General features: G+C 41.3%; 11 protein-coding genes across 14 annotated transcripts in view; 3 read left to right on the forward strand and 8 right to left on the reverse strand.

Annotated features, from left to right (window-relative positions):
- The window catches only part of ubap2a (ubiquitin associated protein 2a), a 14,089-nt gene extending 13,376 nt beyond the window's left edge, over positions 1 to 713 (reverse strand). Inside the window, exon 1 of the mRNA XM_069712041.1 lies at positions 660 to 713. The gene's annotated coding sequence lies outside the window, so the exon portion shown is untranslated. The remainder of the gene's footprint in view (positions 1 to 659) is intronic.
- A 294-nt stretch (positions 714 to 1,007) lies between these two features.
- On the reverse strand, positions 1,008 to 10,513 carry dcaf12 (DDB1 and CUL4 associated factor 12). Its single transcript, XM_069712058.1, has 9 exons — positions 10,095 to 10,513; positions 7,735 to 8,025; positions 6,652 to 6,924; positions 5,517 to 5,577; positions 5,136 to 5,329; positions 4,499 to 4,564; positions 4,181 to 4,343; positions 3,586 to 3,764; positions 1,008 to 3,041 (listed from the first exon to the last, which is right to left on the reverse strand). The coding sequence occupies exons 1-9, from the start codon at positions 10,152 to 10,154 to the stop codon at positions 2,883 to 2,885; spliced, it is 1,446 nt and encodes a 481-aa protein (XP_069568159.1). The 5' UTR covers positions 10,155 to 10,513; the 3' UTR covers positions 1,008 to 2,882.
- Positions 10,514 to 11,437: 924 nt separating this feature from the next.
- Positions 11,438 to 18,414, reverse strand: ubap1 (ubiquitin associated protein 1). Its single transcript, XM_069712069.1, has 7 exons — positions 18,274 to 18,414; positions 16,770 to 16,818; positions 16,480 to 16,604; positions 15,184 to 16,005; positions 14,917 to 15,075; positions 14,382 to 14,483; positions 11,438 to 14,234 (listed from the first exon to the last, which is right to left on the reverse strand). Exons 2-7 carry the CDS (start codon positions 16,807 to 16,809, stop codon positions 14,094 to 14,096), a joined length of 1,389 nt encoding a protein of 462 aa, XP_069568170.1. The 5' UTR covers positions 16,810 to 16,818; positions 18,274 to 18,414; the 3' UTR covers positions 11,438 to 14,093.
- A 1,351-nt stretch (positions 18,415 to 19,765) lies between these two features.
- ube2r2 (ubiquitin-conjugating enzyme E2R 2) lies at positions 19,766 to 29,267 on the forward strand. 2 transcript variants are annotated; one of them, XM_069712081.1, is made up of 6 exons: positions 19,766 to 20,351; positions 20,689 to 20,878; positions 24,156 to 24,242; positions 24,380 to 24,477; positions 25,514 to 25,648; positions 25,772 to 29,267. In XM_069712081.1, the coding sequence occupies exons 2-6, from the start codon at positions 20,702 to 20,704 to the stop codon at positions 26,055 to 26,057; spliced, it is 783 nt and encodes a 260-aa protein (XP_069568182.1). In that variant the 5' UTR covers positions 19,766 to 20,351; positions 20,689 to 20,701; the 3' UTR covers positions 26,058 to 29,267. The 2 variants fall into 2 exon arrangements, with proteins under 2 accessions (XP_069568182.1, XP_069568192.1); XM_069712091.1 differs by having other exon boundaries at positions 20,692 to 20,878.
- Positions 29,268 to 33,359: 4,092 nt separating this feature from the next.
- Positions 33,360 to 43,249, reverse strand: nudt2 (nudix (nucleoside diphosphate linked moiety X)-type motif 2). 3 transcript variants are annotated; one of them, XM_069712126.1, is made up of 4 exons: positions 43,169 to 43,249; positions 35,474 to 35,612; positions 34,309 to 34,439; positions 33,360 to 34,178 (listed from the first exon to the last, which is right to left on the reverse strand). In XM_069712126.1, the coding sequence occupies exons 3-4, from the start codon at positions 34,433 to 34,435 to the stop codon at positions 33,856 to 33,858; spliced, it is 450 nt and encodes a 149-aa protein (XP_069568227.1). In that variant the 5' UTR covers positions 34,436 to 34,439; positions 35,474 to 35,612; positions 43,169 to 43,249; the 3' UTR covers positions 33,360 to 33,855. The 3 variants fall into 3 exon arrangements, with proteins under 3 accessions (XP_069568227.1, XP_069568216.1, XP_069568205.1); XM_069712115.1 differs by lacking the exon at positions 43,169 to 43,249 and having other exon boundaries at positions 35,498 to 35,606; XM_069712104.1 differs by lacking the exons at positions 35,474 to 35,612; positions 43,169 to 43,249 and adding an exon at positions 35,398 to 35,471.
- On the forward strand, positions 38,271 to 40,846 carry rfesd (Rieske (Fe-S) domain containing). The gene is made up of 4 exons (XM_069712138.1): positions 38,271 to 38,324; positions 39,290 to 39,464; positions 39,772 to 39,806; positions 40,112 to 40,846. Exons 2-4 carry the CDS (start codon positions 39,308 to 39,310, stop codon positions 40,406 to 40,408), a joined length of 489 nt encoding a protein of 162 aa, XP_069568239.1. The 5' UTR covers positions 38,271 to 38,324; positions 39,290 to 39,307; the 3' UTR covers positions 40,409 to 40,846.
- rhobtb3 (Rho related BTB domain containing 3) lies at positions 42,434 to 63,801 on the forward strand. The gene is made up of 13 exons (XM_069712164.1): positions 42,434 to 42,855; positions 43,218 to 43,449; positions 44,315 to 44,507; positions 46,784 to 46,941; positions 47,279 to 47,387; positions 50,755 to 50,950; positions 51,098 to 51,294; positions 56,766 to 56,875; positions 58,332 to 58,437; positions 59,185 to 59,358; positions 62,263 to 62,429; positions 62,743 to 62,839; positions 63,683 to 63,801. Coding segments are annotated over exons 1-13 (1,860 nt in total). The 5' UTR covers positions 42,434 to 42,853.
- Positions 63,324 to 69,595, reverse strand: glrx (glutaredoxin (thioltransferase)). The gene is made up of 3 exons (XM_069712151.1): positions 69,328 to 69,595; positions 67,536 to 67,667; positions 63,324 to 63,822 (listed from the first exon to the last, which is right to left on the reverse strand). Exons 1-2 carry the CDS (start codon positions 69,577 to 69,579, stop codon positions 67,554 to 67,556), a joined length of 366 nt encoding a protein of 121 aa, XP_069568252.1. The 5' UTR covers positions 69,580 to 69,595; the 3' UTR covers positions 63,324 to 63,822; positions 67,536 to 67,553.
- A 1,493-nt stretch (positions 69,596 to 71,088) lies between these two features.
- Positions 71,089 to 88,691, reverse strand: ell2 (elongation factor for RNA polymerase II 2). Its single transcript, XM_069712175.1, has 12 exons — positions 88,514 to 88,691; positions 85,424 to 85,471; positions 83,117 to 83,241; positions 82,855 to 83,018; positions 79,692 to 79,951; positions 79,034 to 79,158; positions 78,182 to 78,254; positions 77,338 to 78,028; positions 76,345 to 76,417; positions 75,887 to 76,058; positions 75,159 to 75,203; positions 71,089 to 73,828 (listed from the first exon to the last, which is right to left on the reverse strand). Exons 1-12 carry the CDS (start codon positions 88,688 to 88,690, stop codon positions 73,712 to 73,714), a joined length of 2,070 nt encoding a protein of 689 aa, XP_069568276.1. The 5' UTR covers position 88,691; the 3' UTR covers positions 71,089 to 73,711.
- Positions 88,692 to 93,600: 4,909 nt separating this feature from the next.
- On the reverse strand, positions 93,601 to 96,242 carry LOC138630847 (globoside alpha-1,3-N-acetylgalactosaminyltransferase 1-like). The gene is made up of 3 exons (XM_069715436.1): positions 95,883 to 96,242; positions 95,067 to 95,129; positions 93,601 to 94,723 (listed from the first exon to the last, which is right to left on the reverse strand). Exons 1-3 carry the CDS (start codon positions 95,914 to 95,916, stop codon positions 93,765 to 93,767), a joined length of 1,056 nt encoding a protein of 351 aa, XP_069571537.1. The 5' UTR covers positions 95,917 to 96,242; the 3' UTR covers positions 93,601 to 93,764.
- A 1,239-nt stretch (positions 96,243 to 97,481) lies between these two features.
- pcsk1 (proprotein convertase subtilisin/kexin type 1) lies at positions 97,482 to 112,303 on the reverse strand. The gene is made up of 14 exons (XM_069712186.1): positions 111,877 to 112,303; positions 110,682 to 110,786; positions 110,439 to 110,561; positions 107,082 to 107,228; positions 105,847 to 105,923; positions 105,184 to 105,272; positions 104,065 to 104,237; positions 103,519 to 103,731; positions 103,269 to 103,369; positions 102,905 to 103,138; positions 101,595 to 101,752; positions 101,365 to 101,498; positions 100,930 to 101,091; positions 97,482 to 99,723 (listed from the first exon to the last, which is right to left on the reverse strand). Exons 1-14 carry the CDS (start codon positions 112,063 to 112,065, stop codon positions 99,301 to 99,303), a joined length of 2,328 nt encoding a protein of 775 aa, XP_069568287.1. The 5' UTR covers positions 112,066 to 112,303; the 3' UTR covers positions 97,482 to 99,300.
- Between the last annotated feature and the right edge of the window lie 2,187 nt (positions 112,304 to 114,490).

Genomic DNA, 114,490 nt, shown 5'->3' on the forward strand with positions numbered 1-114,490 from the left:
GCTGATGTTAGGTTACTTGTTGTTGTTTTTTTCAACCCAAATATGGGACTATTCGGTAACAATTAGAGGTTCATATCTATCTGCCAAAAGCAAATAAAAATTATTGTAGCGTCGATTTCGACTCAACACTGACCGACTTTCCGCTGATGGTACTACGGTCCCCTTTGTCCTCGCTAGCATGAACTGAAGTTAGCTACTGAGATGCTAAGGCTGACGCTACAGCGTCGATGCGGTGGGATGGCTGCTAGCTAATGATGCTATCTAAATCTGGCCCAAGTTGATAGCCAACTGCCGTTTAGCTGGCGTGCTTAAATCGTAAAGCGTATTTATAGGTCCGCGCAGTTATCTAACGATAGTGGATGTTATATTGAGCGCGTCGTCGGTATCTAACCTACACGCTTGTCCGCAAACAACAAAGGTGTATCAAATGTAAAGAAAAGGCCTCGCAGCGGAGCACAATCCCATCCCGACATTGCTTACCGGGAAACAAGACAACAGAAAAAAATTGCGAAAGACATTCTTCACAACCCCGTGTAAGCGGCACAAAGAACCCAAAGACCAACTGTTTTAGCGAATACTCGATTAACTGTATGGTTTAAACGTGTGGAAATACACAAACTAAAAGAAGGAAAACATGAGAAAATGTGTGTTTTTATTACCTGCTAACACGCTTCACTCGGCCAGCAGTAGACAAGATGGTCACGTGACGTGCGCTGCCGCGGTGGATGCTCCCCTCCGGTCTCCAGGTCACAACGAACTTCTTCCCTCAACGCTTCACCCTGTTCAAACTGGGATTCAAGTTTTACGGATGTTTATTAATATTTGTTTTTACAGTTGTGCTCATTGAAGAAGCGCACAGCTTTGTTATTTCCGGTGTCATAACAGTGCAGACTGGAGCATCAGTGACACGGAGACCTTTCTGCCTGAAGCGACTCCACTAATTCAAGAGGTGGTCTTCTAACTGGATCAACTAAATCACGTCAAGTACGAAAAAAAGACGCGTTACATCAATATACATTTTTATTTGTAGTATTTACTCCTTTTAAAGATTTAATAGCTTTTCCCCAGATGTTTATATCTTACAATATCCTCAGTCAGTCATTTGTAAAAACATTCATGAGGCGTGTATAAAAAAAAAAAAACAGGGCATCACCAAGTAGACAGATCAATCCACACACTTTCTCAGACATATACATACAAATTTATGCAATTGTCCCTATGTATTTTACACATACATATACACATTTATATATAAAATACACTTTAAAAGTGTTGTTTATTTATTCAATTCGTGGTCGTAATTGGGGTTTCTTTTTCAATCGATCATTGTCATGAAAACTGGAGAAAAGTTCCATGTAGAAAAGGAAAACTATGATCGCCTGTGGCAGTCTTTCACAGAAAGACTTGAGGAAGGCCAAAACGTAACTTAAGCCTACCCTGCCTCTACCAAACAAGGAAAAAGAGCAGAATCACTCACTCCTTGGTACAAAAAGAGGAAAAAAAAAAAGGTTTTACAATTGTGACAATAAATGTATGTGCCTGCAGCATTTAACTCCAGGGTAGAGTCCAAAAAAATCTCATTAGTTCTCTTTGCATCCTTCTATCTGGATGGCTGAGAATATCAAAATGAGCTACTACAGATCGTCTCCCCAGTTCCTGTGAAGGAGTCCCAGACTCATGAGGGGTTTCACTCCAGTAATCAAAGCCTCCCCTATCTATTAGTCATCATATTCGATGATAGTTAACTTGCTACTAAAACTGAAAATCTTGGGGTAAATTCTCTAGTAACACCCAAAGGGTTACTGATCAGGATTTGAACAATCTGCAGAAAGAATTCAGGTCAAAGGGAACGGGAACATAAGCAAAGAGCGAAAAGACAAAATCTTTCAAAAGAAGCAGATATAAACACTCCTGACCAACCGAATAAAAGTGACAGAGAAAGGGGGAAATAAATACAAATAAAGCAAATTAGAATATCAGCCTGTCAAATCACACAGTCAAAAAATAAAATATGCTTTTGTTTTGATTAATTAATTAGCAGAACAACAACACTGCATTTATCAATCTTAAATGTTTCTCCTCTACATCATCTCCATGAGGATAAGATGAGCACAAAGTCCCATTTTGATTGGCTTCTTTGTTTTTACTTCTGTCGAGAAAAGGGAGAAGTTCTTTGTGATTGTTACGGTTGCTGTTTCAACCAGGAAATATTCTCTATCAAATGTCAAACTGCACTCCGTTTCACTCCTTCAAAAGTAATTGTCTCTTCAGTCCTTCTTTCCTCTCTCCCTCTCTTTTATTGCTGTCCGTTTAAGTGAGAGAATGAAAAGGAACTTTTAGGAGAGAATTCCACAAGTTTTTCCACAAAGACACTGTCATTTTATCACAGAAGAAGCAGCAGTAAACACTATCCTTACATACAAAAACAAGCCAGCAAAAGACCATAGCCTAATCCCTGCAGGTTGGATGTAAATGTTTTACATGATGAGAACATGTATAACTTTATTCTTAATGTTTTTTAAAACTTCAGCGAGTTTCTCAGTGGCAGACTTTGCAGCTCTTGAAACGTATTGGTTAATTGTACATTTTTATATAAATAAACGGAGTAGCTGAGGTGGAAGGTGATAGGAGAAGGGATAGTGTAACAGTGGACACAAATATACACAACAACAATACTGAAAGCCGTGATACGGTAAGGGAAAGATCATGCTCCTGAGTCCACATGTGAGCAAAACAGAGTGACAATTCAGTGAGCAAGAGGGATACCAAAGACCGTGATGTCGATGAACTTGAAGAGGGGAGAGGGATGGAGGGACTGGTTGAGTAAAGATCTGGACGAGGGATGTAGTGATAGAGCGATGGTGGAGGAGGACAAGAGGAGGTTAGCTCCACAGTCCTGCGTAGTTGCCGTGCAGGCCAGAGCAGAGAGGTCCGCCTGCTACAAACAGCTTGGTGCCGGAGTCGTCGTAGCAGTGGGTGTACACCGCGTTGGGGAAGGAATGAATGTCCGAGAAGTAACTCCTCCACGTCTCATCGTGATTCTGAAAGCAATGCGGAGAGTTGGAGAGCGGGAGAGGGGGATTATGGGTCAGGAGAGCCCAAAGAAACTTTATAACCATTTATGAGTCTACAAGTACATCGGTGTCAGATCTACTTCAGTTCTAGGGCTGGGCAATGAATATTGATACTTTTATGGCACCGACTGAATTACTTGGGTAATATCTAGCATAAAAAAAAAGGCTTGTCATTTGGTACCAAACTTTGATAACAGTAAAAATTTAGTGTCCAGCGTGAGCTTGCCTGCCAAATGCTTAACTGTAGCTACAGAAAGCACCCTAGGTTACACTCCCCCATCTAAACTGCATGGAAACTACACATTTGTGGCACAATGTGCAATTTTTTTATTTTTTATTCAAAATTGACTTCATAAAATTGGTATGGAGTTAAATATTGTTAAGGAACCAGTATAAAGTCAAGGTATTGGTACCAGTATTGAAATGTTTTTAACCATGCCCCACCCTATACAGTTCACGGTTCATCTTTCAATAAAGGAGAAGTTCAGAGAAAAATAAAATAAAAATGTACCAGCCAGCCTTTCCCTGTCGTAAGCTTGAGGATGCCATCACCAGGACACTTCCGATACCCTCCGGCTGGATTAAAAGGGTTCTCCAGGAACCTCTGAGCGCGGATGTCATAGAAGAGAAGAGAACCTTGGCCGGTACCCACTGTCACAATGTGCTCATAGAAACTCACTGAGCGGATCCCTGCACAAACAGACACAGACGTGTAATGCAAAGCTACTCCAAAGTAAACGGCAACCCTCCGCTCCTCTGTGCTTTCCAACCTAAAACCTGGATCCTTTGGGAGTCACTGTCTCTCCGTCTACCCCTACAAAGACATAAAATATGCTTTTGGTAGCGAAATGACACTTAAATTCCTCTTAAAAATCATTTCAATGTTGTGCTTTTATAAGATGGCTCTTAACATAAAAAAAATATTGGAGCTAACAAACTTTGTGACATCCCAGTTACATTGTGAACCATTCTTACCACTGCAAGCACACCGACGTGTGGTTGGTTATTGCCAAGTATATAATATGCAGACTGCTTTAATACGAGGTGCGTCAGCTGCTCACTGCTTGTGTTACCAGCCTCTTGTGGAAGTTTAACACGTCACTTACCACTCCCTCTCTCTCTGGAATTAACAGACTTTATGCTGTGTGTTGGCTGCCGTGGATCCAGAAAGGAAACATGGGCCTGAGAACCCACAGCGTAGACCGACCAGTCCTGTCCATAAGCCAGACACACGTTCTCTTTGCAGTGAGGCAGCTTTGTGGACAGTATCTACGGGGAACAACACAGGATGTTTACACTGAAGGAACTAAATGAGAAAAGGTTCAGAAAATATAAAAATATTAGAGGAATATTTATTAATTTGGTTGGCAGCTGATCACTTATTAAACTGAACAGGCACTCTAAAAATGTAAAATGTGGTGTACCTTGCACAAGTTATGCTCCGCTTTCCAGAGATGGAAATAACCATCCAAGGACACAGCACCGAGTTCCTGAAAGGGAACAAAACAACACAGGAAGACAAGATGTAAATGACTAATGCCGAGTTGTGTGGAGGCAGAACTAGAAACAGTGGAGCTGCCACTCCCCTGCAGGCTTTGAAAGCCATTTTAAGAATTGTCAAATTCTCCTTTGACAGATAATTACTTTAGTCACATTTAATGCTGGTTACAATGGATTCCAGGGATAATTTAAAACCCAAACGTCCGAGTTGACTAACTACAATCATAAATGGATCTCTAATACTATTATTCACCATGGTAACAGGTAAAGAGAAGAGTCATTTTAATCCTATGGAGGTAGAAATACTATTGTGTGACAAACACATGTATTTATAAAAGCACAGAGTTGGAGAGGAAATTAAACAGCATGCCAGCAGCTTCAACTCAGAGCTAACAAAGTAGATTTTTACTGAATTAATAATTACTATTATAATGCTCAATGTTTGAGTTATATTTCTTATATACTGGATTTTCCTCAAAACTGCCATCAAGTATATTAGAAGTATTTTACACACAACACAATCACACAGTTTCCTCGCAGCTGCGTTAGGATGAACCTTACTTTATGGTTATTGTTGAAGGCCAGAGCACGGACTTTACAGTTGTATGGGTTGGTGTACTCCTTGGGAATGTCCTTTAGGGCACGGTGGGAGATGTGGGCGTAGGAGGGCACCGTCTCTTCATTCTGACTCCTCTCAGCCTGGCTCATTACTTCCTCTGTAACCTCCCATAAGCCCATGGAGCCATCTCTGGACCCTGCAAATTTAAGATCAAAACAGGGCTTATCGATATTTTACCTCGACTAATTCATCAACTAAATCACACAAAAGTGTCATAATGAAATATTGGATTACCATCGTGGTATGCCAGGCCCTGACTTTGAATTAAGATCACGTGAAGGCATGCAATGCTCAATGCCCAATGCTCACAATACTAAACTCACCAGAAACCGCCATGTTGTCACTGATCCACGCTATGGAGAATATCCAGTCGTTGTGACCATCCTGAAAAACAAATGGCTTCCATGTAAAAGTTATACAGCTTTGTGTGCAGCAGGGTGAAATGCTAAATAGTAACAAGGCAATATTAGCAAAATTTTATCCAGCAAATAATATTGCAGGATTTTAATCCTCTTTGGTGGATGAAGAGAGAACTTTAGAGAACCTGCAAGGTCTGAAATGATAACTGGCATCACAGCATGGTCAAGCTTAAAATGTCAGCATTCAAATATGAGTATATCAGCAGGTTAAGTTAGCATTGTTCCAAAAGCAGCCAAGGTAGCCTGATAATCACTCTGAACTGCCATTATATTTGACATTATTTATTCAGGAAGACATCTTCTTGTTGAAAAGGTAAAAGAGCAAGAAACAAAAAAGTCCATGAACATTACATCTGTAAGCTAACTTAAACGCAACTATGCTTGTAACCCTTTTTGTCACAATTTCTTGTAAATCTAGCTCTTTAGCTAGCATGCTATGTTGAAAGAGGACATCCCTGTTGTTCTCCCAGCAAAGCAGACAACTGTAATTAAAAACAACACCAGACCTTTTTGAATGGCTGAACAAATAAAGAGACCTGGACAGAGATCGAGTGGTCTGGAAGAAGGCTATGGCAGAGCCAGATGGGAACCAATACTTGATGTTTATTTATCATGTTGTAAAAAGTATTGGACAAATCCAGTGTCCAGTGATAAAAAGTCAGGGAAACATAAAACTCATCCTCTGAGGACTAATATTTATGGCAATCAATTGTATAGTCGACGATATACTTCACTATTGGACAAACCAACCGTGGAATCTGTAGACCACCTCTGCAGGTGAGGCCAAAAACAACTTGGAAAAGTAGCTAACATGCTAACAAACATCTCACTCCCAAACCAACTAAAGATGTCAGCACTTTCTAAAATAATCATAGATTATGACTTCCGAGATAACAAACTATGGTTCATGTTGTGGTTAGTACACAGATAGCTTAATATAGCTTGAAAGAATCGAAACCAAAAGATTTATAACAAGACAAAAGAGTGGATTAGCAACCATAAGCTATAACTAAAAGGCAGTAGAGCTCAAACCACTTACATCTCCAACACACACAGGGTCCAGTGTGGGCAGCTGGTAAATGGCCAGGCTGTTGGGGTTGTCTCCTCCTGTGGCGAGCAGTGTCCTCGAGGGGTTGAGTTCAATAGCGTGGATCCCACAGCCCTGCTGGTCCAGCCGGGCACGAGAGCCTCCTGTGGGGTGGTAATTTCGCCCCGCCGCCCCCGCCGCTCCAGAGCCTCCATCATGACACTCCCTGTCCTTCAGCATGGGAATACGCGTTATCTGTCCTGTCAGGACATCGGCTACAAAAAGCTGCAAGGAAATTAAGAAAATGCATCACGTTAGCCCCAAATGTGTGGGAGGAACATATAAAAATCCTGACAGAGAAGTTCAGTCATGTTTAGGTCCAGTGATCTGAATAACAAAACTCAAACATTTAAGAAACAAAATCAAGGACCCAAATGCTAAAAATCATTTCTATCTGAAAACACACAGGCCCTCTGCATGATAGAAAGTTCAACATGGCATCTTCTTGGGAAATGTTGTGCATGTTTACAGTATTTTCACCGACAACTCAACCCTTTTGTTTTGCAACCACAATGCTTTACTTTGACAAATGTCCAGTGGGAAATCCTGCTGACCTTTGGGATATATCACCACATCAAAACAAAAAAATAACTTGAAAGACTTGCAGCTAATTCAGCTCTGTTACTTGCATTACATGTCAATATCAACCTTTAGGCATCCAAGCTGGTTATAGTTTATACATGACAGTTGCAATAATCAAATTATTCCAGTGCACGTAAATTCACTGGTTAATATTAATAGTATTATGAGTAGAGCTGCAACTATTAGTAAACTAATCAATTTGTTGATCAACAGAAAATTCATTGCGAACGATTTTGAAAGGCGATTATTCGTTTTGAGGTTTTTTTGTTTAATTAAAGATGCTAAAATGATCAGATTTCTGACATTTTAAAAACCAAACAGCTTATATATTAACAGAGAAAATAATCAACAGATTAATCGATAATGAAGCCAATCGTTATTTGTAGCCGTAACTCCGTCAAACACCAAAGAAAGGCTTAACTAACGCAGCTCAGTAACCAATGGGAACCTCACCGTGTTGCACTTAGTCCCACAAACCACCTGCCGGTGGTTGAGCCACTGCGAGGCAAACACCTTGTTGAGTCGTCCCAGAGAAAACTCCCTCTCCTTAAGGATGCCAGGGAGCCTGCCGGCTGCAAAGCCACGCAGGCTCCGCTGGAGCCGCAACTCGTGCTGCTGTTGAGGTCTGAACTCCCGCCCTCGGAGGGCACACACCACAGAGCGCCGACTGCACCACCACTGCTGGGCATGACGCGATGAACAAGAAACACGGCTCCGCTTCTGTGGCGTCTGACACCAACCCAGCTGTAGAAAGGAAGGGGAAGAGGAAGGTAAATCACCTGAAGATGATTTGTGGATAAAGCAGATGACCTTTGTCAAGCCCCAATATTTTACACTATCAATTATTGCTTTTTATTAACAGTAATTTAGAAGTTAGTCTACAAATGTTAATTACTGATTTCAATACAAAGAGCTGATAGGATTTAAATTAATATGCTGTAATGTCATTGCATCCTTGTGTGTTTCAGGTGCCCTCATCCCTATTTTAATGTCTTTGCTTAGCCATACCCATCCCCCTGAGGACAGTGGACACAGAGTTTTAGTGGATCATGGGACTATTACTACAAAAACACACACATCCACATTGTCACTGACACTTCTTTGGACTTGGTCAATAGAGACCCAGTGCACATAATTGCGCTGAATTTAAACATTTCACTCGGGTCAGTAATGGCTGTCTAAAACCGAGGTGCAGAATACCTATTGGCATTATTAGACCCCTTAAAAACCTCTTTATGTACTTACTGCACATCACTGGTCAGGAACACGTCAAAGTCTCACACACACGAATACATTCCAAAAAAGTGTTTAGACTGAGTCATACTATTTGCACCAGGGACACTCCCATCTGTCCATCAATACATTTGTTTAACCTTTGCAAAACTGAGTGGCTTGTTACCTAGACTTTTATGGGAAAATGAAAATGAAATTTGGTTCATGCAAGTAAGACTGTATAGACATTTCACAGTTTACAACATCAGTTCACAGCATCAGCATCACAACAGCAGTTCACCATTAAAAAAATGGTATTCACTTTATTTGTTGACAAATATTTTTTTTGCTTTGATATCAAAGTACAAAACAAATGATAATTTATACAGCAAAAGAATTGCAATATGATCAAATGAAATTTTTATTTATTTATCAAGAATTCATAACAAATGGAAGAGATAACAACAGGAAACCTGTCGGATCAGCTCGTACTGCATTTAACATTCATCCGTTGGATGACCCTTCATTTATTTCAAAGCTGCCTGAACGATGTTGAACACAGCTGTTTGCAAACATTTATAGTGACATTAGGGATTTTCATTATAATAAATATACACATATTACTGTTATTTATTAATTGTCTCACCCTGGCCTAATTATTCATGCCCATTGTACGTTGTGTAACAGTTTCTATTCACTGGCTCTCAAAGGAATATGTGGTTGTATCCGAGTTGTTTTTTTCATGTAGTCTTTGATCGTTAGATCTGATGGGAGAAATTAATAGATTGGAAAAATACTTCTGGTAATAAGGATGTGGTTCAAGGGTACTGGTGAATGATGGGGGTCCCACCAGCCACAGACACGCACCAACACTGTTGACGTGACGCAGTAAAAGCAGGTCGTAAATATACATAGATAAATAACAAACCTTAGGATATTTCCATCCAATTTTCTGGTTTGTTTCAAGGAACATTTAGTGGCAGCTGGGCAGGCTGAAGGAGCAAAGTCCTATTGATGGGGAATGTTGTCGTCAGCAAACATCTAATTTATTATCCTGCACAAACCGATCTACGGTTCGTCTGACGTGAAGTAAACTGGTTAGCCAGCGTAACTGGTAACGTTTCCGCTAACGTTGCAATGGCGATGCTTAATTATACTAATTAGATAATTTCACTTTCTTTTTGATTAATGATTAAAAGGTGACAGGTAATGACCCAAACCGAGAAAAAGACTGTCAATCTTAGTTTACTACCTCCGATAGTGTTTTTATAAAATGGTCACATTTGACTATAACCCTAATGAAGGAAAGGTAGCCGACCTTTTGGCTAGCAGTCGTAGTGATAACGGACTGCCGTTGGCTAACGTCGTGCTAACATTAGCAGCTACTGCCTTTCAAATAGAAACACCCCGTCATATTTTTTTCAAGAAGACCGCCATTGTGCATGTTTAGTGCATGTTTAGTCAAAATATTGCAGCCGCATATCTGTTAAAATGTCACCAATATCCCGTTTCTAACAGGGCTTATATCGGCTAAATCTGGCTAGCTCAGTGCTCGTTAGCATGCTAATACAACTGGCTAGCTAACACCGGTTTCCGCCTACCTGTTGTTGGTCCTTGGGCTCTCCTGCCTTCCTTTTCCTGCTAACTGTTTTTCTCGCCATAATCTGACACACACAGTTCCCTCACCCACATGGAGGGTAAAAGTGACGCTGGACACTGGATCATATAATGGCGATATGCTATTTTAGTTCCTTGGCCCTCGCTGGCGGCGTCCGACGACAAGGAAGGGCGATCACATACGGGAAAGGTTGGTTAGTCGCAGGCTAAGATTATCGCTGAATCCCTTTCGCTCGCCAGCGTCCCAGCTTCTCAAATATTACAACACTTCACGCCGTGAAAACTGCCCTGCTTCTAGCTAGCTGAAATCAGAGGGTACACACTCTTTTCCCCTGCCAAGTCGCGTCAGCAGCAACGGCGAAAGCATTGGGCAGCGCGCAGCCGCACTCAAATTAAACATCAACAAAAACAAGGTCGTACGTGAACGGGAGCGTCATGCGTGCTCGTCCACGCCAATTGCGTGAGACCCATACTGGTCGATGATTCTGATCTTTCTGTGCAAGAGCATACCGTATTATTTGTTTTAGTGACAAAATTGTTAGTACATGCGAATACCTTTATATTACAAGTCTTCTTATACAAATATGCAAGTCTGATCTACAAAGCTATACGCACATAATGGTAAGGTATTGATTTGTTAAAAATAGGTACTAATATATAAATATAACCAAATCCTAAACTATCAAAAGTTTCAGCGTACACATAAATGTAGTTCTGTGAAATGATTGTGATTCACAAAAACTAATATTTTATTGGCACCTGTTATCTCATATCCCTTGCCATCTTTCTAATTATTGTGCATATTAATGCCTTCCTGTTCACCTGGAGATTTCGACAATGCAAGTCACACATCTTGATAATTAATTTTCATCACAGTTGGCTTACTCGATTTTTCTGAAGATGGAAATTATTTGCGTGAGCACTGGGATATGGTTGGAGTGGAAATCTGAAATCACACAAATGACCTTCAAGTCATATCTGTGGAGATAATGCACTCGACTTTGTAATCTTGCCCTGGTAACCGCAGGCAGGCTTTCATATGGCCTCTACACTGTTGCATATTGGTCTTTTTTCTGCTGACTCAGCTGCACAGTTGGATCTTTCCAGTTGCCGCTGACAATACCTGAATGGACAATCATCTGCATTGTTGCGGTTTTGTCATCTGAACAGAGAGAATGAACATATGTTTGTTATAAAGGAGAGAAAGAAGGGGGCGGGGGAGTTGTACTGTCTCACCAGCTTCATGTACCCTATTTAATTTGTTGTGATCATACTTCTTGTGAACAACATTATCAGAATGATCTCAGCAATAATCAAGTCTCACCACTGAAAATATGTGCACATTTAATCATGTGAATTTTCCAAATAATTCAAGAGGAAATTGAACATTTTGTAAATCACATTTTAGGAGCTTGGGAAGGAACACTCAGCTCACCGGCCTTTTATTATACTCCTAAAATATTTCAGCGCTTATTAGATTCATTATGCGGTGACTTAGCTGTGAATCCGATATATAAACTCTTGAACTTGATCCATTAAATAATGACAAGCTAGTTGCACTTTATCCAAGCACAACTCGCAGATCGGAACAGAAACAGGAGGAGGCATCAAATGGAGGAGTTCCACAACCTTGTATACTGTAATCAGCCAAACTTGTGTGGCTCTCAGAGAAGAGGCGAGTGGACATCAACGTGCTTTATCTCTGATTAACTCAACCACACTTGAGTCAAGTATGGAGACAATAATACCACTTATGTGTTTGTCTGTTAGGTAAGTAACCCGTCCTTCTTTGTCACAGCGAATAAAAAGGAAGGCAAGTGAAAATAAAATAAAAGCTAAGTACAAACACTCACTTGTCGATCATGTCAACTGCATATCAAACTTAAAACGCTGGCTGAAAAGAATTTACTTAGACTAACATGACACCTTGCTCATAACGTGTCATTCACCTGCACCAGGAATGCAAACTGTATGAACACCAAAAAAATATTAAGATATGACTCAAGGACAGATTTTTGACATGTGCCACTGAAGCAAACACTGGGATATGGGTGGTTTGGGAAGTTCATTTACTGCAAGCATGTTCTCATCCTTGTGGTTTGCATGGTACTGTATATCCTACAGACACTTGGTCATTTACCATTTGTATCAAACAAATAGAATGACGTCTGTATCTGCAATAAAACACACAGTTTTGTTCTCAAACAGATTGGTGGTTAGACATTTTTTCCTTGTATCTGAACGGAGACAGAGTACTGGACCTCCCCAGAGCAGTACCAGTTCGCAGTCACGTTTTACCAACTTTAAGCCCTTAATCTGTTACCATGCCTCTCACAATCCCCATCAAACCACAGAGCTCAAGATTATGGAAATTCCTGCCATCTTTTCCCTTGGTGCAATTGAGCAGACATGCTTTTTGAACATGGAAATTAAGAGCTCCATTATCACATACTATGAAAATAAAGGATCTTGGCCGGCCTTCTTTTAAACAAATGCAGCCAATCAGCATCTGGGAAAACGTTTTTTTGACCTTTTCTTGTTTTTAAATTTTCCATTTAGGACTGGGGAGATGCCAAACAAACTAAAATCAAGATGAAATGCTCATTTCCTACTACGCATGAGAAAAACAGACAAACCAAAGTCATGTTTGATTAGATTTTGTGGTATGAAATCCAATAACAGAGAATGAATGATATAAATCACTGAACTCAAACCTTTTCTTGTTACAGCCAAATTTTCAGCAAGACTTAAAACACCCCTCTCCCAACAGTTGCTTGAGGCTCAAATTGCCAGTCAACAGCCACACAATATGAAATGTCTCTATTGCACTGTGATGTGGTTGCAAAAACAACCTTCACTTAAATTTTTTTTTCCACTCGCTCTTTTCCAGTCTGAAAACAAAAGCATCACGTGTAAATGTTACATATCTTACGTTATCATATGAAACTCTATATTTTTAAATCAAAGTGTCAGTGTACTATTTTAAATAAGTTGATAATTATGAAACGTGTGTGTGTGCTTGTGTATTATGTGACACCTCAGTGCCGATGGGCCATGGGATATTCCAAAATTTTCTGCAAAGGAAAATTCCCCCATCTCTCCCTACTTCTTTAGCAGGCTATTCCAGTGCAGATCAAAGAGCACACTGGGAAGTAGTACTCTTATGTTCTGAGTTATAATGACTTATGATCTATTATGCAATTCGTAAAACAGAAAGCAAAGAAATGGAATCTTTAAACTGACATGAAAAAGTGCAGAGAATGTACAGAAAAACAGACACAAATGAATGAAAGCATAAAGTCGAACAGAAACAGGTGCAGGACACCACAGCACAGAGGGCACTTCTTGAGAGTCAGTTCTCTGTCTGGTGACGGTGCCATTTTTTTTTTTTTTTTATTTTTTTTTTTTTTTTTTACTTTTAATGTTAGTTGGTTCAGTTTGATGGGAGCCTCCTCAAGGCCCCCTATCCCCTCCACCATTTACTAGGTCTGCAGTGAGCAGTGGAAGATGGCAGCTTAGTTGTTTGGGAGTTTCCAAAGTTCACACTCGTCGCTCGGTGGTGCACTAAGAGCCTGCCACCAGCTCCTTTCTGTTTGGTTCTGCAGTCAGATAAACACTTCCAAGTGGAAGCAAATCAGAGTGGCATCAAAATGCCACATCCCACTTCTTCCAGTTTGTCCTTCCCAGCAAAGTAATTCCTTCTATTCTTCGATAAACTAGCAGTACCAACTCCTGGAACCTAACACCACCATGAAGTATTGTTACAGTTTAACCCCCTCCACTCTAGGCACACAGTCATTAAGAAGTGCTGAGACACAATACGTTGTAGCACAGAGAGAAATACAACAGTCTCCCAGCTGTCCCTTTCACAGCCAAGGCAAGGACAGGGCATGGTGTGATAGGGTGGGCAGAAGAAAAGGGGCTGCTGGGTGGTAGCGGGAGGTATGCCCTGGGTAGAGCTTTGGTTAGGTGACCTGCTTGACTCAGCTCGCTGTGGCACGAGCCATCAGGTCCTCCAGAGCCTTGTCCTGATCATTGTTGTGGACTAGCAGGACCTCTTTAATGGCATCCCGCTCAAATCCCATCTCACCGAATCTTGACATCAGCTCGAGAAACTGCAAAGCCTACAAAGGATGACATTTTTTTTTAAACAAAATTGTTTAAACGGTTCATGTAATCAACATTACTGCCTCTCAATGACTTGAATTATGTAGTTAAACATTAGGCAGGCTCTGGGGATGTACATTTCTCTAATGCACAAATGTACAAACCTTTTCTTCTGAGCACTGGTACATCTCTAAACATTCCTCCACTGCACTTGCATCAAAGCCTCGCTCACACAGACGACCATGAACAAACAGGTAGTCCAATACCTTGGAAAGACAACAAGTACATGTTTTTTTAATGGGTCTAGTATGAACATCCTAAATTCCCTGTACATAAATAGCAATTACAAGCGTAGTATGGTGCTTCAGGTTTTTCTTAAATATTTAGAGCTATACAGTGAAGAGACAAATCACCTCATCAATGTTCTGTGGGGTTTATTTTGCTGCTCCTCACCTCAATCTTTCTGTTTTATGACCCCATTATCAATTCCCACTGCAAGTGCTTTTTAAATCAACTGATATCGTTTTACGTATTTCATAAAAGCTGTGTAGAACCTAATCTGCAGCCAAATGTTTTCAGACGACATACAGGGTGATGCAAAGCCTGTCTTTTATATTCAGCCCACATTTACAGAAACATCAGACACTACATGTGTTAGGAATCTGGATTTCTGTGTATTGGGGTGAGTGAGAGTCCCACCTGCTCCACGTTCTGCCCTTGTCTTTGCATGGCTCGTAAGACACCCTCATAAGAGTAGCCCATGCCCACAAGCGTTTCCACACACTGACGTTCGCTGGGAGTCATGCTGAGAAGGGCTCCACCACAGGGCAGACCAACAGATCCCGAACCTGGGTTGACCTAACAAAAACATATATCAATACGTTTGAGTATTTTTTTTTTTTTTACCATCACTTGATAGTTTTTATATGGCACACAGATAATAAATACAATTACTCTTAGACTTACTGGCTTTGGTGTGCCACTCTTAGTGTGGCTGGGTGGCTCAGGAGCAACAATAACTTGGGTCTTGGGTAGGGTCGGACTGCCATTGGGTAGGTTGTGTCGGGGAGCAGGCATGGATGCAGGCAGTGGACAGTACCTCACTGGCTCTAGGTCACCAGAATCAGAGAGCTTGGGAAAAGTCAGAGAGCGGATGTTACAGGGTCGATCATCTGTTTCAAACCCTGCTCTCCCGGGATGCCCAACTCTGTCCATGTCCAGGAAGGCAACCAGCCCATTGGGTTTGTGGGTAAAGCCTGGTTTGGCTGAGATGCTGGTGTTGGTGCTGGGTGGAGATGGACTGTTTCCACGTGATGCTGACCCTCGCTGAGAGACCTCTGGTGGAGATACAGAAGGAAGAGGCTGAGGTTGGGGCTGGCTCTGGAGGATGTTCCTTAGCTCCTCCCTATCGTCCAAAGTTTTGAGCTCTAGCTTGTCGAAGGGATCTTCTTCCCGCTCAAAGTCAGCTAGATTGAGGCTGTGTGGCTGAGGAGTGCTAGGCTGGGTTTTCCTGGGGCCAAGGCTTGGGGCAGGCAGTGGGGTGAGGATGGCATTATGGCTCAGCCCAGCCAGAACAGGGTTCAATGCTGGTGGTGGAAGGTCCTGGTCCTCTGTTGCAGACCGGGGTTTCTTCCCTCCACCACTATCGACGTCCTGGGCCTGGGACAAACACTCCCTGCTCTCTGCCTCCTGCTTGGCTGCTGCCTTTTCTGCTCTTGCCTCTGCTGCTCTGGCCTCAGCCAGTTCTAACCCCCAGCGTGCACTACGCCTCTCCAGAGAAAAGTCATACTGTTGAAGACATATTGAGAGGAAGAATGAGGGTGATGGGTAAATATGGCATAGACCAAGAAAGAAAACAATTATTGTTGCAATTATGAAGCAAATTACTGCCTATTAAAAAGTCCAGTCTAACATTAAGATATCTGGAGAATGTCAATACCATAAACTGATGACAAATTTAAGGTTGCTGTAATTATTATATTGTAATATTTTAAACAATAAAAGGTGCTTCATTTTCAAGCTGATATGCTCAAATCACCAGCAACAGCCTAAATAACTTCTGGGACCAAACTGTCACCCTGTTGGATAGCATGTGCATTAAATTATTTTAAACTAAGCATAAATAGCAAAAATGACACCTTCTCTGCAGTCATGGTGTCATGTTTGCTGTCTGAAATACGACACCATCTGACTAAAAATGGGATTTGCAAAGCTGCATGTAGGCCACAACTAACTCACAACACCTTCATTGTACTGACTAACCTGTGTGTCCACCAGTAAAGAGCCGCAGTCAGGCAGACAGAAACCGACAGGCAGCCCCACTTTGGCTGGGCAGCGGAATTTTTCATTTATCTTGAAGGGAACGTCTTCAAGGTAGCTAATGGGTCCTGTGTACAAAAAAGAAAAAAACAGAAGCCTAGTTGACATATATTAGAAGAGTAGACACAGGAACTACTGGTGTCAGTAGATCTTGAACACACACTTAACTCACAACTTAAAACACGAGTGTAGTCTCGAAGTGAAACAAGAAAGTGTTCAGAATGAGCCCTTACCATTGTTGTATGCATCTGATCCAGACTTCCTCGCAGCCATTTAGAGTCTCTGAAAACAGAAATGAATATATAAGTTAGTAAATAGTGAGAGTGCCAGAGTTTTGTTTAACTGACAAAAAGAGCCAACAATGACAAGCTACAGGTTAATGCAAGTTCAAATGGTTCAACAGTATGAACAAAGTGGATTTCCACAGTCCTTCTTGCACACGTAACAGTTACTATGACATGGAGTTTCTGATATTTACAGTACGTTGTCTTTCAAATGGGGACATTGATTGTACAGAACAGTTTTAATCAATAAAGAAGACAAGTGACACTTTATTGCATGGCAGGGCAAATTCTTCTTAAATGGTGATCTGTGCAACAATGCCTGCTAATATCAACACAGGGAAGTCACTGTTTTCAAGTCTGCTAAACACAGACTTTGATCTGGGTGCTGGTTGTAAATAGCGTTAATTTGATCCACTTGCACAGCTGATTTATTAGCAAAAAAAAAGTACATAACACTCCAATATTCTGAGTTTAAAGTAAACAGTGACTCAACTGGCCCCTAGACAAACAATGACTGTGTTGTTAGCGATCCCTACATCGGTGAAAGCCAACATCTAACTCCACATTAGAATACATTCCCATGTCACCAATCCACCAGTGTGGAAATGGACCACACATAATCAGGGTGGTGGGGGCCGGAGGGAGGGGGGGGGGGGTCTTGTGATCAGGATCCACGTCTCTATCAAATTTCGTATGCAATGACTTTAAGCATGACGAGTTTAACGTAGTATTTAGTTTAGTAGCTCATACTAGTTAGGGACAACATTATATAACAACTCTGCATCACTAGTTGCTGTTTTCCGTAAATATTTTAACAACTTACCTTGTACTGATCGTTACAGTAATACACGTCAGTAAGACTTAACACAGATATCAGTAATGACCACAACAGCTCTGGACGACTCGAACAAGTAAAGAGGTTTGCAAACTTTGAGGGACTTCAACTGCGTCTAACTTAAAACGATAACGAAAGGAGAACATTATTCATAGTTCATTTCCGTTTTCAGACAGGTTTATGTTAAAACACGTAGTTTCAAAGCCATCAGCTGCCACGCATGGCTCCTGAAATGTGTTTACAGGCCCACGGATGTACAATTAGCGAGAGTCACTTAAGTTAGGATAGCTTTAGCTACAAGCTAGGCTAGCCTTAGCTATCTTTGGTTAGGTCCTTCCTTAACAGCTAACAGCTAACATACGGTCACAGTTTAAGAAGTCGGCGTGGGGAAAGGTGTAAGCTTAGGTGGCATTCGTGTAATATAGTGATCAAATAAATGATTTGACTGACAACCACCACTAGAAAGAGGCTAATGGTCTTGGGGGAGTGCCACTGTTCATGCTAATACGCTTAGTTGTGTGAGTGGCCTGGCTGTAACGTTATGTGGCTGGACAGGACTGACTGCTGCCACCGCCCCTCAAATAAAACGGAGCTCACACGAATACACATGCTTCTCACCAGTATCTGCTCCGTCTTCTCCTTTCAAAATATAAACGACGTCTAATCACGGTGGAACTCCGATTCCAACAGTCCTGCGGAACAGTTTTATTTATACTGAAAGCTCTTTCCTGCTCCAGCGTAGGTCGCCATCTTGATTTGTCAAACTCCCTTCAACTGGTTCCTGTCTGATGTCACTCGTCACATGACGTCAGACCATGACAACACCATTTTCTGTGTTATTGGCCAGGCTGCTAAGAGTATAAAATCCAAAATATATTTGATAGGGATAATAACCTACATTTCATTATTTTAATTTCAGTGCTGAAATACAAAGAATTACAAATCCCACACAATACAAACGTGTGCTGATTTAATTAAATTTAAATCTGTTTCAATTTGTTTAACCTATTCCATAATCTGGGATTGACTGTTTATTATGTGTACTGAATGTTATCTTCGTTGTAGTATTTGTCAAACATATGGAAAGATACTCATCCCCCATGATGATTATAATAATTGCCTCATAAATTCAGCTTTTTGTTCAGTTAGGAAAATGTAAACTATTCTGCTTTTAAAATCAGCTCTACAAAGGGGCAAGGTTGTTGTTGTTGTTGTTTTTTCAATGATTAAATATGGTTGTATTATTTAAGCACAATAACAGCCTGACTGATTGTGAGACTGAGAGACTCCGGGTTACCCTCTCCTCCCTGTGTTGACCCAAAGTAAGCTGATTGATTCTCATGATCAGAAAACTGGTGTACACAGACTGACTAATCCTCGTCACCGTATTCAGTTTTGAAGTGGTTTTCATTCCAATATCATTCAGCATAAAGAAGCAAGGTGGGTTTTTTTGTTGGTTTTTTTTTAGCTTTACACAATTGTATTTGTTTCAAAATGACTGCAGTGAAGGACAGGAATTGGTGCAATCTACTCAGAGAAGTGAGTCATTGCAATCTGAAGTCATTCTGACAAAGCAATATTGACAACTCAAATATCAGGTGTTAATCACCTTTTCCATAAAGCTCACAATCTCAAAGAGGTTCAGGCTTCACTGTCAACAAAGCATTACCTACTTGAAGACGCTCATTCCTCCGAGGGACTTAAAAGTTCTACTTTTTAACATTTTAACAATATTTGTGAAAGGTCTAATTCACAATTTCATTCAAACATAATCCTGATCTCGATGACACGTACTGAACCACAGACATTGTAAATCTGACATCCTTTATATCTAACGATACATGGGGAAATATAGTGAGATATGAATGATTTAAAGTGGAGGCCGTTTTTATTTGATGTCAAAATCAAACAAACTCTCAAAACGGATTTGCACGTTCACTGAAAATACATGCAATAGGAAGGCTGACGTTATGTTCAGTTTAAATAAAATTGTTAAACACATGTAATTGTATATTATATAAATGCGTATTATTTTTTTGTTAGGCATCGAGTGTGCGCACGTCACGTTCAGACCTGCACGCGCTTTACGTCGCTCTGCAGACACGCGCAATGATAGCCGGAAGCATCGATGGGAGGAAAATAAAAATCGATTAAATCCACTGTATTTCGCGAGTGTAAACCTCTCACTTAATGTCCTTTTTGCGACCGTAGGCTGGAATTTATCAGTCTTCTACACTGCAGCTGTGCTGGAGGGGACGGTAGAGGGCAGGAAATGTGCTCCATTTGAACGAAGTTGCTCGGTAGGGGTTTAGCTGACGTGTGGAGAAGTTGAGACTGCCACAGAGCAGATAAACAAACATAAACAAGCAGGGATCAGCTGAGCGCCTGTCCGAACCGAACCAGCAGCGCGGAGAGATGTCAGGGAGAGCGAGATTCCTCTTTCGAGCCCAAGAATGATCCACAGGAGACCGTGACTTTCACTGATACTTGCTTCATGTCAACTGTCAACACTGGCACACAAAGAATTTCGGCAACACAACACGAGGACCAGCCATAAGCTTTAGCAGAAAACCCACTGCTTCTGTCACTGTCTCTGTGTCAAGACCTAGCCAGGTTAGCATGGACAGCCTATGAGTTTACCGTCCAGCTTTCAGCTCTAACGAAACGAGTACACATTACAGTGCAAGGAGACAGAGGTAAACACTTTTTGTTAACTTTGCTTTTTCCCCCATAAAGGGCCTGCGAACTAAACCACTGACCCAAGCTAGCTTGGGAGGCTACATATCCTGTTTGTGTTTGAATTCTTAATGCAGTGTTCAGTTTACCAGCAGGGCTGTTATCTAAGCAGGTTTGCCATTCATTTTTGTCCCCAGCTGTTTTCTAGGAAGACTAATGTCAATGCAAACACAGCTTAAAGATTGTAGGTGTTTGCTGTGGTGTCAGATTGTGATCATTAAATGAAAAGTTTTTGTGGAATTCTGACAGTCTCACTAAGCTCATTTTATTTTCCCCACTTCCTCTCACTGGTGTCAGAAGTGGAGTTAACATGGCACACCAGTCAACCCCTAGTTCTCAGAAGGCCCTGATGATGGAGCTGAAGTCCCTGCAGGAGCAGCCAGTGGAGGGCTTCCGCATCACTCTGGTGGAGGAGTCTGACCTCTACAACTGGGAAGTGGCCATCTTCGGGCCCCCGAACACCCTGTATGAGGGAGGCTACTTCAAGGTGGGACAGACGCTTCCAGTAGCTAAATGTGTTCAGAAAAGTCAGTGCAGGACATCATGTTCACTTAATGTGACTCTTTCATGAAGCTACTATAGATTAATTTGTCAATGGTTATATGTAGGTCAACTGTGTTATTAATGAAGAGTTCTTCCTATTGGTGCTACTCAGAAAACAACCAGGTGACTGTGTTCAAAACCAAAGTGTCAGACAAAGTAGTCACACACTTTTGAAAGCTATAAATCAACAATGGCTCACCTCTACTGCTCTAAGCATGTTTTAGGCAGCCATATCTATATTTGATCAATTTCTGGTCCGTCCCTCCGTTCTCCTTGCCCAGCCTTGACCCTCCATGCTATATGATGGTTGTGCTTCAGATAGCTATTTTTTAGCCATGAGTCCGATATAAATGGCACCTCATCGCAGAGAAAGAATAAGAGAGAAGGGCATGATCAGACTTATCTTTCGTTCTTTCATGTTACTTATTGAAACGTTTAGAAAACGCAGCACAGTAAAGGCCGGGTGACGCTGTAGCCTGCCAGGAATGCCAAAATAATACAGAACAGGTATTGCTGAAGTGTAGCCTACTCTTCTTGTCTTTGATTTTGTTATCATTTTAATATCGTTTATCAAGTTAAGTTAAATCAGTTTTATTGGTGTACCCTTTATTCGCAAATTAGTTTTGTTGTGCTGTAATCTGCACCACATATTATATTACAGCCTTTATCTTTAGACCTTAGAGTCAGATAGCACACACATGCACACAGATATATGAGAAATCTCAGGAAGGAAAACAAACAGGGAACCCCTCTTTCATGCCCCAGTGAGGTGCGTTAGGGGGAGTTCACTCTGGGAAGATTTCCAGTCTATCACATGGCTCAATAACACTTTCACGGCCAGTTTAGAGTTCCCAATTCAACGAACATGCATGTAACAGCCTGTCGACATTTTTGTAAACCCAGGACCAGTGCTCACCCCTGAACCCCTGTGATGCCCACATAATTACATCGGTGAATGACTTGTAGAGTCTGGTGTACTATAGAGAGGAATGCCTTGACTGTTCTACTTCAGAGCCACTGGCCTTCATTTAATGAAATATTGGTAGAAGAGATTGACTTGTGTATTTGCTGAACCCTGCTCCTGTGGCCCAGTTACAGAGCATACCATGTGAAGTCATGCGTTCGGGACAGGGACAATGTTTTCGTGCATATTCAGTGGCCACCAAACGCATGTTAACAGTAGAGTTAAGGAGTGTTTGAAATCAAAAGCAATTATCAACTTTCATTTAATGCTCTTCACACGTGAGCATTTGACCATTTCTAAGACAATTACTAAGACAAGCCAGAGGGGTTGTGGAGCAAAGATTTATGGCAAGATGAGACCAAAATGAACCTTTACACAAAGTAACGGAAAGCCGGTCATGTCATGACCTGGCCATGTATGGCTTATTCACCTTCTCTGATAATGAAACAGAGGAACAGTTGAATTCAGAACTGGACACACACAGGTTGTGTGGCTACGTTCCGATTACTTCCTCCAATTTCATTGATTGAACCATCAACCTACAAGCAAGACAACAACCCTAAACACACTGTGTCGAGGAAAAAACACTTGATTTTTGAAACTTAAAGAAAACCACAATACACATGCTGTCAATGGAAATGCGTGTATGTTGCGACATAACATGACATGACATGACATGCAAAGTATCGCAGCGTTTTATAATGAACAGAGACTTCGGGACTTCTTTTGCGTTGGTCAGATATACGTCATTTTCCAAACCATCTATAGATCCCTAGGAAACAGAAATCGCACTATAAGCAGTGGGAGGTCTTATTGACTGGCTACGTGAGTCACCTGATTTAAACTCTATTGAGCATTTTATAATGAAGACAGAGAATCTCCATCGACTGAAGGCCGCTGATTTTAAAGCCTGGAAAGCATTTCAAAATAAGATATTTAATTCTGTCAGTGGGTCTTAGACTTGATGTGGTCATTACATCATTTCCTTTGACCCACATCTGTTAACTTACTCTGCACATGTGAAAGTTTCTCTTAGAATAGATAACGAGCAGAGAAAGTCATGGCAGCGTATCATATCTCCTTTTTATAATGTCCCACAGCTGCAGTAGTGTGGTGACACGATAGTCCTATCTGACTGACAAACAGTTCTTTGGGAGATGGGGTGGTGTTACACACACGAGCACACACCCAAGCCCACAAGCCTTTCACTGAGATAATTGTGCAATACTTTGAAAATAGAACACAGAACCACAGGCAACGAATGTTGTCACCTAATGTTTACTGCTTTAAAGAATTCATTTGTTTCCTTGATGACCTGATGTCACCTGTTCCACAGTGTCATGTGTGTATGGCTGAGTGTATGATTGTATATTCCTCTGTTGTACAGGAAGACACTTTGGGGTTGAATACTTGCTTTCAGTCAACTTTAAAAGCAGCTTTTAATTACATTTCTGGTTGCCTTTGCTTGAGACTGCTTGCAAAATGTTGCTTGTTCCTTTAATTTTTGTTTGAGGAAACCCAAAGGAAGAATTAATTTTGTTATTTCACTGTAAACTAAAACAGTAACTAACATACAGTAATGCTTAAAAGTTTGCCTTCATTGATGGAACAATGAATTCTGAACCATACCAAGAAATTCTGAAGAAGAATTTAAGGACTTCTTACCATGAACTTAATCTTAAGAGAGAGCGGGTCATGCAGCCAGACAATGAAAGCACACAAGTACTTCTACTAAAAAAATATCTCAAGAAGAATAAACTTCATGTTTTGGAATAGCCAAGTCAAAGTCCTGACCTTAATCCAACGGAAATGTCGTGGAAGGACCTGAAGAGAGGATTTCATGTGAGGAAACTCACTAACACACCAGAGCTGAAACTGATCTGTGCGGAAGAATGAGCTTAAATTCCTCCAAGCCAATGAACAAACCGGATCAACAGTTGCTGGTTATGTTTAGTTGCAGTTATTGCTGCACAAGGGGATCACACCAGATACTAAAAGTAAAGCTTCACATATGTTTGCCTATCAGGGATGTGTAATTTTAGATAATTTTTCTCAATAAGGAAATGATCAAATATAATATTTTTGTCTCACTCGTTTAATTGAATTCTCCTTATCTATTATTTGGACATTTGTGAAAATCCAATGATGTTTATATTTGTATTTATGTGTAAATATATAACATTTTGAAGGGGTTTACCAACTTTCGAGCAGCACTGTAATAAAAGTCAAACTTGGGTGTCTCTGTTTGTCCATCCAGGCTCACATCAAGTTCCCAGTTGACTACCCGTACTCGCCACCAACCTTTCGCTTCCTCACCAAGATGTGGCACCCCAATATCTATGAGGTAAAACGCTTTGTGTTCGTCATGCCACTCTGGCATTTATATAGACATGAAGATAATTGGTCATTTAGAGGCTAAATATAGGCACATTTATGTTTTGATGACAGATTTTTATACTGTGTCTTTCGGTCTCCTTCCAGAACGGAGATGTTTGCATCTCCATCCTGCACCCCCCTGTCGATGACCCACAAAGTGGGGAGCTGCCCTCCGAAAGGTGGAACCCCACCCAGAATGTCAGGTAGTTTCTAAACACCACCTCAGCAACCATATGCACGTTTATTCATCCTACAAAACACTGCAGACGGCCAATTGAAGTTTACTTTTCATAGCTTTTATTAAAGATTTTAGATATTCATTTGAACAATGAATGAATTAAAACCTAATATGGGAAATAAAGCTGCAGATTAAAGGAGAACTTCATTAATTTTACACATCAAAGTTTGTTTACAGGTCTTGGGGAGAAAAAAGTTGTATAAAGCATTTTGTAGCTCCAGAGGGAGTTGAGTGAAGTCTGATAAATTACCACAAGTGCTATTTGGGGCTGTAAACTCCAAATTTGAACATCCAAAAGTTTGATGGTGTGGACTTAGAAAACAACAGCACTGTTTTAAACCCCTGTAGCCAGCTCCTCATCTCTGCTTGAAGCTAGCAGCTCTACTTTAAATTAGCTGCTAGTGGTTACACACCTTTATTTCTAACCAACTGTATGTGGTTGCGTTGCATTGTGGGTACTGTATGCGCCAGGTCTTGACAATACAGGAGAATGAGTGGAATAAATCAGATGCATATTTTGCCCTGCTCAATCTATGGTGTAGTCCACTAATAACCGTCTGCAAAAAGATTAAATTAAAAAAAAACGGTGATCTGATGCATGTGCTGCATATATCAGATGTAGGTGTAATGTAATTTTCGAAATGCAAATCAAGAACGGTATACGTTAACTGTTCACTTTCACCAATTCCTGTGTTCTGTATAACATCTGAAGAAGAGGACACCACTGTAGGGTAGCTTTCTGAATTTCATCTAAATTTAGCATGTCAGCAAGATACACAGAGGTGAGGTAAAGTGCTGAGTTTGTATTTGAAAACCTGAGCAGATTGGGGGTAGCATGTAATTGAGCCACAGGGGGAAAGGGGTGAGGTAACATCTCTGTCTGAGCTGGAGTGAAGCTTGTGAAGTTTGTGTAGAGCTTTGATTTCACATGTCAACAGGATCTGATATTGGAGTGCCCTCATTTTCTGTCCGTGTTTGTGCTCCGTTTCTTTCATGATCAGGACCATCCTGCTTAGTGTGATCTCTCTGCTCAATGAGCCCAACACCTTCTCACCAGCCAACGTGGATGCCTCTGTTATGTTTCGTAAATGGAGGGACAGCAAAGGCAAGGATAAGGAGTATGCAGAGATTATCAGGTAACACAATATGAGTTTTTTGTGTATGTTCAGCCGAATGTACACTGTAGTTACTTTAAACGTGTGTGTCTCATGCAATTGGTACAATAATAATAAAAAAACGCAATTCCTGTTGGCCCACAGGAAACAGGTGATGTCAACAGCAGCAGAGGCTGAGCGGGACGGCGTCAAGGTGCCGACCACATTAGCGGAGTACTGCGTGCAGACCAGGGTTCCCTCTCAGGACAGCAGTTCAGATCTCCTCTACGACGACCTCTACGACGACGACATGGAGGAAGAGGACGAGGAGGATGACGAGAGCGAGATGGAGTCGGTAGGTGAAGCCGGGGGGATCAGCAGTGTGGAGGACGGCGGGACGTCCACCAGACGCTACGACAACCAGGACGACTCTGGCAATGAAGACTCATGATGATCTGGATGATGACTCCTCCCTGCCAACTCCCCCACCACCCTCCTTCTTTGTTCAATGTATGTGTGTGTGTGTGTGTGTGTGTGTGTGTGTGTGTGTGTGTGTGTGTGTGTGTGCGTGCGCGCACGTGTGTACATGTGTACATGTGTACATGTGTACATGTGTGTGTGCGTGTGTTTGCACATACAGTGGGATCAAAAGTCTACTGCCAAAAACCTTTCATCATTTATTAAACTAATACAAATGTTTGGTCAACAGTTCTCAGATGCTGTTACATTTCAGCAAACGTTTGTCGGTACGGTTTTCACTGAAAGTCTTTGGTGTTTCCACCGTTTGCCTTAATTACAGCTTGCACTCTGTCTGGCATCAAATGTTTTGCAGAGTTTAAGAGTTGAAATTATTCCAGCACTGTTTGAGACTGCCTTGAGGGCTCTGTCTTAAACCCCGCGCAAAGCAGCTCCCAGCGCAACGCAACTGTCTTTGCTAGTTTCAGACCAGTTTTCTTTTTTTGTCCAATGCCCACATTGTTTAAATAGCAAATGTACCTGTGGCCATCTGAGCACCATTGGACATGTTGGTCTTAAAATGAGATTTGGTCAGGAGCATTGCTGACTAACAAAAACCTTGTCTGAATTCAGTGGTGCAGTATTTTGCTGATATTTTAAGGCAGCATAGATAGTAATATGCGCCTACATAGTCAGGTGCACAATGTGCTCACAATCTGTTTGTTACACACACAGGGACATACTGCAGCGCACAAAGATGCAAAAGATTAAAAATAACAAAGATTACAATGTGAAGGATTATTATTGTGTACATCAATCTGTCCACCAGCAGATCTGTGTCCCCTGCAGAGAAGCGTTCTTTTCCACTACTTGGCAAATCCACTGTTTTAACAGCAATTGGCCAAGGGGACAGCACATATGGCTTTTTAAAGGGAATGGAAGACGACTCTCTGGTCTATTCATTTTATGCTCGAAACACATCTTTGATCAATCAGGGGACTAAGTACCACCCCTCAGAACCATGCGCCTTACTTTGCTCTCAGATTATCCACCGTTAAACTAGCAAAAGTGGATTCGGACACGCCCTGAATGCACGTGTGTCGTGCACTTTAGACCGTGAGCTTAGAAAGTTAAAATAAAACCCTGGGAGTATTTTTGATTTTAGGTTATAGTTCATGTTTTTATAATGTTAAACTGAAGAGTTTGAGGATTCATCCTCCTCCAAACCAAAAATAATATAATGCCCCTGCAAAGTGGAGCCGCGTTAGTCCACGGTCAGCTTGTGATTAACTACGTACAAGTTACTGATTCCAGACAAAACAAAACGAATCACTGAATTCAACACTAGTTTTGAATGATTTACTCTCGTGAAACCGATTCCTCACATATCACACTTTAAGTTGTTTGGTTGCAAACATGAAATAATTTTTTTTTATTGAGTTTCCTCAGTCTGAAATTTGAATATACTTCAGTCGATGATAAACCATTCAACTTTTTACCATCAGTGCGAGGAGTGGTTTGGTAACTGTTTTCCTTCTACCTGTAGTATTTAAATGGTCCTGTTTTTGATGACAACAACTTGGTTTTATGAAAATCTCTCCATCCTGCAATTCACAGCCCTCAAGAAAACAATGTGGCTTCACATTGCTTTTCTTTTTAAAGTACTTGTTTTGATGTAAACAAACAGTAACTAAGTAATCATTAACTTTGTTCCACAAAGACCATAAAAGAAAGACCATGTGTTGGAGAGGTATATATACATTAATATTTGAATCATGCTTTGCACATGTCCAGACAAAATGTTCCCACAGGTAAAACAGTACTTGTATCAGTCACGAAAAATGTATTCTTTACTTTAAAACCATGGTCTGAGTAAACAAATTGTCTTAGTTTTGATAAATGATGAAAACAACTTGTCCTTGTGGTGGTCTCTTGAACCCCAGTGTCGCTGACCAGCTCCTTGTCTGGCTGGTCCCTGTCAGATTGGTTTCTTGTTGAAAGAAAGATTGGATCTATCCACCGTGTCTTTCCTTGTCGCTGTTTTTCTATGTAGTTTTGGTTGACACTGTCCTCCCTGACTTGTCTCTTGTATTTTCTGGGATGGCTCGGACAGTGTGGGGAAATGGACACCTAGCTGTTTGGCTCATTAACCAGTCGATGAGCTGGCCAGCTCATCCCATCACTCATTCGGTGCATCCCTCGGCACAACATCTGTGTCTCCCGCGCCTGTCTGTTCGACTTTGATGCAATCAACTTCAACTTGCAAAAACAGGCTCTGCCGTGACTCCACCCTCTTGGGTACACCTTCAGTAGTCCATCACAACTTCTCTCTCATGATCCCCCCCAAAGCAGAATCGTTTGGTGAGTGGTGAACAAGGTCAAGGCCTTTTCCCATGTCGCCTCCTGCACTTCTCTCTGCCTCTTAAACCTCAGGGCCTCGAAGACTTTCACTGAGAGAGAAGAAAAAACAATCAAAGAGAATCCTAAGACATAAACTTCTCCTCACCTCCACCTCCTTTTCTTACTTTCTGTACCACTGGGTGTTATTAGAGGGCCAAGAGTGCTCGGAAAGTCTGCAGTCCCACCGCTAGCGTTTCCACGTGAGTGTTGCCGTTGGTCCTGAAGGGTCCTGAAATTTGTTTGCTTCTTGGAAGGCAAAAGTCAAATCAACATACGTCTGTAGGAACTTTCTCCTCAAGGCAGTGCTCACATTATGTTGCGATAGATGTGAAAATATATATATTTTTTTGCTCCGTGACTCCAACTTCTGCTTCAACGCTTAGTGAAATTTGGACGTTGTTACTGCGCTACATCACATCCGTAGCCTGTTTACCAACACGGACAAAAATCAACATGCAGCTTAGGTACACATTTGCATTTGAATGAATATGACACTGATTGCCTGTCGTGTGTGTGTGTGTGTGTGTGTGCGTGTGCGTGTGCGTGTGCGTGCGCGTGCGTATATTTATATTTACTACTCATATTGGCTATGATGTCAGGGTTTTCCTTGTTTCTGTGGAATCGGTGTTGACGTCTGTCACACGAGTGAGTTTGTCCAAACGACCTATTGGACTTTGTCCAGTTGAGAAAACATTCAGTGTGTTTGCACTTTGTTCAAGTGCTGTGTTGGGAGGCCTAAAATCGGCCAAGGATTTGACTGATTTGAAAAAAATAAACACCCCTGAGTATTAAACTTTTGAACACACCGAACAGCATAACGTGACTAATTTTACTTGGGCTGCATCAAGTAAACCACACATTTTGGGCTATGTTTTATGAATCTGTTGCCCTGTTTAACACAACTGAGCAGTTGGGGAAAACCTTTGATTTCAACGGATGGATTTTATGCCAAGGAAGCCAAGTGACAGCCCCACAACCGTTCATTTTAAAGACTATGGAGCAATGGATGCATGTAGTGGATTTTAAGCCCTTAGAATGAACTCTTTATGAGATACCTTTTGGATTTTAATGTGAAGCCAAAGGAGTGAAACGTTCTCTCCTGGCCCCGTGTTTGGAGAGACTGGATTGTGTCGAGGACAGAGGAGAGGAAATCAACTCCTGAACCGGATTTTCATTGGATTTGATAGCGCGGCCCAGGAGGAGGTGGATAAATGCCAGAGATTCTGAACTTTTCTTGATGTGGTCCCCATTTATGCCCATTCCTCATTATATAGAGAAGTAAAATCAGTAGTAAGCATTTCAAAGTACCAATCTCGTGTGTCCGCAAAAGGAATACTTGAACATGTTGGGACTTGTGTGCTTTCTGATGGTGAGTCAAATGAGAAGATTGATCTCACAGTGTCTGCCCCTTCAGTATGGGGCTACAATGGTCGGCAGGTTAGCTTATGTTAGCATTAAGACTGGACACAGAGGAACATCAAGGTTATGTCTCAATTGACGTACTTATGTACTTACACTTGCTATTTTGAGTGCATAAGTGCGTCCACACTGTCAAGTGTGCAGTGCACTATGAGTACCTGGGTGGTGTTCTCAAAACGGCCCACTAATATGTGGTAGTAATATACTAGTATAGAACATTGGGCGACTCTCACCTTCAACGGTCGCCATCTTGGCTACGTAGCTAACCTGTGGTGGCCAAGAAAGCCGCAGCTGTGAACACCGAACTGTACCGGTGCAAGTTGTACAGATCCACACAGTACTCTTTATTTTTCACTAAGTTCCACCATACTGCTGTTCGACAGAAGCCATCAAGGTGTTTATTGTGTGCATGAAACGCACAAATACATTCATTCATTCATTTGTAGGTAAAATAACCAAACAGGTGATATATTAGTGAGTGAAGTATTAATTGGTTACGGTCCTTTCCGGTAAGTGCGGAAGGCAGTTTACACTTTGTGTACTGATGTCTAAGTGTCCTAACACAAGTGTGCGAATTAAGACGCAGCACTCGCCTGACTAAAATTTGCCTTCTAGGGCCTTTTAATTCCCAAATAACTCATTGTATTGTATAACCTGGTATTAATCCAAAGCGTGTAATACACCCGTTAATCCACCAGACGATACCGTGTCAGTGTCAAGTTTTGCCTTGCATAGACAAAAAGTAAGGTGCCTTAGGTTTATGCATGTTTATGTGTTTCCTCGTGTTTCCAGTCTTCGTGCTCAGTTAACTGACTTGTGAAAGTAGCTCCATACTCAACACACCCTCATTTAAATTGCATCAATCTTCTCATCTATGTCTGAGTAAAGAAGCACATAAGCATATTTCCCAAAATGTCAAACTATTGCTTTAAAATGAAGGTTTCTGCGTCCCATCGCAAATTTAGACACCTGAATCCACATGATTGTTTCGTAAGAGGAAAGTCCAGGTTTAGTGTAGCACTTATGACAGCAATTTGACGATCACTTTAAAGCTCTTCAATAGAAAACTTCCACCCTCCACTTTTTAAATTCAATGCATGCCTCGATTATAATGAGGGCAGGTGGAGATAAACTAAGAAGGCCTTTGGAGGGAAGGGAGCCAAAAAACACGACCTAAGAGATGAATCACGAAAAAAGCGCCACGGTCCAAGACGTTGTTCCATACACACTGTTACATACAGTAGAAAAATGGAATGAAATCATTTAGTTAATTTAATCTGTGTGGGAGAGAGGGATAGACAGAGAATGTGTGTGTGGTTGTTTTTTTTATGTGTGGGGTGAGACTGTGAGGTCCCCCTGAGGCCTTCACCTGGTCACACACTTAATGGACTGGCCTGTCCACAATGCTACCACAATGTGTCCACACCTCTCGATGTTAATGCTGTCCTTGTTGGTTTCATCTTTGATTTTACTTCTTTTTTTTTTCCCCTCATCATTTTGTGTTTGTGAGGATGCAAAATGTCACTCATAAAGTTTCTATTGTAAAAAACAATAAAAAATACATTGTTGGGTTTGTTTGGAATATTACCTTTGATATTTGTTGCTCAGCCCACATGTCATGGAAAACAGACAACACAGTAAATTGGATTTTTTTTTTTTTTCTGGACTGAAATTAGCAGTGATATGCAAATGGAGAGTTGTAGTGGTTAAGTAGGAGAATCATTCAAAATAAAACAGTATGTCATTGAAGCCTGGTGAAAGGTTTTTACCTCATTTTGAGCTGCTGACTGCTGATTTCTACAAACTACATGGATTATTAGTAGTTACAGTAATCTTATAATCTTAAAGGGCTGGTTCACCCAAATTACAGGAAAATGTAGTCCTGTCGGTATCTAATCACGCTATATTTTCGGTTTAATTTGTCCAGATGTTGATGTCTGTCTCTGATTTCTGCCCTCACACCATTCGAATGACATTTTCTTTGTCATGCACACAGGATTTGTAAAACATGCTACAGAATCATGTTCATGTCAATCTGGACAATCAATTTTCATTAGAATTACATTTGACTAGAGAAATGTGTCACAGCTAGAATGAAATTGCATTCACCTCCATTATGTGGAAGCAGAAACCTGATAAATTAATGACACAAATTCTGAATGTTAATTAAACTAAACTACCACCATTGATAAGTACTTCATGGTAAGAGGGTACATTTGTTTTATGATTTTGTTGAGCTGACCCTTGACAACTGTTTGATGTCCAAATGTGCAACATGCTAAATTATTGGCACCGGCAACCATACTGGCTTTAAAGTGTAGAGATTATGTTAGGATATTCCATACCTTATAATAAGATGACAGAAAACTACAGAGTTGAACAGCAAATGTTTCATCTTGATGGCCATTTCAATTCAGAACAATTAGTTCTCCTTTATCTTTGGGAGAGATGCTTGTATGCTCTACCAGGCATGAAATGGATTCCTGCTCCCATCTTCTCCTGCACCCTTTTAATTCACAGTGTGTGTATTTTATGAAAAAGATGATACAGGTCACTCTGGGAACTTTCACTGACCTCCACTTACATGATCCATGTTTGCTGCAGTTTCCTGTCTGTCTTTGTAATGAAAAATGGCAGTTAATTGACATCAGCGCTTCCATTCTGATTTATGAGTTGCAGGAGCACATTTGATCCTTTTATGACCCTTATTTCATCCCTTCAGCCGAGGCTCTTAATGTAATCCTGCAGCATGGAGCCCAGAGCGGAGCGTGTACCTGGATGTAGTGGTGAGGCAGCACCAGTAAGCGGGGGTCAAAGTTGTGAGTCCCACTTGAATTTCACCGTTTGCTTGCAAGAGAACAAACACTTTGGATTAAACACATGCTAGTTAGGTCCAGCTTCTTAAATTCATATCATCATCTTTAAAGTAGAACTTATTTTCAGAACATAATGTTAAATCCTTGTTGCTGCTCTGTTTCAAATGACTTTCTTTTGGTAACTTGCTTTTTTACAACAAACAGCTGAACTATAGTGAACAGACATGACAAGAAAATCAATCAAAGTGCTACATAATATATAGTTGATCATCCCTGACAAATATGGTTAATTATTTTGATCTTTGACATAATGATGATGCGTACATTCAGCTGGAATCATCACATTATAACAGCCTCTCTTATGATATTGATTACTCTCTTTTAATTTCTGGACAGATAACTATTTTGAAAAATAAATATGTCTATTTCATCTTTATTTTGATGCTCAGGGCTCATGTAAAACTATGGTGTTTTTATACTATCAAATATGCATCTTTTTGAAGAAATGTTTTTGTCCCCACCCTGTGGCAGCACCCACTGTTTACGGCCTATTTATATCCAGTTACCTTCTCATTTGATCATGCTAATTTTATCCCTGTATCCCTTCCCCTGTATCTTCATTCATACTTTAAGATATAATAAGGTAAAACTGAGAAAACATCAAAAGGTAGGACAAAACTTTATTTTGGCTAAATTTGATTCAAACTACAGACTGATAAAACCGTATGGCCACGTGAAACACATCCTCCTCTAAGTTATTCTGCTTGGGACTCCAAAATTAAGGGATTTGTTCCTTGGTTTTGTTTTTATACTCTCAATTTTGTGCTACGGGGGTGTATTTCAGCCTATTTACATTCAGATAAACATCATTTATGTATTTAATCCCATTACACATGACTAAGAAGATTTAAGGACACAGATAATAATGTTTTTGTGCAGTAACAAAGATGGAATCTGGTGCTGATTCATTTCCTCCCTGCTGAAATCTACTCCTTAGGTAAGATTGCACGGTAGAGACAAAACATTTAAACAAACAGCAACAGCCGAATCATTCAGTTACATAAAGAAGAAGCGGTATTTTCACAACAGATCTTCTACCATAGAAAGGTAGAGTCCCTCATGCCATTCTTTCATCATCCCCTCTGTGTAGTCTACACATCACTGTTTGTCCTGCTGAGGCTTTAAGTGTCTGTGTGCTGCTCTCAGTGTGTCCTGCAGGTCTTTGTACTGGGCCAGAGCACAGGCCTCCTCCAGGCGGGCCCAGCGGTAGTCCTGGTGCTCGTCCGACAGAGTCACGGCCGTCCCTGGGTCTCTCAGCTCGGCCAGCCAGTACAGCACCTCTTTGGGTCTGCCTCGTACCTCGTAGTGCAGCTCCTGAATGAAGTCGTCAATCACCCGCAGATGTTCCGCCCCCAGCCCCGCCTCTTCCTTGGTCTCTCTCAGAGCTGTGGTGAGGTCGTCCTCACCTGGGTCCACGTGACCTGATGGTGAACATATTAGAGGTAATCGGATGAAAAATATTGAAAACTATGCGAGCAGAATTTGGCAGAGCTTAGTTCATTAGTATTTACTTTTTCAACTACATCGATAAATGTAATGTGTTTAACCCACCTTTGGGTGGGGTCCAGTGGTGTTCCCCATAAGAAGTCTGCAAGAGGAGATACTCAATGTTGTCTGGTGGGGGAATGCAGCTGGCAAGGCGTCGGAACACTATAAAGCCACAAGCTCGCAGCGCCATCTTCCTGTTTAACAAATGTGCACATAAACAGTGTTTGCATTGTGTTTTGTTTCAGATTTCCAGACAGCTACTGACTAGTGTGAAAGCAAAATAAAGTATTAGTCTCTTCTTTTAACAGCAGAAACACAGACCATCCACGACATGCTTTCCAAGGCCCCAAACTAATGCACCTTAGGAAGGAAACTCCTGAAAACCTAACTTTACCTTAAATAGTAACTGTGTGCATCCAACAATACACAAAGTCCTGTTTCTTTTCTTGATCCATTTACACGTGTTGACATGTAGTGAAATGTACTACAGGATGTTTTGGAAATGACAGATGTGTATTAAACAGAGTAAATTAATGTGCAGGTGGAAGATGTATAAGGTGCATTTGGCCACAAATGTACTATTACATATTGCAAAAACGTTTGGCCATGATGAGAGCATTTAAGGTTCAACATGCATAAATTCAGTCATGCGTGCTCCTTTGGACTAACAGGCTGCTGAGTGCAGGCTTTTCAGTTCAAACCCAGCACACTGGCCTAATTTAAGACTTTGCTGGTGAGTTTAGCAGCCCGAGCAAAGTCCAGCAGTGTTGCTTCTGACTCGAGTTAGACTTAACTCTGCACTGAAAAAATGATAATCCTTTACCATTTAGCTGGTATTAATACATCAAACACAAACAGTCTTTTATTGGTCGGATTCTTTCTTTGATCATATACTTATGTAATCAAGATAATGAATTGCCCCTTTTACTCGGAAAATCAGTTATGACATACTGTGCAATACAACTTCCATCACTGGTTCTGTTGCAGAGTTTTTATAGTTTGTACACTTTGTACAACACCGCAGAGACAGTAATGTGGTTTACTAGCACAAAGACGTGTAAATAACAGCTAGCCTACTCTGCTTGCAAAGATCAGACGTCAGACTTGCCCAGTTTTTTTTAGTTTTTTTTTTAATGTAGTTTCTGTTCTCACTGTGGATGTTTCGCATTCACCAGACCAGCTGCTCTTCTATCCTTCATGCAGAGGTGATAAGTAGTTTACCACTTACTTTCAAAAAATGTCTGCAACTTACTGTCTATTCGCAGTGCAGAAATTTCATTGGGCGCAGTATTGTTTCTCGCCGTCGGTGCTGCACCACGAAATGGGTCCGGCCCCTGCTGGAGACTGACACAAATGGTTCCGCCTGTCTGCACAACACCACGGTAAACGACTTAGTCTAATCACTCAGTAAAAGAAAAATCGAAACTAAAAGTTCTCATCGTGACTATAATCAGATGTATTATTATATTATGATTACGTATGATTAACATTACAGACTGTATAATATAGTATTGTAATAATACTTTTAGCTGTTATAATATATAATTGGTCTTAGACTAATTGTTAAGGCTTTATATAGTACTGTGGTTTTGATCTATTATGATGTACAGTGCATCCGGAAAGTATTCACAGCGCTTCACTTTTTCCACATTTTGTTAGCCTTATTCCAAAATGGATTAAATTCATTTTTCCCCTCAAAATTCTACACACAATACCCCATAATGACAACATGAAATACGTTTTTTTGAAATTTTTGCAAATCTATTAAAAATCAAAAACAAAAAAAATCACATGTACATAAGTATTCACAGCCTTTGCCATTACACTCAAAATTGAGCTCAGGTGCATCCTGTTTCCACTGATCATCCTTGAGATGTTTCTACAACTGGATTGGAGTCCACCTGTGGTAAATTCAGTTGATTGGACATGATTTGGAAAGACACACACCGTCTATATAAGGTCCCACAGTTGACAGTGCTTGTCAGAGCACAAACCAAGCCATGAAGTCCAAAAAATTGTCTGTAGACCTCCGAGACAGGATTGTATCGAGGCACAAATCTGGGGAAGGGTACAGAAAAATGTCTGCAGCATTGAAGGTCCCAATGAGCACAGTGGCCTCCATCATCTGTAAATGGAAGAAGTTTGGAACCACCAGGACTCTTCCTAGAGTCGGCCGCCCGGCCAAACTGAGCGATCGGGGGAGAAGGGCCTTAGTCAGGGAGGTGACCAAGAACCCGATGGTCACTCTGACAGAGCTCCAACGTTGCTCTGTGAAGAGAGGAGAACCTTCCAGAAGGACAACCATCTCTGCAGCACTCCACCAAGCAGGCCTGTATGGTAGAGTGGCCAGACGGAAGCCACTCCTCAGTAAAAGGCACATGACAGCCCACCTGGAGTTTACCAAAAGGCACCTGAAGGACTGTCAGACCATGAGAAACTAAATTCTCTGGTCTGATGAAACAAAGATTGAACTCTTTGGCCTGAATGCCGAGCGTCATGTTTGGAGGAAACCAGGCACGGCTCATCACCTGGCCAATACCATCTCTACGGTGAAGCATGGTGGTGGCAGCAGCATCATGCTGTGGGGATGTTTTTCAGCAGCAGGAACTGGGAGACTAGTCAGGATGGAGGGAAAGATGAATGCAGCAATGTACAGAGACATCCTTGATGAAAACCTTCTCCAGAGCGCTCTGGACCTCAGACTGGGGCGAAGGTTTATCTTCCAACAGGACAACGACCCGTAGCACACAGCCAAGATAACAAAGGAGGGGCTTCGGGACAACTCTATGAATGTCTTTGAGAGGCCCAGGCAGAGCCCAGACTTGAACCCGATTGAACATCTCTGGAGAGATCTGAAAATGGCTGTGCACCGACACTCCCCATCCAACCTGATGGAGCTTGAGAGGTCCTGCAAAGAAGAATGGGAGAAACTGCCCAAGAATAGGTGTGTCAAGCTTGTAGCATCATACTTAAAAAGACTCGAGGCTGTAATTGCTGCCAAAGGTGCTTCAACAAAGTATTGAGCAAAGGCTGTGAATACTTAAGTACGTGTTATATTTTCGTTCTTTATTTTTAATAGATTTGCAAAAATTTTAAACAAACTATTTTCACTTTGTCATTATGGGATATTGCATGTAGAATTTTGAGGAAAAAAATGAATTTAATCCATTTTAGAATAAGGCTGTAACATAACAAAATGTGTAAAAAGTGAAGCGCTGTGAATACTTTCCGGATGCACTGTATTATTATAGAAACTGATAATATCATATAAAATAATATAACATATGATTGAAATCTTAATCTAAAAGTAACTATGCTGTCAAATAAAGCAGAGGACCAAAGAGAACATATTTAGAGGTATACAGCAGCATAAAATAGAGATACTCCAGTAAAGTACAAGTACCTCAAACCTGTACTCTGGTACAATATTTGGAAAAATGTACCTTGTAACTTTACACAATTATTACTATGACTATTACAGCTGTTAATGGTGATAGGACTTATAAAACTTTAGGGACACAAAGCATGTGAACTGATCAAACTAAATGCCCTAATAAATAATAATAATAGCTATATATTTGTCTTAAATCACTAGATTTCTGCTAGAAATCTCCCCCACATGAATCCGGTTTTACACCACATCTCTTCAGAGTTACTTGTTTGTTTGTTTGCTTGTTATATTTGTAATTCCTGTATTCAGTGGCAGTTTGTCACAGTTATCCTACCTCCATGCTACACACGGTTGAATGTGATATATTGTATATCCCAACTTCCTGAGGGTAGTCCTGTTCTTCTTTTCTGTCTAAAATATTTACAAAATCAATAAAAAGATTTGAGAAAGAAATCTCCCTCAATTACATATTAAAGAAATGGGTTTATGAAACATTTTTCTTCACAATCAAATAAATCTTGTGCCTGTGAGAGACAGATAAGAAACATACAGTGTGTAGATTGGGCTAACTGAAGACATCTTGCATCTGGAGATAATAGAGATGGGCCCCTCTTTTCCAGGCAACCCTGAACTGTCAGCAGTACAGTTGTTCAGCTTGACGGAGGAGACACAACTGCTGAGTTTCAAGGTAAAGCCAAAGTGGTGGAAAATACGCGTTATTTCTTTTTTAAAACAAAAAGGAAGAGAGAGGCAGATAAAGAAGGTGATAGATATAACATACATCTGAAGTAATTGGACAAATTTAGCACATAGTCCCTTAAGGCTCACTTAAGGAATGTTTTTTTTTTTTTAAATTACTGACAAATAATTATTTTGCTGTTCTGTAGCTCCTTCCTTCATATCAGCTGTCTGAGCTTTAGCCACAGGCTTCAGGACATGTGACTTTCGCTGCTACTACTACTGTGCTTACTCAGCCTGCTCTGAAGTGCTCATTATTCCACTCCACTATGAATCACACTTGCGTCCAGATATTTTTGGTATACACTGCCTGTCATGGAGATTACACAAGGGGATGATGTAGCGCTGTGGCCTCTGAATAACCAGTGCTTGTGCTGAATGATGACAGCCAAATCTATGTCACTTTCTTTAACCCATATGTGTCACTGCATGTCGGTCAGTAATCACTGGGCGCTCGATCAGACTCGTTTTGGTAACACACGACAGGCGATAAATATTGTCTGGTGTTGGTTTTCACGGATTTTTGGTTTACGATGATGATTATTTCACTTTTAATAACTTTAACAAATGATGATGCTGAGACAGTTAGTGGTGATTGATGCTGCAGGTCTTTGTGTGTTTGGAATACAGCTGATCAGTGTGAAGATATTCTGCTTGATTTTTCCAGAAGTGTTGTGAACTTGATTTAAGCCAACAACTGTGGTGTAAGGCGTCAACGTAGTAACCCCAGTGACAAATCCCAAAAGCACACTTTCCATGTGGGGATTCAGTGTTAGTTCTCACCCTATACATCATTACTACTTTGCTGCATAAATGTCTTTTTGGTGGAAAAGTTACACCTAATATTGTTGACTGGTAATTTTTTTTTTTTATGATAAATATGACAAATTGTGATATTTACTGTTTGCCCTTTAGGCAGGATTTTACAGAGCCATGGCGGAGAAGGAGCAGCCAAAAGGAGGGCTTCATTTTGTGGGCAAGAAGAATGAACTGATTGAAGAGAAGCGCTCTTTCAGAACACTAGAGGGTCGGGATGTATTGATTATCTACCATCAGGGAGTCTTTCATGCCATGGACTCTTACTGCTATCGTGAGTACTGTTTTTCCAGTGGAAAACTGTAAATGGTGACTGCAAATCTGATAATTACATCACCGATCATTAGACTTTATACCGTAATATATAGTCCACTCTGGATCAAAACGTGCCTCTTTTTATGGACTTCCTCAAAAAAGAAGTTGCAGCTAACAGAAATCATGCGATGGGACATTTAACACTGGGGTGCCTCACGTCGTTTTAGCACATATCACCTCGAAAGTGTGTCCACTCAGCAAAAGGTTAGTGTGCTGTAAACTGTTTGCTTATTCTGCAATACTCTGATCCTCTGTCCTCCCAACAGATGCTGGGGGAATGCTGCAGAATGGAGACATTGAGGTGAGGTTTACATTTGACTTAAGAGATTAGATCTTGTGTCTTTGTCTGACCCAGAGGAAAGACATCAAAATGCTATTTAAGTTAAAGACTTTTAAGTTTTAATTTGAATCCCATTACTGCTTTTACATGTTATTCTATCTGTACTGAAAAGCCTAAAGCAAACTTCTGGGCTGAGTCATAAAGGGATACTGTAATTATGATATTAAACCTGCATAACATTAATGTTAATGTAGTGCCAAATGGCCTGAATGACTAATTCTACACGAGGTTGTTTACCCACTTTCTTTCCACACATACACACACAGGAACTTGACGGCAAGCTGTGCATAATTTGTCCGAAGCACAAGTACAAGATCTCTTTAGCCGAAGGGGAGGGCTTGTACAAGGGCACCGACCCCACGGAGAAACGGCCTGTGCCCAGATGGTACTCCAAGGGTGTGAAGCAGCGGATCCACACGGTCACAGAGACCAATGGGGACGTCTATGTCAAGCTCTCCGAGGACCAGAACTGGATTGAGTCAGACTACTTTCAAGGAGAAAAGGGCAAGGTGGCAAGAGCCACAGGAGCTTTGAAGGACAGTAACAAGAGTATTGCATCATAATAGTTTCTCTTACCCTGATCTCCTCTAAATGATTGCATAAGAACTGTATGAAGAGGAGTTTAGATGTTTAAAGACATGCTCTCAGTGCTGTATTTCAAGCTGGCTAGAGATGGCCTTAAATTGTCTTGTTTTAAATGAGATTGGGAGCATTTGGATTTTTTGAATTGCATGGCTCATAGTTTACATGAAAATTAAAATGTTTCACTTCAAAGTTTGGCAACACATTGCTGTTTTATGATCATTTATATATTTAAAAAAAAAAAACTCATCTACTTCAATAAATATACTTTTCTATGGGTGAATTGGGATTTCTGTGTCCCCACACTGGTGTATCTCTCTGCATTTCAGTACTCTTCATGTTTTATGTATACAACGAATAAATCGATAAGGTTTACACTGTTCAATAAGGTCCTAAAGTGGATAATCATTTATGTAAAATATATAAAGATCATACCGCAATAGTGGCTGCTTGTCTTTTTATTCCCTCAGATAACATCAAAAAGCATGAATATCAGGCTGCAGAGATTTCAGTGTTTGAGATTTGTGTTGTGATGTTTCTTGCCTGATGGCGAAGAGTGAACTACGGAGGACCCCAGATGTCTTTATGAGGGGTGTAGAACAGGTACTGTTAAGTCATGCCCCTTATGACCCCTGGTATATGTTTTATAGAAATGTTGAGGGTTGTGTTGTGAACACTTATGTTTAAAACTAGCTATCCAAAAAGTGCTAGATCAAAACATTTCATCTGATTGAGACATGAAAAATTACCCTAGCAAGGAAAAAAGACCTACGAATATAGATTTGTTATTTACAGTCATATATGTTGGAACATTTAATGAATTTCTGAGGTTGTTAGTGTGGGTTCTGAGGGACAAAAACAATAATGTATTGCATAGTTTTCCTATACTTTACATACAATGCAAAAGATGTAGAGAGTCAAGACAACCTGTCACATTCAGATTACTTCTCTGTTTCTGTATAAGTGCAGGCTGAAACTGTGACATGGCCCCGAAACTGCAAATGCCGTGGGTTGAGAACGCACAGGCTGTGGGGTATAATGTTCCTCTCTGCATGAATGATGCTGGTGTTTGGAGTTGGCTCACAGCAAACTCTCAGCGCTGTCTGAAGGCCTCGGCCTATGTGACGCTTCAAATACCATCAAGAGATGCACAGGACCATGGGTTACATGGAGTGAGGAGGCTGAGCAGGCTCACAGAGTCAATACGCACTAAATATTAAAATGTGATTTTGTAGTTAACTTGGGAATCTTGACACAAGGTGGGGACCATTATCTGCAGCTGGTCATTTGCAATAGGTCAAGTGGAGGGCTGCTTGTCAACACAAAAAGAAGACTGTGTCTGGTGCACCAGAAGGAGAGCAACAGCATGTAAGCAGCATGTTGCACTTTTATGTTATGAATTATTTATCATGGTTGTGAATGGCACTAGAGTTTCTGACTAAATCTTTAAGGACCAGTCTATTCTCCCTCTCCAACAGCTTCAGAGGGCCTGGAGTTTGGCCAGGAGGGAGTACATCTCATTACTACTCCCACTACAAAACACCCTCAAAAAGCCATTGTAAGTTTTACATATGTATTTGCTGTGTCAGCAAATAGCCTAACACTTGCTATTAGTTATCACTATCATTAACACTGCACCCCATGCTCCCACCGTTTGGCAATTACCTTTGTGTCAGTGCATATATAATGGAGTCTGTGTTTGAACGTCAGGGGTAGCTAGTACCTGCGCACAGGTCAAACCTCTTCTTCCTCAACAGTAAACGTCAAGCTTTGAAAAGACAACAAGGTGTGAAACTATGTCTAAGTGAGCAAAATAACGCGGTAGACCAACAGCGTGGTCTGTGAGGGTGTGCGTATGTGTGTGTGTTGGCGCGCGCTGCTTCTGCGTGTGTATGCTCGCGTGCGTGTTGCTGAGTCAGGCGCGACCTCTCTCTCTCTCTCTCTCTCTCTCGCTCTCTCTCCAGTTGTTCTCTCTCCGCGGAGACTTTGTTTTATCCGCCCACGTCATTTATACAGTGTGGACACACCGAGGCGCGAGGCTGCGCTCTCCTGCTCGTTAACGGTGTTTCCTACCGCCCGACAACTTGTTTGTCTGTTAGCGCAGTGGCTGCCCATGGGCGCTGCTGTTGACACACTGCTGCTCCGCGGGTTGGGCTGTCCGGTGCGCCTCTCTGCGGTCGGTTCGGGACGGTATCGGGCTCCGCTTTTATGAATGACTAACGAGACAGGGAAATGCCAGTGACTGCGAAACTCCCCTGCAGCCGGGCTCACGGGGGGCCAGCCACCGATGAGAGGGATTAACGACGGAGCCGAGCCGCGGCTCATTGCGGAAAAGCGAGCCTGACTGCAGACTGGCGCGGGAACGCACCGCGAGGGGAAACGGGCTTCATAGCGTAGAGCAGCGGAACAAAACCGCGGTGACCACAATGTAAGTTCCTCTGAAGCTGCAACTCATTAAGAGACGTGAGGACAAGGGGCACCTGGTTGCATGCCTAAGCCTATTTATGTTTTTGTCAATGCCTGACAGCTTACAAATACAACAAGAAAATATTTCTCTAACTGTGATTTATTGAACCATAAAACCCACTCGGGTGTAATACGGGCCTTGGTGAGCTTCTTCTCAGTCATTTTCAGTGCCATAACAGTGATGCACTGTCCGTAATAGACATGAATAATAAGCTCCAGTGCAACGAGATGTGCCTCCGCTTCCTCGGTGCAACATCATCTGGAACATCATCTACCTGTGTGATGCCTCCATTCACTCTCAACCACGAGTTGTCTGGCTTGCAGGTCCATCCACATCGTGGCTCTGGGCAGCGAGTGCCCCGGAGGAGTCGGGTCCGGGGAGGAGATCATGGGCCAGGGGCAGCTGCAGGGAGGCTTACTGTGGAGCTACCTGGGTCACGGAGCGCTGGTGGGACCGTGCGACCTGGAGAGCAGCATGCATAACCCGGCATTCATGGAGTACACATCACGTGTGTTTGGGGATGTCACTGTGGTGGTTCGGGATTGTCCCAGCTGGGTAAGTGACGGGTGGTGTGTTTGGGTGAGCAGAGAAACCTGCACGATTCAGTTCAAATATGCCTTGCTCATTTTTTCTTGTTCAGGATCTTAAAGAGTCATTTTGGGTGTTGTTATCACTCCCTTTCTCCTTCATTTACATCTTGACGATCATCTCAGTTTATGTGATGCCAGATCAGACTTGATTTACAGAGGAAGACAGGCCAAGATTGCAAAACACCATGTAAAAGTGGTATCTTCTTGCCAGAGCATTGTCATTGTGAGAGAGTGTGCGTCACTTCACTGCTGTTTACTTTCCGATCTGCTTCTGTTTCTCAAAAGACGTACAACATTTCAAATTCCAAGTGTGTTGCCTTCCGGCGCTGATTGCAGGCTTTATAAAAACATCTCTATTCTTAGGAGAAAGCTATTTTAACATGCACTGCACAAAAAAGAACCTGATGAAAGAACTTTTGTTCTTAATAGCGTATGAATTTGAAATGAAAGCCCTGTTAGGATTTTGTAGCAGCTCTGTTTGCGTCCTATTATCTGGCTGTCGAACCCCGTCAGGGGTGTTGCTGGGGAAACTCTGTCAGTCTAATTCTTTGTCCGTCTTTATTCAAATTGCTCTAAGCTTTTTGAAGTGTTTTTTTCCTGCCTAACCAGTTGAATCAGGTTGATTTAGAGCAGCTTCCCTGACACAGGTCCTTCGGGGCAAAGTCCCAAGAGCCAGCTACACTGAGCTATTTATACTAAAGGGAAGAGTTTGGGTTATGTGAGGTAAGGTTCATGGTGTATGCAGACAACTCTGCAAACTGCATTCCTCCTTTCTGTCCTCCTCTGACCTTCCTCTGTTTACAGCCAAATTCCTTTTCTCACCTCACTAGGACCTGTTGGACAGCGACTGGGCCAGTGTACGGAAAGTTCTCGAGCAGGCGGACATCCTGGTCATCAAATATTCAGTCACTGACAAGCTGGCCTTCCAGCAGGTCAGGAACGGCTACGCCCCGAGGCTCCGCCCGCTCCTGAGGCACTGGGGTGTGCCTGTCATCCTTGTTGCTGTTGGAGCACGGTTGAATGGTGAGCGCGCCTTTGTTTTGTGCTTTTGTCAGAGCTGGAGTGAGTTTAGTTTTGCCAGCAGCGCCTTGCCAACTGATGGTTGCGCTAACAATTTGTCATTGTTGTATTTGAACAGTGGCGCTTGAAAGGAACCAAAATGTTCGCCGCTTTCAGCCACTGTACTGTCAGTTTACTGTTGCCTCAGGTGTTGATTTTGTTTTCAGGACAGTATTGTGTTCTTCTTGTTGGGCGAGTGAGATCACTGTCTGAGTCTTGTGTCCTCTAGCGTGTCCTCCCAGCAATGAGGAGGATGCTCATGATTAAATCTCCTCATGTGAGCTGACAGCAGAGCCAAACATCAAGTTTAGACTTTTGGGCCAATAGAGGCTTAGCGAGTAGACAAAAGTTAATTGTCATAGCTCACCACAACTATGTTCCTTGAGCAGGATTAGGGCACATGGCTGTAGCCTTATGGAGGCTGCTTAACACATGGGCATTAATGCACAGTATGACGGCACCTCAGTGAGGCTGTGTGTCTTTTTGTAGACACACTGACCCCGTGTTGGATCCCGACTCTTTAAACAAGCCCATCAAATGCACCAGCTTGTATTTTTAGCTTTCCTGCTCAACATACTCCGAGAACCTGTCAGAGCTCCGCTGCAGGATGATCACAGAGAAAGTCAAGTCTTTGCTGGAAAGAGGAAGAGGAGAGGAGGGAGTGCTGTAGACCAGAGTCCTTGTTTCTGTTTTTGTTTGTGGCTGCTGTGAGTATTTTCATGCCATCCCCTCATGACTGCAGAGAATGACGGCTGAGCTCGGAGCACTTCCTGCTGCTCGACTTTAAACCACCTAAGGCACAGCTGTGGCAGAGAGAGGGCTACCATACGTGCATTAATGCAGCCATTAAACCAGCGATGAACGAGGGACGGGGAGCACAGACAGATTTATCCAAGGGCACACACGCACACACCCTCACACGCACAAACACACCACTGATATGCCAAGTCACCGCCTGTCAGACGTTCACACACACTCTCTTCTTCCTTCCGCCACACTCACTCACATACACACACTCACTGAGCTTAGCTCCGTGTCATGCCTGTAGGTTATTAGCAGTTTGATTTATCAATGCCCCAGCACTTGGCTGTATGTATTTTTCATCCCGTCTTTCTCTCCGCTCCTAAGTGCAGTCTTTCTGTACTCTTTTTCGCTTTTCTTCCGTCAAGATAATCCCCCGAATTTTCTGTCCCCGTGCACACATGCCACAGTACAGCTGGTCCTTGTAAGCGTACCGCTGCAGAGATTTTACACATTTAAATGGTCTTATTCATACGTAGTTGTACAGTATTCCTTTTTGCCCTCCTGCAGACTTGCTGAAAATGTAAAAACTGCAGCCTGGAAGTTGCAATATTTCTCATTTCAGAAAGTAAAATTGCCTAAGAAAAACCATGAAATTACAACTTCACAAACTTGAAAAAGTATGCAGGGCGAGTCCACACCATAAAACCACATACTGAATGGCTGCATCTGTTTTGAGTGTTCTGTTTTGTGAATTATGTCTTCTATTTCAATTCAATTGGCATATTTTGTGTTCTGTTCTTCACATCAACAGTCTTTAAGTTAGTCCTTTTGACAAGCAACACAACATTTTTACAAACGTGTTTTAAGACAAAAACAATACAGTGCATTGTTACTCACTGGTTATTTGAGATGTAGCAGATTCAATATGTCCTTGTATGACATTTTCGAGGCTTTGCATGGCCTGTCTCCGTAGGGAGTATCAGACAGTGTGCTTTGACTAACAGGGAGTAGAATGACTTTTGACCATTATAATCATAGTCATCTGAGGGATGGGTGTGATTATATATACAGGACAATACTGTGCTTACAGACGAAGCTCCCTTTTACATCACAATGTTAAATGTGTTGAGAGCTACAGTATGCAGTGCAGTGTCCAGATTTTTTGTCCCACTTCTGTGTACAATATGTATTGATCCATGTCGAGTATGGACATTAGCAGTAAGGATGTTGTTCATTTTTCCAAGTGTAAAGGACACGTTATTCCTTTCTATTTACTGTATGGTGGTCCTGCACTGCTCATTCAATCAAACATGGCGTCAGTATTGTCAGTATTAGGTCTCCAATTCATACGAGATTCATGCTTCCTAAAAAGCATAATCTAATATCAATAACTCACACACTGCATCTCCAGTACCCTCATAAATTATTTATTAGATTAAGTTGCAAATACAGTATGCATTACTTCATCTTAGAGTTGAATTCCCCTCTGTGTTCAGACGAAGGCCCTCCTTGTACGTGTCCATTGTGTGCGTCTGACTGGAGCAGCTGTGTGCCTCACAGCGAAGGTCTGCAGCTGTCCCGGGACCTGGGGGCCACCTATCTGGAGTTGCCTTCTCTCAACCACGTCTTTGTGGGTCGCTACTTTGGCAGCGTGGTAAGTGATGACGCAACACAGGAATCAAAGCCTCTCGTTTTGAATAAGCTCTTAAGTTTATTTGATGCTGAGTGTGCTTTTTCACTCCGCATCCCCTCAAGGAAACCAGCATTTTTTTTTTATCACAAAAAGTATTTTAGTGCTTGAATCGCAACAAGCAGCAATTACATGCATTTCTGTTAAACTAGATTAACTTTGCACTTCCACATAGGTTGTGGAGAGAATGGCAGGTTTATCTTCCCAGGGAAGTTATATCCAAAGCAAAGAATTGATGATGTAACATCACTATTTGTGCACCGTGCACTTGAACTAACGTGTGTATTTCTGTATTGTTCAGCTGGAGTACTTCATGATTCAGTGTCTGAAACACAAAGCCAAAGAGAGGCCAGAGAAGAGGCGAGGAAATAAAGTGAATGAGCTTCGTCCCCCTCACTTGGAGCAACCAGGTCAGAGGAATACTACGGCATTTGAGTGATGCTGCCTTAATTCTAAGTGGCATGTATTCATGTCTTGTTCATTCCTATATGCACAATCTTTTAACTTTTTGTATTTTTGTTTGTATTTAATTATTTCTTTTTATTGCAAATTTGATTTTAATGCTAAAAGTAATTAAAGTTTCTTTAAATTGTTATTTTTTTATGGTGTTCAAAGAACATTCAATGGACTGACTGCATTGTTTCTTCCTGAGCTTACGAAGCCATAAAAACAGCTGAGCACAAAGGTTTTATCTGGATCAATATTCTCTGTTCCAAACTGGAAATAAGATGAGAGACAAAGAGCGAGGTAGACTACTTTTATTCAATGACGTTTGAATCAATTTTATACTCCGCAAAAGATGCAGTAACAACTGAGTTTAGTGGCTTGATCTGAGGCAGCCCAGTGAGTTGTTGTTGTGGGATAGGAGTGGATTACTCCTGAACCTCATCTAACCAAATTAAGTTGAGGCACTTGACAAACACAGTCAGAATGTTCCCTGCTGCAGTTCTTTTTTGTTATGTGTTTTTAATTCATGTGCATATTACTAAAGTTTTTGGAGGAGCTAATATTTATTGTGAATTGTACTTACTCTGTTGATTATTTTAACTCATTATAATTCATGTTTAAGTAAATTCTGATAAGCTTCACAAATGCGCTTCAGAATTTCAATATTTAAAAAACAGATGAAAAAATGTAATTCCACATCACGAATGTTTGCCTCTGCCTACCTTTGAAGCTTCAGTTTACACCCATGCGTACCCAGACTTTCATAATATAAATGGCGGAATCCTTTTATATGTTCATATGCTTGGCAAATAAAGCTGATTGACAGTAGACAATGTTTCAAATATGGATGTTGCTGCACAGAAACTACAAATTTTAAGGCATAGACGCTTCACAGAACTGAACAGAAGATCTATTGAGCCACTACAGTTTTAAGGTTTTTACAAAACATATTGATTTGATTTTGCTCTGTTCAAAAATGTCGTCACTTTACCCTTTAATCCTATTAAACATTTGTATGAAATTTTGACAAAATTAGCGAATGAATTGTGGACTTAAGGCCATAAACTTGTTTTAAGGGTTTTACAGTTACCTTTGACCACCAAATTCTGATCAGTTCATCCTTGAGTCCATGTTTGTGGCATGTTTGAAGGAATTCCCTCAAGGCGTTCTGGAGATATCATGTTCACAAGACTGGGACAGACGGACAGCCTGAAAACATTATGCCTCCGGTTGTGGCTGTTGCCGGCGCAGAGGCATAAAACAGATTTAAAGAGAACACACACAGTTCTTTGCTTTTGAGAAGCTGAGACCAGAAAATAAGATACAATATGGTAAAAGAATTACTCAAATGGTAAATCAATTATTAAGAAGTTTCCAGTTAATTATTCACAAATATTTAAGATGTAATTTAGTTCTAATCTGTTTATTTGAAATTGAAATAATTTTTTAATTAAGCTTCAAAACAAGCCCCTCTTGTCACAAGTTTTTTGTTTCAAGCAGCAACATTGAGGAATCCTGCAGATTTATTGTGGTTTAATCAAACTGCCTCGAAGCCAATAATATTCCGCAGACACAAAACGCTAATTATGAGATGAATGACCATGGTCATTAAAGGAGGCTAAAACTCACAGAACTAAATACATTCAGACGCAGCGAATTTGATTATTGTAACAAAGCTGAAATGAATCAAGCCAAAATGGAGAGTGTGACGGCTGTGCTTCTGCGGCTTTTACTTTTTTAGACTGTGCCACTCTCTCTCCTAATTTGATAAAAGACAGTCTGATTAAATCTGCAACTGTCTGCCAGTCAATAAACGGATGTTGCCACAAACAGAAAGCTTTCTGTGTGTACAATCGGAAATTACATAATTAAAATAAAATTAACTTGGCAAGAAGCCCACAGCTCCCGCATCACAAACAGATCCCGAAGCATCATTTTATTCAAAAGATGGATAGATGGTGCAGAATTCAAAGCTACGCTCGTGTCTCTTGCTCTGCTGCTACTGCTGTGCTTCTACTACTGCCATTTTTCCTATGCACAGTCATTTTTGTACAAAATATAGCACCTGAAAGTATTTAACACAAGCTACGCTGTTAAACTTGTGTTAAATATTGATCTGACCCGTTTGCTGCTGCATGTGTTTAAATCTCATGCAGTGACTGACAGCTTTAAGTCCTGCCAAAAATGTGAGCAAGTTACAGGTGGATTGATTGGTGCCTGTCCAAAACGACTCAACTCTACTTACGGCGTAGTTTACTATACATATGACAAGCAGTGATTCAGGAACAGCACAAGTTTTCATGGCCAAATCAGGGCAGCTATAAAAAAAAAAAAGAGATGAGGCTCGCAGAGGGGCAGCGTGTACGAAGCATGAATAGGAATATAATAGGACAATGATTTGTGAATCCCCCTCCCTCCATTGCACCTCCTTCTCTCTGCCGCTTGGTGCTTTTGGCTTTTTATTAATCCGACTTCATGAATACATGAATCGCAAAGCACAAGCGGCTTTTTTGTTCCTTTTTTATGTAAAATGTTTCTTTACAGGTTGTTGTTTCAGATAGGCTTTCTAATTCTCTTCTTTTTTCTTTGCAAGTCTTTCAATGTATTCACAGTGTGTTTATTCACTCAGTTTACTGCAAATCATTTATTTGTAACTATTTTCAGTCCAGGTTTTGTCTGTATCTTCTTCAAACATTAACCGTAGTAAGCTTTTAAACGTGCTTTTCTTTGATGTTAAAACTATTAAGTGTGAACTTTTGTTACATTTTTAGTCCCTCAAGATTTGAAAAAAGGCAGCAACAAATCCGCTGTAGACCAAAAACAATTCTTCTGTGTCTTTGGTAGACCAGAATTCAATGCTGCAGCCTGAGCTTGCATCTTTTCAGGTCCATCATTAGTGCAAAGACAAACGTATCTGGAAGCGTTTTTTCTAACTTGAGCAACAGGGCAGGGCTCAACATGACATTGGTCTCCCTCAGCTCTCTCTTTCATAGCTACAAGATCCCAGGACACTTTTGCTGTCAAAATAACTTTCCCCACCAACATGTATACACCCCACTTTTCTCTGAGCTGTCAAAAACCATTGCCCAAAAAAAGGAAAAAGTCACTACTACAAGTGGACAGGGTAGAGTGAGGAAAAATGAGTCCACCAAAAATCTGTGCTACAACACTCCTGGACGGCTTTGAACACAACAAATTTGGTGGATTTTCTCTTCTTGTTTTTGATTTAGCGGCGAGCTGAATTTCAGCACTAATTATCTCAACTCATCCTATCTTCCCTTCCCTTTTTTCTTCCTTCCGCCTTGCTGCTGCTTCCCCTCTTCCGTTCAGCTCGTCTTCCTCCTATCCGAGTGGAGGAGTCCAGCTTCTCCCAGGACATGCAGTGGTTGTTGGAGCGTGGCGTGCAGTTCGCCGATGTGGCTTTCTACGCTGGGGATTCTGGGAAAGAACTGGGATGGGCTCATGCGGCTGTGCTCTGTGCTGTGAGCCCGTACTTCAGACAGCTGCTCCTGGGGCCCAAGACCAGGTAGGAGATATATTAACATGTTTGCAGGATGGAGCTTATTAAGCTATTTCACCGCCTGAGCCTGTGTAGCTAGCAGCATCGCTTTTATTTCTGCAAACTCCTCTGGCATGTAAGTGTGAAGCATTTTGTTCACCTCTGTTTGGACAGGGAACGTCCACAGTCGCGGTGTGTTTGCAGGGAGCGGGATGGTGGCCCCCATTCGCTGCTCTCCACCTGGGATGGGGGCATTATTGATGATATGCCAAGATCAGAGGGACACCTGACAGGACGCCTCACACGGTTGGTGGTGAAGGATCCCCTCCTGTGTATGTGCCTGTGGGAGACTCTAATGTTCATTTACAGAGGTAAAAACCACCAGACAAACACAGCTCAGATACAACAGACACTACTGCCATCTTAAAGGTCCCATATCTGACTCTGTTCAAGTGTTTTGTTTGCAGTACTGATATCTATATGAAGATCTTTTTGTGGTTCTATGTAAAAAAACAACAACATTTCAATATCGGTTTTACATCTCTCTCAAGCTTCTCTCTGGAGCTCTACCAACAGCAGGCTGTTTTGTGTCTGTGTCTTTAAGGCATATGAATATCAATAACCTTCCCTTCTGATTGGCTGATTCTTTTCCATGTGACACACGCCCAGGTCAACCACAGGTTCTCTTCAGTCTTGTAGTTTACTTCCTCCACAACAATGCTCTGTGTTTTCTTCATCTTAAAAGGTTAGACATGGGCAGTGCTGAGGGCGGACATATGATATGAGGGTGTGTTTGTGACATCACAAACATACAGAAGTTCAAATGGCTCGTCCATCCCGCTAAATACGGGATGTGTGCATTTCTCTGTGTTTTGGCGCTTTCGCAGCTCTCATACAGCACACTGACCTGCTTTATAATCACACACAAAAAAGGAAATCTGAATTCTGTCCTATTGGTCTGACACTTTTATCACCCATTGTTTCTGCTTGCAAAAAGCTAGCATTATGTAGGACTTCAATTGACTACTAGTACAGTGAAAACTTACATAAATGGAAACATTTACCATGCTGAATATTTTCAAAATTAGTCTGTTAATTGTTTCTGACAATATCACACAAGATATTTAATTTACTCTCATCGAAGACTAAGAAAACAGAAGCCTAAAGACATACAAACAGCTCTGTGAGGCAGTGCTTTGAGCCAAATAAATGCAAAGATCACTAGATACTAAAACATACTCAGAGTGACTGATATTTAGTAGGTACACACACATTTACCATTTTAGTTTATTGTGCTAACTCATGCTAATTCATGCAATCAGCTAAAGCTAAGGGGAATGTCATTAGTTTTGCAGCAATCAGTAATATCTTCCTCTCCACACCATCAATATCTGTTCAGAATTCCATGGCAAATCCATCAAATAGTTAATACTACAGTCTGGTCTGAAGTGGTGCTGCTAGCATGGCTGAAAAGGACTGGTCTATTAATCTATTAATTATTTCAATTCTAAATATTTATGTTGATATGAGCCATTTTATGGTCATTTGAAAAATGAAGAGTTATAGTAAACGCGACTGAATTACTTCTGTATCAAAAGCTGGACCAACCTTAACTGCAGCACAGATGAGCATCTCATCCCCAGTGATTAAAACTCTGTGATTTCACCAACATCAAGTTGCCCAAACTTCCATTCTGGCATCATGATCAGATGCACAAGATGTGCCAAATAGAAAGTGGGAATCAGAGAGGACAAAAGTGTCTCCAAGACAGTGGCTGTCATGTACTTCATCCAGAGAAATCTGAACGCAGAGAGGATGGCTCAGTCATTTCACTCCCATCACACTGCAGGATTTCTGGGAGGTGAGGTGCATTTTGAAAATTGTATTTCCTAACACTCAATGCTACAGCCTGCTGAGTGTTTTGTATTGCATTCATCATAACATATTTAAAAAATGCAGAAGTTTGGTGATGTGTATTTTTTAAGTCACCAAAGCCAGGCTTCCTGTTTTGTTCATATAGATACATTCTGCACATTAAAACTGGAGTTTAAATACACCTTAAAGAGCTGGACTGACCTTCACAGAATAGGAACTCCATTCCCACAGAGCAGTTACTCTTTTTCTAATAATTTAGATGTGATGATTAATGTCCCCTGGCAGCAGAAGGGAATTTGCCTGCTATTGGGTTTCATCCAATGTTCCATTACACTGAGGAACAGAGATCAGTCAAATTGAAAGTACTTGATAGTAAGCAACTGTGGTATTTGAATCTAGGACCTGATCTTTCATTTTGTAATAGTGTGATCTCGCACTGCTTTCCTAACCAGAATTTGTACTTGGCTGCCTCAGGCCGCTAGGGTTTCCTTTGTCTCCTCCCATCTCAGTTCTTTTAAACATTATGGAAATCAGAAAGGATGGCTACACGGAGGGAAGCCTTCGAAGAAATGTATTTCCCCTTATTTTCATGGCTAACGGGGTTATATGATAGAATCTTACTCTGTAACCTATTACAGGGGCCTCATATTTACTGTTAATTATATTTGTATAATTAATAGTGTCATATATTACCTTCACCTAAAAAGGATACAGGCACAAAACATGGCATTGAAACGTTTGCGGCCGCTGTAATTTGTGGGCACTCACAGCCAAAAACGTTTTGGCTGTGAGTGCCCACAAATTACATACATTCTCCAGTCGTGGATGAAGCCTTGTTACACAGGCGTGTGATATTCCCTGCGACTTTAATGAAAATCTTCTCAGTCTGCGGCTTAGAGTCTGCAGTGCTGTGCTTGCTGCATGTTAGATCGCAGTGCCTGTGCATGCCGGCGCTTCATCACTGCACGGCTGCATGTCGTGCACCAATCCTTAAGGCAAAAAAGCTGCGCTAGCATCTGACTCACGGCTGCCTGTTAACATGTATGTGACATACGGGTCTGACACACAAACGCATAAGACGCATGTGCGTGTGTGTGTGTGTGTGTGTGTGTGTGTGTGTGTGTGTGTGTGTGTGTGTGTGTGTGTGTGTGTGTGTGTGTGTGTGTGTGTGTGTGTGTGTGTGTGTGCGTGTGTGCGTGTGTGCGTGTGTGTGTGCGTGCTGGTGAAGAGTGAGCAGAGAAAGGAAAAAGATTATAGGGTTAGACGGATTCTCTGTGAGTGACTGTGTGAATAAGAATAAGAAAGCCAGCGGTTGAAAGGCGCAGAGAGCGGTGTGTATTTTCATGCACGTCCATATACAAGTCCATGTGTGTGTTTTAAGAGAGAGGGAAGATGGGACTGTCCAGGATGTGAGGGTGAGACAGGAGGAGGAGAGATAACGTGATGGTAACGAGCTGGGCACTAGAGCATACTGTAAATGTGTGTGTGTGTGTGTGTGTGTGTGTGTGTGTGTGTGTGTGTGTGTGTGTGTGTGTGTGTGTGTGTGTGTGTGTGTGTGTGTGTGTGTGTGTGTGTGTGTGTGTGTGGTTTAGAGCGAGCAGCAGAAAGAGGAATGTGTGTGCATGTACTGAGTGGAACGCGAATGTCACGTTTTCATAAAACACTGCAGGGCGACAATGTTAAGCCTTGTGTGAAAAATGACTAATATTAACCTTCAACTTGGTCACTCCGGTTGTACATTTGAAGCAGCTGACCTCATATAAAGTGTGTGTGTATTTGTGTATGCTTTTGAATTGGCTAATTACATGTGAATAAGTGCCTTTCTTTTCCCACAGAAGCATATTTGATGTTAATTTGCAGTAAATCCACAACAAGCTGTACTTTGCCTTTCTAAAGATGTGACAAATATCCTTTGCTTCTAATTCAATTCTACTCGTTTGTCAGTTGTAGCTAATTTGATTGGCTTTCCAGAGCAAATTTCCATAACAATATCATGTTTCAGTGAACACACAGCGGCACACCCACGGTATTAATCCACGCCCCGGCTGTATGTCACTTGAGTGTGTGTGGACGGTCGCGGGGGCCACGACTTTGCCTGTGACGTTAACACGGTGAGACTCTGTCTCCTTGTGTAGTGTGCTGCTGAATTATTGCCTTTGGCACTTGGTTGGTGTTGTGTGTATGTGCATGTTTAGCATATGTAGTACATGTGTATGACACAGATAAGCCAGCGTGTGTGTGTGTGTGTGTGTGTGTGTGTGTGTGTGTGTGTGTGTGTGTGTGTGTGTGTGTGTGTGTGTGTGTGTGTGTGTGGACTCTCATGTCTTATCTAGGGTCACGTTTTAGACAACAGACCAGTTTGTTCTGGGTTGACTGAACTTTCTGTGAAAGAAAAATACGAATTTAACATAAATTGAAGAGGCTGATGTGTTTCCTGGGGTTTGGTTGAAATTTTAGAGTCAGAAATGGAGAAGTTACAGACACAGTTAAGGAAAACTCCTTTGGAATTAGTCTTAATCTGTATAAATGGTTCCCTCGGTGTTTGTTTTTGTGCCTTTGTTTAGGCACATAAAGAGAAATACATCAACATAGGAATTTATTTGTGACACGTGGAAATGATCAAAGCATTTCACAGCTTTTGCTTCTTGCACATGTATTCCATTTGATCTGTTTGCCTTTCTACCAGTGTATTTTGTTCTGTTTTTGGTTCCTAGCTGCATCATATATCAGCACAACAGCACCTGAGCTAATCTCTCACCCTGCATTTGAGGTGTCTGCGCTGTGCCGCGTCATTATCCGGCACAGCGTGTTGAGGTAATCCCTCTATCAGACCAAATACCGTCATTATGAACTAATGATGAGCTAAATCCTGCCCAGTCCAACTCCCTTCTTCCCTTGAAAGTCTGCTTATGTCCCATGTGCAGGGATGGATGTGTAGGGTTTACTAAGGAGCATACCTCTAATGTGGAGTGGAGATGTTTTCTCATTGATAAAGCTAAAGTCTGTTGGTTTACTATGTAGGTCCAGGCAGAAATATCTCCACAACCGCTTCATGTGTTGCTATTAAAAAGTGTGCAGACGTCCATGGTTCCCAGATGTTCCCGTAACGACTTCAATGAGTGCTTCAGTTCCTCTCTCGTGCCACCATGATGTTTACAGTTGTGTTTTTTTAGTTAAATATCCTTTATTTTTTTACTACCAATAATCCATCATCAAGTTGAAATGTCAATGTGTCCGATACATTTGTTCAAATACAAGCAAAACTAATGAGATTCCCATCGGACTCAGCGGAACTTTGTGTTTATTTTTAATTAGCCAATGTAAGTGTGCTGACCTGCTGATCTAAGACGGTAACCACTCCCCGCTAAACAACAGCATGTTAGTCATTGTGAGCATGTTAGCTTGGTCATGATAGCATTTAGCAAAAAGTATTATTTTGCAAAGCCAGTAATAATGCTCCATATTTTCAATATCACCTCGTTAAGAACAACAAAAGTGCAGATGCTTCATCTATATGTCAAACTATTTGTTTACATACATGAATATACCTGAAATTGTACATTTCAAGACTGGATCTGTAAATATGTTTATATTTTATGTATGGACAATCAGCTAAAGGAAAAAATATTTCATAATTATTTTATTTTTTTAAACAGACTTAAATTAACCCACTGATGAGAAAGGAGAATTATTATGTGCATTGCCGTATTTTAATTTTTTTTTTTTTAAAGCATTTCAGTCACTGTTTCTGACATTCGTGGCATCTGGACGGGGCGTCGCACCCATAACCACCACAGATTATATAAACAGACACATTTTAGAACTTTGACAAAAGCAGGCCCCGAGTGTTCGGTGTACGGTATGTGGGTGGTCAAAGCGCAGTGCCAGCTAGAAAAAGAGTTTGCCTGTGTGTTTCTGTAAACTATTGTGGATCCATAGAATCCGTGTGTTTGTGGTTGTTTTGTAGGAGCGTGGGAGTGGGAGCACCTTCAGGAGGCCCTGGAAGAGAAGCTGAAGAATACGCTAGCTGTGGCTCAGCTTGTTGAGCGCATACGGTCCCTCATCGGCAGAGAAAGGGTGAGGACTTCAAATCACCTGTATTCTCTTTCTTTAACATTGAATAATCGAATAAAAATAATCTGGTTTAAGGCTTTAATAGCTCATGGCGTGTATGATACAGGTATCCACTCCCCCGTAACAAAATAGGTTAAATAACTTTAATGTGTAAAATTTGCTTTTTGAATTTAAAACACATGTTTTTGTAGTTGCAGACTAGGAGTGCCTTAATTAGCAAGACCTTGTTTAGAGACAGTGCAGTAATAATGGGACTATAATTAGCATATTTACATAATTACTGCCTTTAATCACCCCTCAGATACTGTGGGAATTAGCAACAAAATAAACAAGAGATGCTCTCCAAGGAGCAAAAGCACAACACAAGATCTGTGCGGACTTCACACTCACATCAGCCACGAGCATCAAAGTTATGTTAAAAACTGCAGCGTCACATCTGTAAGGCATCGTGTCTATTTTGAAAACATGATGCGGCTCCATGTAATGGGCAGCATGCTGTAACATTTAGAGGGGCATCAGGTGATATGACATGGCTGACAAGCCTTTTGGCACCATGCATGGTCTACCAACCCATCGGGGTATTGGTAGGTCTTCTACCTGAGGCTGTCGAGATGAGCTGACACACCGAGACGGCTGGGCCACTTTAACGCGATGAGACAACCTAATGTCCTGTCGTGATTTGATCTCGTCCTCTCCGAACACCTCTAGGACTTGTGACTCCGCAAGACTGGCTTAAACCAGCTTTCCATACGTTTTCTATGAGCTCTCCATTGTTGCCCCCAAATCACAGAGGCTTGATTCTGTCGCTGCGCTTGTTGAGCGCTCTCTCTGCAGCAGAGCGCTGTGAGAATATGGAGTTCTTTGTGCTTCGATTGGGCTGAGAAAGGTTATCTAATGTTAATGGGAGTCTTTGACGACCCTCTTTTGTGGACTTAACAAAGCTGTGTGTGCCCATACACTCCGCAAAAACATACACACATATCATCCTTTCTTGTTCGACCAGTTTCCCTCGCTGTGCAGTGCGGGATACTGTCTACACATACTGTATATTATATTATTGATTCATTATAAAAAAAAAAATTAAAAAAACTTGAAATGAGGATGAATGCCTGCACTCTGTTCTCCGGGTTAGCCAGCTCCAGTCATGCTGTTCTTGGCACTCGAGTTCAAGTATGTTTGGATAGCGCTAAGCAAGACTGGCAGAGATCCATTAGTATTCCACGGGGAGGCAGGATGGATGCACAGAATGGCAATTGTGCTGGTAACGAGTACCTGACATGTAGCAGAGGAATGCTAACTCTCCGCGTCCGATTCTTTTGGCTTCCTCTTCACTGTGTGTGTGTGTGTGTGTGTGTGTGTGTGTGTGTGTGTGTGTGTGTGTGTGTGTGTGTGTGTGTGTGTGTGTGTGTGTGTGTGTGTGTGTGTGTGTGTGTGTGTGTGTGTGCGTTCGTGCGCGCAGAGCCCCAGGGACACACCGAGTGCGCGGGCAGCTCAGCTTGGCCCCCAGACTCTTGTCAACCTCTTCAATTCTCCTCTTTACTCTGATGTCATCTTCATGGTGCAAGGTGGGTTCATGCCGATCCGTCAGACCCACACACGCTCAACAAATGCAGGCGCCCGCCATCACCCAGCAGAGGGAGGTCACATTTCATTAGCCGTGATTGAATTATGATCTCAGTCCCCCCGGCCTGGTCATCCATTTGAAGACAAAATAAGATAAAACGGTCCGAGTCATGGGCTCTCTTCCGTTCCTGTCATGTTTCATCTCGACAGAGGCTCATTCATGTGCTGCATATAGCATTTCTCTATTAAACTGGGAATTATAAAAATAATGCCCCAAAGCCTCTCCTAATCAATACTCATCTCATAAAAAGTGCGGTGAGCTTGTCTTGTCCTTGCACCTCTTAGCTGTGAGTTAAACTGTTGGAGGTCATGGAGAAAATGAATACAGGTATATTCAAGAACAGTGAGTAGATATGTACTTGTGCCCAGGCTTTAAGTGTCATTTGTTTCCTGTTAATTCAAATGGACCATTATCACTGATCATGACTTGTAACCAGCCAAATTGAATTATGTTTGGACTCTGCACCTCAGGCACAAAACATGTCAGTGATGTTAGGAAGGTTTGACTGAAGTCAACTTGTTCAAAATAATTCATTATTTGCATGTGATCTGTTGCCAACTTTCAAGATTCAATACATTAATTATGAACTATTCCTGAACTCTGGCTCTGTGAATTCCCACTTTATTAGCACTTTTTCAGAGAGTCTAAACGTAAAAGTTCATTTTGTGTGTGTGTGTGTGTGAATTAGGGAGTGTATTGCCAGCCCACCGGGCGGTGCTGGTGGCCCGCTGTGACGTCATGGCGGCCATGTTCAGCGGAAAGTACGCAGAGGCTCGGAGTCGAGTGGTGCCCATCCACGGTGTCTCCTCAGATACCTTCCTGTCTTTTCTGGAGTACCTCTACACTGACTCCTGCTGTCCTGGTGAGTTTACTACAGATAAGCCAGAGGTGTGCTCACAATACTACTGTAACCACTGGATTCAGTGATTGCAAATATATATCTAATGTGGGCACTAAATGAAGGAAAAAAACAGAATCTAGTTTTCTGTGTTCAGTGACGGTACAATAATTGTAAATATATATTTGATTTGTGACTGAGATGAAAGTCGCTAATGCGGTGGATCTGAACAACATAATGAAACACTCTTTTACAAAAGGACAATGGATCTTTAATGTCAATTTAATGCACTGCAGAAATAAGCGCCATTACTAAATAAAAAAAAAACACGAGAGAGGTACATCAGTGTTTTCCTCTCGGCTTCGGTCACTAAACGCAGCCCAAAACAAAAGTGCAGATGACGAGTCCCATCAACCATCTGTGTGACTACGACGTGCTGCCAGTGTCGGTCTCGGGAGGCGCTCGCAGAACAGCTCTGAGCTTAAAATTAAATTAGATTTAGTGATGACAAAATCAACCAGTGGCATCACTGCTTTTGATGGTGCCAAATCACAGTCCCAGACGGGTTGTTGTTGTTTTCCTCCGTCAGTATCCGACACATTGTGTGTTACGTTTTCAAAGTAATTAGGGCTGATAATTCTCTCTGGTGATGCCAATGAGCTACAGTACATTCAAAGCAAATAATTAAAGTACATCCGAGTTGCTTCCACTGTTTTGAAGTTGCAGTTTTTTTTAATTGACTCCTTGTGTTGTCAAAGCTTTACTGATACAGTTGATCCCTCTGAAAATCAACATCTAGTTGGCAGTGCTTTGCAGCTTAAAAACACTTTGTGCTTGTTGTTTTGGTTTGTCAGTCATTTAGAACAGAGGGCTGTTTTCAGTCAGGCTCCGACACACTGATGGTATGTCGCCTTTTAAGTAAGAAAAGTCAGAGTCAAAGCAAGACCTGAGAACGAACTTAAACACTGACGAAGACATTTTGTTCCGAGTTATTTTAAGTCTCAAATCTCTTTGAATATTAGTTTCACTGGCCAGAGAAAGGACTGTATGTGATGTTTATGTTGGCCTGGGTCAGCTGCATGTTTGCATCAGCAACTCTTTGCTTACAGGTTAGCCAAAACATCTGGAGGAACTGAAATGTCACTAAGGCTTTTTGTTGTGTGCATATTAAGAGTTTTTCTGCCCACTAAAGGGAAAAGATGACCTAATACAGCTTTGAATGACAAGCTATTGCAGATGAATGTAAAGCTGCTCGGGAAGCCGAGTGTGTCTTTGTGATCTCTCTCTCTCTCTCTCTCTCTCTCTCTCTCTCTCTCTCTCTCTCTCTCTCTCTCTCTCTCTCTCTCTCTCTCTCTCTCTCTCTCTCTCTCTCTCTCTCTCTCTCTCTCTCTCTCTCTTTCTGTGTTTTTTTGTGACGATCAAGGCAATATTGCAATTGTTGTGCCTCTTATAATTGCGCCTTTCAACTCCAGATCATCACAGATTCTGAAAGAAAAAAATAATTTGTTATGTTGATTAATTATAAATATAACAATTATAACTATAACTTATAGTTGCAGAATGAGTTAGCCACGAAAATTACCGTCACCCTCCTTTGCAGCATTATGTAACAAAGCTGCTGAATAGACAATACAAAGCTTCAGAATAATCACTTGTGAATAAGCAGCGGACGCTCCCATTATTTTGTGGCATGAGACCTTTTGATGAAAAAATGATGAAAACATTTCAACAGGCGATCCTCAAGATCCAGTTTAGGCACAGATATCCAGAGACACGTCTTCAGGTTGGGTTTTGGGATCAGGAAATTATAGGCGTGAAGCAGCTGCAGTCGCTGTACCGTTATGTAAGAGCTCAGGTCTCAAGGTCAAAAGAAGGTAACTCCACCGGGAGCAACAAAAAGGAGGAGTGTGAAATCAAAGCAGAGGCGCTACCAGACCTTTTGATTCAGATTAACACTGCATACATATGATAGAATACATTGTTAATGCTCATGTGGGTGATTGTGCAGTTCTGTGTTGCTGCTGCTCAGCTGAGTGCAGCAGCCTGTCGGAGATGCATGCAGAGGATCAGCGTGTACACGAGGGAGTGACGGATGCTGAGGGTGGTGTTTGACATAAATGACAGAAATCAGGGGTAATTTGATTTGACATTTTAACATTACATAAAAGGATTGATGGGACTTACTTGAGGTTTACTGCACGTAGGAATAATGTAACAGCACAGAGAGAGCAAGAATAATTATTTATATGTAAAGTGATTTAATTATTGAGCTCTATTTAAAAGGCCTGTCAGCTAAGATTTAACACTGTTGGTGATAACATGTTATGTATTTTATTAAAACTACTGCAGTGTAGGCTGCAGTGAGGAAACTATGTTTTGAATGTAACATGATTGTTAGAAATAAAATGGCATGAATTAAGTAAATTAAATAAGAAAAATGTTGCCCCCTTGACATTTAAAACGTTCAACCGTATTTTTTCTCTTTTCTCCTTAAAACTAAATTATTTTTGGACACTTGAGGGCAGTGGAACAGCCTCTAAACTCAACACTGACATCACCTTTTAAAGTAGATGTGGTGAGCTTGTTGGCATACAGTTTCCTCTATACACAAACAGCAGGATTGATAGGACTAATGTCTTTGGAATTGTATTTAGCAATTCTTATTGTGTGTAAATGCTTTTATTGTGAGAGTGGATGTTTTTGTTTTAAGCTTTGTACTTAATCCCAGTGTGGCTCTTTTCCAAATTGATGTTAGGAGCAGCAATTATAAAAAAACTTTCTTAACTCCATGGAGCGTTTTTATTCCTTTGATTTCTTATAGAGTCCTAAATGCATTAAAATATGTTCAGCTATTGCTCACTTAAATAAAATTCACTTAATAAATTACACAGCAACGGCAGACAGTGCTGTGTGTGTTTGTGTGTCCAGCCAGTGTGTTGCAGGCCATGGCCGTGCTGGTTTGTGCCGAGATGTATCAGGTGAAACGACTGCAGCACCTGTGTGAGGTTTGCGTGTGCGCTTACCTCCAGAGCATGCCCAGTAGAGAGCTGTCGTCAACGGGTATCAGCGTGGTTCGGCTACTCCGCAGGGCAAAGGTCAGTGCAACTTTTGAGTGTGCGTGGGTAACAAAAAAAAAAGAAAAGGCAAGAGAGACCTGCAGGAGATAATGTGTGTATGTAGAGTCAGTACTACTTCTTTACGATAGAACATCTTTCTGCTAAAATGCAAATGTTTTGTATTGAAGAAATCTGGCTTTTTGACAAATTGTCCAATGCAGTGTTATTTTTGGCTTAATGTTTTGACTAGCAATTACCCCGGGCCTCCGTCTGCAGCAGAAAATGATGTTAATCTTTAGAGAAGCATAGAATTGTTATTTCACACACGGTCTATGTTTCTTTTGATTCCCAGTGCCACAATGCAGAGCAGCTGTACGTCTGGCTTCTCCACTTCATCGCCAACAACTACCTGATCTTCAGTCATAAACCCGACTTCCTGGAGCTCTCAGGTCACTGCCTTGCAAACTCAATTAGTGAGACAGCAAAATGCAAATTTTAAGGTTTAGAAAGCTCGAGAGAAATAATCTGTGCTTTAAAAAAACAAAAAAACTGCTGTGAATGCCAGGAATATAAAATACATCAAGGTGCCTATCCGACGTAAATCATCTACTCACTTTATTAAATTTTGGAAGCAGAACATGAGCCTCACTTTCTATTTTGATAAATTTGAGAATTTAAAATGGTCTTGGACACCTCTGTATTTTATGCAACATTATACTGCCATATAGCACAATATGGCAGTATTTATGTATGTATATTAGACTTTGGGTTGTCAGGCCCTCAGAAAAATGCCTCCATATAGCATACATAATACTATAAATGTATGCTTGGATTATGCAGGATGTACTACTTCCACTTATTACAGTCTTGTGTATTTAACAGGCCACATAAAAGCAGATAGCGACAGGCTAATTTCAAAGATTAACAGCAACATTTTGCAGCAGTAGCATTTTTTATTGTCATTAGTCATACACACAAGACTTATTTAAGGCGACTGGACGGGTCCCTGAAGGGCACAAGCAAAATCAAAGGCCAGAGAAAGGGACAGCACACGATTGATTACCGTTGGTCTTCAGTTGCTTGTTGGTGGAAATGAAATCTTATCAGATATTTCAGCCTTTGTCGGCTGTTCATGGCAACGAGCCAAGGAGTTATTACTGAATCTGTATTTGTGAGTGTGTGTGTGCCAAACACAGTAAATCTTGCTGTAATGGTTATATCAGCAAAACATCCTACAGTTGTGTTTGCAGTAGATTACAGTTAACATCTGTCTGTGTTTATGTGTGATGCAGAGGAGGAGCGTGAGCAGGTGGAGAGGTTACGCTGGCCGTCCAGAGGCTACCTGCAGGAGCTCAGCGAGTACCAGCAGAGACGACGCAAACTACGCAAGTCCCGCTGCATAGTCATGTGACCACATCTGGACGCCAAAGCTCTGTGGAAAAAAAACGGGGGGGAGAGCAGAGGAGGGAATTCAAAGAGAAAAGAACAACAAAGGGTGAGAGTGGCCTTCAACATGTGAGGGAACAGACGGAAGAAACGTTTTTTTCTGTCTCTGGATGAAGGGCTGATTCTGAGGGACGAACCGCAACCAGTCGGACAACGTCGTAAAGCAGTGACACACACGGCTGCGACACGCCTCTCCTCCCCGAGGGGAACGAGTGGGCGCATTTTTTCCATAATGACTATTCCATCACGGACAAAACAAAATGACTGATCCTTGAAACCCAACGGGCTTTTAAAATCACTGTCTGGCCACTGGTCAGAGGCTCTGTGAGAGACTACTGTTCTACTGGCTGGCGGCTACATCATAGATTTACATATCTGGTGGACAACAAATCTAGGATCGAGTGCAGACTGTTTCAAGTGACATTAACGGGTAATGTGACTTCAGGTTGAAAAAGCAGGAAGAAAACAGAGCTAAAGGGTTTCTTCTTATGTCAATTCCTGCTGACGTCAGTGCATGAAGGTGGATCAAACAGTTCAGCGTTCAGTTCCTCTTTTGCGGGAATGGACTGCAGCACCGTGGCATGCCGTTGTAAGTACTCAAAATATCGTCACTTGATCAACATCAGCAACCGAGTTACACGCGCTTTTGTGACGACTGCTCCGGGCACACGGCGATCTCCTCATGGACGTGAACACAAGACACACATCAAAGTTTGCGTCACACTTGGCCAATTCGGCAACAGAGACCCTCGAAATGCTTCAGAAAGTCTACAACAACAAAGCAATGAGCCTGGAGGAGTGTTATGAGTGACATCGGCATTTCAGAGATTCAGAAAAATCACTGTGAAAAAAACAAAAAAGGAGCATCAGGTCAGGAGCACAAGCAGGATGGTTTTCTTTGACATTCACAGGGTTGTGAATTTGTCCCCGGGGTCAAACTGTCACCACGTTCTGAGGCGTCTGAGGTTAAACATCCAGTGCAACTGACATGAACTGTGCCGTGATGGCACTTAAGTTTACCAACTTGCCAATTTTACCACTGAGCGCTTTCTCACCCACAGCAGAACAATTGTTGCTCCCCTCCACCGCTGCTCACTGGATCTGGCTCCCTGCTACTGTTTTGCGTTCCCCAAAACGTGACGCTAAATTTGAAGTGCGCTCTCTGCTCACTCCGCCGACACGCCCGGACGACTGGTCACAAAAATGAGTGAAACTCGGGTTCTGTTTCTGATCAAGCGGCACTATTTTAAATACGGACTCACAAAGGTTATAGCTTCCCGTTGCTCCGTAGTTTCAGAACTTTTTAATGGCCCTTCATGTGTTCTGTGCACTGGACACAGGACTGCTCTGTCATAAATGAAACCCATGACGGCTCACGATACATCTGTGTCCCGCTGGATCTAAAGATTGTGAACACGCAGCATTTCTTAAGCTGAAATAAGTCTTGAGCCTCGAACTCCTCAGCGGCCCGATCGGCCATTCAGCCGCACGGTGACCGACATTAACACACAGAGCAGAGTGAAAAGTGGAACTGCTGCTGGTAGCACGGTCATCCTCATTTTCATCTGTAAAATAGCAGAAACTCAGTCTAGCATATGAGCAGGACCAATTTAATTACAGTTCTTTTATTGGGTTCTTTCACTTCTACAAAGCAAAATCAGTGAGTGTTTTATGGATTTTATTGCCATGCGAGATGGAAACCATTTTGATTGCACTCGGTGTCAAATGAGGCCATATCACGTTCATTGAAAAAAAAAAAAATGGCTTGAAATAAATCCTCAAATTAAACAAGCCCGTGTCAAAATCAAGTGCTTAGTACACCAAATGCAGAACAATAATCAATGTATTTTAAAATATCATTTCAAACCCGTTGAGCTGGACTTTAACTCTGACATTTCCTTTGCAGGCCAAAATGAAATCATGTAAAAATGAGTCCTTATCTGTTTGCAATAACTGATTATAATGATCTGTTTCTGTCGCAAGAAGGCCAAAGTCTTTGTAGCATTGACAGACATGGTATAAAGACGTTGGAGGAACCACCATATCATCAACAGAAGTTAGTACAGTAAAAACCTCAATGCCTCTGGATGGATACACAATATTTATGTTATGATTTTTTTCTTCTTTGAGCAATTGTTTTTAATCATAATAAGATTATGATTTATTGGTGCTGCAATATTTTTGTAAACTAAACTGTATGTGGACACTTTTCTTTTTTTTTTACATTTGGAGTAGAGACAACAGGGTAGCACTACTTTACAGTCTAATGTTTCACTGCTGTTTACCTAAAGGATTAGAGAAATTATTTCTTGATTTAAAAACAGTAACAAAAAAAAATGTGTACAGGAGGACTTGGGACTGTTTTCACTCCTGAAAGTCTGAACCAAAGTTCCTGTTTTGGTGCATTGTATGCATTTAATCCAGTTAGTTTTAATTTAACATCGCAATTTAGCGAGTGCACTAAAGTCTTTGAATGACATATTTACATCTGTCATCATCACCTACATCTGCCTTTTCTTGACATTGACTGGTTTGAGGACGTCCTGCGTGTGATGTCAGCGTGTTGTCAATTTGGCCTTTTACGTTTGAATGGGAAAAAATGAATGAACAGATTTGTTTCATTGCCACTATACTATTATTATTATAAAATTATGACCAGCACACTTTTTATGTGTTTTTTTTCAAGCTGACTTTTGATCTCTTAGTCAGACCAAATTACAATTAAATTTGTCTTTGTCATACATTTTTGCTTCTCTTTTGGTTCCTCTATTGTTTGATGAGTGACAATAGCCCGTCGCAATTTCCTGTGATTAGTCCAGATGTTCGAACCATTCAGAAAGTGTTTTCACCCTGAAAGCAAACCCAACCATGGTTCACATTGATCCAGCCTGAGATCACCTCTTTTGAAGGGAAAAAACGAGGCCTCTTTTAGAAGTGTTGTTTTGGTTTGGGTCAAATGAGTCAAAAGTCTGAAGGTGTGAAAACAGCCTTAAGTAGTCCGATAAACTTTCAACAAATTAAAAGATCAATAGTGACTTTTTGCAGCTAGTTTTTTTTTTTTTTTTTTTTTTTTAATTACGTGGATCTCTAACAACCTATAATTAGGATCCAGTTCTTGCAGTATTTTAGCAGGAATGTAGCAGAAGGTTGTGTATTCAGAACAAGCTTGCTACCAGTCAGACTTGGACAGTGTACAGATGATATCAGTTGGTGTCTTCAACCTCCTGCAGCGCAACAGCAGTCAAAGTTTGTGTCTGGTCAGTAATCCTCAGTTAAATTCCAATCTGCTAATGAAATCAGTAAATTGCAGGTGAAACTCTGGACTGTGAAACCAAGTGTACCGCAGTGCTGCATCCACAGCCAGTGTGTGGAGACACGCATCTGGCTCCACTGAGCCAGTGCTGAACAGACTGCAGATAACATGGTGTCTGACTTTAAATAAAAGACATGTTTTAGAATGAACACAGCAAAGACTCCATCACTGTCTCCACTCTGCTGTTTGTATGTGCACATCTTATTGATTTCTGCTCTACGAACAGCTTAACAACTCGCTGCGAGTCTCCTGAGGAGCAACTCTTACCCGCTTCACTTAATACAGATGTGTTCCACAGCCAGACATTTAGCTTTCACTTCCCAAGAGTGTGTGTATGTCGAGGTGAAGCGGAGATGGATCATGAATCTGTGCCGTGTCCTGTATACCTGGAGGTGTGGAGTGGATCACTGCAGGGCCCCAATAGACTGCAGCATTCCCTCCAGTTTACCGCTCTTGTGCAGCGCCGCCACATCACTGCCACCTCCAACACACTCCTCTCCAATGAACACCCGTGGGACCTGTATTTCAGTCAATACAAAGAACACAGGGGGGCAGCTGGTAAAACGTACATGAATTTCAGTATATCTTATATCGGCCCCCTTTTGCTTCACTGACAGGGACATTTATAAACCAGGTTCCCCCAGTGTGATTTGACAATGTTACAAAGAGCTTCTTGTGATGTGAGGAATGTTTTTCTTTCTCCGTCTTCTACTGGCCCCGTAAATGTTCAGCGGGGTTGGGGTCACGTGACTGCGGAGGAAAACCCCATGACAGACAGCACTCTTTGGTCTTCGAGTGGTCCTCTAAGGTATGTTTGGGCTCATTATCCTGCTGCAGTATGAATCACTCTCCTCACAAAGGACGCAGTATGTTTTTGAAGAACGGAGCGCTGCTTCTTCCCAGTCAGAGTGGAGTTGATTCGCTGCAGGTGTCCAACTCCAGAGAAGCCAAACAGCCCCAGACTTAAATCATCCGGCCATGTTTCACTGTGGGTTTGATCCCCTGCAGTACTGTCCTGTCTCCTGTTTATCGCCTTACACACTTTCCATCTGTCACTACCATAGATCTCGACAGCATTTTTTTTTTTTTTACAGTTATCAGTGATAAAAGGTATGTTTGGCCTTGTTTGGCCTCCCGACAAGCGGCTTACAGACATAACTTGAGAGACCACCACTAAAGAGTCTATTTTTGATTTTCTTACATCTGATTGCTGAGAAACAGTCCAGATTTTTTTTTTAAATATTTCTTCTTCATTTGGAATATCATAACTTCTCATGTTTTTTAATGTTTAAAATATTTCTGGGTTTATTTGAGAATCTAATCATCTTTTAATGTGGTCTCAGACTTTATGGACCCCACTGTGTAACCATGGGTTGGAAGGTAACTACATACATTTACTCAGTCATCTAAGGACAAATTTGAGGTACTTGTACAAGAATATTTTGTTTTTATTCTTCACTACACTTCTGGTGAAAACATCGTACAATTTACTCCACTGCATTTATTTGAAATCTTGAGTTACTACTGGCTTCAAAAAGAATGATTTGTGCATGCAAAACCAAAATCAAGAGATCATAAGATATGCTTTGATGTTAACTTGCTTAACAGTGTATTCACTAAAGAGATGAAATGAACAGTTGATTGACAGAAGTGTTGTTTGTTTTTTTTTCCAATAATTTCTTATAATAATTTTGTTTATGGAAAAACAATGCAGACAAATTTCTGGTTCCAGATTATTGTGCGTCTTTGATGAATGGGGAAAATTATCATCAGAATAATAAATAGAAAGAAGTATATTTTTTTTACAGTCTGATGCATAATTACAGAGCAGCTCCATCTCAAGCAACCCCAACAGTAAAAGGCTGTTTTTACGTTAATGCATGCCTAATAATAATGATAATCAAATTTATTATTATTATTAACGATAATAATAATAATAACTAAACTCTTGTTATCAATGAACAAGTATTAACCATTATACAAATCAATTAAAATGTAGCTTAAGTTATTTCATGCGTTATTAAAAGCTAAACTTCCGGTAGTTTATGAAAATGTCAATTTTCTTCTTCTTTGGTATGAACGCCATTCACTCTTTTTCTCTAAAAGTACACATTATTGGATCAGAAAAACATGTAACCACTTGTGAAGTGAAGGATGACAACGCATGTGTGTGTTTACCGTGCGGGCTCCGGTGAGTTCCAGGAAGTAGTCTTGCATGCAGTCCATGTCGCTGCGCCTGCTGATATCGATACACTCCAAATGTCCCGGTTTGAACGTGTATTTGGACAAAACGTCTTTGGCCATGATGCAGTACGAGCACGTGGGCTTCATAAACAGCACCACTTTGTCGCCTTTAATTTGAGCCTGCACGAACTGCTGCGCCATTTTACGTGAGAAAAAAGCGGAAGAAGAAATATGAGAGCTGTCCATTTGGTCACTTATGTTAACCACAGTGACGTAAGGGCACGTTCTCCCATCTTAAAGCGATAGTAGACCCTCGTGTGCGTGCACGTAAGCGCGTTCCAAGCGGCAACAACCCAACCACGGCTTGAAATAAAAGCCACTGCTTGAAATAAAAGCCACTGCTTGAAATAAAAGCCACTGCTTGAAGTGCAACACCACTGAGGGTCGCTCGGCGCGGGCTCAAAGAAAATGCGGCTCCACTAAACTCCTATTCAAAAAACATTAACTTTTCCCATGAAAAAATTACACACAAAAAAAATGTGTACAAGTCCTTATAATGTTGTCCTGATGCACCACATTTTCTAAGTCCAGTTTTTTCTGTATAAGGAAATGTGCTGAAAGTAGCAAATAGCCACTACAAGCTGGAGAGTGGTGTTGATCTACAGTGGGATCAGTTGTACTAGAAACATTTCCCCCCTACTTATTTAAGTAAAGTATGAGATTATCTCAATGTGCTGTATGGGGACTTCTTAGTTGTTACCGATAGTTGAATAGTTTTGCAGGTTTTACACATTCTGGTTCAACACAAACAGACGATCATAATAAAGAGTCATGCTTTAAAAGTCTGAAACCCATTTGAACCAATGTCACCACGGAGACAAACTACATGGAACCTGGAGGCACTTTATGCACACAGGTGTTTGGTTATGTTTTCCTTGTCTGGTGCAGGGAGGGCTTCCAGGCATAGAAACTCTGCGGATCACGGGAATCTTTCTGTCAGACAGGGGAAGCTATATCAGAAAAGATAGCTCTATTTTTATCTTTAGATGTGGCTCATACAAGTCCGATTGTATTCATTTCGATTATGCTTCTAGTAACAAAACCTACCAACAATGTAAGTTCATATCGGACAGGAGTAATATTCTGCACTATGGTGACCACAGGTGAAGGATGGAGACAAACCTGTGTTGACTGAAAATGTAATAGCATTTCAAAATGTAAATACATGTCTATGAACCACTAATGATCTGTGCAACAGTCTGAATGTTAAACATCAAGGACCCTCACTTCCAGTGTTGGACAAATCTCCCCCTCAGACTGAAGACAGGGTTAGCTTCGTTTTTGTGTACACAATGTTTAACAGTTATTAGAAATCATAATCCAATATGTCAATAGTGCATCATTACTCCAGGCTACAAATCGTCTTTGTCAACATGTACGCAGAAAGGCTCAAAATAAGGCAATAACATAATTCATCACCATCGAAAGATTAGTTCAACTCAATCCAATTCCCTTTCTGGACCTACTCATTAAGTTTAGACAGCATTACTTCCAGGGTTACTCCAAACATTAATTCAATGCTTTGTTTTATGGGAAAGCTTAGATAACATCTGCTATGCAGTCGTCAAGTAGAAAAGTGATTCTTAAAACATGAAACTTAATCACCTTTAATTACATTATACTTTATATTCAAATATATATTTTGAAAGAGCCTGAAGAGACAGAGTACGAGAGATAAGAGATGACAGCCAGACATTTTCCAGGTAAAACTATGTTTATTTTTATTGAAAGGTCTTGTACATCTTTAGGTGGGTAGGATTAGATTTCACTCAAAGTTCACTTGATTTCCTGTAGTTTCTTGTATCTAAACACTGCTGGAGCATTTCTCACATCCTCATTAAGACTCCCAGTTAAACCCCTTCCCTCCTTCCTCCCACCACGTTGAGATCGAGTCACATAATGCTAATCCATGTTGTTCTGACCTAACTCAAGTACGTCTCTCTGATAAAGACAGAAATCTTTGGAAGGCTGAGAGGAGGACACAGGTGACAGACTACTCCTTGGAGGCTTTATGTGAAACCCCTAATCTCCAACATCAGTTTGTTGGAGTTGCCCTTTTTTTTTTTAAAATGCTAAATTCTGGGAGATGACCATTGCAGAGTAAAACAGGAAAAATAAACCAAAACCCTAACCCTGTATTCCACAGCTGTGTGGACATTTATCTGCTGCTGTGACACCTCCAAGAGACAAGTGCTGATTTGCTGTCCAAAACAACTTGAGAGACAACAAGTCAGTTAGGTCGAGTTTGTAATAATTCTCAACTGGTGCTGACAGACAACCAAAAGAGTCAGTCTACTGCAGAGACCGACAGTTTGTGAGAATGCCACAATCAAAATAAAATAAAAGTAGAACTGAACAATATTTACTTCAATATCTATTTTTGGGGATTTTTGTTTCCAATACAGGACACAGACTCTTTCTTGTCCACAAAATATTTTAGACCTGACTCCTGAGAAGGGGCTGACCTCTGCAGAAGTGGAGTCAACAACACAACGTTCCTCCTCACATCCCTAAACTTGTGAATGAAACATATTCCAGGTATTCTTGTCTCCTCAACTGAAGCCCCAATCAGAAATTTTACTCCATGAAGCAGTACCAGAAAGGCATTTAATTTTTGGCAAACATTCTAACACAAGTTTGTAAACAATTTTTCCCTTGTTGAAATGAAATTTGTAGAAGCCGTTCATCCATCCGTGAATCTAAATCAGCGTTAATGGTGGAGAAACAAACAAAAAAAAACAAAAAAAAAAGAAAGAAAAAAAATAACTTTCACTGCTCTGTGAAACTAAAATACATGCAACACCATGCTACAGATGAATCGTCTGGTGGATGGAACGGTTTTTGCTTCTCTTTAAAAACAGAAACACAGACTGTTTGCCGCTGGATAAAACTCAAGAGGTGGGTTCAGTCCTTCCCGGGGTCGAAAGAGGAACCCTTCTGGAAAAATAAGGATCTTCTATATCTCTTCAGTTCGGATCAGGTACTGTTACTCCAGCCAGGCTGATCCCGAGTTCTCTGGCTGGTCAAACACTATAGCAGCTTTTTTTTGTTTTGTTTTGTTTTTCATATTCCTCACTTTTTCTCCACATTTCTAACTTTCTTTCACCTGTCACTCCACATAATGCACAACCATACACACAATTTGTAACTCCTTCCATGCTTGACGTCCGTGCCTTTCTGCACCTCTTTGACATCACAGACACACGCACACGCACACACACACACACACACACACACACACACACACACACACACACTCACACTCACATAAACACACACACCTGTTTCCAGGCAGTTGTAGTTCCTTTGTATAGCCTGTGGACACTGAGGGTCGGCCCAACTCGACGTTTCCGAATGTAAACACCTTAAGGCACCCATAATGCACCATGAACACTAAACATTGTTTGGTGCAGGAAATACTGCCCCCTGCTGTATGTGGGGGATCATACTACTTTAGTTACCCCAACCTCACCACCCGATGTGGTCAGTACAACTACATTACAACCCATGCACACATACTGTTGCTTCTCAATCAGCTCAGGTGACGTCACCTTCCTGTCTCATTTTCTTCCTCTTCAGCCTCATCAGCAGCATTTTGCTAAAGCGAGGTTAACCAGAACGGTCGGGTGTGAAGAGAGAGGAAATGAGGCAGGAAACATATCCGCCAGATGAGATGACATATGGATCTTGCGTGCAAAATGGCTTCACACAGTCAAAACACATAAGGCCCACGGTATTTTTTTTTTGCATTGTTTTCAAGAAAAATTAAACAATATATCATCTGCTGACTCATTTTGCACTACGAGTCTTAAAATAAATAGATCTTCCTCTTTTTCTTCTTTTTTTTTTTTTACTTAAATACATGTTAATATTTTCTCCGATGCTCAAAAATACTTTTTTTCATCTGAACAGAAAATCCTTCAAAAGGTTAGAAGTGTTGAAGTTTTTTTTTTTTTTCTTTTCCGCAAACCTCTTCACACATGCAGACGGCCCCTTCCACTGATCCAGTGGTATCAAATTCCACAGGAGCTAATTAAGAAATAAAAATACAGAGGAAGCAAAAGGATGAAGGAAAAGTCTAAGTGATATTTTCAAGATTGCAGGCGCACAAGGAAGCCTGTGGAATCAAAGATGAAAAAAAGAAGGAAGGAATGAAGGAGGATGATGGGGAGAAGGAGAAAAGAAAAGGATTGGGGTGAGGCTGTTGTGGAGGCAGGAACTGAAGGGGCGATAATAAATAAGAGCCAGTTGGACATCCCCTCCTGGTTTGACAATCCATTCTCAATACTGATTAGTGAAGAAGCCCCGAGCTGTGCTCTCAGCACCAGGCCTGGGCTCTGCGCTGGTCGAAATCAGCTATTAGCCGCTTGATGTGGGCCAGCTTGTTGTGCAGGTACTCGCAGCGCAGCTTCTCCTCGTGGTAGTTGGGGCTGTGCTGTAAAAACACACACATATGAAATGTCAGTCCGACAAACAACTCCTGCCGTACCTCAAGTTCGACCAGCTCTGAACAAATGACCGATTTTGGAGAAAAAGTAGTAAATCAAACTCCTGCAGCAAACATAGGAACAGAAGCCTATTGATGCACGGCCACTTTAATTTCATGGACTTCAAAAATAGAACAAAATAAACAGTAATTGAGGCATGAGTTGTTTCTCCGTCAGTTTCCTTTTGTCTGACTACATTCACATGTCTGCTGATATTTAGTGGAACCGTTTCTTCTCTTGTGCCACTGGCTGCTTCACAACACCAGAGGAGAACATTTCCAGCTCCAAGCTGAAAATATGCCGAGATGTTTTTTTCTCTTTAAAAGCTGCTCCTTACTTTCTCCACACAAACCTTTAGTGATTGTGCCCGTGGAGCTCAAGTTGAACTTCATCTGTCTCATAGCCCTTCTTTCCAAAATGACTTCTGCTTCTCCAGATGTTGCTTTGCATACTTCTGACTTCTGTAATGAGGTGGGAGGCAGTTTCCTTCTGGTGGCTCTCCATGTTTATGCTACGCAGTAAAACAGGTAGCAGCTACACTTTCCTAGAAATATGGGAGAATGTACTCTGCGTTTCTGCACAGATGTGAAGTTTTATGTTGGACGTTATCAATCGAGGCATCAATGTGATTCACTTTTGATTCCTTAGTAGCTTCAAAGAGTCCAGTGTTGGTGATCGATATCAGGCTCTGATTTGCCATCAGTTGACAACTGTCAACGACCTGCATATTAAGTCCTAATTATTATGTTACGTTCTGCAATTTTACAAGTAGCCCAAACTTTTGCACATGCAACATCTGTGTAGTTCAAGTTGATCAAATAAAACGTAACACTGTAGTAACATCTGAATTAGACACATTTTCAATGTCTGTTATTTACTTCTTTTCACGTCAGTTAACAAAATGTGTCTTTTGTAAAGTGGTGCAGAATATTCCTCCCCCATCCCTCTCTCATCTGTATACATGTGTGCGTGTACTCTGTCTATTTTTGTGAGGATCAATTTGAGATTCAGCCCTTGGGAGTGAGGACAGTCGTGCTTAGTGAGGACATTTTGGTCAGTCCTCACTTTCTGACACACCTTCACAGCACTGTTTGAGGATTATGAACTGGTTTAAGGGTTCACATTAGAATTAGGTTTAGTTTGGGGTTGGTGTTTCGCATTAAGTTGTGATGGTTGAGATTTTATGGGATGCATTATGTCATTGAGGGTCCTCACAATGATAGATACACATGGTAGATGTCGATGAATATAAAACAATGACAGCTTGTATTTACTCACTTGTTTCATCTTTTTGTACTCTTTCAAGACTTCTTCTTGCACCTTCTGTAAAAATAATAATTGTCACTTGTTGCAAATGGTTATCATTTATAAATATTACAAATAACATGTTCTTGAACTTTGTATCGACAGAAAGTGATGAGTCACTTTAACGCTGCAGCACCCTGAACAGAAGCACAGAACTGCACAAGCAAGTTTGTTGTCTGCTGATCTCACTGAACAGAGCAACAGATGTGAAATGTTGACAACACTATTCATTTTTGTTGATTATAAACAAGCACTTCCTTAATTCCCGCCTTCTGTGTGGCAATTCAATTTGACAGCAGTGTATTAAGAGGCAGGTCATTCGAGTCTACATTCTGCAGGAGCCAGCTGTCACAGAGTGTAATGTCTGTATGTACTAATGTCATCTTCATACTAGAAATGAAGAAAACGATCAGAACACGCACGCACGCACGCACGCAGACAGACAGACAGACAGAGGCTAAATAATACCATCGCTGTCATCGGCTTGTGTTTCTGTCCTTTCATAGTTGTCATCATCTGCAGCTATGAAAATGACTCTTAGCTCGGTCATCTGAGAGTTCATGTTAATAATAGAATAAGGTGACAAAGTTATCCATTTTTTTGGGACTGGGATCATTCATTAAGTGGGTTTTGAGAAGAAACGGACATTTAACAGTGAAGATACTGAAAACAGAGAAGGAAAACCGAAAAACAAGTATGACCTGGTACTCTTTGGTGCCAGGCGCCCGCTTCCGACACCGAGCATCGAGCTGGGTGAAGCGGCGGGTGATGCTCTCCACGCGGGCGTGCAGCTGACGGTACTCATCGTACTCTGCGTTGAAGTCATTCTTGTAGCCTTGTCGCTGGTCATTGGACAACAACGGCGTGTACTTCCTGGAAACACAGAGAAGACATTTAACTGATAGTTCCTTTGTAAGTGGCTTCATGTTTACCATCTGTGGAGCTTTTCTGTTTCTGTGGATAACATAGTCCCTGAAGTTTATTACCAATGATGTGGAAGTTAGAAACCCGTCTTAGCACAGTAATATAAGAAGAATACTACAATGCACCAATTCTCCTGCCCTCTCTTGTTCTCGTGTGCTTTTTCTCAACTTCCTGAAAGGTAAAACGGACCCACTGTGGGAACACGGGCCCTTAACGGCATTTCAAGGTTACTCACACTACGAAGTCAGGCATTTCAATTTTGGATGAGATTTCAGTAGATTGAACTGGCTTCTCTTTGCTTGATGAGTCTGAGGAGAAAGAGAAAAGCATAAGAATGTAAATACTGCATTGGTAATCCATAACACACGTTATCAAGAATTGCAAGCTGATCGGTCAACCGTCATTATATAAAACGCACAAAAAAGTGTATCATCATAGATATGCAGTTTCCTTCTTCTAATAAATTTCTGGTATCCTTCACAGTGTAGTTAAATATACTGCTGCCAGTTAATAACAGTGAAGGCAGCACAGATGTAGTCAAATCCATCAAAAGCGACTGTAAGAAAGAAAAAAAAAAAAAAAAAAAAAGTCATAGTAACGCAGACTATGAGGAAGCAGAGTGTCTCTACAAAAGCTAACATTTACAGAATAAGATCAACCAGAACTAAAGAGTAAAGATGAGCTCAGAACAATTCTTAAACATGTTCAGGCAAAACCCAGATCATCAGAGCAATGAAAGATCAGACTGTGTGGCTGGAAGTGTTGAGATAAACTGAACCTCTGTGAGCAACAATCCAAAGTCTGAAAGTCTGGCTGGAACCTTTGATAGATGAGGTATGTCAGTCACAAGATGGCTCAGTTCTGCTCAAATTAATACGTCCGATACACACTCACACTGCCATTTTCCCCCCAACTGTGCTGCATTACATAATTGTTGAGTTAAATACGCTGTGTACATGAGAAGCAGTTTAAAGATTCTTCTGTGAAAAAGGAAGATCTGACAATTTATATTTTCAATGTAAACTGAGCTTCTTCTCGTTTGTTCTGCTCACAAAATATTCAAGTGTTTGACTTTTCAACCGCTAGTTGTCCACGTCTTCTTTTCTGCTGTTTAATGGCAAAGTGGCCAAAAGTATGTTTATCAGAGACGAACTGATGAACAGAGTTTTAATTGAGTTTCATAATTAACTAACTACACAAGGTTAAAATAATCAAGACAGAAACACACCTTGATCTTTGTGAGAATTTTTGTTGAGAACTTTGTTCTGCTCCTCGGCGCTGAACCTCTTTTTGACTCGTTGACTCCCCTCAGCCTGCTCTGCTACACTGGGAGGACTAATGCTGCCTCTCTCCGTTCGTTTCCCTTTCTCCCTCTCTCGATCCTTATCTTTGTGCTTCTTGGATTTCTTTTTAACCTTCTTATTGGTACTACTGGATAGGGGCGGGCTGGTGACGACGGTGGAGATAACAGTGAGTGAGGTGCAAGGAGGAGGGCTGGGGGAGGGAGCTGGTCTGGGGACAGGAGCAGGGTGCTGATAGCGGTCCTGCGGGGTCCTATCGGTTGAAAAGGGGCTGGGTGAAGGGTCTCGGCAGGAGGAACTCTGGTCCATGGGCAAGTCCTGGGTGCCACAGCCCTCCGGGGTGCTGGGAGAGTTGGTATTGGAGGCTGGGCTGGGCTGCTGGTGAGAGGGTGCAGGAGGATGGGATGAGATGGGCAGATGGGTGGGAGGGCCTGAGGTGACATTGGAGGGTAGGGACGAGCGTTTAGAGGTGGGGCTGCACTCGTCCTCACGGCGGTCAGAAAAGGGGGTGGAGGAGGAGGAGGATGAAGATGCGGCTGGCCCTCGATTGCTGAGGTGGGAGATTCGGGCTTTCTTGGGTGCCAAAGGATCGATGAAGTCAAAGTCTGGCTGGCGTTTCTGTGAGAAAACAAGAGAGTATAGCCAAAAATTGCATATCACTGTGTGTGTGTGTGTGTGTGTGTGTGTGTGTGTGTGTGTGTGTGTGTGTGTGTGTGTGTGTGTGTGTGTGTGTGTGTGTGTGTGTGTGTGCGCGTGCATTTGTCCAGCTACCTGGGGGGATGTGGGGACACCGTCTCCAGGAGAACTGCTTGATGTGATTGTCTCAGTAGGAAGCCCTAATTTGCTATTAAAGAAAGAAAAGAGTGATTTAAGTGTGGAACAGTGGCGCAGACATGAATGGGCACATTAGAGGTCAGCAACTGGCCCAGTGGGACCTGCTGAAGATATACATTTATTAGCACAATTACCTTCTTTGCCAACTTAACTTTCCTTCCAGCAAATGTTTTATCCAGAAGGAAATGCAGTCAAAACATTTGTAAAGATTTACCACTCTGAAATACCTTCAAACTATATAGTTGTGTCAATTGTGTTTACAATACTATTTCATGGCGCAGAGGAGGGAGAGGACATGTAAAAATAAAACCTACTTAGTTATTGCTACATGAGCTGTTGGTGAACAACCTGAACTATTCCTTTAACCTAATCATTAAGTGTTCCCTGTGTAGGATAAATCACGTCAGTTACAATATGCACCAAAGTGTTTTTTTTGTTTTCATTCGCTGCCCAAATGTACAGCAGCACATTCACACTAAAAATATTCTCATAGATTTCAAGGAGGTTTTGTGGACAAAGACAAAGTAAGTGTAGTTACATAACAATAAAATGCAAATTGTTTATCAGTTCAAGTAAGTATGCCTTTAATGTGTAATTAAAAAACATAATTGGGACGCTGGTGGTTAGTCTGGTTGTGGCAGACGTGCCAAATGGCCGCAATACCCACGGTTCGATTTCAGCCGGAGGATCTTATTCTGTGTCGTGGCCCTGCATTTCCTTTCTTTATCTCAACTGTCGATACCAAATAAATGCAAAAATGATGAAAAGTGGAATAAGCCATTTCTGTACCGAGCCACGATCCGGTCAACCTGAGACTTCTCATCCTCAGAGTAGCCAGGCCAGTCTCGCTGAACATCACGGTATATGAACTCCTTCAATGAGTATGCGTTATCTTTGGGATTCAGGTTTGCCACCTGTTTTGCATCGAGAGACAGAGACAGAGAGACAGAGAGAGAGAGACAGAGACAGAGAGAGAGAGACAGAGACAGAGAGAGAGACAGAGACACACACACACACACACACACATTCAAAGTTGAACTGTGACAGCATGAGAACTGCTCATCTAGTACAGAAACTTTAATATTTCCTGTGCTGGCCAAACATCTGTGCATGCAAATAATATTCAACAATTAAGTGACTCGTTTCTTATGAATGAAGCCTTTATGCGGTGAACTGGATTTCATAAGATTGCATGCCTCAATCGCTTGTTGAATAAGTGAACCATTATTAATCTGTGGTCAAAAGCCATACTTGAAGACCATTTTGGTTCTTATGTCATATCAGCTAAATATCAGCTTTAGCGAAATCTAAAGTTATTACTGTTCAACTTTTTTGGTATTACAAAGGAAGAGACCTGGGTCACTTCTACTTGAATTTGCCCTGTCAAAATTCAAAAATCACATTATGGTAAAGAAACAAAAAGCCACAAAAGAAAGAGGAGCAGCACCTGTTGCAGGGTGGTCCCCAGTGAGTTTCTGTCCTTCTGGTTGATGCCGTCACGCTGCAAACGGGCAAGCACTTCCAGCTTCTTGTAAGACCTCAGCGCCAGCAGGTGGATGATGCGGTCCCGGAACGGCCGCTGGGATACGGGGTTATTGGAAAGGCACTTACGAATAGTGTTGGCTGGGTTGATGGGTGTGGAGCGTTTGCGCTCTGGGACCACTTCTGGGTTTGATAGTGCAGGCTTACGAATGTGCACTTTCTTTCCTAGAAACAAGACGGTCAAGACAACGTTACACTTTTTCCTCGACGGGTTCGTCATCATTCAGTTGACGGATAATCACAGGAACTCTCCTGCTTACATCCTCAACTCACTTATTGTACCTACATGACACTAACAACTGGAGCTAAAAGGATGCGTGAAGCCAGATGGCACCCATCAACTCCATGACATCAACCTCATATTCAGATAACCACAGACAGCCGTTTTAGCCGTTGTAACAGTAAAGCGATTGAGCTTCAATGAAAAACAAAGAGAAGGTTGGATCACCTCAGGAAGTGACATACTCAAATCAAACCCAGTTTCTAATGGACCTTGGGAACTAAAGATAAAGATACCACAATTAGGTGTGGTTCCTCATATCTCCAAATACAAATTTCAGGCTGTTTTAGCTGCTTTTATCATGACAATGACCTTCGCTTTTTCAGTTTTGAAGCAAAGCAGTCAGAATAATCTAATGCTATGGTCAATTACAATTGAAGAATCATTCACAAGAAAAGAGGCCACCAGTAAACTACAATATACACTGGACTGAGGTTTCCTTGTTATTCAAGAGTAGTTTGAAAACTGATATGAAAGTGTTGAGGTGATTAAAACACGAGACATTGTTCTGTATTGTTGAGCCATGCGCTCCACCAGGCTGCCAGGCACTTTCCTCTATACCTGTTCATGGCCATTATGAAATTCTAAAGCTCTTCAAGAGACTAAGGTTCGAGAAAGGAAAAACTCGCTCACCCACTCCAAGTCAAAAAGCCAACTAGAGCAATGCAAGGTCACACTTTGCATTGAAAAGCTTTTGACTTTAACTTTTCAAGACACAATCATTCTGTACAGACTAGGAGTATAGTAATCTACACCAAATGCCACTGCCTTCGTAATGACATGGATTTGACCATCATTAAAAGATATAGTCTACAGACAAAGATAAGAATAAAAGTACAAGTTACAGACTGCTATTAACAGCCTGCGAGAACAAGAAGCCCCTTCTACATTAGTAAATATGGTGCTTACTCCAAACCAGCTGCTACAAGCTCCCAACCCACCCCTTTTCTCTGTGGCTCCTTTCGTTTCCCAGTTTCTATCTGGGCCACTGTATGCAAATCTATCCCCAGAGCCCCCAAAAACAGGCCTGAGGAGGTTTTAACCTGCTTAGACAACATCTACATTAAGCCATCGAAATTTTGAAACACTGGTTTTCTGTGAAAAAGATTTGCCTCCACATTAGCATTTCCAGGTGGCTTTCTTGGAAACCTTACCCACAGTGAAACACCTGAACAACATGATAAAGACTAAATCTCTTCTTCTTTGCCCCCTTTTATTCAGTTGGCAAGCATCAAACATGCATTGCAGCTAACATCTGGTATGGAGCAAGAAAACAGCTTAGTAGACTAAATCATTTTTATCTTGGTCAGTACATTGTCTGACAAAGTCTTTCTAAGTACAGGGTCATGTCAACAGCTGTGTATCATCGGTTATACTGATGCTTTAAATGTAAGATTCCCCAGTTTATACAAGAAAAAGCTCAAGACAACAGAAAGTTGTTTTCCATGCGGTCTGTGACTGCAGCCTTCACCGACAGCTGGTTACACTGCTGAGTGCCAGCCCGTTTACACCTCCATTCGATGTCCTCCGCATTTCTGTAGTCACCAATATTGTGTTTTAAAGCAGCCAAATTCACAATATAGTTTTTCTCATTTACACATTTCTCTGTTTATGTTGTCAGACAACTAAACGAGTAAGAAACGACCCAATTGTGGGCCCATAAATACTCTATTAACCAGCAGTCAGATGTGGTTATAAAATTTGTATTTATATATTTGCAACACTGTCTGATAACATCAACAGGTTAAAGATAACAGCTCTGCTATGTATTCTGCTCTTTTGGCATTAAAAACAAATGACCACAGTGAAAAATAGATGCAACTAAAAGGTTGTCCTAAAAACATATTTCAACATAGCCCCAGAACTGCACAGGGATGGCTTAGCTCATCGCTTTGCAAAAAGGTCTATAAATAATTAACCATTTGTTACTAATTTCTTTGGTTATACAAGTTATACATCCGATTTTGGTTGTAAAAAAATCTCCCCCCCTACTACATTATCTGGATCCGACACCAAAAGAGCACATTAGAGCTAAAAGAGCACAGTGACATTGTCATTTAACCTTTGCAATGAATACTCCCCCGAGGTAACAAATTGTCTCTGCTGGACTGGTCTGTACCAACTGTTGGTGATAAGTTTGTTTTTGTCTTGAGTCTGTATTTGTTTTGTGACTAAAACAATACCAGAGCAGTTTACTTTGCTGAACATGCCTTGCCCTACTTAAGCTAAGTTGGATAACACATAGGAGTTAGACTAGAGTGAGTGAAATGGTGAATTAGATGAGTAAAGATTATTTTTTTACGTTCAGGTTCTGTGACTCAAATCTAGGCCGTGGGTGTCACAGTGGTCATTAAATTAGTCTGCACGTATTTATGTTCATCGGGTGTTAAGGGAAAACATGAAAATTAAGTCTTAATTTGTTGCAAAGGAAAGGTAGGTGTTAAAAACAAGCAGAACTGTTTTGTGACACTTTATCCTTTCTTTATCATTTTGGCAAGCTATGTGTCAATAAAACAGAAAAGGCTTCATCTGCCAGCTTCTGCCCCCATCATTCAGACTCCTAATCTGGAAAAAACCGAGACGGTTATATGGCTTAGTCAGTAACAATAATGGCTTTGAATAGAGTTAGGTTGTCAGCTTTCACCTATTCAGTCTCTCAAAAGAGGCGAGAGACTTTGAAAAGAGGGGAGAGGTGTTGATAGGATGTAAAGCCATGGCAGAGTGGGGATCCAACCTGCCATCTGACTGTGGCAGCTGCAGATAAACAGGGTGGTGATGAGGGCCTTACCTCTGTACTGGCCCCCAGGCTTGATGACTTTGGTCCCACGTTCACGTGTGTCCTCCACGGCCTGGGTCATACGATCCCTGGTCACCTGGTAGGAGTCATTAGTGGCACACACTGTGACCTTGTCCTGCACCGTTGCCAACAATGCCAGGTGTGAGGCCCCTGAGCTGCAGACAAAGAGGGAGTATGAGTGAGAAATGTGAGGCAGAGACAAAGTGTAGTAAGACAGTAACAGTTGATTCAGCTGACCGGTGATTCCCATTACCTCGACACATACTGATTGATGCACTCAAAGCTTCCCTGAGGGTTGTCCTTGCCCACATTAGACAGGTAGAAATCAAAATTGTGGAAGGTGTCTGAGGAGTTGTCAGTCTTGGGAATTTTAATGCGCTGTAAAATAATATAAACAGAAATGAAGTATAACATGAAGTTCGAGTTGAAAACTTGAAGAAATCTGAGGCACTCAAGAGGGTGATTAATTAAAAAACCTTTAATCAGTCATGGCTATTCAATCATAGTAAATCATAGTCGTTATATGTGTTGGTCAGTGGTCACATGACCAGTATGGACCAATGAACTGTCACCCAGTACATGGAAGCAGGTAAGACACATAATAGGAAACATAATGCCCGGAGTAGAAACCAAATGCAGATATTAATCAAAATCTGAAAATCTCGTAATACTTTTAACATACATTTAAACATTAAGTGGCAAGTAACATTTAAACTGCCCCAGTTTTCCCAAAGAGGGGAAAAAAACAATACACAATCAAAAAAATCAAAAAACAATACACAAAGGCACAGTTACAAAAATGGAGACAAATCAAGTTCTCCATTCAAACCAGGGTTTTGCGTGGCTTTTAATGTGTAGGTCCAAAATGATTCTCTTTGTAAGAGCCTTTTTAACCTCTCACCGCCCCAATGACTTTTCTATACACTCGATACTAGATATCCTCAATGAATTACAGTTCCCGTGGTCAGCCTCTTTGTAATGTAAAGCTGTTGGGTATCGTGGGTTGCCAGTTCTAATAGCATGTTTATGTTCAGCCAGTCTGGCTTTCAGTTTACGTTTTGTTCTTCCGATGTGGAAACAGCCAGATGGACACGCAAGTCTGTAAACAACATAAGATGTATTGCAGTTTATAAATGGCTTTATAGTATACTTTAGGCCTGATGTTATGTCAGTAAAGCAGTTGGTATTGGTCATATTACAGCAATGTTTCCAATTTCCACACTTGTGGTCAACCAAGTTTTCTGTTGTCGAGGTTCAAAATGACCTTTAACAAGTTTGTCATTCAGGGTTGGGTCTCTTCTGAAGCAGATTGTATCTGGAAGTGCTTCTCTGAAGAAACTTTCACTTCTCAATATCTCCCAGTTTCTTGTGATGATCTGTTTGCTTCACTGCTGTATTGTGTTCCAAGGTACACTTGCACTGTGTTGCTTTTGTTTGTGGTCCAGTAACTGTTCTCTGCCGAGACATTTTTGCTTTATTATAAGCTGTTGATATAGTTTAGATTTATATTCTCTATTCTCAAACCTTTTGTTTATGTTTTGAGCATTTATTTCAAAGTCTTCCTCTGAGTCACAGATACGTTTAAGTCTCTGGAATTGTCTGAAAGGTATGTTGCCCATCATCCACGGTGGATGGAAACTGTCTGCTCTAAGAATGGTATTGCGACCTGTTGGTTTTCTGAATATGGAAGTATGTTGGATGCTGTGATTGAATAGTCATGACTGATTAAAGGCTTTTTAATTAATCACCCTCTTGAGTGCCTTAGATTTCTTCAAGTTTTCAATGCAAACTCTTTGATTCCCAAACTGAAGAGCACCAGAGGGACAACAATTCACAGAGCCAAGCAGCACTCCACGCTGACAGTTTATAACATGAAGTTTATTCACATCCAAACAATAAAGTGTGATGTTAGCAACATGAGAGCTAAGCAGCAAAGTGTATGCAACTCATGTGTACAATGGACTAGGTGCAGTTCACCGGAGTATTACAGACTTCTAAAAATAAAATACAGGTTACGTAATAATGGGCTTATACCGTATAGTGGAAGGACTAATGTTCTAATGTGGGAAAATGTGAGTTATGCATACAATTAAGTAGGTATTGTGGAAAATACTTTTCTTTAAAGTATGATAAACAACTTCTGTTTCTGAATGAACACCGTTTGACAAATAAACTAAAAAGATCCTAGTTGTATGTTGTGAAATACGTGTGGGTTTCTTATTAAATTTGTATACCGTGAAAAGTCAGACTAACTGATGCACTTGTAATCATGCTCTAATGGACAAATATTGTCTCCGTCGATAAGTGTGAACTGGGCAGTACCCGAGTAGCTCATTAACCTGACCACACCACAGCGAGTCAGTAGGTTTATTGATTTTAAAACATTTTTGTTGGCGTCTCAAATAATGAATTCAACTCAATACATGCCAACAGAAACAAAGTGTTACTAACTAATGTAAAATTAAGCTGGTCACAAACAACCTGAAATAGAAATGGTGTTTTATTTATTCCACACGAGGACTTCACTAGACGGGAATGCTCATTTATTTGAAGTACTTACCCCTTGGAGTCCCTTGAATTGTATCGCTGGCCGAAAAGAAGGTACATTCTGAAAATGAAGGGAAACAACACAGTTTAACCACGTAACAACTATATAAAGATTATTGGGAGAGGAACACCAGATGGGCAGGTAACACAGGCCAGCTACAAAAAGGCATTAAGAAAATATTGATCGAGAAGCTGCAGAACACATTACACTTTGTGACGGACACTTCTGGACTCTAAATATCTGATTGCAGAAGCTGCAGGGCCTTGAGGTCTGATTACACAAGCAGACCCCAAAACCAACACAGACAATTCTGACATTTTAAACACTTGATTTACATATTCTGTTAGAAGCTGAATGTAAACATGGTGGTAGGACTACAGCTGACAGCTAGCTGATGTCTGACATGCACATGCCTTATGTGTCTGTGTGAGGGAAAATATCTAGGCTGTAATCTGAATTCATGATGCAAAAGTCAAAAACTGAGGGGCCAGCACTGCAGACAAACAAACAAATAATCTTTCTCATTTTAATGCAAGGCTACAGCTCACAATTCTTTTCATTATTCATAATTTCTCTGATTATTTTATCAATTAAGTATTTGTTTGGTCAGTAAAATATCAGAAAATATTGTAAGATGCTAATTTCAATTCGCTACAGCTCAATGAGCTGTCCGATTTCTTATTTCTTCTGCCCACCAGCCTCAAACCTTAAGATATCTTCTGGCACGTGTTGCAGCAACCATGTGTGATTGGCAGCCATACACTCTTGATGATGGTCCACTGGCAGACAACATTTGGCTCATTTCTGAATCTACACAGAAAATATGAGTCAACTTTACCTGTTCCTTTGGTTGTTGTTTTTTTTTTTAAAGTGCTAGGTTAAATAATTTGCTTTGACGGAAGCAGTGGAACTTGGACAGCACTCAAATACAGCAGATATTTTGAATAAGATATTTCTGAAGTATTTTTGTTTTGTGTAGGTTTGCATCTGTGGCAACTTGAGATGGAGCTGACAGCCACAAATATGCAGTGGCCGCTCTGGAGCGGTATACGGTAAGTTAGGATAGGAACACACAGGACACGCAGCTTCTTCACACAGCTTAAGCACACAGAAGAACCAGTTGGCTCGACTTGTAAAATGTTGCATAATCTGGTTATGGTGGAATTTACATTTTATTATCGACAGCCTCTCTGCATTGCTGGATGTAAATCATGTTTGCGAACTCATACATTAAAGAGATAAATTAAAGATGAAATGTTGACTTTTAATTAGAGTAAAAGAAATGTGTCATGGTTGTTAGGGCTACTCCAAGTCTCAGACTCCCTCCCCCACTCGCTCACACAGTTCTGATCACATTTCACATCACCACAGAAAGACAAAGATAGCCAGCTTTCATAGTTCAATGACTAGTTCAGCTACAACACACATTACGGAGAGGAAAAGAGAAACAAAAAGCAGGCAGTTTTGGCTGCTCAGTCAGCAAGAGATGGCAGGCTGCCGTTCAGTGCAGTGAACAGACCGACATTAGCACATCCAATAAGGTTGTAGCACGGCCCGTCACAAAAGAATTCCTTCAACTTAGTGATAATACCGTCTGCCAATTGTCAGAAACGGAGTCTATTCATTTAAAATGATGCTCCATATCAACATTTCAAATGGTATGGTAAAAGCAATGTCATCGGGATGACACTGAGCCAAAGTTTCATATACAGAGGTGTAGGTAGTGTGTGCGCCATACATACAGACACATGGTGGGCCATAAAAAAAAAAAAGCAGTCCCAGAGACCTCTGAACACTATAGCCACATGTTAAGGCACAGTGCATCAGCCCTGAGTGGAGACCTGGGCCCTGTCACTGTTATGTAACTGCGGTTGTTGTTGGCAGAGTTAAGGTCAGGTAACTTGGCTTCAGGCCTCCGCAACTCAAGACTGCAGAGGTTTCTCCAGATTAGTTCACCTCAACAAGATTACAGCATTTGCAAAGTTCAAGATTAACAAGTTATATTTAATCTGCACAGGTATGCAGTGGCCTAGAGCAGACTCAGGTTTCAAAAGGTCCTCAGTCTCTGGTGGTGTCAAACTCTGGCATGAAATATAGTACATCTGCTGAAACAATTTGTATAAAGTACATAAACACGTTGTAAGTGGCACAAAATGAAACGGACTGCAGGAGCTATGATCTTATTTTATAAAAAAAAAAAAAAAAAGACGTTTTTGCCATCAGATATCATACATTTGTAATTGCCGGCCTACACTTCTAATGCAGCCTGATGTGAAAGGGAATACACCCCCCCCCCCCCCCTTCAAAAAAATAGAAAATAAAATAAAATTTCCGCAATTTTGGCTCAAACAAGCCCAAATCAAATCTTTACCCCGTGTAAACCTTTGGTATTTGGTCATCCTTCAGCTGGTGTGTTATTCGGTTTGACTGCCGAAGTTTATAATCCAGTTAAATAGCTATACAGGAGTCAACCTGGCGAGGAGCTTCCTACCGCTGCCAGGTTGTGATGTTCGCTTTGTCAGCTGATTAAAACTAACCAAACTGACTTGTCAACAACTAGTAAGAAGTTACACCAATTTATCTACATTTTATCACAATGTTCCGGCCGTAAATGCAACCTCGTCGAATGAAGGTACATGTTAGTACTGTAATCTTTAGTGTTAAACACCTCAGCAGGAGTGTTTCCGTCGATATGAAATTACCACTTTCCTAATTTGGTAAGTAACGTGAGTTTGGCAAGAAAAAAAAAAACCCTGTACTTGGTTGGCCAGCACAGCACAGGGGGAGCACATTAGCTCGCTTTGCTAATCAGAGAGTCTAACTTAACCAACAGGTTTTCTGTGTTAATTAACATGTGTCAGTTCGTAAAACCTGGCCAGACTATAAAACAAAGACCTCATTTATCATCTTCAGTTGATTAATTTAATGAAACAAGACTAATATCGCCAAAAAAAAACCAAGCAGAAAGTCGCTCTGTCAACAGCTTAGCTAACTTTGTAGCTTTAGCTGTGCGTGGCAGTTGGGCTTCCTAGCTGAGTCGAGCCGAGTCAGCCCGAAGAGTCCCGGCTAATTTTAACTCGAATAAAAGGCCATTTCACTCACCACACATTTTTGGTAGCTCTCTATCGCTCTCAGCGCTGTCTCGGTCAATTTGACGTGCAACACGGTGACTCTGTCGGCGCTCTGTTGGCCACAATTTAATCCGTACCTCCCATCCTCGGAGAGTGCCGCCGCCATGTTTACCAGCCCTCCACCATCGTCCCTCTGAGGCAGGAGCATTTAGCAGCCCGGGCTCCCTGTGCTCTCACCGGTCCGGGGAGGGATTACAGCCGCTGCCTACAGGGCTGGCAGTTGGATTGGTCCTGACTTGCTGGCATGTCAGTTTTTCACTTTCCAAGCACAGTGAACTTTAAAGTGTAGCCTGCTTTCTTGTGTTTTAGACGATATCATTGTGCTTAAGAAGTGTTCCATGATTTGGTTTACAGTGATGGAAGAAGTATTTATGTCCTTCACTTAAATACAAGTACTAATAACCCACTGTGAAAATACCAAAAATACTTCACTAAATGTTACGCTCCTGCATTCAAAAACTATGTGAGGAATGTAACTATCATCAGCAGAAGTATTTCATTATCCTCAGCAAAAACTATCACAAGTGAAAGTAGCCTACAGTAAATTCCCTCTGACATGATGCTTTTGGATTAACTGTGTATTTTAGTGGTGTTGCTATTTAAAGTTGTGCCTGTTTGAACTAGCCTACTTTATTTACTGCTGGTTAGTTTATTCTACAGTAATGCATCATATTCAAAAGGATTATCGTGTTTTCTGTTCTGGGAACGACATCTCCGAAAGGTAAACAAGCCCAGAAAAACAAGGCATGTTTCCAATGATTCCAAGTGGTTTTAAAATGAATGTATTTACCTTGAAAAGTAGGGCACTAGTCGTAGGAAACTAATCATAAAAGTAACAAATGCTGTCGGATGAACGTACCACAGTAAAAAGTACAATATTTGTATCTGAGATTCAGTGGAGTGGATTATAAAGTTGATTAAAATGGAAATACTTAAATAAAATACACATACCTTAAATTTGTACCCTGAGTAACCAGTAGGCTACATGAAATACATTTAGTTACACTCCACCACTGTTGGTTTACAACTGTGTTTTTCTGTGCATTTCCAGAACCAAGACTGCAAGGTGTCATATTTTGATTTTGAAACCCTTGTCAGAAGAAACTATTCTTCTTCCTCTTTCTCTGTAAGCCCATAGCCTCGCTCTCAAACACACACATGTAGTTACTTCTTGGCAAAAGTGCCTGTGCCTGGTGTGTTTTGCTGACACGGTAGAGCTAATTCTAGCCCACTGAAACTGTTAAAGCAGGCCTTTGTGGACTATGTACTGCAGTGCTACCTCAATTTCTGTCAAATAAGGTTTGGGATGCTTTGTAATGAAAGTAATCTAAATACATATACTTAAAGATTGTGAACTACTTATCCTCTTTATTGATCTATATATGGTAAATTCAAAACATTTGCACAGTTTCTCAAATGAACTCTCACACAAATATACACAACTGAGGTGATTCAAGTAGTTTGTAGTTCTCTTGTATTTCAGCTACTGTTGAAAACTATTTACAACCATACTGGCTTGTAATAATCCTGTTTTATGAGGTTTCTTTTGGCATGTAAAGGGACAGCAGCACATGGGGACAAATGTGTCCCTGACTATCTTCCAGAGTCAGTCCCCTAGACCTGGTGATTAGTGGCGTAACCCTGGGCAGGGTGGGGAAAGGCCTGTGTGAATCCAGCAGATTACCATAGTTCTTCACCCCACCCATCCTCCTGACCAGTCACACACATACGCACACACACACACACACACACACACACACACACACACACACACACACACACACACACACACACACACACACACACACACACACACACACACACACACACACACACACACACACACACACACACACACACACACACACACACACACACACACACACACACACACACACACACACACTGTTGTCTGGAACTTCTTACACACTAACCTATTGACAGATTAGTTTTCTTCCAGTTTCTCAAAATAAACAGACGCATACAGATCGGCAGTTAGTTTAAATATGTGCAAAATGTAATCTGTAAAAATGTTTCATGCTGTGATCATGAATGCCATTGATCTTCATCTGGTTGACAGCCATTAAAATGCAGCCCTGGCTGGGTTGACATCTGTGCTTCAGAGCATTACATTTCCTGTATTGTGCCTTCTCTTGGTATAAATACGTGCTCATTTTAAGCTTTAAATTTGTTTCATTCCAGAGGTGCTTTAGTTTGTCTGACAGGTTACCTGCTGTGCAAACAATGAAATAAAGCCTTTAGGGTGGAAAGCAATCATTGATTTTAAAGCTTCTGTGTTTACGGAGGCCCTGTAGGTGTCAACTGCTTAAGAATGCCTTAAAATTACACGCCCTTTGTTGTTGCAGCCCTTTGTGTGTTAGCAGGAACACAATGACAGTCTTTCAAAATGTGGCTAATTTATTGTTCCATGCTTGTATTCAATGTACAGATGCTGCTGCTAGCTAATTCCTCTCTCATTGATTTTGTTTCTGAATTTCTCTCACAAGCAATTCTGAATGAGGTTAATTATTAATAGGTGTATTATTTAGCCAAGCTTAAATTTTGGTGCTAATCAGAGCTACATGTTTTAGTGGCTGGAGCCTGAAGCCTACAATCAATAACAATGATAAAGACGCTTCTGCTCTGTTGCTAGATGAAAGGGTCTTTTTCAAAATTGGGTCACTCCTTGTCATGTGATTGTTTGCTATATTGGAGAAGACTCCAATAAGAAGTGCTAACACCCACTAACATCTTTTCAGGGCCCTTTGAATATTTTCACAGAATCAATGTAAGTATATAAAGATTTTTCTATGCAATCACGTGTGTTTTCATGAACATCAACATCAAACAGCTGCAAGATGTGGGATACATGGAGCAGATAAGAAACCAATTATGGATATTTGCATGACTGGAAAATTAAACTGAATTAAAGCTCACTTAAATTTGTAAAATATTAAGTTGCACTGTCATCAAAAAGACTCCAGTAGTTTAGCGTTCCGGTGAGTGAATTGTAATTGTCACTAATAAGCAGGCATGGTAGTGGCACAAAGGATAATTAGCTGGCACTGCTGGCTCAAAGCAACATCCTGGTTTGGATTTTATCCAGATGCTCCAGTTCCCTCCTTTGGTACAGACACATGTAGGACAGGTGAGCTGCAGACTCTAAACTGCTTGTGCAGTTTGCAGTATACCCATGTAGACACTAAAATCACACTTTTAAACAGATAAATTGTATGTTTTTCTCTGCATGGCAAGTAACCCCTGTGTTTATCAGATTAAAATGCACAGGACTGATTTACAACCTCATCCTTTACCAACTTAATAACTTATACTTTGCTGTCCTAGTCACCCATGTCATTGTAGGAACAGCTGACTGAAAACTGCTTTACAACGGGGTCAGTACAGCAGTAAGCCTCAGAAAACTTTGAACTGTGTTCAATGTCATTGTACACGTGTTCAAAAAGTAAAACATACCAAGGATATTCTGATGAATTATACTTTGTAATATGACAATTTCCAGTAATCCCCTTTATATAGTCCTCTTTATTTTGCACAAGATACATTTTTTGACACAGTAGGATTTGATGTATTGATTAAAAAAAGAGGGGGTTATATGCAGGAGTTTATGGTTGCTTTAGGTTATGCTGCTGCTAGCAGGCTCCCAGACCACCAACCACATGACAGGGATTAAAACCAATAATTCTTTAAACTGCTTTGCATTATGGCACAAAAAGGAGTACTCAGCATGGGTCAGACCAATAGAATGAAGGTAAGTATATGAGCTTTTATACGTATAGGTGACAGAGGCATTTACAACTAATCTATACAAGGGGCTTGTTTCGCAAAGAGTTCAGACCGATCTATAGTGTTGGATAAGAGGTATTTTACACATATATTAGTTTAAAAAAAGAAATAAACATTTTCTTAGTTCAAGGCAATAAAGTTATGTTTGCCATGTTTGCATCCTAACAGTCAGTGACACAGGCTGACAAGCAGAAAAAAAAAAAAAAAAAAAAACTTAAGATAGCAAAGAATTGAAGTTTTGTGAAAACAGTTTAATGTAGACATCTATCTGAAGTTTTACTTGTGAGATCAGTCTGTCTTAGTGAAACTGGCCCCAGACATTAAGGAACATCTGCAGATTGAAATAATTTTATTCTATATTTTGATATCTGAAAGCAGGGTGTTGCTAGACAGAAATTCAGTCCATTGAGCAAATCTGTTTATATTTATTCAATAAGCTGAATTGCCATATGAATATTGATAATAATTTTCCAGAAGCACACATGTAGAGAGCCCTGAGGATTTTGGAATTTTGTTAAAAAAAAAACAGGAAAATTCATTTCACAAGATTATTTGGAGTTCACCTCCAACTTCACTCCACGTGGCGATCTGGCCCTAAGGACAGATTCTGTTGGCAGTGAGAAAAAAAAACATCTGCTGCTGTTTAACCCTCCCATTAAAGCACAGCACACAAGGAAGAGAAAGAAAAGTGTGGATGTGGGAGCATGTTTGTGTGTGTGTGTGGGGGAGAGGGAGGCAGATGCACAGACAAAATAACAACCATCCGGCTGTTTAAGTTTACCTTTTACTCCAAGTCATAAATGAGAAACATAACAATCATAGAACATTTCATAAACCTTGAACCATTTTCAAAAGCTTTCTCTTGCAGAAGTTCAAATTTGGAAACATGGAAGGTGAAAAGACAGCGTCCCGTTGGATCCATTTTCACCACCTGGTCTTTCAAGACCTTGAAACAGCAGCTCTTCCAGTTAATGATTGGCTACTGTGGGGAAAGTGTGTGCACTTATACTGTTGACTCTTATCGCTGCTGACCACAATGCCGCTGGAGCAGTATCTCTGAGGCTGACATTAATGGAGAAGACAGTGCTTGGTTGGAAGAGACAGGTCAATTTATTTTTTGTGTGCTGTGGAAGAGATAGCGGACACACAGAGGCGCTGCTCACACAAATGGATCTTTAATGCAGTACAGATGTTGCCGTTTGCCTCTACGTGTTGGCAGGCTGCATTTATTGGCTAATAGAAACATTTAAAAAAAAAATGAAGATTACTGGAACATGTGTTCTTCATCTCCTGTCCTGTCAACTAATATTTGACCACAAACACTCTCCAAAGGAAATCTTGAAACAGTTTTCAGTCAGAACTTTACTTGAACTTTAGCAAGCAAAACCTTTCTGTTCCTCCTTTTATTGTACATTAATTCAGCATTTGTGTAGTTCTCTCTGCTGCTTATCATAAACCTCACATTGCCTTCCGAGGGAGATCAGCCTCTGTGCTTCCACATTGGCCGCCAGGGCCGAGTCCCACCAGCTGTACTCTGGTGACAGCACACAGGTTGGCCTGTGGTCGATGAGGTAGCGGTTCAGGTAGCTCTCCTCGAGGCCCCTGGCTGTAATCCCGTTGGCCTGGTCCTGAAGAATCAGCAAAGAACAGGCATGAGCCAGACTGAACATCTCAGATACCAAGCCGCCATAAAACTCTGAGGTGTAGTAGTAGTCTCCTTCATCCTCCTCCACGCAAGCTGATGACACTTCTTCAATTTCATAAGGGAATGAATTTCGTGGCATCCCATAGAGTTCAGGGTGCAATGTAGCCACCAGGTCTCCCAGGATTTCTTCGCCCACAGGAGCCACAAACTCCTGGTCAACATCAGCACAGAAGATGTATTCAACCTCGCTGCCTATTGGGTCTCTGAAGGCCTCAGCAAGCAGGGTCATCCGACGTTGAGCCAACCTGTCCCACCCAGGCAGCTCTGCAACAGTAACCACCTTCATCTGCCGCTCGGGCCCCAGCTCGATGGGAGGATCCAGAGAACGGGGATTGTCTGTGAGGATGTAGTAGGTGACCATCTGATCAGGGAGAAAATGGGTTTCAGCTGAGGAGAGGAAACGTCGGATGAACCGGGCGTAAGTTCCCACCACGAGGGCCAACAGACCTATTCGGATTCCCCGTTCTGCAAATTTGGCCCTGCGCCACGCAGAGTTGCGGGTGTCTCCCCACACTAAAGGAGCGCCCCACGGTGTCTCCTCAGGAGTTTGTGGTTCTGCTGCCTTGACCACTGACATGTCTGTCATTATTCTTCCCCTGTCCACTTCCAAGGCATGAAAGAGAGGATGAGCGGACGTCACACCAACAACAGCTTTACGCACATGAAAGAAGTCTGAAGAGGCAAAATATGATATTATTGTTTCAACACCAAAACTACTGACACTTTTTGTGAAGTACAATTTTGTATAAAAGAAAGTCACAAATTCAACCCAATTGATCATAATTTTGTAATTTATTTCATGGAATATTTATTAATACACATATTTATAATAATCTGTCACAACTGAGACAAAAGTCCTTTTTGACTGGAAAATAAATACAAGCACAGCTTTTGCTTACTCCACAGCTCAGTTGACGTCACCGTAAAACCTGATAACAAAGTTCGATTGTACATTTTTCTTGTGCATGTCCCGACACAAAGTGTAAGAGTAGAAGATAGTTCTCTGTACACTTACATATGATGAGAGAAAGGAGGAAGCAGCACAGGAGTAGTTGAAGTCTGGTCATTCTGAATGCTCCTGTTTGAAGGACAAACACACAGATGCACACATTATTTAATGAAACCAATGCAACTTGCTATAGCATTCACTCCACTAAGCACATATTGCATTCAAAAATATCCTCTTTTAACCCTGACAAATAAAAAGACCTGCGCTCATAGAAATAATAATAAGTTTAGCAACTTAAGATTGCACAAATAATGTAATCTTTAAAGCACTTGCTTTATATTTATGATATAATATTTTACAGCCCATGCATCATGATTTCTATCATAGTGCATAAACCTTTGACTTTAAGGGAGTTTAGTAAAGGGACAAGAAACAAGTGATACTTGAATGTGTTGACCGAATGTGTGTACTATGTACAACATAGTAAAACGATGTCATCTATAATGGTGCATGTGTTGCTGAAGACAAATATAGAAGTCAAACTGGACTGATGGGTCGCTAGAGAGACTGGCTGTCTGACAGGATTGCACAAGACAGAACTTGCATGCTACTGCAAAAGTTTGATGACAAATGCAAGACAAGAGGTTCTTAAATTATTCAAGGGCTGATTTTGGCTTCATATTTTCAAGATCAGATTGTTCCCCTCTGAAAAAAATCCTTTGCGTAGCTTTTGGTTTTGTGCTTAATTCTGGCTGGCTCAATCTTAAAAGCAACTGAGCATTAGCAGTGCAGCAGTCACAAATCAATCACAAATATGGAGAGAAGAAGCACACATGACACAAGTAGAAGAGGTGGAGCACTGGTTGTGGAGATTGTACTAACCTGTGGGCGTCTTGCAGAACAGGAACAGTGCCATACTGTGAGCGGCTGCTGGATAAACAAACCTTTCACTGAGGACACTATTTTTGCCTCCCTGTGTTTCTCTACTGCTTACTCCTTCCCTTCCTTCGGTTTAACTCACTGTTTTCCACCAGTGATTATTTCCTTGCCTTTTCTTTCTTTCCTCTCTTTGCTTTTATATTATTTTCCACTCCCTTTTCTTTTAATATCTTACTCCCAGATCCCCCCACTCCCTCATTCCCTCTCAGGCTTTTGCAGTATTCACTTTTGGAGGAAAACCAAAGCAACCAGATGTGTGGGGAATTGGAGCAAATGGGAGGAGCTGAGAAGTGGAGAATAAGACATTAAAGTTACACAGACTGTCCTCGCACTCATGTAGGAAATGTAGACTTTAGACAATACATGGTACTCAAAATGGACTAAATATTTACATTTTCCTCAGCTTTATTCTCATAGAAAGTACCAGTTTACACATCTCAAGCGTAATCTTGCATGAGAATAAGGAAGAAGTAGACAAACGCACACCGAATAATAAACCAGGCCTTGGTCCTTGCCAGCGGGGTGCTGTACTCTTTTTATCCACAAGGTGGTGGTAGTCAAAAGGAAATACAGTGAAAGAAGCTCCTGTATATCAAAAGTAAACAAAGGGAGAACATAGACACTTTTAAGAGGTTGGAAGAAGTATTAAATAGGATGAATGTGTGTCAGTCTCATATGAATGAAAAGCAGTCCAAGAGACTTCGATTGTAAAGTCACTGAACTTCACATGACATTTCTTTCTTGCATCTGAGTGAGTGCAAGAGTTATGTTAATTATTTTATTTTTATCTACAGAGCGTCAACAGGCCGAGGTAACATACATAGGAGGCCTCAGTGGACCCCCTTTATAAAGGCATCTGCTCGTACATCTAAATCAACAAGTAGACACTTGAATCTGGTAGGTATTTGGATAACCAGTATTTATCCGGCATTTCAGAAAATGTATACATTTCACACGTTGAAATTAAAAACGGACCCACCCCCCCTCCACGGGCCTCCATTGTGGCCTATCTGGACACAAATGGGAAGGCAGCTTACTCTGCAGTAAGCTACAAAAACTTCAATTGCGTCGAGGTCCTGCCTTTTTAGTTGGTATATTTCCTGTTTTATTTTGTATTCACTTTCTCTATTACGTTTTAGTTTATTTACTTCGTTCTTTTTTTTTTTTTTCCCGTTTCCCGCCAGTTTTCAAACCCACCTTGTGTGTCGTCAGCCGATCAGCACCTGGGTGTCATGTCTCTCCTCTTCACAGAACCAGGTCGTCGTCTTTGCTCTTCCGGGTGAGTTCATTACTTTCTAGCTAATTTCTTTCCTCCATTATGACTTTTTCCAGTTCCTGAGTTTTTCCCTATTTACCTGCTCGCTTCAACTTCCGCCTCCTGCGTGGTGCGTTTGAGTGCTCTCGCTTGTGTCACCGCGACAGAAATGAATTAGTTCTTTCACTGCAATGTCTTTTATCTACCACAAAATGTTACTTTAGCAACATTTTATGTCAAATCTAAGGAAAATTGTTCACCGCAAGAGACTCAAACAAACTCAAGAGGTCAATTTGCAGTTTATTACGATAAATCTCATATTTTTTTTTGTACATCCATACAGAAATTTCAACATAATGTTGTTTTTTGTAAACAACTTTGGACTGAAGTATCAGTCAAAAACAAAAACATAAAGAAAATAGCACAGGCTACACTAAGAATGGATAATTACAGGGTGCACGTAAAGCGTTTTCCCCAAACCAAATCATCTTTTTTCCTGCTGTCACCTTGTTGGCAGAGAAGTGGGGCAGGCAGATCCAAGCTGGAGAATAGAGACTCTGCACAAAGGCTTCTTAACTCTTCATGTCATAAACACTTACACTAGAATCCGTAAATTGATCTACACCACGCAGAGATGATTGTGCACATTTTTTACAGCTTATATTGAGGAGTTCAACATGAATGGGCCTGAAGGTTGCAGTGCAAAGCCCCTATTCTACAGAGCCTCTGAGGTGGGCTAGGTCCGGTAATATTAAATGAATAGTACCAGGGAAGTGGTTCAGTTGCAAATAATAATGCATAATAAATAAACAAATAAATCAAATCAGCCCAGGATTCACAGAACTGTTTGTAGTTGGCATATTGCAGATGATGAACAAACAACATAATTAGCCATTTGCACAATCACTGAATACGTACGACGCTTTTTGACAGCAAAGATTTTGGCAGTGTTCATTTGTAGTTCTGATAACTACACCGACTTTGCAGTTACTGAGTGAACTGTGCCACAAGAAAATGAACCCCTAAAGGGTTTGGTACTGAATATATTATTTCATAAGCTATGAGGATCTTTAGAAAAATATCTCATTTAATGCAGCATTGTACTCATATAAAATAAATAAATTGCACAAGATTAATCTGTAATTTCTTTTCAATGGAGAGACTCTCTGGTGTTCCTTCTGTTATTTGTTATTAGGTCAAGTGTTTTCTTTTCTTTTTGTGTGTTTGTTTTTCTCTTTTTTTTTTATCATGGTATATGGTACTTCCAAACGAAATATATTTCTCATAATGCTTTGAAGAGTCCAGAGTCTTTTTCTCTCCTGAGCTTTGTTAACACCCTGAGAATAATCTTTTGTCAACAGCTGATCAATTTAAAATTTACTTTTATTTCGAATGCATGCTGCATACTTATGCTGCATAAGTCCATGTAATACTATTTGACTTCATGTTATTTTTCTTTTTTGGGGGATCAATTTGTCTTCTGCAGTGAGTAAAGTGAGTAAGTTTCCTGTTATACTGTGAAACATATTGAGAAAAACCATGTCGGACGGCCAAAATAGAAAAAGAAATGGGATTTTTGAATTGGAAAGTGGGATGTCAAGTGTTTTCAAAACCATATTACAATCATTGTCTCTGTATAATATATAGATAATATATAGATACTATTACAAAACTTATATTCTAAAGGTGGCATGCTTGAGCAGGCAGTAAAGAGAAGAGAGACAAGGCCACCATCACCCCCCCCCCTTTTTTTTGTTAAATGCTTTTATATTTTCACTACATGACATGAAGACATAATTTATAGAAGACAGGCCCTAAAATAAGTCCATGTTTTGAATCACATTTGGCCATTTTGCATGGCTGATTGAAGGAATGAAAGTGTTGATTAACAAATGATGAATGGCAAATGAAGGTAAATAGATCAGATATGCAGCATTTTGGGGGGTAAAACAGAACTGAGTGGAAGAGTTCTCTTTTCTGTATTTCTCTTCACTTCTCCGGTGCCCAGTCTCCTCCATCTGCTCTGTGTTTTCTTTACGCCTTGTTGTGCCGCTCCCAGAACCAACACCATGCCTCCCCTCTTCCTCCTGGACCTCCTCTCCGCTCTCACTTGCGATCATCGTCGAGCATCTCAAACAGGGCCTGCAGCAGTCGGTCATCTCTGTGCCAGTACGGCTTAGTGCGGTAGAAGCCGTCGCTGTAGTCGCTGTAGACACTGTCCTTGGGGCCCCGGTACTTGTTGATCATGTCCAGAGCCTGGTACAGCTTCTGAGGTGGGAGTCTTGTAGCGGGAGGAGAGAGGCTCTTACCCTGCTGCTGCTTCCTCCAGGCAGAGGAGGCCCTGGCTACGGTCTGGGGCTGCTGCAGAGCCGGGGTCTGCCGGTTGAAGGCCGTCTGCAGGAGACGCAGCAGGGCCAGGGAGGGGGAGTAGGGGGGATTTGAAGGTTTTTGGGGCTCCTTCTCCAGACTGGAAAGAGAGGAGGCCTGTGCAGTCTCCGTCTTCTGAGGGGGGTGGGCCTGTGTGGGATCCTGTATCACCAGACAAACAGGGAGGAGACACACCATTGGTTCAAGATGCACACTGAGAGACAAAAATGATCCTCAAGAGTGTGCAGCTAAAAATAAACAACAGTCACAACAATCAGGTCATTTAAATCCAGGCAGGACAGTGACAAAGCATATCCCATTGAGCAAAATGTTGCACTACTCTACTGTATTTCTCCAACATAACTCATTGTACAAACAGCATATTTATAGTACATTTAAATACATTACCAGTAATCCAACAAATCTGGAAAATTTAATGATTTACTATAGTTTGGATCCATTGTCTTTTTGTTTTTCTTGTCATACAAGTGACAAAGCTCCACTGTGCCAGTGTCGCTCAGTCAGTCAGTCCAGCTCTTTGGTTGAGACAGAAATATCTCACAACTAGGCTATTACATGGATTTCCATAAAATGTCCATAACATTTAGAGACATTCTGACATTCATGCTAGTTTACAGATTAATCCTGATCGCTTCAGTAGTTCTGTTTTTATTGTTTCCTGCCACCATGCGGTTCACATTTGTGATTTAAAATATCTCAAGAACTATTAGATAGCCTGCCATGAAATTTGCTACTCGCATTCAGTCCCACCTCAGGTTTATTATTATCACTTTGGAGACCCTTTAACTTTTCATCAAGCGACATCGTTAGATCACAAATGCGTTAAATACTTTGTTTTATAGCCAGATATCAGCAGAAATGGATACTGGCATGGTAACCTGGTAAGCTAAGGTGGTGAACATTACACTCGCCAAACATCTGTATTTTACTATTGTTATGTTTGCCTTAGTATGCCGAAGTCGGCTTGCATTTGTCTCAAAGCGCAGACTCTCAGTGCCCTGCATGGCTGTAGCCTCTTATTGCAAAACTTTTACATTTGTTGGAGGAACATTGGGTAGCTAATTTGTTAGTGACCTAAACCAGGATCATGTCATGTCTTTATGCTTCGTGTTTCTGTTATTAAGTGCCACTGGGAGTCTTCATAGTTTACCCTCTTGTGTTTTAATGTATCACCTCATTTAGCTTCACTTTGTGTTATCAAGAGCAGGTTCAGTGTTCCTACATTAGGCCTTTCCTGTTGAGGGCCTCATGCACTTGCTCATCCCTCCCTTTCTTCCTGCTAACATCCAGACCATTGATTGATTGAAGGCATTCACCTGCAGTTTTTAATGTTAAACTTGTACTCGCCTCCATCATGTCATCCATGTGCTCCACACCACGACGGTCGTTCTGCACAGCGTTGTAAGGAATGTACACTCGAGGTTTTTTCATGTGCTCTGGTTTCTCTGACGTTCCGTGGAGAATCAGCTTCCAGTTCAAAATCTGACCCTCGTTCTCCATACGGCCCGACTGTGGAAGGGAATAAGGTTGATTAAATGTCAAGAAGAAAAAAGAAGAAAAAAAACAGCGGAAACTCAGCAAACCAGCCAACATTTTGGTTCCAGTAACAGGGACACTTGTGTATACTTTTAGGTATTTTTTGCATTCTTCGTGGCTTACAATATGACTTCCTTACAGCTTTTGTTATGTAACAGATGAATTTTTGTTTATACTACATGTAGAAATTTGAAACTATGTATGAAAACTATTGCAAAGTTTTACCACCAACTGTGTGTGACTCACAGTATCTGTGATCTTTAAGGTCCATGTACCAGCAGGGTCTTCTCCCCATGTATGGACAGACATGAAGTCCCAGTTTCTGAAGCCGTTGGAGGACGTGTCCCTCTCTCGCTCAGCCAGCAGCACTGTACTGGTTCCTGAGGGGAAATCCAAAGAGATGGATCATTTGAGAGCTTTTGCTATTTTGGCTCACGTGTGTGTTGCTGTTGTGGGTTTGCGTGCATCTCTCTCACCTGCTGGGGAGGTGAGTGTGATGTGCAGGTCCCCTCTCCTGGTGTATTCAATGCTGGCCTCCACCTGCACGTGCTCCAATGAGCGGACGGTGTTGTCCTGCCCCTCACAAGCTTTGGTTGGAATCTCTATAGTGATCTCCCCTGCTGCTTTTAGCTCCCTGTGGGATGCATTAATATAGCAGTGAATGAGACACAAACAGGTCCCTATGACAACAAAAGTCGATCATATGTGTTCTCATTGTCGCTGTAAGATCTGGTAAAAAGCACCAGGGTGGTAAAGAGACATAACGCTGCTCTACCAGCACCAATTACATATCACTGTACAGTTAGTTCACTGACAATCGCATGCATACATAATGTGCATAAGCAGATTTGGAAGCATTTGGTCACTCATTTGCAAAAACAGCTAATCCCCATCTCCAGACATGAATGAAAGGATTTCCGTGATCAAGCGGGCTAAAGCTGGAGGGGGTTGTAGACCACTACGCATTGACGGAAATTTAGAGCCAAATCCTCGGGATTAAACAGGGATGTAGCAAGGTAATGGAGAAACTGGGTGTCAGTGCTATTGATTCCCATAATCCATAGCAAACTGCAGAATGGACACTTGAAGGAACACCGGGCCCAGTTGACTTTAGCCGCTGTTGGTGGTTCAATGTGATGTCAAAGGTTTCAAGGATAAAGTGTAGCATGTGATTACATTTTCTGTAATTATTTGGTAATACAAAAATAAATGCAAACAATACATTTGGTGGGACAGCAGAGAGCAGAATGCTTCCTCTTAGTTTCTGTCCACCGCTGGCAGCTTTTGGATTTGGATATTTAATCCCACTGTTTAACAATTAGTAATTATGAAAGTGCTTACAGTTCATGATTGACATCAAATTTAAATGATTGTAGTACTAATTCGTTTTCATGCCACAGAAAGCCTACCCCCAGCTTACGGCTTGTTATTGTCATGACTCCACTCAGAAAGCAACAGATGCATCTCTAATAACACAGATGGTTTTATCTGTTTACTTTGTCGGACCCAAATTGTCAGGACGAAAAGAATAAAAGCTCTCTCCATGTCTAAAATTAGATACATTGTCAGAATGTTGTGTCTACTACAGCAGGAAATATTAGGAGGTCTGGATTGTGTCACAAACATAACCATATATGAAACTGCTTAATGTGTACTCTTTGAATTTTGCTGTTTCTTTTTGTTACCATTTTAGATGGAGTGGGCATAAATCTTGGGCTACTGGTTATCACTGATAAGTAAGAAACACCAGATCAGAGAGATAATGTTCTAGCAGAATTGGACATACCTTGACTGAAAAGAATCATCCCTGACGATACATTGCTTCTTTTCTGGCACGTGCTTCCAGGTGGCCGGGTCAGCGAGGTCCACCAGGGCTTTGGCATTGAGAAGGCCAAAGCCGAAGCGGCTGTTGACCATCAACCCCGCTCCGTTCCTCTTCCAGCCTGGGTTATTGGCCAAAGGATCGAACTCTGAGGTCCAGACCACAATGTGCTGCAGGTCCCTCCAGGTAAGATCAGGACTGAGGTACAAGATGGACAGGGAGGCAGATCAGTGGTCATTCAGATGACATCACTGTATTGTAAATTATAATTATAATATTCACTTTAGTTTGTATGAGTAACAAGTGTTAGATTAGCACAGTTGCATACTTTTGTTCCAGGGCCAGAGCAAATATTCCAGCAGCCAGTGGCGCAGAGGCCGAAGTCCCAGTGTGAGTCTGGGTGCACTCATTGTGCAGATCAGCACTTGTCTTAAAACAAGCAAGTAAAGAATGGCATTAATATTAAATTCATGGATTAAAATAACCTTTTTTAACATGACATGTCCATCTTACAATACCACCATGATGTAACATGGTGTAATGTAATACAATGCGACATAACAGATGTCGCTCCTTACAATCCTCTGGTCCGTGTAGTCTCCACTGCTGTACGCTGTCGCCAGAGTGGAGGAGCACTTCTCAGCGTACCACGGGGACAGGCCCTGCTGGGAGGCGCTGCTGATTGAGATAGTGTAGAGGCTGTCTGTGTAACCGTCACAGTCGCAGTTATCGCCCTGGCGGCCGCCATTACCCGATGCCCAAACAAAGATAGAGCCTTTCCCACCACGGCCCTACAGAAGGCACGACAGAGGAAAGGAAAGGATCAGATTCTGCCCTTCAGCTTGGGTTACAAAACATACCTCATGTAATAGACAGTATAAAATACATACTAATGCTGTCATGATATCATCTAGAAATTTATAAAAAGGAAAATCTCAGGGTTTAACAAACTATTTAGAGGTATGGGGTGTAATAATTCTACATACATATGTAAATACATAAAGCACATATTTTTAGTCAGTTAGATTCCCATCACAGCTGCAGATTATAGCTCCCATTAGGAACCTCAATGTCTCATCACACTAACTGAATGTGAGTACCAACAGTCCCGGCTTATAATTTACCTTCTGAATACCATATTCAAAAGCCTTCTGGGCCAATCGACCAGGGCCCTCCACTGTCTTGCCATCATCGTTGGGTCCCCAGCTCGCACTGTAGATGTCCACATGGTCTGGATTAAACCCAATGGAGCTTGCCTCGATGGCATCAGTCACGATCCCATCCAGCATACGAATCCCTGAGCAGAGAGAGACAGGACCGTTAGTGCACAGTTCCCAGTTGCTCTTCATTTACTGGTATTCAAACTCACGGACATACTGGCAATTTCTGTCTATTCCTTAGTATGGAAGTAAAGAAAGAAAGAACAAACTACAAAGCCCTTTACTTAATTTAGCATCTTCTTTTTTAGGGCAGAAACATTTGTGACGTTCCAGTTTTAAGATTCAGGTCTGCGTCACTAAGGGACCAGCTGCCACTGTTAGAAGCCCTCCAGATGTTGAAGCCTTAATATGAAAACCCTTGTTTAGGTGGATTGGAGCTCAGTAATTTTGGAGAGTGATATTATGCAACCATCTGGTATCAAAATCAGGCCTCCATCAGGAAATGTTTCTTGTCTACATGCTCAAAATAAATAAGAATCTCTGGATGTGACTTAGACTTTAGACTTTAGACTTTAGATTTAGACTTTATTAATCCCACAGTGGGGAAATTAGGCGTCACAGCAGCATAGAAACATAAAAAGGTGCACACAAAATGAAAAGATTTACAAATACGTACACGTTAAATAAGATAGATAGAAAAATAAGAGCAATGAATAAATAAATAAACACACAGAGTATATACACAAAAACAAATACAATAAAATCAAATCAAAAATACAGCTTGGGATGAATGGAAAGTGTCAGTTGCTATGAAATGAAATGAAATGAAATGAACAGTGCAACGTTATTTTATGGTGGTGTTGAATAGGGCAGCTAGTTTATAAAAAGCATGTTGACAACCTCGTACATAGTGAATGATCGATGTGCCCTGTTCTTTTGTACCATGTTTAATAACATTTACATTTCATGTCAATCACATTTTTCCATTTTACAACACAGAATGTGCATTAAGATAAAGATGCTGTGTGATGCATTATAGTGAACTTAGATGTTTAAAAAAATAAAATAAATCAAAGCTCTTACCTCCAACCTTGGAGTTGTACGCCACTCCAACTCCACATTTATTGTTGTCTGCCTGCATAGCAATCTCCCCTGCACACCGAGTGCCATGCCTGAGAGGAAATGACATATTTCAGTGACACATTTGCTTGTTTTTGTGAAAAAAAAATGAAAAGAAAAGTGTATTTCGTTGAAAATAGTGCAGACATTTAAAAACTTAAAATAGCAAATGCTATGATATTCTTGAACTGTGGAAGATGCTGATAACAAAGAAGCGCAGGGTTGTTGGCAGAGAAGTGTGTGTGTGTGTGTGTGTGTGTGTGTGTGTGTGTGTGTGTGTGTGTGTGTGTGTGTGTGTGTGTGTGTGTGTGTGTGTGTGTGTGTGTGTGTGTGTGTGTGTGTGTGTGTGTGTGTGTGTGTGTGTGTGTGTGTGCGCGCGCGCAGCAGATAGCAGAGGGTTTGTTAACTTAAACAGTAGTAAACTGAGTCTGGCGAAAGGAATGATTCCTAATTGAGATGACGAATTTGCTCCTGACATTGTCAATCAATGTAACAACCAGGGTGAAAAACAAGACTTCTCCAGGGGAAGAGATCTCTGAAGATATACCAAAGAAAAAGTAAGTCTGTGAAAAGATTTCAAATGTTTACACCAGGAGAATGTTCAGGTAATATTCCCAGTTAACTTACTTGTTTTCATTGGTGGAGTCGTATCTGGGAAAAGGGTCGGGGTCGTTGTCGTTGAAATCATAGCTAGCTGCTGCATCCTTTAGAAAATAAAAAGGAAAACATTTAAGTCCTTTTTGAAAAGCTGAGATGACGTCGGCGCACATCAGTGACGAAGGCTTCAAACACAGATTTGTCAGGGCTGACCTGCTGTCATGGTGACACATGTGATTGGTGTTGAGAGAGTGATGTGACCAAATAGTGAAACCGCACATATTGAATAACTCTGAGGATGAAGGAGTGCTTGTCAATAGCTATCTATTGAAACACTGAGACTGCTAGAAATGCTGTTTTTGCCAAAGGGTTGTGTCATGGCTCGACAAACTACAGGCTTTATACTACTACACTGTGTGTGGGATGGCATGTCCTGTCTGTTCTCTTTTTGTCAGTCCCATCATTCCCCTACACTAGAAAATATAATAAATGCGCAAATCTCTTTAAACAGGAAATTAAAATAAGCTACTTTAGCCTCCTTTCAGTTTCTGGTTCACAGCAGCCGCTTTAATATGCTGTTAAATCTGTGACTGTCATTTTAGAATTACTGCTCTTAAGTTATGCAAATGATCACTGCTGACATGCCTTGATTATTAAGGATGAGCATCTCGGTTGATTGATCCACTTTGATTAATCAGCGTTAACTAAATTACAGCAGGAGTTGTTTCCATCAGCCCTGTTTTCATACATTATTTCTCTTCCCCTCTCCCTCCCTCAGTCCCTCTCTCTTCCTCTTTCAGTCTTCTGCTCTGGTGAGGCAGCGGCTTCTGAAAGCTGTTTGAAACCACACCACAGATGGGGCTTTTTAAGGCTTTTAGAGTTTCTCTCAACAAGAGAAACTGTGCCAAAAGGAAAGCACATTGAGCTCCTATTTAGGCATGCTCGGTCTCATAGACTTGTAATTATCAACATCCCCTTTCAGACTGTCAAAACATTACCGGAGGAGTGAGAAATATTTTCAAATTCTGCATCCCTAAAGAAAAAGAGTATTCAGGAGTCATTTGCATCAAAATAATTATTACAGAAAAATGCCCATCCTGCGTTTAGGAATTAAAAACCCGCCAAGCTCCTCGGAGACGCTCATTATAATATAGAAGATTTATTACTGTCTTTATGAATCGTCTTGTTAGGTGTCACCGGCAGCGTAGTTATGGCAACGGCAGGCCCCGACGATGGAGGCTGTCTCTATGGAAACGGTATCTTACGTAGTTGGAGTAGATGTCTGTGTGGTTCCACTCCAGCCCATCATCGAGCACGGTGATGACCACTCCTTTCCCTGTGATGCCTTTCTGCCACACAGGGATCACATGCAGGTCGAGCTTTGGCAGCGAGGAGGACGTCCGGGTGTCTTGCTATAAAGGAAGGGACAAAATAACCAAATTGCACATGTAATATGATTTAAAACTAAATTGTGAATAAATGATCTGCGACCACTTCATCTAACCCGGGTGGTAAAGTATTATCATACTTGTTAAAAGGGTCGTCTAATACAGGGTCCTCCAGCCTGCTGAGTCTGCCTGTTCATCCACTGACCTTTACAGTTATCATTATTGGATTGTCAGCCTTTCCTTTGTCTTGACTTGAGTCCACTCCTGTGGCCACTTGCAGGCAAATTGCTGCTAGACAGTCATAATATTTAGGCTTTTGTGTTCCCCAATACAGAAACTCTACTGATGAATTCAACCCTCAAGGTGTCACAGTGCCAAGAGTGTTTAGCAGTGTGCTCCATTTACATTCAATCCCTCTGTCGGATTATTTAGAAATCCATCTCTGAGGCTATATGCTATTACCCAGTGTGGGATGCTCCAAATCTGTTTGAAATGGAAAATATGCAGGAGCTGAGCTGAATGAGCAGGGCCTGTTTGCCTGTTTGCCTGCCTGTTTGCCTGCCTGCTTGACTTGGGTAGAGTATGATTCAGAGCTGGAGACAGCTAAGACTAAAAAAAGAACTCTGCTCTTTCGCTCTTTGTGCATTATGCACAGACACTGCAGAACGCCACCCCAAGACGTGACTCATCCCTGTGATGTATTGCCTTTTTTTTTTCTTTTTTTTCTCTCCTTGGCTTCCACTCCCCATTTTCACCCCATCCTTTCGCTTATTGTACCACTCTTTCACCTGAGGTAGCATCACTTCTAGCCGACAGAGAAAACTACACAAATCTCAATATAAATGCACAACAGACTTTTAAACAGGAAGCTATTCACTCCCAGCTAGCTCATATCTACAGTTTGCTAGTTTTGGTGAAACACCAAATGACTCACTTGTTGACGCTGGTTGCAGCTAAGGGGGCTCTCAGTGACCCGCCATGTGTTGATTTTAATGGTACACAGCAAACACACACAGCAGTTTATGCCAGTCTCTCTGCACTGACTGCATATACTGTATAATGAGTGAGTGGACACACACGCCAGAGCACAAAGAGATCCCTCGATGCACAATTAACATGGACTGACACATGTACAGCCATGGATACACACACACACACACGCACGCACGCACGCACGCACGCACGCACGCACGCACGCACACGCACGCACACACACATATACACACACATCCATGCAGGCGAGAGGAATCTCAAACTACAAGTATGAGTCACTCTCTGATTAAATTCAGGCAGTCACCCACTCGTGATAGATAAACACACTCATCATGTTCCCAGACCCAGCTCTCCCCCTCTGCCATTATACTGGCCACTGCCCCCATCACGCAGCTCCACCCCAACTCTAATGTCAGTGATCATCAGATCTGCTAACGTCACGGCCTTTTCTAACCTGTTGCACATCTCTGCGTCACCCACACACTGGGATCTCTGTCTTATTTACTCCTTCTTCCTTATCATAAGTGTGTCCTCATTTGCAAAGGCTAGAGGTGAAAACACAACATTATACCATAATGACTGATGTAAAAAAGGTGACTCATGAGACCAGTGTTTTATCTATCTCCGTGCCGCGTCCTTGCTGAATGGAAAAAGGGAACGATAATGCTTCAGATGAACTACGTGGCCCGTTCGCTGTGACACAGAGACAGGCTCATGTGGAAATACACTAAGTGGCATTTTAAGGCCAATTCCATTAGTGTCATCATCCCTCATCAGCAAAAATGATTCATCTCAATTTGTTTTCTTATTCCCCACAAGCGTGTGACTCATGGTCGGTTACAGCAGGTGCAAAGAAGTCGAGGCCGAAAGAACGTAATACGCATCTCTCTTCCTCAAATGTACACACAAACACTGTTAAAATCAGAAGCCAACCTTTGATGGTGATCAAGCTAAACACAATTCAGGGATTTTGCGTCACTGATCACTGCAATAACCGATCAGACTCCCATTAATCAAAGTGATGTGAAATGATATAGCCGATAACAGAGATCATGTCTGTTTCCTGCAGCTTAACAGCGTGTGGTGAACATGCTACATGATTCATGGTCTGATTGTGATTTTTCATCATGGAGATTAGAAATGAAACAGTTACTTGATCAATGGATATGTCAAGTAAAAGAAAATTAATCAGCAAAGTCAGTTTTCAAGCAAAAGTTCAAAAAACATTGCAAAGTTTAGCTCCTCTTGTCTCATCAAAACAAATAACACTCAGAACAATTACTTCAGAAAATAATCAGCAGATAAACTGATAATGAAAATAATTATCAGTTCTGGTCTTAAAAGAGTAACTTGTGGTTTAATGTATTTGGTGACCGATACAGGTCTTTGAAAACACGGTTACAGTATGTCTACTGTATGTGCTGTGGTCAATGGGACTGTTCATTCAAGGCCTAGAGATCAAAATCAGTTCAGATGTCAGGGTTGACTTGCGGTCAGGATAAAGGGAAAGTGTCGGTATTGGATCTGGAAGGGGAGACACAGCTGTGACAATCTACTGTCCTCCGCTACGACGTGGCCTTAACGGGTCTGAAACATCCCATTCAGGGTAAATTGGGGGTAAATGTACGGCGTTCTGCTCTTCTCCATCCTGCCGGATTATAGTCTCTCCACCTCTCTCATCTCCACAAGGGACTGTATAACCAATTAAGCAAATGGCTCTTTTGGCTAGAACTGCTTGATAGCATGCTATTGTTTCATTGTGTTCCTATTTATTTCTCTATTCATTGGCCAGTGGTTATGAAAAGGCTGTTTGCAGTTTTGTTTTGCATCCGTGACAGATGCTTTTATGTACGCATACATGCATGCACACAGACTTACTGACACACCCATGTGTACAAATTTAGCACACATTCACTCAAATGTCTCCTGCTCGAAGCCTGAGTGCCCTGTGGGGATGGAGCAGTGAGCGTTTGGAGCTGTCCAAGGGCTTTAGTGTGTCCCTCTCAAGGGAAGACAGAACGGCTGCATGCAAGCAGAAGGCCAAAGCAGACCCTAGTACACAACATATGACCAGCAGCATGCATATCAACCTACATCTGTGGGTTATAGAGCTGTTGTAAGTACATAAAGTTCAAATGAACGTGAAGAATTTTGGATAACTTGTTGAAATTTATGTGTATTTTCTCCACCTGTGCTGTTATATGTTTCCTGTGTAAACGTTAGGCCTTCCCAGAGACTTACCAGGTACCACTGTTGGTTCCACATGGGGTCATCGAACAGCTTGTCCACTGGACAATCCCTACACTCCCTGAGGGATGCCCGCTTGCTGCGCCGCTTCTCGTACTGCTGCTCTGCCCACAACACCTACACAGACAGACAGATGAAGACATTTGATTTCTTTATCGACGTGAGGAGATGTTCCTGCAGAGACTAGGAGGAGATAACAGTAAGAAAAAGAAAGAAAAAAAAAAAGACACCGCTCACCCGATCATCCTCAGACAGCTTCCTGGTGACGTGGTCGGCGCTGCGTTTCATTCTGCTAGGATGATTGCGGTGTTTGAACAAGAAGTGATCTTCCAGGGCCCCAATCTGCGATTGTTAGAAGGAGGATATTTTATAGGAAGTGACATAAAAGCAGCCATCAGATCACTGAGGTGGGAATTTATTTTTGACCTTTACTTCACCTGTAATACAGTGTGTTTTATTATACAATTCATGAAAGAAATCAGTTCATTATCAGACATACAGTATTTACAGCTTTTATTTCTATCAATTCCAAATTAAGACAAAACACACCGTACATGGCACACAGCTGTATCAGCTTCAGTTAGGATATACTACATCAATCTTTATATTAGATTATATCTTGTATTGGCCACATTAGTGCTTTAAACTGTAAAATGATCTGAGCAAAATATGCTTTCTTTCCACAGTTGAACCAAACACATCTAGCTCTTGTTTCTGTTAAGGGTACATGCATTTATTTAAACGTCTTTGGACAAATGTGTCCTCTGAATTGTTGTTAATGTAAAAACTGTTTGAAAGAAGGCTGCGCTGCTGTATTCATCACACCCGGAAGATCACTGAATCACTGACCGTTTCTGTTCAGAGCCACAGGTTTCGTCAGAATTACTGAACTGGTCTTATAACTCAGACTCAACCTGATATGTTTGTTTAGGTGGAGGCTACAGTCTGAATTACAGGGAAAAGATGGAGATGTACAGAACGGGGAAATAAAAACCCGATTCCCAGTTATGGGTTGTCAGAAGGATGTAAACAGTGAGTCATAGCTTGATTAAATCCTCATCCTGTTATTTAACAGGGTGCTGAAAATACTTTTGGGCTCTACAGCCAAAGCAAATGAGTTTCCAGTCTAATGGCCTTTTAAAGCAAAACAGAATAATTGATACAGCTAATGCCTGGTCTGCTGTTACAACCCAGTCCACAGCTTGTTCTTTAGGCTTAATTAACATTTCATGAATTATTTTGCCCATCTGGTTTCTATTTGAGATGTTTGATATTTAAATGAGGCTGTAGCAGAATTTATTCAGACTCCAGTTTGATTTAATGTCATTTCAAATAAATTATACCAATGACAGCTGCCGAGCTGAGCTAATTTTAGACTCATTTAAGCTTTTTTTTCTGAACTGGTGCTTTGCTCCAGGGCGTTGGTGCCTACCTGTCGGACCAGCTCGTAGTCCAGCTCTCTGGCGATCAGCTCCGCAGCGGACAGCCCGCCCGGGATCTCCACAGCCCACTCGTTCAGGTACTGCCTGTCCCTGTAAGAGAACTCCAGCGACCGGGGAACCACAGAGAAGAGGACGGCAAAAACACAGCACATCACCGCTGGACGACATCTCACTTCCATGTCAGAGGTAATTCAACCAGAAGAGAAAAATATGTATATATTTACAAACAGCTTGGATGCCTCCCAAGAAAAGCAACCAAAAAAAAAAAATCCCCTCCTAAAGATGTCGTGTAGTGAGAAATAAAGATGTTCAGTTTATCCCTGAAGAAACCGCTGGCTGAGATGGAGGGAACGTGAAACTGCGCGTTATTGGTCCGCCAAGGAGAGGAAATACTGGAGATGGGGAGGGCAGGTCTGTGCGCCGCATGTGTGTGTGTGCGTGTGTGGTCGCGATGGGGGGGGGGGGGTGTTCACACGTCAAATTACTGGTGCTCTGACGTCAGTTTGGCGTCTACCTTTCGGTTAGAAATGAGTTTGAGTCCCGCAGGGAGAAAGTCTAAACGGGAGGAGGAGGAGGGGGGCGATGGGACCAAAAATATCCCGCTGTTTGTCCTCGTAGGAGGAGGAGGAGGAGGAGGAGACATCGGGAAGAAACACACCAATAACAATACATATGATCCGATGAGATTGGGTACTTATAGATATTTATGATGATGAGGTGGATGTTATGCGCCATCTTTTCACACATCCTCCTTTTATTCTGCGTGAGACAGTCATTGTAGTATTTTTCACGTATCACCAAAGCTAGATTTCAGCACCGCGGACAGCTCCTCGTTCACACTTCAGGAGGTGAAACTAAAACCAAACACAACAGGGATGTGAAGGGGGAGAAATGGGTCATTCAAGCAGCTGAGGAGACTTTTATAATACTACATTCACCAGAAAACAACAGATGTTCATTAGCTGTAAGAACGAGGATAGGTATCAAAACACAAAACAAGATATAAATGGACCGGGAGAGACACATTATAACAGGGATATTATAACTAACACATTAACATACAAGCAGTATTTTAATGTTGTAGCTGATGGAGTTGGACTGACATTTACACTCTTTATTTATATCTTTTTAATTAGACTTTTTCCTTTCTACAAAACTGCTTTAAAAGCAACGCAATCATCGTTCATGTACATCTGTGTCTTCTTATTACTGTGAGGGCTTTTAGTTTACTGAAATAGTAAAAATGTTCATCATGGATATTCTCCAGTTGTCGTTTTTATCACAGGAAGGACCCATGAAATAAATACACAACACGTTTTCTTTAATAACGTTAATAAGTGACTCCTTCTGCCCTCTACTATGACAAGTCAAAATGTGTGTGGTGAAAAAGGTCTATTGTTTTTTGGGTCGGGAAATGTTATAGTGGCTACAATTTTGACTTATTACTTAGGGATCAGTCACAAAATTGCATTAGCCTGTTTTTATGTTGTGGACTGTTCAATTTATTGTACATATAATGTCAAACAAAAAAACAACAACACAAATAGAAATGCCAAAAGAAATTCATACACACCTATTTCATTTTATAATGTAAGTTTCAGCCTTCAAAATATCTTTCTACTGTATTTGAGATGGGAGAGTCAAATATATAATACATACGGTGCATGCAGTTTTTTAAGATGGAGTCATGCAGCATTTGGTGTTGCAGATCATGATATTTAATCAATTCTGGACTTTTCCACCATAAAATTAATTTAAGCGACACAGTTTTCACAATGAATGTTGTTTTGTACAACAGAGAGAAACACATGACAAACTGCCTTCAAACTACAGAGGAGACTGATTAAAACAACAGTAGTGTTGCTGAATTTATATTAATTATTATAATAAAAACATTTCTGAAGTAATATTCCATATTGTGGTGTAATCGATGCTGGTAAATAACTAAACTGAATCTAAGCCACCATACGTACAAACTAAAGCTTTTTCATTTTATAATGTTCTCTTTTTTTATCGTCATGTCAAACAGTGACTGCAGGCAGTTAATTAGGAGAATGATATTACCTACAGGTGCTGTTTAAATTGTTTACTGATGGAAACAGTGTGTCAGCATACCCTTGTTTCATGTGTGTACACTGATCCGGAGATAAAGGCTCTGTCAGGGTGGCTGTTATCTTTTCCTCGTAGACACAATGGAGGTTGTGCGGTTGCAGTTAATGTCACTGTATGAATTAAGAACGAAGAAACACAACAATAGCCCGATCCCGTCAGACCTCAGAAGCCAAACAGGTTTGGGCCTGGTTAGTACTTGGATGGGAGATTGACTGGGAATACCAGGTGCTGTAGGAACTGGCGATCTGTCCAGGGTGTACCCTGCCTTCGCCCAATGTGAGCTGGGATAGGCTCCAGCCCCCCCATGACCCTGTTCAGGATGAAAGCGGGTATAGATAATGGATGGATGGAAACACAACAATAAGAGCAGTATTAGTAAAGGCCTCTTCAGTCTTTCATTCCTATGAACAGCTTTCCTAATAGAGTGAGCTTGTTAGCCGTTGTGAGTTTAACTTGTCAGAGCTGATAGTGACTGATACCTTCGGTCATCTG

This window comes from Brachyistius frenatus, unplaced genomic scaffold (assembly GCF_029030835.1).
Source record: "Brachyistius frenatus isolate BFR_SWC_R1_liver_20210118 unplaced genomic scaffold, ASM2903083v1 Contig_4, whole genome shotgun sequence".
NCBI lineage: Eukaryota > Metazoa > Chordata > Actinopteri > Embiotocidae > Brachyistius > Brachyistius frenatus.

What these genes read in the sequence shown, in the direction of transcription:
- rfesd (XM_069712138.1), top strand. Translation starts at nt 39,308, where the DNA reads ATGGCGGAGAAGGAGCAGCCAAAAGGAGGGCTTCATTTTGTGGGCAAG. An exon ending in CATGGACTCTTACTGCTATC is followed by an intron (nt 39,465 to 39,771) that starts GTGAGTACTGTT and finishes TCCTCCCAACAG; the next exon opens with ATGCTGGGGGAATGCTGCAG. An exon ending in TGCAGAATGGAGACATTGAG is followed by an intron (nt 39,807 to 40,111) that starts GTGAGGTTTACA and finishes ATACACACACAG; the next exon opens with GAACTTGACGGCAAGCTGTG.
- pcsk1 (XM_069712186.1), bottom strand. Translation starts at nt 112,065, where the DNA reads ATGGAAGTGAGATGTCGTCCAGCGGTGATGTGCTGTGTTTTTGCCGTC. An exon ending in ACTACGAGCTGGTCCGACAG is followed by an intron (nt 110,787 to 111,876) that starts GTAGGCACCAAC and finishes TAACAATCGCAG; the next exon opens with ATTGGGGCCCTGGAAGATCA. An exon ending in AGCTGTCTGAGGATGATCGG is followed by an intron (nt 110,562 to 110,681) that starts GTGAGCGGTGTC and finishes CTGTCTGTGTAG; the next exon opens with GTGTTGTGGGCAGAGCAGCA.
- ube2r2 (XM_069712081.1), top strand. Translation starts at nt 20,702, where the DNA reads ATGGCACACCAGTCAACCCCTAGTTCTCAGAAGGCCCTGATGATGGAG. An exon ending in GGCACCCCAATATCTATGAG is followed by an intron (nt 24,243 to 24,379) that starts GTAAAACGCTTT and finishes GTCTCCTTCCAG; the next exon opens with AACGGAGATGTTTGCATCTC. An exon ending in AACCCCACCCAGAATGTCAG is followed by an intron (nt 24,478 to 25,513) that starts GTAGTTTCTAAA and finishes TTTCATGATCAG; the next exon opens with GACCATCCTGCTTAGTGTGA.
- rhobtb3 (XM_069712164.1), top strand. An exon ending in TTCGGGATTGTCCCAGCTGG is followed by an intron (nt 43,450 to 44,314) that starts GTAAGTGACGGG and finishes TCACCTCACTAG; the next exon opens with GACCTGTTGGACAGCGACTG. An exon ending in CCCTCATCGGCAGAGAAAGG is followed by an intron (nt 56,876 to 58,331) that starts GTGAGGACTTCA and finishes TCGTGCGCGCAG; the next exon opens with AGCCCCAGGGACACACCGAG.
- ell2 (XM_069712175.1), bottom strand. Translation starts at nt 88,690, where the DNA reads ATGCTCCTGCCTCAGAGGGACGATGGTGGAGGGCTGGTAAACATGGCG. An exon ending in GAAATGCCTGACTTCGTAGT is followed by an intron (nt 76,059 to 76,344) that starts GTGAGTAACCTT and finishes CTGTGTTTCCAG; the next exon opens with GAAGTACACGCCGTTGTTGT. An exon ending in CTGGCACCAAAGAGTACCAG is followed by an intron (nt 75,204 to 75,886) that starts GTCATACTTGTT and finishes TTATTTTTACAG; the next exon opens with AAGGTGCAAGAAGAAGTCTT.
- nudt2 (XM_069712104.1), bottom strand. Translation starts at nt 35,444, where the DNA reads ATGAAGGATAGAAGAGCAGCTGGTCTGGTGAATGCGAAACATCCACA. An exon ending in GTGAATGCGAAACATCCACA is followed by an intron (nt 34,440 to 35,397) that starts GTGAGAACAGAA and finishes TTTGTTAAACAG; the next exon opens with GAAGATGGCGCTGCGAGCTT. An exon ending in CCACTGGACCCCACCCAAAG is followed by an intron (nt 34,179 to 34,308) that starts GTGGGTTAAACA and finishes GTTCACCATCAG; the next exon opens with GTCACGTGGACCCAGGTGAG.
- LOC138630847 (XM_069715436.1), bottom strand. Translation starts at nt 95,916, where the DNA reads ATGGCACTGTTCCTGTTCTGCAAGACGCCCACAG. An exon ending in GTTCTGCAAGACGCCCACAG is followed by an intron (nt 95,130 to 95,882) that starts GTTAGTACAATC and finishes TCCTTCAAACAG; the next exon opens with GAGCATTCAGAATGACCAGA. An exon ending in CCTCCTTTCTCTCATCATAT is followed by an intron (nt 94,724 to 95,066) that starts GTAAGTGTACAG and finishes TTGCCTCTTCAG; the next exon opens with ACTTCTTTCATGTGCGTAAA.
- ubap1 (XM_069712069.1), bottom strand. Translation starts at nt 16,809, where the DNA reads ATGGCTGCGAGGAAGTCTGGATCAGATGCATACAACAATG. An exon ending in CTTTACTGGTGGACACACAG is followed by an intron (nt 16,006 to 16,479) that starts GTTAGTCAGTAC and finishes TGTCTTCAACAG; the next exon opens with TATGACTTTTCTCTGGAGAG. An exon ending in AAGGGCAGAACGTGGAGCAG is followed by an intron (nt 14,484 to 14,916) that starts GTGGGACTCTCA and finishes TGTCTTTCCAAG; the next exon opens with GTATTGGACTACCTGTTTGT.
- dcaf12 (XM_069712058.1), bottom strand. Translation starts at nt 10,154, where the DNA reads ATGGCGAGAAAAACAGTTAGCAGGAAAAGGAAGGCAGGAGAGCCCAAG. An exon ending in AGCCCAAGGACCAACAACAG is followed by an intron (nt 8,026 to 10,094) that starts GTAGGCGGAAAC and finishes TCCTTTCTACAG; the next exon opens with CTGGGTTGGTGTCAGACGCC. An exon ending in TGACAACATGGCGGTTTCTG is followed by an intron (nt 5,330 to 5,516) that starts GTGAGTTTAGTA and finishes TTAAATTTGCAG; the next exon opens with GGTCCAGAGATGGCTCCATG.
- glrx (XM_069712151.1), bottom strand. Translation starts at nt 69,579, where the DNA reads ATGGACAGCTCTCATATTTCTTCTTCCGCTTTTTTCTCACGTAAAATG. An exon ending in AACTCACCGGAGCCCGCACG is followed by an intron (nt 67,668 to 69,327) that starts GTAAACACACAC and finishes ACTGAAATACAG; the next exon opens with GTCCCACGGGTGTTCATTGG.